This window comes from Capra hircus, chromosome 18 (genome assembly GCF_001704415.2).
Source record: "Capra hircus breed San Clemente chromosome 18, ASM170441v1, whole genome shotgun sequence".
NCBI lineage: Eukaryota > Metazoa > Chordata > Mammalia > Artiodactyla > Bovidae > Capra > Capra hircus.
The window spans coordinates 26,790,222-26,929,911 of NC_030825.1; the positions used below are offsets into that span (position 1 = coordinate 26,790,222).

The window sequence follows — 139,690 nt, forward strand, 5'->3', positions numbered from 1 at the left end:
TGAGGAACCAAGAAATGTCCCCTGTGAAAGGAGAAGTGTGTCATGGTCCCCGGATACACATACCCCACCTCTGTCCCCAACGGAGTGCCCTTCTCTGGAAAGCCGCAAACATTCCAAGACAGGACTTCTGCTGAATCATCCCGAATTCTTTGAATTCCACGGGTCTAGGGAAGGATGTGGGTGAGGTGATCAGAGGCGGGGCAAGAGCCCCAAAGGGGTTAAATAGGTCACCTCCACCCTGGGAGTTCACCCTGGTCTCCCCTGAGCAGAGGGACCCGCACGCAGAGACCTTCTCCCGGCTCCTGGCACCATGGCCCCCCTGAAGACGCTGCTCCTGGTCAGCCTCCTCCTGGGGGCTCTCCTGCAGGATGCCCACGCAGGTGAGAGCAGAGGAGAGACACAGGAGGAAGGGACACTGGGCAGGGAGGGATGGGGCCGCTAAGACCTCAGCAGCTGCACAGGCACATATTCCCGCACCCCACTTACTCCTGCAAAGGTGTGAGAGGCTGGCAGCAGTAGGATTTAGAGGGAGGCGTTCAAAGGGAAATGATGATGATGACGAGGCGGAGGAGGAAGATGAATGTCCTAGGACTTGGGGCTCAGCTTCTGGGGAAAAAATTGCTTGCACATCTCCCCCTGCAAATGTCATGAGGCAGTGGCTGTGATTGTGATTTGACAGTGGACAAGGAGCAATTCTCACAAGTATTTGTTAAGAGTCCGTTTATTTAATGGGTTTTTATATACAATGAGGGGCTTCCCTGGTAGCTCAGCTGGTAAAGAATCCACCTGCAATGCAAGAGACCCCGGTTCAGTTCCTGGGTTGGGAAGATTCCCTGGAGAAGGAATAGGAAGACTCCAGTTTTCATGGGCTTTCCTGGTGGCCCAGACGGTAAAGATCCTCCTGCAATGAGGGAGACCTGAGTTTGGAAGGTCCCTTGGAGGAGGATATGGCAACCCCCTCTAGTATTCCTGCCGGTAGAAGAAGCCCCACGGACAGAGGAGCCTGGCGGGGCTACAGTCCATGCGGTGTCAAAGAGTCGGACACAACTAGGCACCTAAGCACAGCACAGCATATACAGTGAGAGGGCTGGCATCCAGGCAGGAGCTCACGGGCCAGGAGCAGGTGGAAAAAGAGCGGTTCTTATACTCAGGTGGGAAAGGAAGGCTGAGCTAAGATTGCTATTTTAGAGAAACAAAGCTGGTCAGCGGCCCGTGTGGTGACACAGTGACAGGGTCGCAGTCTTCGGGGCTAGCTTAATGGGGTGACCTTCACAGTTAGCCACACGTCTCACTTTTGTAAAAGCCTGGGCCTGGCCAGCTCCGTGTCAGTCAAGCCAAGCTCCACCCCCAAGATGGTGAGAGGACACTCCGAGGCTTCTCGGAAAGCACCTTGCTATGGTCTGAATTGAAGCCACAGATCATCTGTTTGCCAGTTTGCAGATGCTGGATAATTTTTTCTCACGCTAAGATGAGGACACCAAGCCCCGGGAAAGTGTGTTCACACCCGGGCCTCCACTTTCTCATCTGTAGAATGGGGTAGTGACAGCACCTGTCTCCAGGTGTGCTTGAGGACTGAAGGAGCGGCTGCAGCAAAGGGTCAGCCCAGAGCCTGGTCCAGAGTCAACGTTTGGTGATTCGGGGCTGGTCTGAGTGTGAGCACACATGGATGCACACACATGCAGACACACACATATATGCGCAGACTTCCCAAGCACATACAGATCCACACCTGCACACAGATCTCCACACACAAGTGTGCACACGCACAAAGACGCACGCACAGGCATGTGTGCACAAATCCTCTCAAGCACATGCAGACATGGGCACAGACAGACACACAAACGCCGCAGGGCCCCTCAGAGCACGCACGCGGCCTCACGCACACAAACGTGCACACTCTGACAGGCTCACACACAAAGACACAGGTGCAGACCCCTCACATACTCCCCCACACAGAAACACGATCACGGAGCCCCCCGAGGAGACCCCTCCCAACCACACAGACACACACATGCAGAAATGCACACGCAAGGACCCACACGATACCACACACACACAGACGCCTCACCACAGAGACACACACACACGTGCTGGCCCTCACAGACCCTCCCCAAGCAGACATGCGCACACATACCTGTTCCTGCTTGGCCTTCCCCACAGCTCGAGCAGGCAGCGTGGGCCGGGAGTGCTGCCTACAGTTCTACAAAGGATCCATTCCCAAAAAGGCGCTCATGGATTGGTACCCGACCTCGGGCGATTGTCCCAACAATGCCATTGTGTAAGTCTGCCCCTGCTGCTCCCCTCTGACCCCCTTCTTACCCCGGGAGCTGAATGTGGGAGAAGGTGGACCCCGGAGCTCCCGGAAGGGCCACTGTGGAGGGGAGAGGACAGACCGGGGCCTTCATCTCTTGTCGCCTGGTCTTGCTCCTCAGGGCAGCTCCCACTCCACACTCTGTGAACCCCCAAAGGACCTCAGGCTGTGAGGTCTAAGCTCTTGATACATTTATGAGGAAAGGGAGGGCCTGAGAGACATGGGACAGCCCCATGCACAGGGGCAGTCAGTGCCCCACATGGTCGCCTCTGCAGCCTGGGCCTGAGCCCTGAGCCCCTCCGGCGCACCCCTCATCCCCAGGGTTACGTGGATGCAGATGGTCTGAGGTGGGGAGCAAAGCCGTGCAGCCCTGGCTTCCTGGAAGGGTCAGGGATCACTGAGGACAGAGCCTGGGGTCCCAGAACTGCTGCTGCCACCCTGGATGACTCCAGGCGAGTTCCAGCCCCTCTTGGGGGCTTGGGTCCTGGTCATCACAGGGTGAGGCTGTGCCAGGACTCCAGAAGGCCTCTCTGCCCTGACCCCCCACCATGGTGTTCTCTTTCCATGTAGGCTGGTGACTCGCTCTGGCAGATCCATTTGTGCAAACCCCAAGGACAAAAAGGTGAAGAAGGCAGTGAGGTACTTGCAGAAACACATGAAGTCACCTAATCTGGCCTTGCAGGAGTCTTGACCCCTCCTGGACCTCTTGTATACCTCCCGCCTCCATGTTCATTACCCCAATCCCCAGCTCCTGGAGCCAGAGGAGGCCCTGCAAGGATAAAGAGGTCCCTTGTCCCCTTTTCTGATTAAAGTCTTTCTCCTCCATCTGGGTTCTGCGTATTCTGTCCTCCCTGGCCTGTCGCCCTGGAAGGGCCCTCAGAGAACATCTAGTCTCTCCCTGTTCACATTAGAGAGAGAAGCTGAAGATTCGGGTGCAGACCACCCTCAGGGAGAGGGGGCCCCGGGAGAGAAATGGGGGCAGGGGTGGGGCTGAGGGATGTGGGATGAGCAGCGCAGGGGTGACAAGAAGCTGGTAGCCCCCACCCCTGCTCTGCTGCATGAGAGCAGGAAGAAGCCCCAGGAAGGGGCTTCCAGCTTGCCTCCCATCTAATCTGCTCCTGGCGTCCTCAAACCTGATCCCAGTTCCACGAATGTTTCCAGGATTCTTTCTTGGGGTTCTGCCAAGTACTGGGGAGCTCCCTGATGCCAGGGACTCCTGCAGCCCCTTCTCCATCTTGCCTACCTCTCAGCCCCCCAACCACACACTGCAGCCCAGCCAGCCCCAGAGGGTCTTTGTAAGCCCAGCTGCACCCCCGTCTCCTGGCTCCAACTCCAGGCCCGCTCCTAAGGCTGGAGTTACTCCCCCTTGTCCTGAGTGCCCCGGCCCAGCCTCACCCCTGCACCCACTCGTCCCCATGGCCCACAGCCCTCATCTCCCACTCCCATCAGGCTGCTTCCCACATGGTCCCATGATCCCTACTGACCTGAAGTGCGAGCCCCGCCCTACCAGGTGACATCACACCCAGCCTCAGCCCAAGCCAGCCTGCGGGAAGCCATCCTGGCTGCCAACCCTCCCGCCTCTCCTGCTCTTAGGGATGGGGGACGGTAGGGCAGCCATGGGGGTTGTTTTCCTGTTGACTTCTGTGAGGGTCTGTAGTCCTGATTCCTCCATCATATTGGGAGCTCCGTGAGCCTCCCTAGAGAATCCACAGCCCAAGTGCTCAGAAGGATGGAGAAGGACCCATCCCTAAACCCCTCTGTCCAGGCCCAGCTGAGGACTGGAGTCATGGGGAATGGACAGAAGTTGGGATCTTCAGATTCTAGATCTGTCTCACTCTCCTCACCAGCCGTGGGCCTGTGGCTTCTCTCTCTGGGGCGAAGTCTAGGGACAGGGGCAGTGCGTCCTTCTCTCATGGAATTCGGTGTTATTTGGCTGGGCTGCAAATCAGAGTTCTTTTCAGGCAAAGTTTATGCCCTCTGCTGCCGCCTTGTGGTCAATTGTCTTATTGACGGGCAGACATCAGAGCCAAGCCAACGAATAAAAGCGGTGATAATACTAAGGTCGATGATGGTGGTGAATTATCTTATCCGTGACCCCAGGGTCTTCTCAGCCACCGGTGGGCTCTTTCTCTGCCCCTGGTCTCAAGGAGTATCCCTCGAACAACCACCTCTGATCCAGAGTCTTTGGGAGCAGCCCAGTCTGAGTCCTTTGTGGGAAAATGTTGTCTGGATCCACGGTGTAAGGAGTGGGGCAAAGATGATCTCAAAATGAGGGCAGGCAAGGAGGAGCCCCTGCGACAGCAAGGGAGAACAAGGGTGGAGCCTAGACCTCCTCACCCTGCAATAAAGACACTCAGGAAATCCCCTGATGGTCAGTGGTTAGCTCTTGGCGCATTTGCTGCTGTGGCCCTGGGTTCAACCCCTGGTCAGGGAGCTAAGGTCTTGCTAAGCCATGCAGCACAGCCAAAAAGAAGAAGAAGAAGAAGAGAGACACTCAGAGATCATGCATGTAATCCCAGTGCCTTGCAAACTCACCTTAAAAGAATAAGAACTTTTTTCCGAGTGAATCTTCCTAGAGGCCCTTATTGTGAACTTGGATAAGTAGAGGACTATGAACAGGTAAGGGGGGCCTGAGGGTCACAGAGCAAGGGGGTGGGTGGCTAAAGGTCCCTCAGTGGAGGACAGGTGGAGCCAGGACTGGCAACAACATGCAGGATTCGGAATCCAAGTGCTTCCTAGCAGGGTCAGTTGCAGGTGGCTCGGGGGAAGAGGCAGGAGATGCAACCAGCCACCATGTTCCCCTGGGAAGAAGCCATTTTAAGGAATCATGACAGGGAGACTCGCCCAAAAGTAGGGAGGCAGGAAGCGAGAGGACAGGGCAGGGACCAGAGGACACAGACCAGCAAGGAGGCGCACTGGCCTCTCATTGCTCCTTCCACCTGGACGGGGCTTCCTCTCTTCCGCATCTCACATCCAGCCCCCTTCTGAGCTCAGCTCAAACGCTGCCTCCCTCAGGAAGCCCTCCCTGATCTCCTTGGTTGCAGTGATGCCCACTCTGTGCCCTCCTCCAGCTGCCTGCTTGCACCTTCGCTTTACCACATTGTCCCCTGTAAACACAGTTACTTGCAAGTTTGACTCCCGGAGGAGCTCCTTGGGGCAGGTATTTCTGACAGGCAACCCGGTACTTCCGGATTCATTTATGAGAAAGGGGAAGTCCTTTGTGCATAGTGAACATTTGAGATATATATTTTCATCAACAAGCTCCCGTGTGAATCCCGTGAGGAGCACGTCAAGAAAGAAGCTCCCGGAGGAGCGGTGCCCCAATAAGTAACTGCGCTTCAGTCTCGGCATTGATGTGGAATTCAGAATTGCGCTGCCCTCCAGTTGCCCATCAGAGGGCGCTCCAGCTCTCAATCAAGATGGATGCGCCTGACCACCGGGGCCTTGGCCTCAGCGGAGTCCCCAGGGGCTGAAGTCACCCACGTCGGATTATAGCTGCTCAAGGCCTCGGGTCAGCGTGTCTGTGGCTGGCCAGCTCTTCTCCTGAGGGAGCTGGGCAGGGAAACACTGCGAGGGGTTAACAGGAGAAGAGGAAGAAGGAAAACCACTGCTAGGAATTGCAGGGCCACTGAGTCCAGATGCAGCGCAGGCAGCACTGAGAGCACTGAGCTAGGGGCTTTTTCACCGTGTTTTTTAGATTCTGAATTTGTCTATTTGGCATACATTTGTCACAAGTTACACCTCCCCTGTGATCTGGCTCTCGAAGGGACGCAAAAATCATACTGCAAACTCTTCAACCAATCCTGAGTCCTCCCCGCCAGCCATCTCCTTTATATAACTCACTTCCCAAACCAGTATTTCCCCAAATCACCAAGCGCTGGGTACCAGACAATGAGGGACAGCGCCCTGCGCTCCAAAACCCGCTATCATGACTCCCACCGGCCGGCCCTCAATCGTTGCCCCACCCGCCCTGCCTTTTCCATGGAAACCCAATAAGGGTTGTGGCCTTGGCATTCCCCAGGCTCCTCCTTCTGCCCTGTGTGGGCTGGCATGGCCCCTCCTCTTGGGAAAGGTAAGTAATAATGGCATTGAGTCACCTACATACATTTAAATCCCATGAGTACATTTTATTAATTTATTTTTATTGAAGTATAGTTGATTTATAATGTTGAGTTGATTTCCATTGTTCAGTAAAGTGACTCAGTTATTTATACATTTGTATATACAATTATATACACATACATTCTTTTTTATTCTATTCTTTTCCATTATGGTTTATTCCAGGACAATGAATATAGCTTCCTGTGCTGCACAGAAGGACCCTGTTATCCATCTATTTCATTTGTAACAATTTGCATCTCCTAATCTGAGTGAACTCCGGGAGTTGGTGATGGACAGGGAGGCCTAGCGTGCTGCTATTCATGGGGTTGCAGAGTCGGACACGACTGAGTGACTGAGCTGAACTGAACCCCAAACTCCCAGCCCAGCCCTTTCCTACCTCTTCTTCTCCTTGGCAACCACAAGTCTGTTCTCTGTGCGTTTCTGCTTCACAGATAGATTTATTTTTGTCCTATTTTAGAGTCCGCATGTAACTGATATCATATGGTCTTTGTCTTTCTCTTTCTGACTTCACTTAGTGTGATCATCGCTAATTGCATCCATGTTGCTGCAAATGGCATTGTTTTGTTCTTTTTTATGGCTGAGTAACATTCCACTGTACATTTATAATCTTTGTTCATTCCTCTGTTGATGGACATTTAGGTTCCTTCCATGTCTTGGCTCTTGTGAATAATGCTGCTATAAACGTAGGGGTGCATGTATCTTTTTGAATTTTTAGTTTTAACCAGGTATATGCCCATCCTCCTATCAGCCTCCAGAGACATGTTTGTTCCTGAGTTTAGTGTTTATTGTTCTTGATTTTGTTTCGTCACATGTGTGTGTATACATAATACCCGTGCACGTGTGTGTATTCCTAATGATATATTGATGTATCATGTATGTTTCTCAGCTTCTGCACTTGATGTGAATGTAACGCGTCTCATACACGGGCTCCTCTGTGACTTGCTCATGGAGCTTCTGTGGCTCCATGTCCTTTTCCCGCTAATCTGCATGGACAGCTGTGACTCATCTTTTTCTCCCACATGATGACCAACCCTTCACCCATCCGCTTGGTAAACAGTTGGATTATTTCCAGGTTCTTGCTATTACAAATAGTACTGCTTTAAACATTTTTTGGCCTGTCTTCTGGTACAGGTATCAGAGAATTTCTCTAGGGCAGTGGTTCTGGGGGACACTTACCTGGGAAAGCTTGGCCAAAATGGAGCGCCTGCAGTCCTATTCCGAAAAACTGACTTAATTAGTCTTTGGAAAGGGAGGATTCCAGGCAATGGTGTTTTTGTCGTTTTTTGGAGGTGGAAAGCTATCCAGGTTATTCTAATATATGGCCATTATTAAAACTAATAGGGCTTCCCAGGTGGCGCAGGTGGTAAAGAATCCACCTGCCACTGCAGGAGACATAAGAGACTCTGGTTCAATCCCTGGGTCAGGAAGATCCCCTGGAATAGGAAATAGGAGGCTGGAGGGCTATAGTTCATGGGGTCGCAACGAGTTGGACACGACTGAGCAACTGAGCACACACCTTGAAACTGACACTCTAGGGGTAACGGCCTAAACCAACCCCAGCACCCTTGGTGAGAAGTTCCCACCTGGCCGAGCCCTCACCCATACTTGGTAGCGGATCCATGTGTAGCTTCCCCTCCCCCCCACAGGAAGCGGGTGGCTGTGGGTGGATCGCAAAGCTAGCTCTCTGATCTCCTGCCAACAATGAGCTGGCCAGGGTTGCTCTGTGGGATGCTTGCCTGCACACGGAACCCCCTGCTTGATGTTGTAACTCAAGGGCCCGCTCTGTTTGGAGCAGGTGTGGGCTCTCACTTGCTTTCTTCCTCCCACTCTCCAGCTCCAAAGGCCCTGCTTTCAGCGCCCTTCCAGCTCTCTTGTGGTTCCTCTTGTGGTTCTGTTTCGGCTGTGTCTTAACCCCAGGGAAGGTGTGGTTTGCTCGGCTACCCATACCACTAGGTGCTTTACAGTGACTTCAAAGAAAAGGGGAACGTCCCAACTGTTTGCTGTCAGATTTTGGAGATGACCTTAGAAAGAGTTCACTGAAAAATGATTCCTCAGCCCCACCCAGGCCCACTGACAAAATGTCCAAGGACCTGGGTCACCTGTGCCTTTGAAGGTCATCAGGTGATGGTCATAGCTCATTCTCTGGGTCTCACCCAGTCTCCAAATGTAAATTGTGGTTTTCAATGATATCTGAGACTGTTTTGGCTCCAAAACCTCCCCTCAGAGCTGCTGTCTTCTAAAGTCCGCAGGTGTGAGGACCCGTGTACCTTCCGTGGACTCACTGAGCTGAGTGGCAGCTGGGCACTGAGGCCACATGTGCACTGCTGGCCAGCCAGGCCGCTCAGCAGCATGTTGGCCCCAACTCTGAGCCCTCATGTGGAGCGACCCAGCAGTGCTGGCCTGCAACTCTTTAACTGCCAAACAGGAGAAGGCATCACCCACTTTGCCAGCAGTGGCGGGGACACAGAACAAGAATCAAGTCAGCAAGAACTGGTGGCACTTGCCTGGAGTTCTGCTAAACCCACCCCAGCTCTTTGGCTCAGGATCTTCTCTCTTCAACCTGCAGGTAGAGATTTTCCTCCTTCACTTTGGCAGCCGTAGTGGGAGCCACCAACAGCATCCCGTCCTGGGGCTTGACTTGATAAATATCTGTCCACTTTAAGCCTAGTTGGGGGCTGGAGTGGCTACCATGGGTGTATAATGAACCACCCCAAATCCAATGGCTTAACACCACACACATTCGTCATCTTAGGTCCTGTGGCTTGGAAGTCCAGGCACCACGAGGCTGGGCTCCCATGAGTCCCACCAGCTGGGTCTCACCTGAAACCCGGGTCCTCTTCTGAACTCTCCTGATTATTCAGTTCAGATTTCTGTTCTCAGGCGTGATCGCAGGGCTGAGGGCCTGTTTTCTCTTTGATAGTCATTCGGTCCTGCTCCCTGGTCCCAGAAGTGGCTTGTGGTCCCTTGCCTGTGGATCCTTCATAACACAGCAACTCAATGCCAGCAAGAGAAACTTGCTCTCCAGTTCTTATAAAGCATCAACTGACTAGGTCAGGCCCATGAAGGATAGTCACCCTCTTAAAAGCCTGAAGGTCCATGGAGGACGTTTTCTCCCGATTATTATTATTTTTATTGAAGTATAGTTGCTGTATATGTTATAGGTGTACAGTATAGTGATTCATGATTTTTCAAGGTTATACTCCATTTAGTTATTATAAAATTTTGGTTACAGTCCCCATGTTGTACAACAGCATATCTATGCAGTTATTTTATACCTAATAGCTTACACCACTTACTCCCCTACTCCTATATTGGCCCGCACCTGCTGAACTCATAACTAGCTTGTTCTCTGTATCTCTGACTTCTGCTTTTTTGTTATATTTACTAGTCTGTTGTATTTTTTAGATTTCATATATAACTGATATCATTTCTCATGTCATTTAGCCTAATGCCCAAGTCCATCCATGTTGTTGCAAAAGGCAAAATTTCATTTTTTATGGCCGAGTAGCATTCCATTTTATGTATATACCATCTTCAATGTTGTTTATTATTCATCTGTTGATGGACATTAGGTTGCTTCCATTCTTGGCAACTGTAAATAGTACTGCTATGAACACTGGGGTGCATATATCTTTTCAAATTAGCTTTTGGTTTTTTTGGATATAAATCCAGGAGTAGATTTGCTGGGTCGCATGGCAGTTCTAGTTTTAGTTTTTGAGAAACCTCCATACTGTTTTTCACAGTGGCTGCACCAATGTTGTACATTCCCACCAGCGGCGTATGAGGGTTCCGTGAGGGACTTTATCCGCAAATCCTCACATCCACCACACAACATAACCTAATCACAGCAGGGATGCCCTGTCATACTCACAGGTCCTGATCAGTCTACCACCGGGGCTTCAGAGTCAAGCCATACCCATAACTAAAATCCATCAGAATGGACAAATACCAACGGGCACTTTTCTTTATTGCTGAAACAGAAAAACCTGGGTCTCTTATATCCACACCATCTCTCTTGCTATCTGGCAAGATCAATTTCATGTTTGTGTAGGCGGGGAACAAGAACAGAGGAGCTCCTGCTCAGAGATTTACTGTTGGTTCTGCTTCTGTCCTGCTTCTCTCTAGATGCTCACCAGCACGGACTCTTCTAAAGGCGATGGAGGTCGGTCCTGATCTCTAAGTGCAGGAATGGCTCCCTGTGGGGTGACTCAAGTCTCTCCAGAAATGGTTGTGGTCCCAGGTGAGGTTAGGTGGCTGTCAGACATCACAGATACACAGACATAGACCCTCTTCATAGCAAATATGCGTAAGTACATAAATTTTAATACCTGCTGATGAACAGAAATGAAATAGGACACAGATGTAACACATTAACACATGGGTGGGGGGAGAGGAGTGGAGGAAGCAGGACACTGGACATGATCACGGCAACCCATGAGTGATTCCCTCGGTGCTCTGAGGTCACAAGACCCTCACCTCACGTCACCAAAAACTGCGTAGTGAATAAACCACCAACTCTGGGAGATAAGCTGTGGGCGCCACTGCAGAGCTCAGAATGAGACAGGGCCCTCCCTGTCAGTGTCAATACTCAAGGGTGGTGGGATCCGAGAGTGTCAGTCAGCACTCTGACGGAGGGAGAGGGGCCTACTGGAGATGAGCACCGTTCGCCTAACACTGGGTGAAGGCGGTCCCCACTCAGGTGGCAGGGCCCCAGGATAACTTGGTCTTGACCTGTGGCAGCACTCCACACCACTGCGCCCCGGCCAGCTCCACTCTGTCCCCTGATCACCCTCCCCGCCAGGGACCTAAGTCAGAGGAGATGGGGGGAACCATGTGGTGGGATGTGAGGGGCAAGAGCTGGCGGAGGAGCAGGTGTGCCCCAGGCCAGGCCCTCCTAGGCGTCATGGAGGTTGCTGTCACTCAGGAGCACCTTCTCCCCAGGTTTGAAGGCTGGCATCCCGAGGTAGGGGCAGCTGGCACAGCGGAAAGCATCGCCCAGGTAGCACTGTTGAAAGAAGAGCCCCATTAGTGAGAAGCTGAGTGTCAGCTCTCCCGGAGATATGGGCTGGAAGATAATACCATAATATGGCCACAGCAGCCTGAAGAGAATGAGCGGGAGTATCTGTACGTCCAGCTGAGACCCACAGACTGAGAGTCTTTAAGAGCTCTGATTTCATGAAAGACAAAGGTCTAGAGAAAGTTCCTTAGCTGGACATACTTCTGGATTCTCAGCAGTTCAAATGATAGCCACACATACCAAACGGTTAGGTAGCTTCAGGCCCCGTGTGAAGCAGAAAGAAAGGGGCCAGATAAAAGAAATGACAGGCGCCTGCCTCCCTATGGGCCTGAGCGTGCTACACACTCTCAGGCGATCACCCGTCTTCCCACTACTCCCTGGAGACAGTCTCGCATGTCCCCCTATTGTTACAATACTTGGGCAGTAGCTTCTATAAAGCTGGAGTTGGCCTGTGTATGCTTTAGTCCTTTGTGAATACTGAGTAACCATCCAGATACTCACGTTTCCACAAGCCGACTTGGGCTGGGAGCTTATCTGGTCCCTTGACTTCTCTTTTTCCAGTTCTTCTGCGAGGCCACAGGTGCTGGGGGAAGTCAGGAGCTGATGAGTGAGATTTCCTGCCACCCAAATCCTTGACAGACCTCCCTTCCCCTTGAGCCTTTACGGATCCAAACATGGACCTTTCCTGGCCTAGTCAGATTTGGGCTCCACAATTCAATAAGGTATTGTTTGGAGATTTCACACAGACAGTAATCTATGAAAAAAGTCAGGAAGGAGGAGCCCAAACTTGGGAGAATGTAGCCTCTTGGGAGGAGATGAGAGATGCGGCTGAGGAAGCCAGCGAAGGCAAGGTCTAAGGTTCCCAATTCTTAACCTGGGTGGTCAGTACCTGGGTGTTCGTTTTTAGTATTCTTTAAAACGTACCTGTTTAGTACACTCTTCTATACATCTGACACTTTCCAATAAGATATGTTTTAGTAATTGTAAAATACAGTGATTCTTTGAGAGTCAGAAGCGGCTGGCAGCAGCGAGGTGGCCCCGGCGCACCCCAAGGCTTACCAGTTCTTGCAGGCTTTCCTCTTTTTCCCTTCCCCACAGGAAGGGGCCCGCAAGGAAGCTGGGTCTGGCTTCTTCAGATCTTCCGCATCCAGCAGTTCATCTGAGTCGATAAGATCCTGGAGAATGTTGGAGGCCATGAATGACACAGTCGTGGTCTCTGCTGATGAACAGCTGATGTGGTCACGGGCCACAGCAGCAGTTCACCCCTGTGTGTCAGAAGGCGTCCACCGTCCTACCCAGGGTTGATCACCATACCCAAGCCGCCCACACAGCAAGTAAACTGCGGGCATGGAAGCTGTACTGGGTTGTGAGGGGCCTGGGAACTCATTTATGATACGAAGAGAGTATGTGTGTGGAGGGTGGGAAGGAGGGAGCAGGAAGAACAGGGAATATAAGGGCTGTCACACGAGAAAAGGGGATGGACTATTTTCCAAATAATTTCAGGGCAAAGGCAATAATAATATATACACTTGGATAATTTGTGAGGACAATTAATCTGCAAGTTCTATGAGGACACAAACCATCATCTATTTTGCTTACCACTGACCTCTATAGCTGCAGAAATGAAGCATTTTATTATAGAGAGCACAGATCTGAGATTTTAAGACAGTGAGCATTTGGTATCTTGTCCAGATGGAGAAGCCAAAAAATATTTTAGCTGACAAACTCTTTTTAGGTTTACACATGCCTACAAGAGTCTTTAGTATATCACATGAAGTGAGAACAAGAAAATCTGTGGGGAAAGATGCTGAAAAGGAAATGTAATAGGCCATCAATGTGGAGTTTCCGAGTCAAAAAAAACACCAGTGTCAGGCACCACCACAAGGCTGGGCTTTAAATGCTTTCACACTTACGAATTCAGGGAGTCCATTCCAAACTATGACCACTCCTACCCAACATGAATGTCGCTCAGTCGTGTCCGACTATTTGCAACCCCATGGGCTACACAGTTCATGCAATTCTCCAGGACGGAATAGTGGAATGTGTAGCCTTTCCCTTCTCCAGGGGATCTTCCCAACCCAGGGATCAAACCCAGGTCTCCTGCATTGCAGTCAGATTCTTTACCAGCTGAGCCACAAGGGAAGCCCAAGAATACTGGAGTGGGTAGCCTATCCCTTCTCTAGCAGATCTTCCCGACCCAGGAGTCAAACTGGGGTCTCTTGCATTGCAGGCAGATTCTTTACCAACTGAGCTGAGGGAAGCCTAAAAGAAAGCCATCAGGTGACCACAGAGCTGACTCACCACGCTCTCATCCTCCATATCATTGGCCGAGAGGGTCCAGAGCTTGGCAGCTGCAGGGTCCACAGCAGGCTTCCCTGAGTTCAACCAAGAAAAGAAAACGAGCTCCAGAAAAGCAGCCGGAAACAAGGTCCACACACATATTAAGTGCTTTCCTTTAAGGCTGTGCAGGGAACACACTGGACTGGGAGTCAAAAGACTTGGGCTCGGAGCCCGGCTCAACCACTTACAAAGGACCCATCACTTTATGGTAAGAAAAGTCATCCTTTGTTAAGCACTTGCTTTGTGCCAGATATTAATACTACATATTAAACACTTTACATATGTTATCTGGTTTAGTCTTGTTAACCACCTCATGAGGAAAGTTATCTGTCATCCTAATCTTATGAGGAAACAGATTTACATACTTGGGCCAGTTCCATACAGCCACAAATACACACAAATACAGACACAGTCTGCCTAACGCTTTAAACTTCCACTCCAGCTTGCTTTCTCCTCCTCCTCTTAGTTTCAATCCCTAGAGCATGGGGCTTAATAGTATTCCCTATACCCACAGCAGGAGATTTGCAGATTAAATGAGAAAGTGTGCCAAAAAGCATTACGAATAGCAAAGCTTTGGTCTCATGTAAACCTGTTATAGACAAGAAAACGGGCTCTGGAGTTGACGGTGGTAGTTTAAGAACAAATCAGTGACAATTACACCTCCTGATTCCCTTTCTGGGGGCTTCAGTGTGGGCTGGCTCATGAAGGGGGCTTGGGGGGCAAAGTGTGCTCCCTGTGATCACTGTCACAACTAGATGCTCAGACCCCCACAGGGCAGGCCATCTAAGCAGATCCTAGCTGCTCTGGAACTGTGAATCCAAAGGTTAGGATGCCAAAGAATTTCTTGAAGATTCAGGCTGGACAGCCAAAACACAGCAGTGTGAATGTACTTGTACATTTCTGTCTACCTCACAGCTTGGACAATTTTTCTCAACCTGGGCATTAAAAGAAAGTGATAGGGAGGGTGAGAATGATGACAAAGGACTGGGTGTAGTTTTCTAAACAGAAGAGCTATTTTTATAAGTGTCTTAAAATCCTCAAAGAAAGAAAAGCTGACTTCAGTGGCACCGAGAAAAGGACACACAGGAAGAGGAACAGTGCACTTATCTGCCATGACTGCCCCTGGGAGGTCTTCAGAGGGTAAGTGTCATGATTCTGGGGTCTGGAAAGACTTCATTAGCTAATGAAGCTACGGGACTCAGAACTCTGGAACCTGGAGGCCTCAGCATCCTCTGGTGCAGGAGGAGGGGCTGAACTAAGTAATATCTACGTGCCACTTCAGTTTCAGATTATGAATATGCCCAGGACAGCAGTACATGAAGCATCCTTCTATTTGGAAATGACAGAAACTAAGGAAGGAGCTGATTCTATAAAGTTCTCACCACCTCACTCAGATCTCTGGCTCGGTTTCTAATAGGACCTCCTAAGCCACTCAGATAGACATGTCCCTAGGCCATCTCACCGGAAGACTTCTTGGCAGTAGAAAGCTTAAGTTGACTAGAAGAGCCCACTTCAAAGTTGGGCTTTTTGCCTGTGATCTGCACAGAGAGCAGACTGTCGCTGTGGTAACCCAGGTGCTCTCGGACAGACTGAATCTCCTCAGGGCTCAAGGACTCGCGCTGTAGCTGGAATTCAAGACATCAGAGGATCAGGGCACATCACAGTCCTTCCACAGTGTGACACGGTACCACGTCCCCCCACGGATGTCAAATGCTCGCATCTGGAGGAAGCACACGACAGTGGGAAATCACAGACAAGGGCTCATGCCTCACGTGCTCCAGAGCATAACTAGTCTACATGTTTACAGTTAGCCCATTCCATGGAGAGTTTGAAAGTATTTATCAGGTAGCTGTCTACTGGGTACAGGCGCTGTGCAAGGCCTTGTGGGGACTATAATAATTATAATTATCAAGATGAACTGGGTGTGTTGAATAGGATCAAAGCCTACAGTGCGTAAGCATGCCCACGATAAAGAGGCTAGAAGTGAAATATGTAGTAGAGAAAGTGAACCAAGGGGGAAATGCTTTTTATGTTCCTTGAGACGAAGCAGCAGGCAGTAAAGGTAGGAAAAACAGAAGGGGGTACCACCTCTGTGTCCAACAATTAAGGAATGAATGACCACCAAACTCATAGTCCATTTATACCACTGAATGTTGTTCCATCATTAATAAGCAAGTGGGGAACACACTGATATGGATAAATGTAGAGCGTATCTGAAGGTGGGGAAAAGAGCTAGTGACTGAACAATGTGTAATGTGACTTGATTTACATTAACAATGTGTAGACACACACACACACAACACTCTTGTAAATACATAAAATGCCTGAACAGCCACACCAAAAAATGTATTGGTGGCTTCCTCTAGGGAGGGAAGTGTAAGCAAGGTCTGAGATGTCACTTTAAATTCTTTGGTCTTAATTGAAGTTTTATGAACATCACGTAATTTAGAGTAAAAGAATGGAAGAACTTTAACTAAAAAGGAAAATAAAAAAGGGAAAGTATAAAGAAACTGAGGCCGGCGGCCATGTACAGATCCAAGCATAACAACTATTGTGATATAACACCTACCTCTCACACAAGAACATTTCGGCATGGGAGAAGAATGCAGAACCATGAATACCTCTATTTAATGTTAATATTTCTACTGAATTGTCAGAAAAGGATTTCCCCTCCAACCTATTCCAGCTTCCCACCAAAAAGCTGAGGAAAATAACTGTGTAAGATTTGTGTAATAATTGTGTGATAATTACAGGCGACTGCCTTCCACGTGGGCCTAAGACTTGCGTCCACTAACAGATGTGTTGCTCCCTTTCTGCCTCAGGTGTCACCACCAGTACTAAGACCAGAAAATGGCCCAACCCACATGGGCCCAAGCTGAGTCTCTCCAGAAGAGGCTGATTTTAGAGGTCTTGTCCTTCAAGGCATCAGGTATCTTCTCAACTTGTTTGCTAGTCTAACTGACACTGCTCACCTCACCTTCAGGGTTGTTATTTCTCCCAGATTCTCTGTGTATCATCTGACAAAGATATACTGGGTTTAGTCACCCAAGGCTTAAATTCCCAGTGAAGAAGGTCATCTATAAACATACCTCTTTTATTTCCACAAGACCAGAAAGAGTCAGAGCTGAACACAGCTTAGATGCCGTCCTCACTTTGCTATTGTTAACTGCTAAGAGGAAAACCCCAATTAGTAGCTTTATAGACCAATGCAAGAAAAATTATAAAGGCTCTATCCTAGTCAACAGGGCATTAAAATAATAACCTATTCTGTTCAATAGAATATAAATATATTTATATATAATATAAATATATATATATATATTTTAATGATAATATTTTAACTAGAGAAATCCTTTTGGTTGTTCAAAGTGCTCCTATACAATAAATCCTTTATTATTATCACTCTCTGTTTCTGAGAAATACTTAACCTTACAGAGGCTGCTGGATAATGACTGAGAAAGAGGATTAGAAACTGTATACAAGTATCTTTGTATGGTTCTGGTAAGACACTGTTTTTAATCACTCAGGGTTTACCTCCTGACAAAGAAAGCTATATCTGCTCCTAACATCACAAGTTTGTGTTTCCACATAAACACCTCTGTATGCTTCAAAATACTTTCATTTCTATTATCATATTTGATGAAATAATGCATCACATTTTGATAGAAAGTCTAAAATGCTGAAACTCTAGAATGATTCTGACAGCTTTACTACTAAGCAAAAACAATTTTTTAAGGTTTTTATTTCTTGGATTCTATCTTTAGTTTCACATGAATCAATACTTACCTCATCACTCTTGGACTATATTTTAATTTTTGAGTTTGAAATACTATAGATGTATAGTAAATTTTAAAAAAGTTCAGGGAGGTTCAGAGGACCCTTCCCCTCACCTCCCCATGGTAGTATCTTATACAGTTATTATATAGTATGAAGGCTGGGAAACTGTCACTTGTGTAATAATATAGTCCACAGAGCTTATCCCAATTTCACCACTTTTACATACACTTGTGTGTGTGTGTATAGTCTTCATCACCACAAGGAACCCTCATACTACCCCCTTTATAGCCTCATGAACACCCTTCCCTCCTGATCCTAACTTCTGACAATGGCCACCCTGTTCCCTGTCACTATAACTTTGTTATTTCAAGAATGTTCTGTGAATGGAATCATACAGCACGTAAGCTTTGGAGACTGGATTTCTTTCACGCAGCACGATTCCCGTGAGACTCATCCAAACTGCTGCATGTGGCAAGCGTTTGTTCCTTTTCACGCTGCATAGTTTTCCACTGTGTGATGTACCGGTTAAACCATTCGCCTGTTGAAGGATCCAGCCGTTTTCAGATGAGCAGTTCCTTCTATTTTACAACTAACGGGTCAAAGATCACAATTTATTCAGATGTGTGGTTCAGAGTTTTACAATAACTTATCCCTAAGGATACGGTCTTGTATAGGAATATTGATCTCCAAATGATACCTGCTACTCAGAGAGATGCAGAGAACATACCTAAGATAGGGTTTAAGTGCGTCTTTCAAGTGAAGATCTGGTCTTTTAAGTGAAGATCTCCTTACCTACAGCTGTCTCTACTGGTTCCTTCAGAAAAAGACATCCACCAGGCCGAAGAATCCGGGCCATCTCGGCCAAAATCTCAGCACTGTGCAGAGTGGTGCTTCCAGGAATTACACCCGACAAAACAATGTCAAAGCTAGATTCTTTGTGGGCAGCTGAAAAGAAGGAAGACTCTAATTAGTGGTCACTTGGGCCCCAGAAGCCATTGACCAAGCCCCCACAAAAGCTACATGTGTGGCCCCATAAAATAAACACCTACCTGTTCTGCAAATGCTATTATACCACCGTTACTAGCAAGTGGGGCAAGGACGCTTGCTCTCCCTCAGTCATACTAACTTCTTTTACATGCTCAGGAGAAAAAGTAAAAAAAGAAGGTGGATGAAAAACAAGCTTTAAAAGAAAAAGATGTGAAACAGGTTCAATGAGTAAAGAATCTGCCTGCAATGCAGGAGACGTGGGTTCAATCCCTGGGTTGGGAAGATCCTCTGGAAATCTTGGAAATGGCAAAGATCAAGGAAAGGGCAACCCACTCCAGTATTCTTGCCTGGAGAATTCCATGGACAGAGGAGCCTGGTAGGCTACAGTCCAAAGGGTCACAAAGAGTTGGACACAACTGAACGGCTAAGCATGAAGTCATAAGAAATAAGACCTTGCTTATACAGATCATCAGCTGTATCTAAGTCCACTATACCTCAACTGAAACAACTATTAGCATGTGCCACCTGAAACAAAAACCCAGCCATCAAGGAACGACAGGAAAGCATCACCCCCACCATAACTGTCTGCCCTGAAAGACAACCTGCGCAGGTACTTACACTGCAGCAGCTGGTTGATATTTTCCACAGACACTCGGCCCTCATCGCCAGTTAAGGCTTGAAGCTTATCCACCAGATCTTTCAGAGCCTCCGCCGGGGATGACTTATCCCAGATCACTGCCACAAACTGGCCAGCCGAGATCCCAAAATCTGCCATTTCTGCAGTGCTGTGGACCTAAAAGGTATGGGCCAAAAAAGAGTCAAGACTGAGCAGAGACAAACATGGAATGATTAGAATTATACCTAATTTTGACCTCCCATTAGAAAATCTCACTGTAGACAGCAGAGTGTGATAACAAACCCATTACCCAAGGTTTCATAACCCCAACATTCCCAAACATGGCAGGTGGCTTCCTCGGTGAGAATTCTGACTGGGGAGTCAAGTAAGGAGGTTGAAGGCACAACGATTATTTTCTCTTTGATATGAAAACTCAGCTTGAACAGAATATAAAACACACAGGACATTAATTAAGCAGAAGTATGACTCAGCAAGGGAGGCAAATAAGTTGGCTGCCATATCCTAACCACAAGCTGAGATGTTTTAAAAAAGAGACAACATATGTAAATTTAGCAAATTGAATAATGATATTTCCCCATTCATCAAGATATGAAAATTCAATTCCACTGACTCTGCAGTGATCAATGGTATCTACCATGTCTTTCCTTAACAATTAATATTAGCCAAACTCTTCAAAGCATTTAATATACGTTATCTCAACTGAACCCAAGCATAACCTTAAACTAGGTAATACTCCCATTTTAGTCAGGACACAAGCTGTTGATTTTGCCCAGGTCACATAACTGGTTAACTGTTGTGTGGATAAAAAAAGAGCTGGGATTTGAATCCCAGTCTGTATGACTGTAAAACCCATGCTTTCAACCTATGGAAATTTCCTCCCATCAGAGTCAACTTTTTCTTTGACTTGATACTCAGACGAGTATACAGTGTCCTCACGATGCACTCAGGCCAGCAAGAGAGCAGTCTACTTAGTTCCCTTTTTCTTTCTTAAACATTAATGACGCTGAGTCCCTGCCTGCAGACAGCTCTATCAAATGACATGAAGACAGAAGCTGTAGGAGACAGGTCATGTGTGGATCAGTCTTAAGCGGAACACTTCTGTCTTCTGAGAGGTGGCTAACCCAGTAACAATTATGTCAGCACAAACATTCCGGGACCGAACTTAAGCCAGGCACACACACTCTTCCTTCTTTCAAAATGTTCCCTTCAAATGATTTGCCTTTCAGCCTATTAAAACATGCTGAGGTTAGCCAGGCATCCTTAAATATGGTAGTACTTTTGATTTTGTCGTTCATCTTCTAAAGGAGTTACTAAGGCTTTTATTTTCTCGAGCAAAGTCAAATCTCCTCAGTCTCCTGGATCCAGGTGCTCTGTAATCTCCAGGCGCTCTACCTGTATCTCCTGCCTCCCCTTGTTCAATGGAAAATCCTGGCATTTTTCACTCCATCATGCCTTTTATGTGATTCTTTCCTTGTGGAATACCTTTATTATCCTAACCTGCCTTCGAGGTGCAGTAAAAGGATGCCAAGTGTTATCAGACAAACAGGATTCCTTATTCACTACACTGTGTTTTTTTTAATCCCTAAAAAGCACACAATCAAGAACTGAAACTTTACGCTCTCAACTGTAACATGATGTTGAGGAAGAACCCTACAAGTCTTTCAAGTGAGCAACTTGGGATCTCACATTTAACAACTGACTGCGAAAGACAGGAATATGGACTACTGGGCATGAAGTTATAAGAAATAAACGACCTGTTTCTAGAATGATGCTGAAACAAGTTCTCCCTTGGGGCCATGGAAAAAGATCCCTTCCCACTATACAACCTTGCACTGTACTCACAGAAAAACCCTCACGCAAGAACCGAGGGGCCAAAGGCTGCTCATTAGCAAGAGAAACGCAGAAGGCCAGATCTCTAGACCTTTTCAGCAACCTTAATGGAGGCAGAATTTTATAGAGCACAGGTTTCCAAGAGATGAACTGGGGTTCTGTCTAGCACTAGATCTTCTATTCATTGGCTACATAACCATGGATCTGTGATTAGCCTCTCTCTTTTCTCATTAATAAAGTAGGAATAATGATCTTAAATTTTGCAGGGCGGTGGCAAGAGGTAAATAAGAAGATAAAAATATGCAAAGCACTCAGCAGGGCCTGGCACATAAAGCTCAATAAAATAATGTTCTCAGAGAACTCTGAGCCTCCACTTCTCCGGGGTCAGTTTATTTGCCTTTGCTTCAAACAGTCCTATAAAATCTTGTTCCTCCTCAGCCTTGCCAGCTGGGAGGACTCCCCAAGGAGAGATGTGAAGCTGCTTTTTCATTGTTAAAATTACACAATATGAGAGCCATACTTTATGACATCTTATACAGTACTCCAGCGGGATTGTGTCTGTAAATTAGAAGACTGGAAAGTGCTCTGTGTTCCATATCCCCCGAAACTAATCTTCTATGGCAACAAGGAGCTCATAAAATACATTTATTAAACATTAACCCTCAAAAAACAAGACACCGCCACCATTTGTGGTCAGCATTTTCCGAATAAAATGGGACACAGTGTTCTTTTAAATATCTAAAAGCGAAAGTGTGATGTTATTCATCATCAGAGATTTATGTTGTTGTCAATGTTTTTTCTAAAAAGACATAAGGAAAAAATGTCTGGCACCTAAGTCAACATACCTGGAAGTGTGACTCAGAGCCCCAGTTTCATTAAAATGGTAGAGCAGAAGTCACTGTCGCGTCAATGGATTTATCTGAGAACAACTTCTGGAGATTCACTTATTTTTAAGACACCTGTAAACATCAAATCTTGAGGCATTTGGCTTCCTTTAAGGATGGGGGAGGGGAAGAATTGGAAAAAAAAAAGATTGAAGTGTGGATTTCAGTTCAAATCAAGGATCAAATCCTTTCAAGTCATATGTATTAAAAAAATTCTGAGAATACTGACAGTTATCAGGAAATTTTTAATTCAAATAAACTGAAACACACACACAGAAAAAAGGTGATAATCTCTAAGGAAGTAGTAAACGCAAAGGAAAAGAAATGGATAACTTTGTCTCCAAGCAAATGTTAGATTTTCCACAAGAGAGATTCACTCGAAGATGAGTGGACAGAAAACAAAACCTCATGGAGAGATCAGTAGGGCTTTACCAAAATCTGGAAATATGGATCTGAAATTTTAACATCTGGGGAGTAGTTCTGGCTTAAAGGGAGGCTTCCCCCATACTCACACAGGGGAGAAGAGGCAATTGAAAAGACTAGAGTTGATAAGCTAACTGAAACGATTAAAGTTGCAAAGGTGCAAAAGAGAAAAGGGTCTAACTGCACAAAATTTACAGAATGGCATGCTTAGCTCCTGCCCTCCGTTATCTCTAGCCCCCAAAATCATTTACTTCTTTCGACTATTATGAAGCCTTCCTTGTTGATTAATTTCCCAGTGAGGCCCTCCGTATTTACATTTCTGTTCAGTGACTAGTCCATGACCTCCCTGAGTCATGCAGAGCTTGGCACTCAATGTGAGAATACCAGCCTTTCCCAAACTTGCAGATCATCGAAACCACCCGGAGGCACGTTAAAATAAGATTCCAGGGGTACATTCAGCGGTATTGAATCGATTCTCCAGGAGAAAGATCTCCGGATCCAATTTACTAACAAGCATCCTGATGGCTTTTCCAACCTGGCAAGTTTAGGAATACTCAATTATACCAACTCAATACCTTGGAGGTTCGGGGAAGACACAGGTTCAAATTTACAACCTGGGGCTCCAGGGAACCTCCAAGACTGAAACTTTAGCTTCCCCGATGTTTGTAGAGAGGGACGGAGACTCAAGGTCATAACAGCTTGCTACTAGCAGAAGTGGGTCTCAGACTCCGCGCGCAGCGCTGTCCCCCGGGCCTCAGGCTGGGTCCGGCTGCGCGGGAGATAAGGCAGCCCGGAAAGGGCCGAAGCCACCACTTCAGGGGCCCCGGGGGAGACAGGGCCAGCCCGGCCCCTGACACTGGCTTCCTCCGGGCGAAACCCAGCTGTGGTCCTCAGGGAGGTGGCCACGGCCACGTTTCCGCCGAAGGACGGGGCTGGAAATGGGAAAAGAGCCGATGTAGAGGAGAGAATGGGTCGGGAGGGGACTGTTGGGGAAGATCGAGCTCACGGACCACCAGAAGAGCGCTCACCTGCCGCCCTGAGTTCGCTCCCGGCTTCTCCGCATCCGCCGGCTCCACACCTCGCGCCTCTCGCGAGAGGCGGAAACTCCCGCTGCGCTGGGGCGGGCGGAAGTGGCCACTCAGCGCTGCCATCGCGTTGCCGTAGGCGGCGTGCCCGCTTCCAAGATGGCGGCGACGGCGGCGTTTTCTGGCGCCCTACGCCGGGCGGGCTGGAGGCTCCTTCAGCTGCGGTGCCTGCCCGGTGAGGGGGCGGCCGAGCCCGGGAGAGGGGAGGGAAGGGGTGGGGTGGTGGGAACCGACCTGGTCTGGGTGAGGGGCTGAAGAAGCCTCGGGGCGGCTCGAGAGCAAGGTGAGGTGAAGGGCATAACGGCTTGCGCGGGCGCCTCGGGCTTGAAGTGGTCGCCTGGCTGGCTTCTGACCACGTTCTCGACCTGTGAGGAGCAAGAGCATCAGGGAAGGACCTGTCATTCCCATTTCACGGAGTTGACGGAGAGGGCTGTGGGTGCCCAAGATCACACAGCTCGTCCGTTGCAGACTGGCACACTCGCCCAAGTTTCTTGACTCCGTTGTCAAATCCCTGGGCCCTGATCACAGGAAACAGCCACAGAGAGCCCCTCGTCTATTAATACTTTTTCCTAAGTCAGTCATTTCCCCACCACTTCAGTAATTCTTCAATACCTGCTTATCACCTTTGCCGCCATATAGTCAGTAGTTTTGTTTATATACATCTGATTTTATAAAAATATTGACCTTTATATCTCTACCATAAATGGAAAACAAATGTCACCTCCCATAAGTAAATTATGTATTAACATATATAAGTATATAACTGATGAAATAATGTTATTTTGTATTCTCCTGTTGCTAACTCACTTCAGTCGTGTCCGACTCTGTGCGACCCCACAGATGGCAGCTCACCAGGCTCCCCCGTCCCTGGGATTCTCCAGGCAAGAACACTGGAGTGGGTTGCCATTTCCTTCTCCAATGCATGAAAGTGAAAAGTGAAAATGAAGTCCCTCAGTTGTGTCCAACTCCTAGCGACCCCATGGACTGCAGCCTACCAGGCTCCTCCATCCATGGGATTTTCCAGGCAAGAGTACTGGAGTGGGGTGCCATTGTCTTCTCCGGTATTCTCCTGTAGTCCACCTGAAATCTCCTGGACTGCAGTGGTTCTGCAATATTGCTTTGGGATCTCCCAGACCCTTTTCAAAGTTTTATGAATATTTGCTCCATTTTTTTCTGTGCATATACTAAAATAATTGATATTTTCACCCATCCCATGCTGTGTTTCTTTTAAAAATCATTGTTTTCTGAGTTGGTCCATAGATTTTTTTTTCTTTAGTGAGTGCTGTTTTATACATAACTCCAAACTATATTCAGTAGAAGAACAAATAATGCCTGTGACCCAGAAAATCTCCTAGATATTTACCCAACAGAAATGAAGGCATATGTCCGCAACAAGATTTGAACAAGTATGTTCATAGCACCTTTATTTATAATAGCCAACACGGAAACAGCCCAACAGAATAGTATTTCTTAATGGAATACTACTGAGCAGTAAAAAAGTAACAACCTACTGACCTACACAAAAATATGAATCAATCTAAAAGATACTCTGGGCAAAAAAAAAGTCATACATACACGGAACCTACGGTATGATTCTATATAGATGAAATTCTCGGACAGACAAGACTAGAGTGAAAATTTTGAAACAGGTGAATATAAATGTCACCTCAATAAAAGAAAAGTAAAAAATTTTAACTCTAGTTAAGGATGTGTGTGCTGAAATGTTTAGAAATAAAGAATGCTGAAGTCTGCGACAAATGCATCAAGAAATAGATTAATGTAGGATGAGTGTGGTGGATAGCTGTGTAGAACTTAGGTAGTGGATATACAGGCATTCATGCCACAGTTCTTTCCACTTGTCTGTGTGTTTGAACTTTTTTGGATAAATGCTGGGAAAGAAAAAAGTAGTATTAGCCTTTCCTTAGTGAACAGAGTACTGTACCTTTTAAAAGTAAAGTAAATGGGACTGTTGCAGTATTGCAGATGAGAAAACAGACACCCCATAAACACTAGGGAATCGGTACTCAGACCTAATTTCTAGTCCAGTGCTCTTGCTATGATATATAAATATGTAACATTTTTAAGTCACTTTCATTTTTTGTTTGAGCCTCACAGCATTCTCATTGAGTAAATAGAGATTATTTCTCTTAATTTGCATATTTTAAAGTCGTGCTGTTTGTCCATTAACCTAACAAATGATGGAAACATGCCTAGAAGAGAGGTGTTCTCCTGGTTTATGCTTTTGCCACCACATCATGTCAGAAGGTTCCCAGTTTGCCTAAGATTTTTGTCTAGGATCCAGCACTTGGTTCTGGCTTTCCTCTGCTTTTCTTCCATCCCTCCTACCACTCTGGGTCTCAAAGGGTCTGCTTTTGAGTCAAAGAGTCCTTGACTGATCAGCTCAGTTTCTGTTTCAGTGTCCCGCTGCCGACCAGCCCTGGCACCACCTGCCTTCCATGCTTCAGCTATGCAGCTAAGATCTTCGGATCAGCAGAAGAATCAACCCCCTCCCTCTTCTCAGCAACAGTCTGAGGCGCAGGGCGCAGAGGAACCCAATCCAGAGGCTCTGCGTTCACCCCCCAGGTAGGCATCAGAACACCTGTCCACCCATTTTGTCCACTTTAAGTGCCTGGGTGAATCTGCTTCTCCTTCCTTTCCCTTCTCCACCCTCTTCACACCTTTCATCATTTTGAGAACTATCTTTGGAAAGAACGTGTTTGTTTATTTTATGAAAATGGTGCCCATACATTCTAAAATGTTCTGAATAATACAGAGACGTTCACAAAAATAAAACAAAAAATTACCACAAATCACAAACCAAGGAATAACTCTGCTAACGTTTTTGTGATTATCCTTTTAGATGTTTCTCTAAGCAGGTTTCACATATAGCACTGTGTATATTATAAATGATTAATTACACTGTATACTATACCTGTTGTTCCAGAGCCTGTTTTTTCACTCAGCAGGACATCTTAAATGTCTTTTCACAGATTGTATGATTTTAATGGTTGTCTAATATTCCACCAAATGGCAGTACCAAAATTTATTTAACCTTTTATTGATGGATATTTAGATTTCATTTACATCACGAAAAATGGTGTGATCAAGTGTGTGATTTTATCAGCAGTGGGAGCATTGAGTCAAAGTTATGCACCTTATGAATTTTGTTCACATTTGTGGGGCCAAATTGCCTGGCAGAAAGGAGATAATAATTTCCGTCTCCATTAGATATGTTCTGTTTACTTAATCCTGCCCCTGAGAAGCTCCTCTAGCTCTGAAATGAGAGTGTTCCCAGTCGGTTTTCTGGTTTCTCAGTGAATGTCCTCTTCACTTCAGTTCAGAGGGTCGTCTTTGTGCCAGGCCCCTGTGAATAATGTCACCATTGCCCCTGTCCTCGTGGGTTACAGTTTGGTGCAAATCTAGATAAAGAAACGGTGCTGTGAGGCTATAGACTGGGATATCCAGGGTTCTGCGAGAGCGTGTCCCTTCCTATCGCGTGACCTCCTTGCTCGCTGGTTCCTTTCTCTCGGTGACTCTTTGGGAGGTGAGGGATGATGTGAGTTTTGCTCTGTTGGCACTCACACACTGATAATGACACGAAAGTAAATGTCCTCCCGACACGCGCTGAGAGGAGGCACGGCGCCTGTGGTTTCTGGCCAGGCACATTTTGCATCGCTCGGCAGGAGGCGGTGAGAGGAGGAGTGAGGACTCTGTCCTCCTGTCTGTCTCAGGTACACCGACCAGGGCGGGGAGGAGGAGGAGGACTACGAGAGTGAGGAGCAGCTGCAGCACCGCATCCTGACCGCAGCCCTGGAGTTCGTGCCCGCCCACGGCTGGACGGCAGAGGCCATTGCAGAAGGAGCCCAGGTGTGTGTGGGTGTGGGCAGGGCAGCCTGGCCAGGATCAGCCGGAGGGAGTCATACTGGCCAGAGCAGAGGGCCTCACACTCTTCCAGCCCAGCTCAGAGTCCAGGAACCCCTCACTGCTATCAGATATTCTGGTTTTGCTTGCTTTTCCTCTGTAGAGTAGAAATGGCTTTATTTTTAGATTATTTTTTAATATAAAAAGAATATACCATGTATTTGGATCTTGGGAGTTAGGTTCTAAAGGCAGATCATAGGTAGTGTGATGGAAGAAATCTGAGCTGAGTGAGGCTGGGGAAGGGTCAGTTGAGGCCAAATCAGACAAGATCCAAAGGTCACGTTGAAGAGTTACAATGTCTTTTGTCCTAAGAACAATTGGAGATATGTGCTCAGTCATGTCTGACTGTTTGCGACCCCATGGACTGTAGCCACCAGGATTTTCTGTCCCTGGAATTTTCTAGGCAAGAATTCTGGAATGGGTTGCCATTTCCTGCTCCAGGGGCTCTTCCCAACACAGAGATCAAACCTGCATCTCCTGCATTGGCAGGTGGATTATTTTCCACTAGCCCCACCTGGAGATACAGAAGATATGGGATTAAATTTAACATTTCAAAAATCATCATTTTGGCTGCTGGATGAAAGAAAGAGGCAGAGCAAGTCACTGGGGCCTGCTGCTAGTCATGCGGGAGAGAGGAGGGCTTTCTGACCTAGAGCAGTGCAGTAAACACGGAGATGGGTGGTAGAATGACATAGGAGGGAGTGACGGAGTTGCCTGTCGGTTTGCATGTGTGGGTATGTGGCCGTGCCATTTTCTAAGATTAGGGCCCCTGAAGAGGCCCAAGTTTAGGGAAGGATCGTGGGTACAGTCCTGAGCTTTGTTGTGTCTGAGGGATCTTTGGGTCAGCCAGTGGGAAACCTCAAGCATACAGGCCTGAAACTGGAGGAGCTGCCTGGACTAGAGTATATGGATGTGATCGGTAAACCGGGAACGTGAGTGAGATTGCCTCGGGTGGCACGAGTGTGAGTGTGCCAGGAGTGTCATGTGAAAAGAGAGAGGAGTCTAGGTTCTCGGGGACCACTGACATTGAAGGGTGGGTGAAGCAGTTCAGTTCAGTTCAGTCACTCAGTCGTGTCCAACTCTTTGCGACCCCATGAATCGCAGCACGCCAGGCCTCCCTGTCCATCACCAACTCCTGGAGTTCACTCAGACTCACATCCATCGAGTCAGTGATGCCATCCAGCCATCTCATCCTCTGTCGTCCCCTTCTCCTCCTGCCCCCAATCCCTCCCAGCATCAGAGTCTTTTCCAATGAGTCAACTCTTCACATGAGGTGGCCAAAGGACTGGAGTTTCAGCTTTAGCATCATTCCTTCCAAAGAAATCCCAGGGCTGATCTCCTTCAGAATGGACTGGTTGGATCTCCTTGCAGTCCAAGGGACTTTCAAGAGTCTTCTCCAACACCACAGTTCAAAAGCATCAATTCTTTGGTGCTCAGCTTTGTTCACAGTCCAACTTTCACATCCATACATGACCACTGGAAAAACCATAGCCTTGACTAGCGGGGTGGAGTGGCAAAGGAGACTGAGGTGGAGGAGCCTGGCTCTGGAGGCCAAGCAGCAACATGTGGACGGAGCTACTAGGTGTCGGTGACTGCAGTAGCAGCCGTTGGAGGGGAGTGCAGGTCAGCAGTAACGGGGTGGGTTGAGGAGTGAGCGGAGGGTAAGGAAATGGAGAGGCGTGTGGCTGGGAGGGGTAGAGGGGAGCTGGTGTACGAGCAGGGAACGTGGGATGGAAGGTAGAGCTGGAGGATGCAGAAACACGGGTGATGGTGAAGATACAGGAGACATGGCAAAATTAAAAATGTGAGGTTCCTTGAAGGCAAGACTTATGAAGTCCAGGAAACAGGTGGAAAGACTGGCCTTCGATGTGTTAGAGGCAAAGCTGGAGAAGACAGCTGCAGATTTCATTTCTAGAAGAATCTTTTGGGTTCCCAGAGAATGGCTTCTGTTTTCTCTGAAGTAGGCGTGGTTGTCTCATGAACCTGACGTTAGGAAAAAGTGGTAAGAGACAAAGATTTGGAGGTGGCAGGGGAAGTTTGAGAGAATCATTAGAGAAAGATGTAGCACCTGTAGAGAACGGAAATGTAACAGGATTGTTTGGGAAAATCTGATTCAACTGATTATTCTATGGTTACCTGGCTTCCCCCCCACCCCACCCACTCTGCATATCTCTGTTCATACGGCTGCATAATACCTGTTGTATTTACTTGAACTCAATTGATAAACATTTGGGTTGTTTCTATTTTTTTTTTTAGTATTATAAACCTATGTGTATGACATAATTAAGTATATTTCTGGTTGGTTTCTTCAGGACAGATTCTGAGAAGCGGAGTTGGTCTTTCAGGGAGTGTGTCAGTCAGAAGAAATCACTCGAATAGAGAGAATTTAACACAAAGCATTGTTAACTAGATGTGACGTTGGTAACCAGGTAGCCGGAAGGATAAAGAGAGCATTAAGTATCCTCAAGGTGGCACCTGCAGAGCATAGCTCTCACCCTGTTCTCCTGCACTAGCAGGCAGGTTCTTTACCATTGTGCTGCCAAGGAAGCCCAGAAAGTCTAGGCACTTCCGCCAGGAGAGAATTCCTTCCCGACTCCCAACGGTGGGGATTTTTTAAGTCTCTTTGTTTCTTTCTGTCCTCTGTCCCTGCTGTCATCAGGGTTCTTCCGACCGTAGCTTCTCAGTGACTGTTGTTTATCAGGAGTAATAAAAGGTCTCTGTGACTTTGTTAAATAACTCCTTAACAACTCAGTAATAAAAGTTTGTGGGTTTTTTTTTTTTTTTTTTTAATAACTGAGAGACCTACTTTCCAAGAGATTTAGGTTAAGTGAGCTAGAAAGACAGCACTTTTTCCAAGGCCCTTTTCACAGCAGTTACAATTCTAGGTTACAAGTGTTAGAACTCAACTCTGAACTGGCTCAAGCAAGATGTAGAGTGTTTCAGCTCATTTAATAACAGAAAAGTCTGAAAGTGGCTCTGGCTCAGCGTTCTTATCTTGTGCTGCTGGGAGCTGTCTCCATGGTGTATCTGCTTTGCTTTCCCCTCCGTGAGCTTCATTCTCAGCAGGGGCTTCCCTTGAGTTGAGAGAGTCAGCAACCCCAGAGGAGAGAGAGTCCCTTTTCCCTGTCGGTACCAGCGGAATTCCAGAGGCAGCCTTGTAGGACTAGATTTGGTCATGTGCATATCCTAGAACTAGGTGCTGTGAACTCCACACGTGCAGGCCTGGATCCCCTGCTTTGCATCACACCTGGGGGCCTGATGGAGTGTGGAGGGACGAGTGCTCAGCTTCTCCCAGATCACATGGACCAAGAATGAGGAGTGAGGGTGTCCCACTGAAAGCCAAGCTGCTGGTGCCAGGAGAAGAGGTGCTAGTGATGGACAGGCAGCCAGTGGCCACTGCACCAGCCTGCCACTTCCCTGTTTTCCCTCTCCCCCTCTGTAGTCCCTGGGTCTCTCCAGTGCAGCCGCCAGCATGTTTGGGAATGACGGCAGTGAGCTGATCCTGCATTTCGTGACCCAGTGCAATGCTCGGCTCACCCGTGTCCTGGAGGAGGAGCAGAAGCTGGTACAGCTGGGCCAGGCAGAGTAAGTCCCTCAGCATCATTGCTCGGGGTAGCAGCTAAGGATGGGAGGACTCAGGCCCCACCAGCTGTCCCCAGGAGGCCAGTCCAAGCAGAGCCTGCAGAGTAGCGCTGAGCACCCCAGCTGCTCCGATGGGACAGAAATGGAGCTGCCTGTCTCGTTCTAGCTGGTGGAACCATCCCTGCTAGAACTGAGTAGATGGGGTAGCACTGAGCCCATGCCTTCGACCCGGAGATACTCTGTTTTCTTTTCTCTCTTCCAGGAAGAAGAAGACAGACAAGTTCCTGAGGGATGCTGTGGAAACCAGACTGAGAATGTTGATCCCGTACATTCAGCATTGGCCCCGGGTACACGGTCCACCCACATCCAGGCCCCAGGGTGACAGTGTGTTCATGTATATGATTCTAAGCACCTTCACATGGAAGGTCTGGCACGATGTTCAGAAGTTAGCTTGCTAGTCTCCGCAGACCCAGGGATGCGCAGTGTACTGGTACACTAGGTGTCAGATTGAGGAGAGCCAAAGAGAGGGCCTTCTGAGCCGCCTGTGTCTCAGTTCCTGGAGATGTGAGTGGCCTGGTCCTAGATCACGTCCTGGTAGGCTGCTAGTGGCCCAAGTGTGTCACTGGGTTTTTGGTGAGGAGGGCTCCATGAAGGAGATTAGAAAAGTCAGGAGATTTTACTGACCGTCATCATCAGCAGGCCTTTGGCATTCTAGATCTCAGGGGAGTGGGACTTCTTTTCAGTTTGTCAGTGTGACACTTAGAGAATTGGAATGTTCATTCCAAGGGCTTTCCCCAAGTTTTCTAAAGCTCCATTTTTCCTCCTCCTCTTTTCAAAGCGTGTCACAATGTGGGCCATTCTCGGTTAAGAAAGTCAATATATATCAGAACTGAGAGAACCCACAGATCAACTGGTATCCGCTGCCCAGCTGGGAGATGGTTGGGCACTTAATTTCAGCTGTGGGCCGGGTGTGAGGGAGTTCAGCCCAGAGTCAAGGCCTGCCCCGTGCCCGTGCTCGCATGCTCGATTTCCTGGACTGACTCATTCCACCTTGCATTTGAAGCCGCACAAGTGCATGAAGTAGGCCCTGGTTGCCTTCTTATTAAGCATGTTTCCTCCTGGGCTATTTCAAGATAACTTTCCAGCCAATCGGGGACATCTCTCAAGGCCACAGCCAGTGGGTTTCAGAGTTGGTAAAGTGACAACCCTTGGACTGTCCGGTGTTGATATCTGCTAATGAAGGCATCTCTGGGCTGTGCCACTGCTTATATGAAAGGATTTTGAGGTCTCAGGTAACAGAAATCAGTTTGAGTTAGGGGAAAAAAAAACTGGAAGGAGTTTATCATGAGCAGGGCATGAAGGGCAGGAATGCTGCTGGGCTCTAGGATGGCCTAGAATCGGGGCTTAGCAACCTCCCCCAGACTCCACTCCTAGCCTTGCCTCTTTCTCCATGTTACAGAATGGGGGTGCCCTCCTCCATGCTTACTCAAAGATACCAGGCTAGACCTGGCTGGCTGCATTCCCAAGTTCACATGCCAGGGATTGAGGATCTGACTGGGCAGCAGAGGGTACTCTGCCCCGGCTCCCATAAGCTGTAGTTGGGAGGGAGCCTTAGATGCCAGGAGCTCACAGCTGTGGTTGGAGATGGAGTGTCTCAGAAGGAGGGCTGCGCGGGCCCCTTACTATCTCTACCGAACAGTGAGGTGCTGTCATTACCGGTGTGCAAGTGCCCCTTCGTGTGTCATCTCTCCCCAGGCCCTCAGCATCCTCATGCTCCCTCACAACATCCCACCCAGCCTGAACCTGCTGACCAGCATGGTGGATGACATGTGGCATTACGCTGGGGACCAGTCCACTGACGTGAGTGCTCTCCTTAGGCCCACAGAGGGTGGGGACGGCTGCGTTAAGCATTTCCTCCAGAAGTTTGTGAAATTTCTTTGATCACACATCCCTTCAGGGGGACTCCAGAGTCATTCTCATCTTAGGAAGGAGAGTTTAATGTATGAGGAGGGTCCCTCAACAAGCCACAGTAGCCTCTAGGTCATCTTCATTCAGGGACCAGTGCCATATCCACACATCAGTGCTCCTTCCCCCCAGAGTGTGACACACGGCATCAGAGGGCTGATTGGGCTGCCGTTTTATAATTATTTCCCCCTCAGTCTCCTAAAATTTAGATTCTGTGGCAGACTTCCTCAGTGTATGTCTTTTATGAGACTGATTTTTTTTTTTTTAAAAAAGGATGCTGTAGAGACGTTCTCTAAGACATTTTTTTTTTTAAAGACATTGCTTTAAAAAGAAACTCCCTCCCTACACCCCATCTTGGCCTGCTTTGCTCAGAGATCAATAAGCCTCTAAACACGCAGCCGGAAAGAATCTGACTTGTTAATACTATCATATTTCTGGTAGAAAATTAAAAATGTATATACACATGTATATATCTACACCTTCCTAAGAGAAGTTAATATGCGATGGTACTTGGTGAGATCCAGGATGGGAGGCAGAGAGATGCTTCCACCACAGTTCTAACAAAGTGCTTTAATAAACTTCTCTCATACGGGAATATACCACCAACAGAGATGGTTGGAAAATGAAATTAGAAAGCCCAGAAATCAGGGAGGTAAAACAGGAAGCAGCCAAGCTAGTGCTCTGAAGAGCGATTGGCCAGGATAGCCACAGCCAGAAGTTGCTGAAGGACCTGAACTCTCAGCTCCTCCCAGGTGTTCCAGTCTGTCCCTGACGCTGCCTCAAGCCCTCACATCACTGATGGATGACACAAGGTTTGGTCACAACTGCCTGATCACAGAGCCTCTCTGGAACTTAGACCCCAAGGACTGTAGCAGGCCAGGGTCCTCTGTCCATGGAGTTCTCTAGGCAAGAATTCTGGAGTGGATAGCCATTCCTTTCTGCAGGGAATCTTCCCTAACCAGGGATCAAATCTGGGTCTCCAGCATTGCAGGCAGATTCTTTACCATCTGAGCCACCAGGGAAGCCTGAAAATTACATGAGATCTTTGTAAGCCCGTGGACTGTAGCCCTCCAGGCTCCCTGTGTCCACAGAATTCTCCAGGCAAGAATACTGAAGTGGGTAGCCATACCCTTCTCCAGGGGATCTTCCCAACCTAAGAATTGAACCTGGGTCTCCTGTACTGCAGGCAGGTTCTTTACTATCTGAGCCACCAGGGAAATACCTAGATGTCCGGAGACTTGGGCTTTTCACTGGTGGGTTCAAAGCTGAGTGGACGTAGCAAAATCACATGGGATGCTTAATAAACATCTAGATCCTGGCACTTAACTTCAGACCTGCTGACTCTGAGCTCTAAGAGGTTGGGCCCAGGAGCCTGGATTTTCAATCTCCCAGGTGATTCTGACACCCAGCCTAGTTTGGGAACAACTACATTGTCCAGAGGGCCACGTGTATCTGTGAGGGAAAGAGGAAATTAGGAAGGAGCCCAGGAGTGCCAGGGGCTTTGGGTAGGAATCACTCAGACTTCCCCCAGCCTGCAGCAACAGTGGTGACCTATCCCCCTGGATGGGTTCCTTTGCAGTTTAACTGGTATACCCGCCGAGCGGTGTTGGCTGGCATCTACAACACCACTGAGCTGGTGATGATGCAGGACTCCTCCCCAGACTTCGAGGATACCTGGCGCTTTCTGGAAAACCGAATCAGCGATGCAATGAACATGGGCCACACTGCCAAGCAGGTAGCTCGGGGCTCAGCATCTGGGAAGCTTTCTCACTAAGCGCTCTGTCCTTTTGGGCCAAACTTGTCACCTGTCTGCTCTCTTGGTCCCCTTGGGCCTCAGCTAACAGTCCTAGGGGCCTTCACAGGGAGCCTGACTGGTTCTTCCTCACCCCAGCCCTTCCCTAAGAGCCACATGTGGTCCCTTTGTTACTGTGTTATCTGTAGACTCTTCTTCCAGGACACAGGGCCCTCTTGATTCGACCTGTAGGGGCTAGTGAGCCTACAGGTCAGACCTCCCTGTCTCACGTCTGAGCAGTGGTGGGGCCTGAGAGAACCTGACTCTGACTCCTTCTAGGTCAAGTCCACCGGAGAGGCCTTGGTGCAAGGACTCATGGGCGCAGCAGTGACGGTGAGTGCCTCCCAGCTCGTCCCTGCCCAGTTGGCTCCAGTCCCATGATCCTCACGCATGTCACTCACCCCAAGTAGTTTTGTAGCCTTAAACTGGGGAAGCTAATCTTAGGACTGGCAGTGGTTCAGTCCCAATCTCTAGATTCCAAATATCTCACCTCTGTTTGTTACTGGCGTGAAGACAAAACTTATGCCTGGGACCCTGGTACATCAGATCTCCGCATCATAGCCACACAGGCTGCCTCGGAAATCTGTCTTCGCCATTGGAGTCCTGGGGGCAGGGCCAGGTCTCATCACTCTCTGTTTCCATCCTCTTGTCAGCTCAAGAACCTGACAGGTCTAAACCAGCGCCGGTGAGCAAGAAGGGCTGTAACTAGAGTACCCGGAAGAAAACCCATGGATATATTTAAAGGGCTTTGAAACGTACAAGGTGCCATCTATGGAACAGGGTGTCAACGAGAAAGCGCCAAAGGACTCTGCAACACTACCACAGCCACCTGGGAACCACAGGGCACTGGGCAACACAGGTGTAGCCCAGGGTTGGGCCACTTCTTCAGTTCCTAATGCCAGGCCAGGCCTCCTGATGCCTTTTGGCACCATAGCTATGGGACTGAAAAACGCAACACTCAAGCATTCAAATCATGGAAACCCAACACATCCCTCTTGTGGTCTCTCAGGCACTTTGACCATGTCTTAACCTGCCTCTGGGGCTCCCAAGTCAGAGTCCGGATCTGAGGCCACCCCAGGTGTCAGCTCCCCCACAGCACAGCACAGGCCTGTGGGTTCCATGCTGCCCTTTCATGCTCCAGTGTCCTGAGTCGTTGCACCTGGAAACCCCCTGGGCAGGCTGCCTCACCTGAGACAGGTGCCTGCTGGTGCTCAGCCTGGCCAGAGGTGTGGTCCCAGGCCCTGTGTCATGTTAAAACAGCACTCATTGCAGGATTATTAGTGAACTTAGTCTGTAAAATATTATAATAAATATCTTTGAAGCAGTTTCCTGTTGTGTAGGGAATTTCCATACAGACCATGGCAGCTGTCCAAGACCCCAGAAGCAGAGAGCAGGGTTTTGGAGAAGGCTTGCAACTGGCAGCCAGGAGACCTGAGTTAGGGCCCCGGTGCTGTGTGACGTTGCTGGGCAGCTGTGACAGCTCTGCACCTGTGGGCCCAGGCCTCCCTTCAGTAAAATGGGGGTGACGGGGTCTTTCCCCCTCCCGGTTAGCTGCTTCGGCTCCTCCTGCCCATCGCTGACTATTTCCTTGACACAGTATTTAGCTTTACAAATTCTCTCAGCCTCTGTGCTGGCCGAGCCCCCTATTTAAGTCCGGTTAACTCTGTTGTGTAAGTCTGTTCAGGCTGCTGTGGTGAAACGTCTCACAGTTCTAGAAGCGGGAAGTCCAAGATCAAGGTGCCAGCTAGCTTGGTCCTTGGCGCTTTCTTGCTGGCGCACATGGCCCCCTTCTCCCTACATTCTCACACGGCAGAGAGCATGCCAGTGTGGTCTGCCGCCTCTCCCTGCTTTTGTTAGAGCACTGATCTGAGAGTTCTGTCCTCAGGACCTCATGAAGACCCCCTTTCCAAGTATCCTCACGTGAGGAGTTGCGGCTTCACCATTTTGGTGCACGCAGCATCCAACAGCCATCTGTCTTCTGCGCTTCGGTCTCCTGCCCAAGTGGACTGAATGACGATGGGAGTAACGGCTAGTGGGAATTTCCTGTCTCACGCACGTTCCTCTGGGCCCTTTCTGCACCTGATTCTTTCATCTTGACATCCTGTCAAGTTGCCTGCAGTAGCTATCATATTTTGTTCCATTCCCTCTTTTATCCTTTATAGCATCCATCTCACACTCAACAGATAACCTTAATTCTTAATTTACTGAGATGATACAGGCTTCAGTGCAAGGGCCCCCTTAATGCTCTTCTCTGTCTCAGATGTCACTCCTTGCTAAAGCAAACGCCTCTGTCCCCTCTGATTATTCTTTCTCTTCCCGCTACATGTTGTCCCCTGCCAAGTTCTATTTTAGGAGTTCTCTGTGTAATCTGCTGCCACCTGGGAATTCCCTGGCAGTCCAATGGTTAGGACTTTACTTCATTTCAGGGGACATGGATGTGGCACAACCAAAAGCAAAAAAAGACCCATCAGACCTCTTTGCAGGCTGTTTACGACACTGCCTACTATGTGCACGTAACCTACATGTGCCCTTCCCATAGAATTTAAATTATCTGTAGATTTCTTATAGTACCTAACACAATGTTTAATGCTATGGTAAGTAGTTGTAAATGCTATATAAATAGTGCAGGAAATTTGTTTTATTTTTGGAACTTTATGGAATTTTATCCTCGGTTGGATTCAAAAACCCTTGCATATGGAGGACCAACTGTACTTTTCTTCCATAGATTTACACACTTCATTCTTTCAAAAAATGTTACAGTATTCCTGTGTTTGTATATATAACCAGGTCTCTGTCAATGGGCAACTTTTATTTATCTTTTGCCAGACTGCTGCAGTGAACTGGAGAAGGAAATGGCAACCCACTCCAGTGTTCTTGCCTGAGAATCCCAGGGACGGCGGAGCCTGGGGGGCTGCCGTCTATGGAGTCGCACAGAGTCGGACACGGCTGAAGCGACTTAGCAGCAGCAGCTGCTGCAGTGAACGTCCCTGTACATGTATGTTTGCTTACACCTGCAAATGTTTCTGCAGTATGGATTCTTAGAAGTGTTACTGTGGAATCAAGGGCGTGTGCATGCTTTGCCAAATCGCCCTCTGAATGGTTGAACCTGGTGCTTCTTCAAAAAGGTGGGAGTGGTGGGTGGAAAACTTCAGGCCTCCGAGCAGCAGGCGGCGCTGTGAGCGCCCGTCCGCGCCAGTGGCGAGGCCCAGCTCACGGACTTCCGCTGGAGGAGTTGGCGCAGGCCCGGCAGAGCTGACAACAGAGGTCGAGCGAGCGGTGGGGCGCGATGCCGTACGCCAACCAGCCCACAGTGCGGATCACGGAGCTCACCGACGAGAATGTCAAGTTCATCATCGAGAACACGGACCTGGCGTAAGACTGCTGGGGGAAGAGGTTGGCGGTTCTGGAGAGCCGGGGTCCCAGCCTGCGGGACGTCGTGTCTTTTCAAAACTGGCTTCCGCTTTGGGCGCGGTGGGGCGCGAGCCTGGCCTGTCGAGGCTGCGGTGCCCACACGCCGCTTGGTTTTCATTCCTCAGGGTGGCAAATTCTATCCGGAGGGTCTTCATCGCTGAGGTGCCCATAATAGGTAAGCGACCCCAGTCTCGTTGCCAGGGCTACCGGGCCTCTCTCCCCCCACCCCACTCCTCCCCTTGCCTTGCAGCTCCTGCCCCGAGCCTTGGTTTGGGCGAGGGATTGGGAGCGCTAAGAGGACAGTCGTGCTGGAGACTTGATCGGGCCCTTTGCCCTTGGCCCAGGCCCACTCTGGCCACCTCTCTGGCTCCCACGGGCTATTTAGTTCCATTCTTTTCCGTGCGTTGGTGACGCGCATGGGCTCAGGAGTCTGTGGACTGGGACTCAGAAACTGTTTTCACTTACTATCGCTGCGAAACTTGGGAAAGCTATTAAACTCTTGTTGCANNAGTCCCACGCTGCCAGGGGAGGAGGGGACCACGCTCATCTTGTCCTTGCCGGCTAAGCGGGGCCTGGGTCTCAACCTCCTGACCTCCCTATGCATCTTTCAAACTTGACCGCACCTGCTTTGCTTCAAACCACAGCTCGTAAAGCTTCCAGCACTTGATTCGTCACAGCAAACTCTTTTTACCACCAGTAACGCACAGAGTCGGGCACGACTGAAGCGACTTAGCAGCAGCAGCAGCAGCAGCAACCTTTGAAGGGGCCTTCCCTGGCGGCTCAGTGGTTAAGAACCTGCCAATGCAAGAGATGTGGGTTTGACCCCTGGGTTGGGAAGATCCCCTGGAGAAGGAAATGGCAACCCACTCCAGTATTCTTGCCTGGGAAATCCCATGGATAGAGGAGACTGGAGGAGTCCATGGGGTCACAAGAGTCAAACACAACTGAGCAACTAAACAACAAAAAACCTTTGGAGGAGTTTTGGCCAACAATAACCACCAAGAGAGTTTTCATAATAAAAAAGCATCTTTTCTAGAGTAGGGTATTCTCAAACTTCTTCCTTCTCTCATTCTCTTAATTTTTCCCCAATGCACTCTCTGTCTGCAGTACTGTCACCTAATTTTTTTTTTAATTCAACTTTTTTATTTTGAGATATTTGAAGATTCACATGCAGTTATAAGTTATGGAGAGTTTCATGATATCTTGCAAAACTAAGAACAGTATCACAACTAGCATGTTCAAGGTACAGAACATTTCCATCACACAAGATCCCCCCTCTGTTGGGCTTTTATAGCCAAACCCACTTCCCTTCCCACCTTACCTCCTTTAACCCTGGCAACCACTAATCTGTTCTCTGTTTCTATACTTTGGTCCTTTCCAGAATGTTGTAAAATCAGAATTGTAAGTATGTCATCTTTGGGGACTGGCTTTTTTTTTTTTTTAACTCAGTGTAATTCTTCGGGGAACCATCCCAGCTGTTTCCTGTATTAATGCTTTGTCTTTTTCATTGCCAAATAATATTCCATGGCATGGATGTGTTGCAGTTCGTTTGTTTGAACACCCATTGAAGGATGTCTGGTCCAGTTTTTGACTGTGATGAATAAAGCTGCTATAATCATTCGTGTATAGGTTTTTGTGTGAATATAAATCTTTACTGCTCTGGGACAAATGCCTAGGAGCGCAACTTCTGGGTCTTATGGCAATTGAATGTTTAGTTTTTGCTGCGCTGTTTTCCAGAGCGGCTGTACCATTTTGCATCCCCACTGGCAATGTATAATTTGATGACCTCATCTCTTCACATCCTTGCCAACATTTGTTGTTATCACTTTTTTTCTCTTCAAGTCATCCTGATAAGTGTATAGGGATATCTCGTAGTTTTAATGTGCGTTTCTCTACTGACTAATGTTGGAAATATTTTTATGTGCTTATTTGCCATCTGTGTATCTTCTTCAGTGAAATCTTCCTTCATGTCTTTCGCCCAAGTTCTAATTTGAAGATTTGCTTTTTTAATGTTGAGTTCTGAGAGTTCTTTATATATTCTAGATACTAGTCCTTGTCCACATATGTCTACAAGCATTTTCTCCCAGTCTGTAGCTTGTCTTTTCATCCACTTAAAACGGTCTTTCACAAAGTAAGATTTAATTTCAATGATGTCCAAATTATCAGTTTTTCCTTTTATAAATTGTGCTTTCAGTGCCAAATCTAAGAACTTTTCACTTAGCCCTTGATCATATAGACGTTTTCCTATGTTTTACTCTAAAAGTTAGATCATTTTATGTTTTACCTTTAAGTCTGTGACCCATTTTGAGTTAAATTTTGTAGAACATATGAGACTTGGGTTGATGTGGTGTTTCCCCACCCCCTTTGACCCATGGATGTCCAGTTGTTCCAGTACCATTTGTTGAAAAGTCGCCTTCTCTTTATGCCATTGAATTCTTTTTACAACTTTATAAAAAATCAGTTGGATCCATTGTGAGTTCTCTGTTCTGTTTTGTTGATTTATGTCTCTATTTCTTGGCTGATAGCACACAGGCTTGATTACTGAAGCTACACAATAAGTCTTGAGAATCAGGTAAACTGAGTCCTCTCACTTTATTCTTTTTGAAAACTGTTTTAGCTATTTTATCTCCTTTGCCTTTACATATATACATTTTAGAATAATCTTATCTATGAAAGTGAGCGCGTTAATTGCTCAGTCATGTCCGACTCTTTATGACCCCATGGACTGTAGCCCCGTGGGCTCCTCTGTTCATGGGATTTCCCAGGCAAGAATACCGGAGTGGGTAGTTATTCCCTTCTCCAGGGAATCTTCCCAACCCAGAGATTGAACCTGGGTCTCCTGCACTAGCAGGCAGATTCTTTACTATATGAGCCACCAGGGAAGCTCAGTCTTGTCTATAGCTACAGAAAATCTTGCTAGATTTTAGAAATTGCCTTCAAACTTGATCAGTTTGGGGAGAACTGACATTTTTACTATGTTGGGTCTTCCAATCCATGTTTAAAATGTAGAGTGTGGAGCTTCCTTGGTGGTTCAGTGGATAGGAGTCTGCCTCCCAATGCAGGAGACACAGCTTAGATTCCTGGTTGGGGAAGATCCCACATGCCACACGGAGCAACTAAGCCCTGTGCCACAACTACTGAGCCTGTGCCCTAGAGCCCATGCTCTGCAACAAGAGAAGCCACCACGGTAAAAAGCCCACGCATGACAACTGGATAGTAGGCCTGTTTGCCACAAGGAGGAAAAAGCCCGTGCAGCAAAGAAGACCCAGCACAGCCCAAAATAAATAAATTATGCCATTAGTTTACAAATGTAGTGTGACAGGGTTTATGTAGCTACACCTATCAGTACAACTCTGATAGTGAACATCCTCATCCTTCCATAGTTTCCTCCTTCCCTCTCATGTCTCCTTTACCGACCATGTCAGTCCATGGACAATCATTGCTTTGATTTATTTTACTATATATTAGTTTGATTTTTTTACTAATTGTACCAGATAAATACATACAGTGAAATACAACAACAATTAAAACAAAGAAATATTCTATATGCAACAACATGGATGAATCACAAAATAATTACACTGAGTGAAAATAAATGAAACCAGAATTAAGGAGTACATATTATGTGATTTCATACACATACACTCCCCCCACAATATAACATATTTTATACATACATATATACTATATCTTAAAGCATGGAACTATTTCACTCATATGCTACTGAAAATCAAGTATGCATAAAACACTACTCTGAAAAGTCTTCCTAAGAGCCAGTTTCCAAGTTTGAACTCAGAGGTTGCCCGCAGTATGTCTTCATTCAACTCCCGGGTATAACTGGGGATAGGGAAAGTTGGGGCTTTCCTGGTAGCTTAGCTGGCAAAGAATTCACCTGCAATGCAGGAGACCCTGGTTCAATTCCTGGGTCTGGAAGCTCCTCTGGAGAAGGGGTAGGCTACCTACTCTAGTATTCTTGGGCTTCCCTTGTGGCTCAGATGGGAAAGAATCTACTTGCAATTCGGGAGACCTGGGCTTGATCCCTGGGTTGGGAAGATCCCCTGGAGGAGGGCAGGGCAACCCACTCCAGGATTCTTGCCTGGAGACTCCCATGGACAGAGGAGCCTGGTGGGCTACAGTCCACGGGGTCGCATAGAGTCAGACACGACTGAGCGACTGAGAACAGCACAGCACAGGGGAAGTTACGGTGCTGAGGGTGACCAGGAAAGCCTTCAGTGGGGACTGCAGATGCCTGCAGGTGAGGCCACCGGCAAATTATTTCCCCTCCCAGAACCTCAGCACCCTCATTTTATTTATCTGTTTGGCTGCACCAGGTCTTAGTTGCAGCATGTGGGATCTAGTTCCCCTATGGGGGATTGAACCTGGGCCCCCTGCATTGGGAGCACAGAGTCTTAGCCACTGGACCTACCAGAGAAATCCCACCACTCTCCTTTTCAAATCAAGGGTGGGACAAGGAATGCCCCCCAATTTATAGGTGAATGGCCCCTCCATCTTCCAGCCCTGGCTGCTGCTGTTAAGTCGCTTCAGTCATGTCCAACTCTGTGCGACCCCATAGATGGCAGCCCACCAGCCTCCCCCGTCCTTGGGATTCTCCAGGCAAGAATACTGGAGTGGGTTGCCATTTCCTTCTCCAATGCAGGAAAGTGAAAAGTGAAAGTAAAGTCGCTCAGTCGTGTCCGACCCTCAGCGACACCACGGACTGCAGCCTTCCAGGCTCCTCCGTCCATGGGATTTTCCAGACAAGAGTACTGGAGTGGGGTGCCACTGGAGGTTAAATGAGGATGGTGCCAAGTGGGTTTGGCTCTCCAGCTCATGGCCGGGGTTCCCCCAGTTTTAGTCCAGCATTGATGCCGGGCCCGAGAGGCCCAAGACGGGGTTAGGGGAGTCTCCTGGTCTCCGGCTGTATTTGCTTTATCAAGTCCTTGAGGCTCAAGCCTGCTGAGCAGTGGCACCACTCAGCCCCACTGGGCAGGCCGATTTTATTTTCTTACATTTTCTTTCTGTAGCCAACACACTTTGTAGGTGGGTAGACTGGCTTTGCTTCTCACTTGAGCACACTCCAGGCTTTCAGTTGCTCTGGGCACAGGCTCATGACTGATTTGTCTAGGGGGAGGGATGTGATCCCAAACAGTAGCAATGGAGTGTGATGGGGTAAAAGCTGGGCATTCTCTGGGCAGCAAATGGTTAAGTCCAAGAGTTGTGATAGCAACGCCTGTGTGCCCAGGGTCCAAGCACAGGCACCAGCATTCCTGTTGCCTTCCTTAACACACCCTACCCCCACACCCCTGCCCCAGCTCCCTCCCAGACGTCTCAGCTGGGAGGGAATGAGTGAGTGATGGAGACCAGCAGTCAGTACCTCAAGTGAGGATGTGGTGTCTGGACGAACTGAGACCATGAATAAGGGACAAGGAGTCGGCTGTGTGAATTCAGCTTTGTTCCTCCACTTCCCTCTGGCCCATCCGAGAAGCTGTCTTCCTAATGACAGGAGCGCTCCAGGCAGACAAGGGCAGTGTCTCAAGCACGTAGGCTCTAGAACCAAACCACCTGGTTCAAGCCCTGGTTTCACCAGTTGGGCAACTTACCTAGCCTCTCTGTGCCTCTGTTTTATCATCTGTAAAGTGGGGGCGATAAGCTGTGAGAAAATATATTCGGAGTTCCTGGAAGAGGACCCTGCCTGTGGGGTGTACCCCAAACGGGCTGGTTAGTAATCCACAGCATTTCTTTCTTTCTTTTTGCCTGTTTCCTAAATTTTCTACAGGGGTAGAAATTTTTTCCTAAATTTTCTATAGGGCCCAAATTTTTGGCCACAAGAAAGCCCGATTTTGAGCCATGGACTGAATTTTGCATTTCCCTGAATCTCCCAACATTTGAAGAGAAGAGGGTTATTTGAAGCCCCAAGAGGTTGATCCAAAGCCATGTGACCCCACGCTGGACACACACAGGGGTGGGAATGAGAGCCAGGCATGCAGGCCACTTACTGAATCAAGAGTGAAGCAGGAGGAGCAGGTGAGGCTCAGAAACAGAGACAGTGCACGGGGAGGGCGCACCTTCCTCTGCCCCAGGGGGTCGCTGTAGCTGGAGGAGAGCAGCCAGGGAGAGCTGGCCAGGGGGGCCAGGGGCGGGGGCCCACCTCCCCAGGAAAGAAGACAGCAAGGGCATGGCCTGGCACCCTCACGCTGCCTCAGGACAACCACACAGGAGATGCAGCTAGATCCCCGGGTTGGGAAGATCCCCTGGAGGAGGAAATGGAAACCCATTCCAGTATTCTTGCCTGGAGAACCCCATGGTCAGAGGAGTCTGGTGGGCTACAGTCCATGGACCTGCAAAAGAGTGGGATATAACTAAACACACACCAGGTATATATTGCTTCCTGGGTGCAGCCCAGACTTCAGGACCTCACCCAAGCCTGCCGCTGGGAGCCGGTACTTGAAAATCCTCACTCAGGACAGAGACTGGGAAGCATGGGAGCTCCTAGCTGTGCTGCAAGACCCTTCATGATTTGGAGCCTCAATTTCCTCCCCCAGAAATGTGAATAATGAGAGCTAGATAAAATCACATCAGTGGAAACATCTTCCTCAGTGCTTGGTGTACAGAGTGGAGGAGGGCCATACACTCCTGTTTCTGAATCAGTAATAATATACTCAGGCCTGAGATTTACTCCCAGGAAACTCAAAGCCCTTCTCCGGTGTTGACTCCTCTGGTCCCTCGCCCACACCCCTTGTTTGTATATCACTTGAGAGTGTTTGAAGCGTTTTCACCTAAAGTGCTCTCACCCTGCTAGAACAGTATTTCCCAAACCCCAGCCACTCCAGCCACTTTGTGATTTTTCCCAGATTCAAGTGTCTCCTGTGCTATTATTTGCTCAATGCATTTCTTTCAATTACCTCACAATTTTCTCTTTGCTTCAAGAGCAAAGTACATAAATGAAATAGCTGGAAAATAAAACAAATGCATTCAACGTGTGCTGGCTAACCTCACCTGCCTGGAAAGCTAGCTCCAAGGCTTTTGTTAAAGGAGTTTAGCAAGTGTGAGAGAAGTGCTAACCCATGCTACCACCTGTCTGAGACCTCCTTCTTGAAACTGGCAGAGGATAAAAACAAAAAAGAACTGAGAATCGTTTCTGTGTAGCATGATCCCAGGGTGATTAGGGGTGTTTTGTGGGGTGTCATTGCCATCATTCTACCTGCCATGGTGGTGTGAGTCCACACCAGGAGCTTGTTGAACCTCACTGCAATAATCCTGAGTATATATCGCAGTCCCCATTTCACAGGTAGAAAAACTGAGACCCAAATGAATTTGTCTAAGATGACACGGCCATGGAAGGACTTGAACGAGAGACCATGTAATCTCTGTGTCTTGGGGCCTTGACATAACCTAGAAGGATGGGGATCCTTGTCCATGCTGGTTTCCCAGGGAACCTCTAGCAAAATCTTCACTCCTCCCACACCCCCAGTTCTGCTCCTGGGAAAAGGGCAGGTTTGACAGAGCCAAAGGCAGAGCCAGAGGAGAAGGAATCTGGAGCTGGGAGGAGGCCCCAGAACCTCAGGCAACCTCACGGCAGCCATCAGATTGGTGAGTTCTTTTCAGATGTTGTTGGTGAGTGGCTGGCGCTTGTAAGAGTCCCGGGCCCCTCCACTGGCTGAAACACTGAGGTCTGGCCAGTTTGCCACTCAAGACAAGGCCCTGAATGGTCTCCCTGAATAGTCTCCCTCCCCTCGCTGGTCAGTGACACAAACCAGCCTCCTCAGGAACCTCACATCAAAGGGGACAAGCCAGGAGGGGTGGAGAGGAAGGAGATGGGACCCCCCTGCTCCCTCTGCTTCCTCCCAAGGAGACTGCGCCAGGGGCCATTTCCGATGGATGCGGAGAGCCGCTTTTAGGAAGATGACATTCCAGCCCCACCTCCCAATGCAAGGCCGTCTCCAAGACAGCTCTCTCTCTGGGCTGCCTTCCTGAGCACACAGGTCATATGCTGCTATCAGGACTGACATGCTATACCCCGGACAGGCATGCCAGCCAGCAGTAAAAGGAGGCTGCGGGTTCAGCCCAGCTTCCCCTCCCTCACTGATTCACTGATTCATTCAACAACCATCTGAGCACTTAACTCTGTGCCAGGCGCTGGGCAACGGGGACACCGTGGTCAACAAGAACAGCCTGCCTCTGAGGAGTTCATAGTCTAGGAAAAGTGACAGGAGCTGGGACTTCCTTGGTGGTCCAGTGGCTAAGACTCTGCACTCACAATGCAAGGGGCCTGAGTGCAATCCCTGCTTGGAGAACTAGAGCTTGCACTCTGCAACTAAGAGTTATGTGCTGCAACTAAAGAATCCCACATGTCACAACCGAGACCAGGTGCAACCAAATGAATTGATCTTTTTTTTTAAAGTGGTAGGCATTGATCTAAGAATTCCACAGTTGCAGGTGCAAGTTATGAGGAGAGAGTGGGAGAGAAAGGGACTATAGGGTGCTGGAAAATCTATGGTGAGCTCCTGACCTGCCTGGGGAGGCTTTTAACAGATGAAGCGATTCTTAAGGTGAAAGCAAAAGGGTGAGTTCTCTAGGTGGAGAGGGATGGCAGTGTGTTCTGAGCTGGGGGAATAGCATGTGCAAAGGCCCTGTGGCAGAAGACAGCCTGCCCTGTCTAGGTGCATGGGAGGATGCCCGGGTGGCTGGAATGCCCAGGGAGATGGGGACACATGCTGCTCAATGAGGCTGGCTATGTGCAGAGTCTTGATAGCCAGTTCAAGGGTTTGGTCTCCATTTTAAGAGTAGTGGGGAAAGACTTCCCTGATGGTCCAGTGGTTAAGACTCTGCCTTTCAGTGCCAGAGGTGTGGGTTCGATCCCTGGTGGGAGAACTAAGGTCCCACACGCTATAGGGTGCGATCAAAAATTAATTTAAAAAAAAGAACAACCGTTATTAAAAGTCAAAATAAAACAAGTGTCGGCAAGAATGTGAAGAAAAAAAAAAAACCCGTGTACGTGATTGGCGGGAGTGTAAGATGATATAGTTACTATGGAAAATGGGGCTTCCCAGGTGGCTCTAGTGGTAGAGAATCTGCCTGCAGTGCAGGAGACCTGGGTTTGATCCCTGGGTTGGGAAGATCCCCTGAAGGAGGGCATGGTAACCCTCTCCAGTACTCTTGCCTGGAAAATTCCATGGACAGAGGCGCCTGGCAGGCTATATAGTCCATGGGGTCAAAAAGAGTCAGACACACTGAAGTGACTTAGTACACACACATCTGGAAAACAGTATTGAGATTCCTCAAAAATAACAGTAATGAGGAGACAGTCAAAAGTGTTAAACACAGAACAGGAAAGGATCCAATTTGCATTTTGGAAAAGTCCTGATTGCCCTATGGAGAAGCCATGGAGGCGAGTCAAAGGAATTGTGGGGAGCAGGACAGAAAGCGAAGGCAAGTTGTGCAGGAGAAAGGCGGTCTAGCTTGGGTAGTAAGGGAAGGGTGGCAAGGGACCAACCCAAGACATCCTCAGAAAGTCGGGATAATCTGGTTCCTTGGTGACTGGCCACCAGGAGCCAGGAGAATCAACAGCACTAACGTTGTGGGTTTGATTCTTCTGCACAAACAGAGAGGAAATCAAGACCGCAGTGTATTTTGCTCTTGTTGTTGTTCAGTCTCTCAGTCGTGTCTGACCCTTTTCGACCCCATGCACTGCAGCACGCCAGGCTTTCCTGTCCTTCATCATCTCCCAGAGTCTGCTCAGATTCATGCCCACTGAGTCCATGATGCTACCTAACCAGCTCAACCTCTGTCGTCCTCTTCTCCTCCTGCCCTCAATCTTTCCCAGCATCAGGGTCTTTAAATCTGATTTTTTACTCACGCCCTCTTCTTTTAACAAGCTTCACCTGGCTGACTGTCTAGCATGCCCCTGGAGAAAAGGACTATCAGTTACTTCCCCAGCCCCTGACCATCCGGCTGTTCAGTTGTCTTTCTTTTTGCTTTTGTAAACAATGCCACAATGAGTGCTCTGTGGCTAAAATTTGTACCCATGCTTCTCTATATGACACATACTTACAGCCTTCCTTAGGCGAGGTTTCTAAAAAATGACCTGTCTTTGTTTTAGCAGCATTTGGCCAGCATTTGCTCTGCGGGGATTTCTACCCTTTGACCATCTGAGGATGCACATTGCCAGAGGAAACCTCACCGACGCCTAGAAGGTCAAAGCAGTTGTACCTTTAATATCCGCTGCCTGGGGAAGAAAAGAAGACCATATCGAGTGAAGGCTATTATGAATTCCACAGATCGTTGAAATGAATTTGTATCTCATCTGTCCTGTGGCCTCTGCGTTTCCACTTAAAAGTGGTACCTGTCTGGCTGGGGGGGGGGGGCGGGGGAGACATAAGGATTTGAGGAAGACTTTGCTTTCTGCCAAGACCCCTCCCAAGAGTCCTCACCCAGAGAGATGGCTGGAGAAGTCATTCCCTACTCAGAACCCCTGCGGTGAGGAGATGGGAGCCGCTGAGCTGGAGGATCCAGGGAAGGTGGGGAGAGGAAGATGTGGGGGTGCTGGGGATGGCTAGAGGCAGGGGCTCTAGGGTCCCTGAGGACACACCCTCTGGCTATTTCCTGAAGCAGATCTGAGCCTTGACAGCAACGCTGGCTACATAACTTTGGGGCCTGATGCAAAATGAAAATGTGGGACTCCTTGCAAGATTATGAGTAATTTCAAGACAGTGACAACAAAGCATTAAACCAAGCACAGGGTCCTTCAGAGTGCAGAGCCCTGTGTGACTGCACAGGCCACACGCCCAGGAATCTGACCCTACGTGGCCAGCCTCTCTTTTCCAGAAGAGGTGCCAGGGGAATGGAGCAGCAGAGAGGAAGTGAGGGAGGCCGTCTTGTGGGCAGGGCAGTAAAGAAAGGGCCAGGGGTCAGCCCAGCCCCGCCCAGCCTTGGCTTGTGGCCGCTCCAGCCGGGGATGCCCTGGGACCTCACTGAGGCTGCCTGTCAGGCTGAGGGAGTGGATGGATGGGGTCCGGAGAGAAGCAGATGCAGCCAGAGGCCTGGTAGACAGGTATGCACAGAACACCTCTGCAGCCTCAAGCCTCGCAGCAGAGCGGGGAGGCTGATTCAAAGCCATCCCGGGGGAGGAGGAAGGAGGTGGGCAAGGTCACCCTCAGGGATGAAGGGCACGGATTTGAGGGCCAGGAGAAGGATGCTGAGATTAACAACAGGGACTTCCCTGGTGGTCCAGCGGCTAAGACTCTGTGCTCCCAGTGCAGGGATCCCAGGTTTGATCCCTGGTGAGGGAACTCAGTCCCACATGCTGCAACTAAAGACTCTGTGTGCAGCAACTAAGACCTGGCATAATAAAAATCATTAAAAAAAAGTTTTTTTAAGAGAGCGATATTAGCAATAATGTGAGCACCAGTGGCCCTTCCTCAGTGTCCCTACCTCAAACTGGGTGCCAGCAACACCTGTACTGGACAGATGAGGAAACAGAGGCCCAGAGACATTAAGTAGCACAAGTGAGAGGTTCCAGCTTCCACTCACTGGCTCTTACTTGTCCTGCAAGGGACAGATGGGGGAACAGAGGCCTGGAATGGTAGGGAACTGGCCACCCACTAAGGGTCCCAACTCCCAGAGCAAGGCTTCCCCTCATAGCCATTGCCTCTGCCCTTGGGGTCCTCACCTCCAGTTCCACCTCCCTCCACTTAGCCTGTCTACTGGGTCTGGGGACCTGGGCAGGTGTGTGTGTGTGTGTTTCTGTGTCCTAGACATGCAGGAGTTTCCTCTCCCCCTTACCCCTGCCACAAATCCAGAACCAAGGCCAGCTCCATGGCCACGTCGCCTCTCCTGGTTGACCTCCAGATGTGTGTCCCTGGTACCTTGGTTACTGTTTCTGAATCAGCCATGTGGTGGCCCTTCCACTGTATCCGGGTTTGATCGTCCATAAAAAAATTAATGGTCCCTGCAAATAAAGAAGCACAACAACAGAGGAAGGCTTTTTAGACAATCAATTAAAAGCCTAAGAGAGGGATTATCTCATTGAAATATCAATTTTTAATAGCACTGCATCTCTGAGTTTCCTCTAAAAAAACTTTGCACAGCTCATTTGCCAGCCCTGGCTTATAACTTCATCTCTTTGCTGCTTTTGACTGACCTGAGCCTCTGGGACTGGCCTTGGGGAGCCCAGAGCAGGGGCCTGGGAGGTAGCATGGATGGTCATTCATTCATTTGTTCACCCATTCACTCCATTCATTCACCAAAGGCTCAGTGAGCTCCTGCTCTGTGGCAGGCATAGGTGCTAGGGGGAACCAAAGTGAGTCATAAGAACCAGATCCTAGCCCTTAGGGAACTCACAGGCTAGCAAGTCAGCACCAGCCAGGTAAGTAAATCGGTAATTACAGAAGGAGAAGCCATCTGGAAAAATCAATGTCATGGGACTGAGAAGGAGGTCAATGGGCACAGGAGAGGGACTATCTGTGGAGCTGGTGAAGCCAGGGGAGAATGTGAAGGTGGAAGGAAGAGCACGCCTGGAGACCCCGGGGCAGGCACGAACTTGGAGTTTTGGAGGGGTAGAAAGGAGGCTGGTGTGGGCTCAGATGGTGAGTGAGGGGGAGAGGGTGGTAGAGGAAGCTGGGCAGACAGATACCATCCTGACTTGCAGAGGCCCTGGAAGCCAGGGAAGGGGCCTGAGCTATATTTAAAGTACACCAGGAGCCGCTGGCACAGTGTAAGTGGCATCCTTGCTAGGCAGCGGTGGCCTGGATTCAGGAAGCTGCCAGGGGTCTCAACCTCGGTTTTCTCACCTGTAAGGTGGGATGATACTTGTGGTCCCCTCACTGGGCTGTCATGAGCATCAAAAGAAGTAATAGAGGCAGGATGCCTGGTGTGGCTTCTCTTTTTTCTAACTCTTCCCCTTAGCTTGATAGCTTCCTCAGTTTACCCCTTGGGGATTGGGTGATCAGATTAATTTTATCTGATAAGGGACTCCCACCAAATTCCCAAGGAATTTTGTTACATTCCCAACTCCAGCTTATCGACCCAGGGAGTGGGTTGGTGGGGAGTGGGTGGTGGTCCAAGAACAGACAAAGGTGCCTTTGTTCTCTCAGCGCTACTGCTCAAAAGCCATTCCATCCTGGAATTAAAGATACCTTGGGCAACAGGGCAACTGGGTGGGTGAGCAGGTGGAGCTTTCTGAGACGCGATGAAGAGCAGAGACAACCGAGTGTGGCCGGGTGGGGTGGTGCAGAAAGGCAGGGATGGGTCTTGGGCAAAGATTCCCACCCCAGTGTGCGCTCACTCTTCCTGCCCGGACAACTGGTCTCCCACACAGATACGGTGGTGGGAGTCCTTGGACAAAGGTGGACAAACAGCAATACCACTGGATCCCAAAGCCCATGCTGGGGCTTGACAAGTGTCCTTTCCAACCCCTACAGCACCTCGTATGACATACGTGGAAACTGAGGCTCAGGTAGGTGGTGCTTGGTTAGTGGTGTAGGTGAATCCACATCTCACTGACTGCTTTCTTTTTTAAAAAAATCATTTTATTTGTTCACTTTTGCTGTGCTGGGTCTTCGTTGCTGCGCAGCCTCTTCTGTATGTGCTGGGAGTAAGGGTGACTCTTTATTGTGGTGCTCAGGTTTCTCACTGTGGTGGCTTCTCTTGTGGAACACAGGTTCTAGATGCTAGGGCTCAGTAGTTGCGATCCACGGGCTTAGTCGCCCCACGTGTGGGATCTTCCCAGACCAGGGACTGAACCCGTGTCTTCTACATTAGCAGGTGGACTCTTTACCACTGAGCCACCAAGGAAGCCCCTTGACTGCTTTCTTATTACAACGGAGGTTAATGTGTGCAAGTCACTCAGCCACGTCAGACTCTTTGCAACCCTGTGGACTGTATAGTCCATGGAATTCTCCAGGCCAGCATCCTGGAGTGGGTAGCCTTTCCCTTCTCCAGGGGATCTTCCCAACTCAGGGATCGAACTGAGGTCTCCGACATTGCAGGCGGATTCTTTACCAGCTGAGCCACCAGGGAAGGATTATGACCCTATCACAATAACCTGGAGATTCCCAGGACACAGTTGCTGGGTGCCCTTGCATACACCACTTGGCTCTCTGGACCTCAGTTTAACTCATCTGTGTAAAGTGAACTGAAGTCGCTCAGTCGTGTCTGACTCTTTGTGACCCGTGGACTATAGCCCACCAAGCTCCTCCGTCCATGGGATTCTCCAGGCAAGAATACTGGAGTGGGTTGCCATTTCCTTCTCCAACTGTGTAAAGAGGTCCCCAAATCTGACTGGCCTAAGTTAGAGCATCAAGTCATCAAATCAGGTGCTGGAGGAGAAAGAGTCTTGAGTGATGGAAAGGGAAGAGGGCTTGGTGACAGTGGTCACACCATTATTATCTTACACTCCCCCCTGCCCTCTGTCCCCTGAACACGCACAGAGCCTCTGCTTTGAACTGGGCCCAGATCTGGGCTGAGGGCTGTTAGCCAAGAATATCTGGTCTTTGGAGCTGTCTGGATTCGAATCCTGGCTCTGTGATTTACTGGCTGGTTCCTTCCTTCTCTGGGCGTCGGTTTCCTCATCTTGCCATTATCCACTTCTGGGGGTGATGCTTGTGCTTTGAATGATACTCACCCTCCTTTCCTGGGGGAAGCGGGTGGGAGATGCAGATTTCCACGGGCAGGGCCCCAGCCTTCAGAGCTTGAGGTCCCAGTGCAAGCAGGCCTCTGCAGTCACTGAGGAGCTGTCAACCTGTCTGACTGCGCCATCGGCACTCCAGCCGTGGGGCAGATATGGAGGGGATACTGTGGAAGCCAGTGGGGGCAGAAAAGAGGGGCCTGTCAGGACTTTATCCTGGAGCAACAGGGCCGTGAGACCAAGGCTGCTGGGGAATGTGCTTAAGGGCATGTCTGAACCTCCCTGACCCATGGGTCAGGATGTGGAGGGAGACTTTATCTGTCCAGCAGTGGAGAGCCATGGCTAGTTCTTTTTTTAAAAAAATAATTTTATTTATTTATTTTTGGCTGTGCTGGGTCTTCATTGCTGCTCTGGCTTTGCTCTAGTTGTGGGCTTAGAAGTTGTGGCTCCTGGGCTCTGGAGCACAGGCTCAGCAGTTGTGGAGCAGGGGCGTAGTTGCTCCGCGGCGTGTGGGATCTTCCCAGGTCAGGGATTGAACCCCCGCCTCCTGCATTGGCAGGCAAATTCCCTCCCACTCACTGAACCCCATGGCTAGTTCTTGAGTGGGGGGGGACAGGGGGCCCAGGATGTGCCTCTCTGACATGGGGGGAGCCTGGGAAATGAGAAAGGCTGAGAAAGGCTTCACATTTACACCTCTCCTGGCCCCCTCCCGGAGCAGGAGAGGGAAGTCTGAGCACCATGGAGACCACCCCTGCGCAGCTGGGTCTGTGGGGCTGGTGGAGAGCTGGGAGGTTTTCCAGGGAGCCCTTGATCCATTGGGAGGCACCCGCCTGGGGCCTGGGAGGCAGCTGGCTGCTTGCAACCCTACAATTAGTAGACAGAGGAGCTGAGTGGTGGTGGGGGAGGTGGGGAGCGGGCTGAGAGCTGCAGCTGGTTCCTGGGCTCTGCCTCTGTCTCCGGTTCAGCACCCACTGTCCCAGAGGGGTGCCCAGGGTGGCTGGTGGGCCCCCAGGCTGACCGGGAGCTAGGGTCTCGGGAGGGGATGGAGAGCATAAGGAAAGCCAGAAAAATAACACCAACAGTGAAGCCATCTTCTGTTGGGAGAATCCAGCTGCTACTGTCTGCCTTTCACAGAAAAGGAAACGAAAGCCCAGAGGGGCAGGAGCTGGCCAGAAGACACACAGCCAAACAGAAAGCAGCTGGTCCAGAACTCAAGCTCACCTGGAGGGCCGGGATGTGGGGACTCACTCCTGGGCATAAATCTCAAGGCAGGGACCCCTAAAGGCTGCCTGGTTGGAGCAACACGAACTTGACTGGAGAGCAAGGGGAGGACAGATGCCAGGGCCCTCAGCCTTACGCTGCAGGGGGAGGAGAGGCCGGGCGGGACTGTCTGGCCCATCAGGTTCTGCAGCCTGTCCGGGCACTCCAGGTCTGTGAGAAGAGGCCCTGGCACTGCTGCTCCCAGGTTGCTGCAGCTTTCAGTGACGGGGAGACTTCTCAGCTGACCAGTAGAAAGTCATCTAGGACCGGTCCTGCAAGTATCGCAATGAAGCTGGAGTCAGAGTCGAGGGTGGGGAGTGGTGGTGGTGGCTCTGGCTTCAACCTTCCACCATCTCATTCATCCAGCCATCAATCCTTCCTTCTTTCCCTCTTTTAAAGATGCTCACTAGGCCCAGGGCACTGTGCTCACTGCTGGAAGGTTTCTCTGCCCTCCACGAGCATCTGGTGGGGCGGAAGCAGACAAATACACGGCCCAAATGAACCAAGTAGACTGAGCTTTGAAAGGCTGGAGGGACTTTGATGGGGAAGGGGGTTCAACATGGCTTGAGCTGCAGGGTCTGTGGAGTGGGGTGGGGCTGCAGAGAGCAGGGCCTGTACCACGTGGGGCCTGGCCTTGGAGGGGTGGGGGAAGGGGGTCATCATCAGGAGTGTGGGCTCTTGCCTCAGACTGCCTGACCTGGAATGCCAGGGTCACCACTAAGTAGCTGTATGGCTTTGGGATAATTCCTATTTCTTTTTTAAAAATAGTTTCTAAAATTTTTTGTTTTTTGGCTGTCCTGGGTCTTCATTGCTGCATGAGGTTTTCTCTGGCTGCAGCGAGCGAGGGCTGCTCTTTGTTGCTGCACAGGCTTCTCATTGCTGGGGCTTCTCTTGTTGCAGAGCACGGGCTCCAGGGCACACGAGCTTCAGTAGTTGCGACATGTGGGTGCAGTAGTTGCAGTTCCTGGGCTCTGCAGTGTGGGCTCATGGTTGTGGTGCATGGGTTTAGTTGCTCAGCGGCATATGGAATCTTCCCAGACCAGGGATCGAACTTGTGTCTACTGCATTGCCAGGTGGATGCTTTACCACTGAGGCACTAGGGAAGCCCCCGGCTTTGTGATTGTTACTTGCTCCCTCTGAGTCCCTGCATCCTTGGTGTAAAGTGAGATGACACTGGGACGCCCTGCCTCACAGGGTCGTGAATCACACGGTGTGGCTCAATACACGTTAACTGCTCTTGGCACTCCTGCCATGGTGACAAGGAGCCTGCAGGAGTTCTGAGAGGGAGAGTGACATGTGAACGTGGCCTGGCTGTGCCTCACAGTCTTCAGCCACCATCCCCGCTCGGTCACTCACTTTCCTCACTTGTTCAAAGAAAGACTAGACTAGGCCAGGGGCGGGACACGTGCCTGCTTCTGGGGACCAGGCGGTGATAGAGGCAAGGAGGGTGCAGGTGAGGCTGCAAGGAGTGGTGGGGACTGTGGTTCACGGGTGCCTGTGCGCCCCTCCAGGGAGCACCTACCTCTCACCTCCACAGCTGCAGCCATGCAGTAGTGTGAGCCCAGTGTGGTCTGATGTGCTGAGGTCTCAAGATGGGGAAACCCACTATTTACTAGGAAACTTCCCATTATTAATATCAGCAATGCATTAAAAATCATTTTTCAAGCACGATGTGAGACAAGTTGATGCTTCTGTTTGGCAGATGTTGCTGCCACGACCTCTAGGATGCAAGGGCTCTGAGCAACCCCTTGCTTAGAGGCAGCACGAGTTCCAGGGCCAGAGAACCTTCCAGTCCTGTGTCTGTGGCTGCGCTTCCCTCCCAAGACTTCCCGGCTCCCTTGTACATGGGAGGTGGGAGGCCAGACCCTCTCCTTTCTAAGGTTCTCAGGAGTGGCCCCGCCTGCAGACAGGGGCTGTAATGGGGCCCCTGCTCCACGCTATCTCTCCAGAGGTGCCAGGGAGTCTGGGGGAGCCCGTCGGGCTGGATGGTCTGCTCTGTGTCTGGGAATGGCAGGTCCGCCTGGGTGCCTGTGGGGGCGGCTCTCAGGGCTGCTGTCTGTGAGCGCCTAGCTCCTGGCTCTCGGGGGTCAAAAGGCAGCGCTTTCAGCCTTTTCTGGGGCCCACTTCCTGTTTGGGAGAGAAAACAGCAAGACCCCCCACAAGAAATGTTCCTCTTCCCGCAGATCCTTTTCTCATTTCTGCTGGCTCTGGCTTGTGGGGAAAGGCCCATGTAGGGGGATCCATGTGGGGTTTCTCACACTCCTCTCTCTCCCCCTTGGAGCCCAGGAGGGGACCTGGGGCATGACAGCAAACCCCACCTTGCCAGCATGGTCAGTTCTGTCTTGGCAACAGGGGACCTATTTATTATCCCCTGCGGGATTCCTGGCCTGCTTGGCGCCTCCTATCAGCCCCCAGGGCCTGTGGCAGCCGTGGGTTCTAGCACCATAGCCCCAAGGGTCCTCTAGACTGGGCCACAACAAGAGAGAAGTCCTTAACTGCAGCTGCCCACCCCAAGGCAGGGAGCCCCACCAGATCGATCAATTGAATCTAACTTCTCTTAGGTGCCAGGCCCTTGCTCTGAGCCCAGCCTCTCCGTGCTCACCTCTGAACACAGGGAACTCGCCATGGCCTCTGGGCTAGGACAGTTCTGAGTGCCTGCTCCTGCAGAAAGCAGGCCCTGATGCCAGGAGTTCATGTCAAACTCTCATCAAGGGCAGGTGACTCAAACGCCACCTCAACTTGCGAAGATTCAACAACGTATGCTACCATGCTTTGAATAACCTTTCCTACCAGATTTAATATACACTGGCTGGTTATAGGTTTAGGAATTAAGAATCAAAAGATAAAATCTATAATGTCACTACCTAGAGCAGGGCTAGGAGAATGATGAAAGGGTTATAGGTTGTGTTCATATCCAGCTCTGGGTAAACGCCCACCAGTCAGTTGCCTGAATGTCATCCCTTACGGCCGAACCCAGCTGGCAAATCCCTCCTCTCCAGGGCATACCTTCAAGTATTTCAATTATAATTCACCTTTACTGAGCTCCAGGTGAACTCATCTAATTCTCCTGATGACTCTATGAGACAGTTTACAGATGGAGAAACTGAGGCTCAGAGAGGACAAGTAACTTCCCCAAGGTTGTACAGCCAGTAAGGGCCGGAGCAGATATCTGAATTCATCTGGAGTCAGAACTGAAGTCTCTTGAAGATTAAACATGCACCATCTCTTCTCGTTCCCCTCACAGCAGCTGGATTCCAGACCATTCATCAGTCCCACTGCTCATTCATTCATTCTTTCTCACGTTCATTCATTTATTAAGTCACTCAAGTGACTTCATATTGATATTCCCGAGCTCAGGTTTGGTGCAGGGCAAGCTGATCCTATCTGTCCCCCACACGCGTGCCTGCATCTGCCACACACTCAGGACTCCACCTGAGAACATGAACTCCATTTATTACAAAAGATAGGGTTATCACATTGTACTATGAACAGCCACAGCCCCTGCCAGACCTCCAAGGTCCAGAGAGGCAGCCTGGATGGAGGCCCCTAACAGCTCTCCTTTGACACACCCTCCCCCAGCAACAAAGTCCTGGGTGGGTGGGGGCACCTGACTGGGCCTTGGAGTGGTCCTGTGTCTATAAAACCAAATAAGTCCAAGGACCCCAGGCATATATACTAATATATATATGACATATATATATATATAAATATATATATATATAAAATGTAGGCCACGGCTTCCCTTCCATGGAGTGTCGCTAAGGTGGGACCACCAACGCCCACGGTGGGAGAGAAGGAAGTTGTCTGTGGCAGGGACTGGGGTCTGCTCCCAGAGTCAGCACACACAGCTGTATCAGTTCGAGTGGCTGGTCAGCCTGGGCACCCAGGGTTGGGGGGTGGCGCCCAGTCCTGCCTAGCCCTGGCAGCTCTAAGCCACCTGGATCTGCAGGTCCTCGTCCTCGTCCAGGTCACTGGCTCCGTCCCCCGCCTCCTCGGCACCAAAGCGAGCGCTGCGGATCTTCCCAAAGAGGGGGGCATTCTGCTGCTGTCGGCGGAGCCTGTGGGGTGGGGTGACAGGCGGGTCAGAGACAAGCCTGATCCGCTGGTGCTGACAGCAGCTAAGCTTCCCCTAGAGCTTCCCGCTGCCAGGCACCAGACTGAGCCTTCCACAAACATTACCTTGTCTCACTTCATCCTTCCAGAAGCCCCCGAAGTGAGGGAGGTGCTCCTGTCACTCCCATTTTACAGATAGGGAAACTGAGGCACTAAGTCCCACAGACAGCAGCGAGCAGGGGCTGGGCTCTGAACTGGATGGCTGGCTCTGGAGTAGGTAGGGGGGTAGGGGGGATGGCTTGAAGAGGTGAAGCAGCCGGTTCAAGGTAAAGCGGCTGGGATTTGAACCCAAGCCAGGCTCCAAAGCCCATAGGAAGAGAGTCCAGGGGTGGGGGTTCTGAGTCCCCTACATCCCTGTCAGTGAGAAAGCCCTCCACCCTTGTTCTTCCCCACATTAAAATTCCTAAAGCCAAAATTTACGAGGCAGACTTGCCTCTAAGAAGAGCCAGTGGAGGAAATGCCCATCCCCCCTCCTCCCTGGCTCCCCGCGCCCACCCCCAGCAGAGTAGCCGCCTGGCTGCATCTTACTGGAAGGCATGAATTATTAACACGGCAGGGAGGGGCGCGGGCGGGGGCCTCCATTACTGCATGGTGATTTAGTGAGCTGTCCCCGGAACATTAAAGCACAAAAAGTTGGGAAATAAGATGAGGCAGCGGTCCTGGGCAGCCCAGCCCTTCCCATGGAAGCACTTGAGAGCCTGGGCAGAGCCAGCTTGCCTGCCCATTTTGGGAGTTTATGGCTCCCAAAGAATGTGGCCAAGACTGCGGGAAGGCCCTGAGGCTAGGCGGCCTTGTGAGGGGCCCATGTGCTGGAGTGGGGGGGCGCGGGGGGGAGACGGGGCGGGGGCTGGGTGGAGTGGGCAGAGCTGGCCAGACACTGAGCTTGACTTGCACTCATGACTGGGCTCCTTGACGACACTTCATAGGCAACATCCCAAGCATCTGGGGAAACTGAGCCTTGGCTCCCCAGGTCACACAGCTATCAGGTCTGGCTCCACAGTCTGTGCTCTTAGCCACAGACACTCAGCACATATATAACAATACATGCTCTGTAAATAAGGGCTCAGGTGGCAGATGGCCAGGGAGGCAATCTGACCTGACCACCCACCACCTGTGCGGTGGTGAAAGGACTTAACCCTCTTGTGCCTTAGTTTCCTCGTTTGCCAGCCCCCTGGGGGTAGAAAAAAATTTTCCTTCCTGTCTCTCCTAGGAGCGTGGTTCTTAAAGCACAATGTTGTTGACCAGTCGCTAAGTCATTTCTGACTCTGCGACCCCATGGACTGCAGCACGCCAGCCTTCCCAGTCCTTCACTCTCTATCAGAGTTTGCTCAAACTCATGTCCATTGAGTTGGTGATGCTATCCAACCATGGCACAATATCTGACCCCAATACTAAAGCTCTACTACTATTTGGCATTTATCACGGGCCTGGTCCTTTTATAAGCACAGATCAGCTCATTTAATTCCCACAATCAAGAAGTAATAAAAACTGTTATCAACCCCATTTTACAGATGAGGAAACTCTGAAAAAAAAAAAAAAAAAAAAAGAGGTTAAGTAAGTGGCCCAAAATAACACAGCTACTTAGTGTCGAGCCAGAGTTCCCACCACCCAATCTTAGCAGCAGAGACTGGGCGCTGTCTATTCCATGAAATAAGAGGATGGAAGTAAGGGCCTGGCCTGGCACAGGAAATCAGTCTCAGGTGGAAGCTTGTGAAATGGGGCGGGGCTTAGACTAGACATTCTCTGACATACCCCAGCTCTAAGGGGAGTCCGGGGGAGAGAGCCACTCTCGGGGTGTTGAGATGGAGTGGGAGGCAGAGCGTGCTGGGTGGGCCCCCAGACCTCCTGGTCCTCCCTCACTGAGGCGGATGGGTCCTGTCTGCAGCTGAGGGGTCCGGGCTGCCATCAGGGCCGAGATCCCACAGACCCCAGCTGGTCCAGAGTCACCCAAGCCGGAGGACCTTGCGGGCTGCTTGTCCTTCTTCATCAGAGACTGCCCAGATCCACCCGCCCTCCCTGCTGCCCCACGTTGGGCCTGACCTCTTTGGCTGCTCTCTCTATATCCGCTGGCTGCAGGACACAACTCCAAGGCTCCCAGCTGGTCTTACTTCCTGCACTCCCTTCCCTGGTTTCCGAGCCCTGGCCCTTCCTGCTTGAAGGGGACAGGATTCTGGCCCCAGGACATCCGGATCTCCTCCTTCCCTGTCTTCCCCTCTAGGCCCATTCGGCTGGAGCCCCGACCCCGACCCTGGGCCTCCCTGGGCTAGAAGCGCCCCTGCCCTGTTTGTGCGTCCCAGCTGGGAGTCCTCGCCCCGGGGGCGGCACGCTGGGCCCACCTGGACTGCACATGTTCCAGCTGCACTTGCAGGTTCTCACTCTGCTCCGTCTGCTCGTCCAGCGACCGCTGCAGCTTCCGCGCCTGGTTATGGGCCTCGTCCAACTGCGGGGGTGAACGGGGCCGAGAGCATAGGAGTCACCTTGGGTTGGGCCAGCCTGCCCTGCCGTCTGCTGTGGACCAGCCACTCCTGCTGTTCCTCTGTGAGAATGATCCTCCTCGAAAGCAATTCCTGTCTCTCCTTCGAGGCCTTTCAAATGCTATCATCTGGAGGCCCAGCTCCTCCAGGAGAACATCCTTTTTTTGCCTCTTCTTGTGGCAAAAGAAGAGGCATCCTGTTGCCTCTCCCTTCCAAATCTACCCATCCTCCAATGCCCCAAGCTACTGATCCACCCATCAACCCACCTACCCGTATATTCCCATGAATCTGTCCATCTGACCATTCATCCATGGAAATATTCATCTGCCTATGGAGACATCCACCAACCCACTTACCATCCATTGATCTATTCAGCCACCCATTCATACTACCCTTGTCTCCTTCCACTCTTCCAAACCCGTCTCCCCATCTACCCATCCTTCTGCCCTTCTTTCCTTCGGTCCATTCACTCCTCCACCCACTGACAGTCAGCTGTCCACCTTTCCACTATCCACTCAGTCATCCACCTTTCCACATATCCATTCATCCACCCATCTATCTACCTACCCCTTCCTCCATCCATCCATCCAACCACCCATCAGACATCTGTTGTTACATCCCATCCATCTCTCCTCTCTCCCAACCATCTGTCCATCTATCCCCTCATCCATCTATTCATCCATCCATGGAGTTATCCTGTCCGTTTAACCAACTCCACATCCACCCACTCATCCATTCATTAATCTACTCAACCACTCATCTACGTTATCTGTCCATTTCTCTTCCCATCTTCCTACCCACACACCACCTGTCACCCACCCACTCTCTCCTGAGTGCCTCCCGAGAGTCAGGCCTGTACCAGGCACTGGGGACCCAGCACGGAGCAATACAGGAGGGCCCTGCAGCTCCACCCCCACTGAGCCCAGCCGAGGTCTGCAGGCTGCACGCTGGGCCCTGCAGGTGCTCACCTCGTCCTCAGCCTGGGCCAGCTCCTTCTTGAGCTCTTCCACCCGCAGCCGAAGCTTCTTCACCTCGGCCTCGTGCTGCTCTACCCGCCGGTTGGCATGAGCCAGCTCCGCCACCTTCTCCTGGAACTGCTTCTTCAGTTTGCCGTGCACGTGCTTCAGGTCGGCCAGCTCCTGCAGGAGAGCGGAGATGGAGGAGGGCTTATGCTGGGAAGTCCACGAGGTCAAGTGGTTCTGGGGGTACTGGGGTCCCTTCTCCCTGGAACCTCTCTGAAATGCCAGCACTAGAGTTGGGGGAGGAGCTGGAGGCTAGAGGTGCCATCTAGTGAGGTGAGAAGGCCTGGGGGTGATGAGGGGGAGGTGGGTGGAGTGCTGGCTCCGTTCTGGACATGGAACTCTGGGGTGCCTGCTGGAGACGACGTGAGGTGTGCAGTAGGCTACTTGAGCTGAGTCTCGTTTTCTGGGGAGGGACAAAGTCAGGGCTCTTTGATGTATAAATGGCATTAAAGCTCTGGGTCAGCTGAGGAGTGCGTTTCGGAAGCAAAGAGATCTGAAGCCAGAGTGGCTGGGAAGATGAGCAGCCAGGAGAGGAGCTGTCCACACCTGAGCTCTGGGAGCTCTCTGAGCCCTCAGTCTTCACATCTGTGAAATGGCCTCTTGAATCCATTCTCTGTTCCATTTCCACCAACCTCAGCCTGGTCCTGGCCTCCATCATTTCCTGCTGCCCCCAGGAAATGGCCCAGACTCCCCATTCGCTTGCCTTCTCATCCGTCTTCTACCCGGCAGCCAGTGAGCACTCAGAGCCACAACTTGATCGCACCTACCTCTCACTTTTCAAAGGTGGCTCAGGCCTCCTGCCTCACCTACCATATCCCTCTTGCCTGCTCTCCTCCAGCCACACCAGCCTCCCTTGTTCCTCCAAAGCTCCAGGTCCCTGTCACCATGGGACATTCATTCACATCATTTTCCAAATCTCCTCCTGGAATCAGCCCACTGTCAATGTCTGCTCTCCCTGGAGACCTGGGCTTAAACGCCACTGCCTCAGGAAAGCCTCCCCAGGACCTGGGCCTCAGCCAGGTCACCGGGCATCCCCTGTTTCTCTCTCCCTGCCAGAGCCACGGAGCTGTGTGACCAGCATAAGCGTGTGACGGAGTCTATATCCCCCTCAGCTATCAGCTCTACGAGGGGAGGCCATGTCCCTCCTGTCTGTTCACGGCTGTGTCCCCACCACCTAGAGCAAGGCCTACACGCAGCTGGAGCTCAATAAACATTTGTTGGACCAATGAAACGGCTGTTGAAAGGATTAACTGCTGTTGTTGTGTTTAGTTGCTCAGTTGTGTCTGACTCTTTGTGATCCCATGGACTGTACCCTGCCAAGCTCCTCTGTCCATGGGATTTCCTAGGCAAGAATACAGGAGTGGGTTGCCTTTCCTTTTTCCAGGGGATCTTCCTGACCCTAGGATCGAACCTGCATCTCCTGGTTGGCAGGTGGATTCTTTACCACTACGTCGCCAAGTATTCTCCATAACACGGGCAAAAAGCACCAGCCCAGAGCCTGGCCTACAGTGGTACCCCACAAACCCAGCTATAATGGTGGTATCACTGAGCCTGGCCCACGGCGGGTGCCCAGGAGGAGCTGCTGCAGGCAATCACCTCCTTGGTCTGTAGTCGTTACTTCAAGGATCTCTGGCCCCCTGCGGTCTGGAGCTGGATGCCCAGGAGGTGGTCTGCCCCAGCCCTCGCTGCAGCCCCCCTCACTACCCCACCTTGTTCTTCTCGAAGAGCGCAGCCTGGCTGGCCCGCAGGTCGCAGTCTAGCGCGCTGGCCGTCTGCCGCCGTCGCCGGGCCAGCGCCTCCTCCAGGTCCCCGACCTGCGCCCGCAGCTTCTTGTTCTCCCGCTCCAGGCCCAGTTTCTCCGTCTCCAGCCGCTCCCGGCGACCCCACTCAGCGGCGTTCTCCGCCTGCAGCCGCTCCATCTGCAACAGGGCAGGACAGCGGGAGGGGTCCACAGGGAGGGGACCGGCACGGCCGAGCGGGAGGTTCCCCCTCACCACCTCCTCCAGCAGTTGTTTTGGCTCCAGGAAGCAAGTCCAGCTGCAGCAGCTATAATTAACCCGGGCTTATTTGACACGCACAGGGTGTGAGCCACAGAGGCCCACCCCTTGCAGACTGGAGCACCCAGGGCTGTGGCTGGTTCCTGTCCTTCTGTGAGTGAGTGACTGATGGAGGCAGGGCCCCCCGGGTGCCCCCAGACCCTGGGCCCTGCCGGTGGCCTCACCTCACCCCTCAGCTCCGCCATCTTCCTGTCCATGCTGGAACGCGCACCCAGCTCATCCTCCAAGTCTTCGGACATGCGGCCCAGCTCGTCCTGGTGGGCCTCCTTCAGTATGCTGAGCTGTGTGATACAGCACAGGCTGGTTAGGTGAGGACCACCAGCTCCAGGGAGGGGTGGGCGCTGGTGCCGGAGGGCTCAGCAAGGAGCCTCACGTGGTGCCCAAATGGGCCACAGGGTATTCAGAACAGACCCTGAATCTGAACGCATCTGCCTCCTCCGACATCTCTCACCTTCTCCCTGATTATCATCCAGCCTCCCAGTGTCTATTCTTGGGTGCCCTCCTCCTGCCCTCTGACTTTCTCTCGTCAACCCATTTTCTGCAACAGTAGCCCTTTTATCTTAAAAAAAAAAAAAAAAGATAAACCCAGGGGAATTCCCTGGTGGTGCAGTGGTTAGGACTCTGAGCTTCCACTGCAGGGGACACACGTTCCATCCCTGGTTGGGGAACTAAGATCCTATAAGTAAGCCACTCTGTGTGGCCAAAAAATAAACTGATTAATTAAAAAAAGACACAGCCAATCATATCCCAATCCCAGGTTCCCTAAGAACCGACCTTTCCCTATGGTCCCACAAAGCCATCTCCGCTCAACCGCATCGCCCATCCCCCCTCCCCAGAGCTCTCTGAGCCTCCTCTCTAGTCCTCAAATTCGCAAGCTCCTGTCCATTGCAGGCTTCACACTTGTGCTTCCCTCTGCTCGCTGCCCTCTTTCCGAGGTGAAGGGCTGACTTTTCTCACTCTCAGGCCTTGGCCTAAATGCCCTCTCCTCAGGGAGGCCTCTCCTGTCCTCCCTGCCTAGAAGGGGTGCTTCTCCATCCCCCCACCTCCCCAAGAACGTGAGCCTGGGAGACAGCATGTCTGTCTGCCCGCCTTCGTTTCTGTGTATGGCCTGGGCACCCTCAGCAAACACTGGCTGAACACACCCAGGGGATCTGAATGCAGGTCTGCCTGTGGGTGTGGGGCTGGTCACATCAGAATTGCCTGGGGTGATCTGAAATAGTACAGAGTCCCTGTTGTAGAGCAGAGAAAATTGTCAGAGGAATGCTCATTGCAATGGCATGAATGAACCTTAAATATGCAATGTTGATGGAAAAGAAAAACCCAGATACCAATGAGAATCTTTATAGTTATGTATCTGTAAAATTGCACAGTTGGGTCTCACATTTCTTCAAATGATTACACGATTTGAAAAGATTAAAAAGATTCCTGGACCTAAGCCCCAAAGGTGCTGATTCAGGAGAGTGAGGGCAGGGTCTGGGAAGCTTTTTTTTAGGAGACTCCTTAAAGAGATTCTACTTAAAGACCAATCTTTCAGGGCAGTTTCAGGCTCGGGTCTGTGAGCTGCCCATCTTTTGGAAAAGCAGGGTGGCTGCGCCCCCTGGTGGCCATCAGGGTCTGCACAGGGAAGCAGTAAAGGAAGCCCAGTCTGACCCCAGCATGCTGCTGCTGCTGCTGCTGCTGCTGCTGCTAAGTCGCTTCAGTCGTGTCCGACTCTGTGGGACCCCATAGACGGCAGCCCACCAGGCTTCTCCGGCCCTGGGATTCTCCAGGCAAGAACACTGGAGTGGGTTGCCATTTCCTTCTCCAATGCATGAAAGTAAAAAGTCAAAGTGAAGTCTCTCAGTCGTGTCTGACTCAGCGACCCCATGGACTGTATAGCCCACCAGGCTCCTCCATCCATGGGATTTTCCAGGCAAGAGTACTGGAGTGGGGTGCCATTGCCTTCTCCGGACCCCAGCATGCAGGAGTTTCCAAACTGCAGGGGTGGAATTTCCTCTCTGCCACCTAGAGTCTCAGTTTCCTCATCTGTAAGATGGGGACACCAAGTATGTTTCCTTGACTGCTGTGAGGCTCTAGCAAGATCTCGTACCCACTATGTGCCCAGTGAACATCCAGACTCCTTCCCTTTGTCTTGGTCTACAAGGCTGGTGGGATCCCCTTGCAATCTCATCTCTCACTAACTACCCTCCAGCCACACTGGCCTCTATTTCTTGAACCCACTAGGCTTGTCCTGGCCTCAGGACCTTTGCATTTGCTGTGCCCTCTGCCAGGAACTTTGCCTCCATCTCTTCTCAACGGTGGCTTCTTCTAATCACTTTAGGTCTTGCCTTGAATGTAACCCTCTTAGAGAGACCTTTCTATGACCCACCACCTCATCTCTCTGATTGTGTTTTGAATTTCACAGTTTCTGAATTTATCTACCTGGTTACTGTTGGTGTTCTCCCCACAACCCCTCCTCCACCTCCTGCCCCAGTCCACAGATCACCACATGGCATAGGGCTGGTGCTTGACAGTGAATGATTGAATTCCCCTCTTTCTCCCATTCCCACTGCTGAAATTCAATGACAACAGTACTGCTTTCTCCAGGAAGCCCACCCTGGTCTCTGAGACTCACTTGCTTGAGCATCTCCTGCTTGGTCTTGCTCAGTTCCTCGTACTTGATCTTCCACTGGCTGAGCTCTCCCTCCAGCTTCTCGATGTTCCTGCTCAGTGCCATTTTATCCCTGGGGAGGGGAGACGTGGGGGTGAGCCCACTGGGGCCCTCTGCTGAGTCCTCCAGTCCCTTCCAAGTCCAAGACCAAGGTGTCGTGAGAGGTAATCTGTTCTATGCCGCTCCCCTGGCTTCCGGTGGTTTGCTGCATACCCCAGGCCTTGGCACCCCTCTCTGTGGCAGGCAACCTGGTTGTGCAATCTCCTGGAGCTGCACCCTCCACACAACTGTGGGAGTCCAGCCCCTGCTGTGGAGAGTGTCTGGTTCTCCAGGGCACCGGGCCCTGGGCTCATCCATCAAATAATACCACCACTCCCCTCTATCTGTTTTATGCTGACTTGGTGTGAACACACAGCTCTGCAGTTGGAAAAGCTGGAAAGCACTTTCCGGGACTCTCTGAAGGAGGAGTCCCTTCTTGTCACCATCACTGGGTGGGAGCCCCATAAACTGCTCTCACGCCCCTCACCCTTCACTCTGCCCTGAATGTGCAGGAGGCGCCATGGCTATTTGGCCACATGCAGTGTTTCATGACCAACCCCCACACCGCGCTGGCCTCCCATTCTGAGAGTTTAGCATTCCTTTACATTTCAGTTAGTACAACAGGTTGATTTTTGTTCACTGTGCTTAAACAGAAATGCAGCATCTCAGTTCTGGAGGCTCCAAGTCCAAGACCGAGGTGTTGGTTCCACGGGAGGGCTGTGAGAGGGCATCTGTTCTATACCTCTTCCCTGGCTTCTGGTGGCAATATCTGGCGCTCCTTGGCTTGCAGGAGCATGGCCGTGATCTCTGCTTCTACCTTCACAAGGGCACTGTGTTGATTTTTAAAAGATTTCTGTGTGTAGTTATCTTATGCCATCTTTGTGTTTAATTTCTGGGTGGAAAAGGGGGTGTTACTAAATACTCTCCATGATCAGGCAAAAATGACCAATCAAGGTCACTGGTGACCTCCGAGTCCTAAACCCACTGGTCAGAGCTCAGTCCTCTTCCGACTTGACCAGCTGACTGCTCCCTCATCCACGAAACGGCTCCTCCTGCTTCCTCTTCCCCTTCACTGGCTCCCTTCTCCTGTATCCTTTGCTGCCTCCCTCTTCCTCTGATTCTATAGCTGGTGGGCTCCAGGGCCCCATCCTTTGACCTCTGCCCTATCCACTCTCACCCCAGCTCATGGTTTTCAGCATCATCTATTCGCTGATGACTCCTGAATTTCTACTTCCAGCCCAGACCTGTCTTGTGAACTCTATAGACTCATTCACGTCCCCAAATGCCTTCCTGCTGAATCAAGCTCAACATGTCCAAAACCAAACTCCCAGCTTCCACCTCTCAGTCCCTGTATCCCTCCTTCCCTGCTAAGATTTTTTGCCCATGGCACTCTCCCTGCACGAAGGCAGGGATTGCTGGTCTCATGGATAACTGTATCCTCACCAAGCACAGTGCCTGACCCAGATCCCTGACACATATTAATTGCATTAATTTTAAAAAGCCCTCATGTTGGGTCCTTGGGTACAGTACCACTGTTCTCAAGTCCCGAGAATCAATGGGACTCAAAGGGGAAGTCCCATTCCCTTTCATTGAGTCTCAACTTCTGTGACACGGACTTTGATTCTGTGATTCCGAGGAGGCCCTGGTATGGCCTGGCCCACCCCCTAGCCCCTGCCTGCCTCCCGGGACTCACTCTCGTTCCTTGAGCAGCACCTTCTGGGACTCATCCAGCCGTAGCCGCAGGGCGGTCAGCTTGGAGGCATCTTCCTCGACGGTGGTGTCCTCCCAGGGCAGGCGGCTGCGCTCCTGGCGGCCTGAGCTGCCCCGTGGGGCCCCAGCCCCTGCACTGCGCACCTCCCAGCAGCCCTCAGGCTCCTCTGGTCTGCTCTTCAGCAGGCTCTCCACCAGCTCCAGCTCCTGTGGGGACCCAGGCAGAGGTTGGACTAATGATCGCTGAGCCCTCACCCTCTTGGCCTTCATCATAGCCTCTCCCAGGTCCAGGGTCTGGCATCAGCTTGGTGGGTAACTGTGGGCAAGTCACACAGTCCTCTGGACCCCCGTTTCCTCTTCTGCTGCCTGCCTCTCCACCCCTGGAGAGGGAGGGCCGCACCCTCCCCCTTCGCTGCTTAGAACTGCACAGAGTCAGCCACTCAGATTCCCTGAATCCTGGAAGATCCCCCAGAAGAGGTGGTAAGCTCTCTGCTGCTGGAAGTATGCAAATATTTGGTGGGACACTGATGAATGCAGAAGCAGGGATTCCTACAAGGAATAAGGACTAGATCCCTCAAAAGGGATTCCTGCTCAAAGATCCCACTTTTCAATGGGATTACCTGAAACATGATAAGTGACGTGGTAAAAGATGCATGGACTTCCCTGGTGGCTCAGTGGTAAAGAATTTGCCTGCCAGTGTAGGAGACTCAGGTTCAATCCCTGGACTGGGAAGATCCCCTGGAAAAGGCAATGGCAACCGACTCCAGTATTCTTGCCTAGGAAATCCCATGGACAAGGAGCCTGGCGGGCTACAGGCCATGGGGTCACGAAAGAGTCAGACACCACTGAGCGACTATGCCACAACAGTGAAAGATACACAGGAAGGCGGCCTCTGGCGCAGAACCAGCTCCCAGACAGAAAGCGGTGAGGGTCGGTTAGCTCAGCCCTGAGCCCTCTTCCTCCCTGCCAGCCTCCTCTTCCCCGCTGCCCTTGTCTACCCCCGGCCTGCCTCTGACCACAGACCCAAGATACCCATGGCCTCTGTCCCAGCCCGGCTTCTCCCACAGTCATTCCAGATGAGTTTGGACTGGTCCCTTCCTCGACTGACCTTCAGTTTCCCTATCCAGACTAGGACAGTGGGCCTGAGGAGTGAAATTCTACTCCTCTTATATCTCAGACTGTCTGGGTGGGGGCCTCTGAGGCCATCTGGTCCAAAGCTCCAATTCCCAACTGAGGAACCAGGGAGGGAAGAAGGGGATTGCTGGAGGGTCACAGAGCACAGACATGGCTGGGCTGGAGAACAAACTCAGGCTGCATCCTCCGAGCTCCTGCTGTGGTACCTGCCACCTCCTGGGGTGCCTCATAACCGAACACGGAGAGGACAGGAAGTGTCTGAGGCTGGCTGATATACAGAGGCTCATCCTCTTCCCCAAAGAAGAGCAAGAAATGTCACCTGCAAGCACCAGTCAGGCCCTGGGGAAGAGGGCTTCAGCCACCAGGAGGCAGCAGTGCCCACTCTAGCCCACAGGTAGGAGAGGGGAGGGGGCATTGAAGACTCTTAGGAGCTGGCATGACTGGGGATGGAGCTGGGAGCAACCTGAGCCTAGATTCGGTCCCTAGACGGCCTTCAGGTGAGTCTTGCTTGTTCGGAGGAGGCTGCCCTCCTCACATATGATTAATGTTCCAGATAGCCTAATTATTATCACCATGGGCTGAGAAGCTCATCTGGGGTCAACTCCCAGCGACTCCAGTCACCGGCTGGGAGCCACTGGTAATTGACGTCTCAGCGCCTCAGTGTTTTCATTTGTAAAGCCAGTATTTCCTGGGTTGCCCTGAGAATTAACTAGGTAGTGTGTATGCAGAGCCTAGCATTTTGTAAGGGTGCCCATGGAACGATGGAGGCTTTGCCCAGATTTACCAAGCACTCCCAGCCTCTCGCTATTTGCACAGAATTTCCATCACCTGTAATGCATTCCTGCACTTTCACCATCAAGTTCTCCTATCTCAGCTCAAATAGGACCGCTTCTAGAAAAGCTGCGGTGAAGCTCCCTCTTCAGAGCCTGGCTCAGGGACCTCCTTCTGTGCTCCCATTGCCCTGACACCCGCCCCTCCCTCAGCTTTGATAGACATCTGTTAAAATGTTTACTCCTTTCTCTAAATTGACTAAATGAACGGATTCAGCTCTGGGACTAATGGATGCCTTTGAGGTAAGTTCTTACAACCTGCTCCTGCTCAGAGAGGATGATTTGTTGGTTTTGTTGATTACTCAGGTATGGGACGGAGAAGGCAACGGCACCCCACTCCAGTACTCTTGCCTGGGAAATCCCATGGATGGAGGAGCCTGGTAGGCTGCAGTCCATGGGGTCGCTAGAAGTCGGACACGACTGAGTGACTTCCCTTTCACTTTTCACTTTCATGCATTGGAAAAGGAAATGGCAACCCACTCCAGTGTTCTTGCCTGGAGAATCCCAGGGACGGGGGAGCTTGGTGGGCTGCCGTCTATGGGGTCGCACAGAATCGGACACGACTGAAGTGACTTAGCAGCAGCGGCAGGTATGGGAGCGGCGGGACCACCATAATCAGGGACACTCTGCCCTTGGGGTCTGTGGGAGGAAGGTAACCTGGGGCCCTGCAGGGCAGAGCCTGAATCCCAGAAGGTGTGATACCTACCCACGTGCCAGGCCCTCACTTCCCTTTCTGAGCCCTACAGCTACAGCTCCTGCCCGGGTTAATCAGCCCCTCCCACTTCCGGACCCCAGCGCGAAGGCCCCGCCCAGAAGCCCCGCCCCTCGCCGCGCACCTGGCTGCTCTGCGGTCTCTCGCATCCGGATCCGACGTCGCGCACCGGCACTGGCTCCTGTTCCCTTTCTGGCTCCGTCTCGGGCCCATCGGGAGTCCTGTCCGCGGTCCCCCGGGCGCCCCGCAGCCGCGCCAGCTCGCGACCCCGCGCCTCGCACTCGCCCTGCGCTTCTTGGCGCTCGCGCCGAGCGCCCGCCAGCTCCTTGGTGAGCGCGTCGAGGCGCTGGCGCAGCTGGCGCACCTCCTCGCGCGCCCGGTTGCGCTCGGCGCGCACCTTGCTCCACTTCTCGCGCCAGTTGGCGGTGCAGTCCGACCACCAGCGCATGGTCTTCTCCATTTGCGCCGCCCGCGCGCGCGCCTCCTCCAGCTCCCGCAGCCGCAGCTCCTCGCGGCTCTCCCAGTCCCCGTCGGCCAGCAGCGCGGGCGCCGGCGGCATGGGCAGCGCAGGCGGCGGCCCTGGCGAGGGCGTGCCGCTGGGAGGCGTGGGAGGAAGCGAGTCTGCTGGCCCCATGCGCTCGGGCGACGGGCTGCCCAGGATGGTCAGGAGGCTGCCCTTGGACAGCTGCGGGGACTCGGCCAGCCGGGGGCTTGGCCCGTGGCTCATGGCGTGGCCGCGGGGGGCTGGCAGGCTCGTGGGCGCTGGGCTGGAAGTTCCGGACTCAGAGGCGGCGCGGCGGACACGTGGCAGACGCGATATCACTGTGCATGATGGCCACTGCTACTGGGTGCTCTCCGGGCTACGGGGAGGGGGACGCTCCCTCCGACCTGTGGGAGAACACAACCATTATTTGGAGGTGGCCACCAACCGCCCATGTCCTTAAGCTCAGCCACGGGAAGCAAAGGGAACGGCATCACCGGTAGAAGGAACAGCATGGCAAAGGTGGAAGGAGTGCAACTGGCGCCTCCAGGAGCCCCAGGGAGGCTGGAATGGTGAGCCAGGGCCTGCAGCTGCTTCCTCACTGGCCTCCAGATAACCCCCTTGAGTCCCTTCCCCCTGGAGCAGCCACCGCTGATCTGAAACCTTAATCTGCTGTCCCTGACCTTCAGGTCCCATCTCTCGCATTGAATGGCTTATACTGCTCTCCACCCAGAATGCCCTGCTGCCAGGAGTCCCCTCCCAGCCTCTTCCTGTGCTGGGCTGACTCTTCCCATCCTTAAAACTTAGGTGAAATAGCGTCTTCTCCAAGAGGTTTTCCGGGACCCTTCAGGCCAGGTGGTCAGCCCCTGCCCAGGTCTCCACCAGCCAGCCTCACTGTACTATTTTTCTGTGTCCCTGTGAGCAGCCCATCTTCACCCCAGGCTGTGAGTTTGCTGAGGGCAGGGGATGGCTGGCTCTTGGTCTTTGTCCCAGCACATGATGACAATAATAATGACATTTATGGAGGGCCAACTACAGGCCATGCCTATGTGAGCTATCCTCTCAACAGACTCGAGGGCAGCTATAGACATTTACTGAAGAGGAAAGGGAGACTCAGCAAAAGTAAGCCCTGGAGTTGATCCAGATACACCATCCAGAAGTCCAAACACTGGCGTGGGTCTGGTGAATACATGCACGCACTGGTGGTATGATGGAAGTAAGCTGGGGTCTAGATGGGGGAGCCGTGCAGTGTGGTGAGGTGTCCCCCCATGCCGACCACTGAGCTCTGCTGTTCATTGGCCACATCTCTTTTAAAATAAGTGAGACACATGCCCCGCTCTGTCCCCAGCCTGCCACGCTCTCCCTCAGAGTGGCTTCATGCTGACCACCGACAGCTCCTTGGGCTATCTCATACTTCCTTCCCCATTCAGCTGGGCCTGACCCTCAGAGCCTCACTGCAGCCCCTAAGACCTGCCCTGATCGTTATTCCTTCCTTTTCTGGGTGACCCATCAGGGCACTGCTGGTGGGACTCTCAGCATCCTGGAAGAGTGTCCCAGTACTGTCTGGCTGTGTCCCTTCATCAGTCTTTTCCAGCCTCTAAGCCCCCCACTTGGCAGCACATCTGATGTCACAGTTTATGGTAAAAAGAGGAGCTGTCAGGCTGGAACTCCCTCCTTGTCCTGCCTTTAGCCCCACAGCCCCCTCCTCTCTGCCCTGAAGAGGATGGGGGGCTCTCCCCTCCTTGGGTCAAAGGCCCCCCCATCCAGCTTCTCCCACCCCAACCAATGATCCCCCTCCAAGGAGCCTGCTCCCTGCTGAAGTCTCTCCTGGCACTTTCACCTCCCTTCTCTGTCTCCTCCCTTTCCAGGCCCATCCAGAGTGGGCCACACTTGCTGTCTCCCCCTCCGTGCACCTCCTTCACCCTCTCTCATCAAGCCTTACCAGCCTGGCCTCCAGCCCCCCTGCCCTACCCTCTGGGCATGTCTCAACTCTTGCATGTATGCCCTCTCGAGCTCTGGGCACCTTCCAGCCCTCCTTTCTTGCACCTCTCCTTCCCGGGATGTTCTCTGGGTTTTCCTCCTGTTCTCCAGCGGTCCCCCATTAGCCTCCCTAGTTGGCAACCTGGGCTCATCCCTGCAGTGCTGGCATCACCCCAGTCCTGGCCGCCTTCTCCTTTCTGGCTGCCCCTGCCTAAGCCATCTCTCCACATCCGCAGTAACCCCCAGTCTCTCTCCCAGCCTGGGCTGCTCTCCAGAACCACTCACATGTCCCTCAGACAACTCAGACTCAGCTTGGTCGAATGGGACTCCCTGTCTCCATTCCCCCACAACTGGAGCCTCCTTCTGGATGCCCTCTCTGGGAGAAGGGTGCTTCTTTACTACTTCACCTTGTGGGGAATATCCTAGAATTGGCTTTCTCTCCACCTCCAAGTCCTGCCAGTCTGTCTGCCACACATCACAGGGATCCACCTACCTTCTTCCTCCTCAACCGCTAACCTGTCAAGGCCACCATCACTTCCCACTGGGGAGACGGCAGCCACCACTCTCCCTGTCCCATCCCCCTGTCCCCTTTTCCCTCCTTCAAATCCATCCTCAAGAGCAGCAGCCAGAGTGAGGTTTTAAAAACACAAACCGGATCGTGCCAGTGGCCACCACCTTTGTCATTACCAGTAGCTGTGACCCCTCCCCTCCCTACAGTCAATTCCAAACTCACTCTCTCAAAGGCTCCAACACCAAAAACGCATTGATTCCCCCACTTGTTCACTGTCCCCACTGCCCACCCTGTCCCTTCTCTCCTTGCTACACCCACCCAAACGCCCTCAGTGTTCCAGCTACCTCACTCGTTCTTGTCTCTCCAGGCAGAGCCGTCTCTGGTTGCTTCCAATGCTCTGCCTGCTCTTGCCTTCACCAGTATAACCAAGCATCACAGGTTTTCCACCACTGTGGACCAGTGTTCATTTAAATTAATGACTATTGCAGTCACAGTTCCTTAGCATGGTTCAGTGATCCTACTATTGGCCTGGCCAAAAAGTTTACTTCAGTTTTTTCCCCTAAGATGTTATGGAAAAACCAGAACGAAACTTGTGGCCATTCCAATATATTTCTCCAGTGCGTTTGCCCTTAGTTTACCGTCTGTCTTCCTTCACCAGGCACCAGCTCTAGTCTCTGCTCTGTCATCAGTCTCATGTAAACCACTGCCCCATATGGGGCCTCAGTTTCCCCCCTGGTAGAACTGCAGTGAGGGGTGAGGGAGGCCAGGGCTTCTAGAGCAAGAAGTCCTTCAGATTCACCTGGACATTAGCTTAAAATGCAGTTCCTGGACCTCACTCCTCAGAGAATCATGTTCAGTAGGGATTTGCATTTTAACCATCCAAGCGTGGGATATTTTGAGTAACTGGTGATGCTGTGTCACCACCCATAGTTCCATATGTACAAACATGTCTATCTCCACCCCAACACCTGCACAGACTAGGTTACGCCCCCAGACACAGCCCTCTGGGCTTAGGTTTCAGTTCCCTGTACACCCAACTCCCCAAGGGATCCCTGGAAGGCTGAGTACCCACTGTGACTATCTTTCCACCTGTGCAATGAGGTGACTGGCCTAGATCCCACGTGCATTCACAGACATGTGCACACTCAGACACATAAGCAATCCCATACACGTAAATATAAAGTCATGGGCAGGCACACACATACACGGAGGTGGCCCCATAGGCACACACAACAACTATGTATATGTTCAGAGAGATGCTTCCTTGTAGATACAGAGTCACAGACACACCTGAAGACATACATATGCCCACACGGATACACACAGAGACACGCAAAAATACATACTCATCCCTGAGACAGGCAAATGCACACACGCATATACACAAACACACGAACGCATATACAGACACTCGCAGTCCTCTTCGCCCTAGTTTCCTGGCCCAGCTCCACATGGAGAAGCTCTTGGAAAAGAAAAACAATGTGAGAGCCTGCGGGGGAGGGGAAGGAGGCAGGAAATCTGAGTGCCAGTCCGGCGGCCTCGCTAGAGGCCAGAGCTGTGCTGGGAATGGGGGGTGGTGAGGCGGGGGTCCCTGGGGCCAGGCCCCTGTCTCCTGGGCCCTTCCTGCAGCCCCTAAACCGAGAGGGCGGCAGGGAGGGGGCTGCTGCCACATCTTCTCCGCCTCTGGGAGCTGCCAGGCGTGAATGGGGCTTGGGGAGGGGTGGCCCGCTCCTTCCAGGAATCCCAAGCCTGTCGTGCAGGGCCAGGGCAGGCGCCACCCAGGCCCCTAATGGCTTCCAGGCACCCACGCTTAAGGGAGGGGTGGGGGGGACTGGGGGAGGAGGGGGGTCAGAGAGGCTCTGGACAGGCCTCCTGCCTTTCTTCCTGCAGGCCCAGGTCCCCTGAAGGGTGTGTGTGCACACATGTGTAAATGGATGGGGGTGGGGTGTCCCAAGGTTGGTTTTCTGGAGAAGCCCACCCTTGGACACACCAGGAACCCTGCCTCACACTCAAAGGCAGCCTAGCAATGCTTCCCCTCACCTCTACCCCCACCCCACTGACATAACACAGCTTTAGGGGCAGACATACACACACCAAGCCCTGGTAACATACACACTCACCAAGAGAGATGCAGCATGGAGGTTCAGCTGGCAGTTGTAGAGACTGCCTCCCGCTGCCTACCCTGCCTGCCCTTCATCGCCAGGCTCAGTGTCTTCCTCCCCTGGGGTGTGCGTATGTGTGTGGGGTGGCCTCCCGATTCCTGCAGTGTGTCACCACTCCCCATGGAGCAGGTGGAGGAGGTACCAGCCTCCACAGGCCCAGAAAGTCCTTCCCACTCACCCTCCCCTCTCCTGTGCCCACCCCCCACCCCCAGCACCAGCCAGACGGGTCTATTCCTGCTCAAACCCTCAAGATCTCTGCTCAGCCTGATCCCCTACTCAGGATGCCCAGCTCAGACTCCGAAACCCCACCCATCTTTCAGGCTCAGTTCCACCACCTCCCGGAAATGCCTTGGTCTCCCCAGCCCCACTCTGCCAGGGGAGTATATCCCCACAGCCTTCCAGAACCAGACCTGGCCAGCTGCCCTCTCTCCTCTTGCAGTTCAGTCCTCCCCCAACCCAGGCAGGACACCTGTGCCACCCGGAGCCACTAGCACAGGCCCTGCACACAGGAGGTGCTCAAAGTTGGCTGGTGGGGTGGAGAGCAGAAAGCAGAACCATGGCTTCACATCCCCCTAACTGGGTAGCAGAGCCACCTGGGAAGGCTTCCCATGTGGCACTAGTGGTAAAGAACCCACCTGCCAGTGCAGGAGATGTAAAAGATGTGGGTTTGATCTCTGGGTTGGGAAGATCCCCTGGAGGAGGGAATGGCAACCCACTCCAGTATTCATGCCTGGAGAATCCCATGGACAGAGGAGCACAGTGGGCTTTGTACGGCCCATAGCGTTGCAAAGAGTAGAACACCACTGAAGTGACTTAGCAAGCATGCACAGGTCCGCATGGGACTCAAGAGCTCCTGAACCCCAGCCCCACAGTCATCCTCACTGCTCCAGGCAGCTGCTGGCCAGGACAGGAGAATGTTTTGACTGGATATTTGCCTCAGGCAAGGCCTTTATCAGCCTTGTCTAGGCAAAGTGACTGGTGGCTCTTGCTTCTAGTGGACCTGTTTGGAATGTTCTTTCTCCTTTCTCTAGCAGTACCTCCTACACATCCTTTAGGACCTACCCCTGGGTAACGATCCCCTGGGTAGCCTTCCCCAACCTCATACACAGAGTATGCTCCCAAAATGGCACCTCCTGTTCTTCAGCAGTGGCCACACTGAGAAACCACAAGGGCATCCTGGACTCACTGGCTGTCAGCACAGGGCCCACCATACAGCAGATGCTGCATTAATGCTTCCCAGGCTGATGGGTGGAAGATGGACAGCTAGGGGTTCCCCGTAATCAGGGAGGGTTGCACCATTCTAAGGATCAGGAGTCACTTTAGGGTCAGGCTCTGAGACAGGGGTGTCAGAGCCTGTGGCCAAGGTCAAAGTCAGAGGTCATCTCATGGCCAGGTCAAGGATCAGGCCTCTTACCTGAGGGGGTCTGACTCGCAGGGGGACAAGTTTATTTTGTCCTTACTGTGTTTTGATGGCTCATATCTAGTGAAAAGAATAAGCAGTGCTGAGGCCTAGATGGGGCCCAGCTTAGGGGGCTGGGGTGGGTGTGGGATGGGATGGGATGGCCCAACTCCTCCCTCCAGCTCAGAAACCCTCTATAACCTCCCAGAACCTTTCAGGTGGGGCTGTGGGGCTGGCCTGTGGCCACAGGCCTGGCTGTGGGCAGGGAGCAGAGCCCAGCAGGAAACCACAGAGGACAGCCTGATTGGATAAGTGCAGGGCCCAAGGCTGGTCTGCCCACAAACTGGGCACTTGTCCCTCTGACCTGTCACCCGTGTTCCCGTCACTGGACCTCCAGGAGAGGAGAGGGAGGCAAGCTGAGCCTGTAGGCTGAACCTGAGCCCTGGGGGGTAGGCACCCCTAATCCGTTCCCAGGTACCTCCATCTCAGAGAAGCCAAAGATATCCTGGACCACTAATCATAACTCGTTTTTTTACAAATGGGCCACCTGAGATCCAGAGGTACAGCTATTGGTCCCCATCAAGGACCAGCAGCAAAATTGGGTGTGTTTTGGCGGGGGGTGAGGGGGGGGGCGCTGGATTGCTGGGATTGGATGCCTCCTCTCCTGGATTCTGATTACCTGAGGGGCAAGGTGCCCCTGGGACCACCTACACCATGGGGTCCTCAGTCATCAGGCCAAGCACAGCTGGGAGAGGATGGGAGGTTTTCATGGGGTGGACCCCAGCCCCGGGGCTCTGAGCAACTTCTTGAACTATACACTCTAGTACAGTGGACTTCTCAGGAGCCCCATCTGTACCTCTGTGACGCTGTTTGATACCTGCAAGGCCACGCCCTCACTGATGCTGTTTTCTTACTTGTAAGATGGAGAGAGGCACTAACAAGATACCTAAAAGCTTTGTCCAACCAGTGGGCAGAATCTGTGCCGACACGAAGTAATCCTACCTCCTCAACAGCCCTACATAACCCACACTTAAGACAGAGAAACTGAAGCCGCGGTGGGGAAGGAGGCTTGCAGGACATCACCAGTTCTCACAATCGTTAATAGTGGGACAACGGAGGCCCACTCCCTTCTCCTAACACTAAGCCGTCGCTCCACCTGTCCCAACTCCTTCCAGACATTCCCTTTCTGCCCTCCCACGACCACGAGTCGCCTAAATCCTCACTTCCTCTCCCCCTCCCCAGCACAGCCTCGGTGGGATGAGGGAGGAGGGTCTCCCGGCCCAGCGAGACGCGGTCCCGCCCACCCCGCCGCGCGGCCCCCCATTGGCAGCCACCAGGGGCGCCGTGCTCCGATTGGCCCGCGCCGCCCGTCCGTCCCGCATTCGCCATGGTGACCACGTCGGGTCCCCCGGGAGAGGTCCAAATTCCGCCCCCGCCCGCCGCCGCCGCCGCCCCCCTGGGGTCTGGCCCCAGCCCGCTGCTTTTCAAGGGCGGCCCTGCTCTCCCCCCACCCCCAACTCCTGAAGCCCCTTCCACTCCTGAGGCTGGGGCTCCGGAGGTAGGGGAGCCTGCGGAGGGGGCTAGGAAGTTCTGCTCGGAGTTTGGGGGTTGCTGCGGACGCGGGAGCTCCCGCTGCTCCTCTTCCAGCACGCCCCGCAACTTAACCCCTTCCCTCCCGCTGAAGGTTCCTGGCCTGGAGGGAGTTCCCGGGACGCCGTGGCTTTCGGCCCCCTGCACTACCGCCCCCGCTCACCTCGGCCGGCGACCAGCGGGCTCCGGACGTCCGATCCGCCGCGGCTGGGCGGAGCGGGCACGGGGCTTGCTGCGGCCGCCGCCGGGAGGGCCGAGGGAGGGCCGCGGAGTCTCCTCCTCCCTCCCGGGGGGAGGGGAGAGAGAGGAATCGGCGGGGCGGGGGCGGTGGGGCCCGGGCGGGATGCGGCCCCACTCTGACCCTGGCCCGCAGAGTTGGTTGGGTGGGGGACCCGCGCCTAACTTTGGGGAGAGGGGCGCGGGCTGAGTTGGTGGGATCGCCACCGAACGGGCCGGACCCCGACGGAGGCCCCACCGCGGCGTTGGGCCTAGAGAAGGGGGAAGGAAGGCCGGGTCTGGGGGCCCCGTGGGGTCGGCTTTCCTGCCTCATGTTTCCCTGAGCGGCAATGACGTACTAGGCGCCCAGCAGCCGAAGTGGGCACCGTCTGTCCCGGGCTCAGCACGTGCAGCTTGTATACCAAGCTTATATACTTTTGTTACCTACATTCTTCCCAGTGCTAGCTCTGCCACCGAGTGGATGCGGAGCAGCAAGTCCCTGCACCCCATCGGGCCTCAGTTTCCCCTTTGTGCAGCAGAAGGATGGACCACAGTAGCCTCGCGCATGTTGAGAAGCGTGGTGGAGCCGGGTGGAGGTTTTCTCGGATGTGCCAGGGTGCTTCCTGCGCAGAGCCGGCCTCGACTGGCTAGGGGAGGGGTGGGCCGGTCCCACGCAGTCACCTTGAGGGGTACTTGCGTGCGCCCTGCCACTTTGGGGCTTCCTCCCTTGAGAGTGAGTGTCTGTGGTTACTTCGAGAAAGGGGGAAGCGGTCGCCTTACAGCCCTCTTCTTACCACATCCTGTCCCCTGGAAGGCCGATGAGGTGAATTCGTGTTAAAGGAGGACCAGAAGTTCAGAGTTGTGGTGGAGGGAACCTTGCTGTATTGAGTCTTTACGTGGAAGAAACTAAAAATAAAGAAGATAAATTAGTTTGAATTGATAATTAACAATAGAGGCATATGTCTGTCTATTGCCCTTCGCAAGATGCTGTGTTTCTGTTTTTGTTTTGTACAAATTGAAGGTTTGTACAGCTCTCATGTGGAAAGCGAGTCTGTTGGCACCAACAGCATTTGTTCACTTTGTGTCTCAGTGTCACATTCTGATAACCCTAAAAATATTTCACTGGCAAAAAGATTACCAGTTGCTGAAGGTGCAAATGATAACATTATTTTAGCAATGTGCATGCGTGTTAAGTCACTTCAGTCATGTCCAACTCTTTGGAACCCAATGGACTGTAGCCTGCCAGACTCCTCTGTCCATGGGATTCTCCAGGCAAGGATACTGAAGTGGGTTGCCATGCCCTCTTCCAGGGGATCTTCCCCACCCAGGGATCAAACCCCGTCTCTTCTGTCTCCTGCATTGACAGGCAGGTTCTTTACCTCTAGCACTACCTGGGAAGGCCCTTTTTAGCCATAAAGATTTTTAAGTTAAGGTTTATGTACTTCTTAAAAGACATATGCTGTTGGCACACTTACTATACTAATATAGTGTAAACGTAACCTTTACCTGCACTGGGAAACCAAAAAAATTCATGTAACTCAATACATCGTGAGCTTTGATTTACTGTGGTGGCTTCGAACTGAACTGGAAATATCTCCGAGGTATGCCTGTATTTGGGGGCTTCCCTGGTGGCTCAGATGGTAAAGATGGTAAAGAACCTGTATTTAGATTATGGTTACTATCATGCATGCAGTAGCATCAATGAAGAATTGGCTCTTTGCAGCAAGAGGATCATTTTTGCAAACATATTTGAGAGTTTCACACCTGGGTTCACTCAATCCTGTGACAGTCGAACAGTTCTCTCTGCAAGTTCTTGGTCCGTTCTTTTACAGAAGCTCTCTTCCTCTGTGGTCGGTGGCTGCTCCTTTTCCACAGCATCACTTAACACCCACTTCACGAAATCCCACGCTTTTTTGCAGGATTTGTAGTTTCGCTCATAACCATGTGCTTTGTCTTGGCACGGTTGAATGTTGATAGCATCTGACAATCAACTCGGGACAGATTTTGCTGGCACTAGGTGGGGTTTGAGAGGGAACTGACCTGTGAATATTGTAGTGGCTGACTTTTGCTTACTGTGTACTTTGGACCTGTGAGATTCAGATATTGAGTACTCAGACAGCTGGAACACCCCAATTTTAAACTTGGGGAAATGCTCACTGAGGCTGTTGGCTGAGACTTACCCAGAGTTTCACAACCAGTAAGGACAGCTGTGGACCAAGATCCCAGAGTTCTTTCCTAGAGTTTCTAAAGGTGGGGATATGCATTAAGAAGACGGAGGAGGCTGAGTTGATGGTGAACCTAACCTCCAATTGTTATTTTTCAGCTTATTTTATTATTATTATTGGCCACATCATGTGATATAGGGGATCTTAGTACACTGACAAGGGATTGAAGCCATGCCCCCTGCATTTGGGAGCCCAGAGTCTTAACCACTGGACCACCAGCGAAGTCCCAGTTATAAAATCATCATGATAGAGCTATCTGTCTCAAAGAGAAGAACCAAAAATATTGTCCCAGGCATGTCTGTTGCAGGGGTTGAGGGAGGGAGAGCTACCCACTCATAGAACCAAGCTGTGTCCTGACCATAGGCTTGGGAGTTCACATGAATTAGCTCAGTGTTATAGCCAGGGCTTCCCAGGTGGTGCTAGTGGTAAAGAATCCACCTGCCAAAGCAGGGGAGGCAAGAGATGTGGGTTTGATCCCTAGGTCGGGAAGGTTGCCTAGAGTGGGAAGGGACAACCCACTCCAGTATTCTTGCCTGGAAAATTCCATGGACAAGGGAGCCTGGTAGGCTACAGTCCATGGGGTTGCAAAGAGTAGGACAGGACTGACTGAGCGAGCGTGCACACGTAGCCATCCTGTGAGCTGGTGGTGTTACCATCATCTCATCGTGAGAAAAGTGGGGATTAGAAGCCAAGCGACAGACTCCAGTCACACGCTGGGAGGTCTTAAAGCCCAGATCTGACTTGCAACTTTACCATTTCATTCCTGTTGCTAAAACCGCACCTCCTGGCAGCCTACTGGATGCAGCACTAATCTGGTTTAGTTTCCCAGTGCCCCGGCTAAGGGTTTCTTTCCCCGATTTAGGGTTTTCCATTGAGGCTTGTGTTAGTATTTCCCACACATCAGCAGTTCTCTGTCCTCTGTCTCTGCCACCACTTTTTGCCATCAACACATAACTCTTGTGCTATTATTTACTTGGCATTTTTCCTTAAACCATTTCACTTTTTTTCTTTTTTTAAGAACAGATGTATATTTTAGGCTAAATAGGAAATGTTATCAGTTGCTGTAAATAGAAGAAAGTCATAAAAATAAATGTCATGGAAATAAGCAACATCCTCAATCAAGCTAGAAACCCTCACTTTGTTAAGAAAGGAATACAACTTGTACACCCATGTTCGTAGCAGCATATTCACAGTACCCAAAAGATAGAAGCAACCTAAGTGTCTGTTGGTGGATGAATGGATAAACAATGTGGTCTATACATTCAAAAGAATATTATTCAGCCTTGAGAGGAGGCTAAAGGAAATTCTGACATATGTTTAACAGCATAGCTTGACCATAAAGACATCATGTTAAGTTAACAAGCTACACACAAAAGGAAACATCGTATGATTCCACTGAGAGGAGGTTCCTGGAGTAGTCAAACAGAGACTGAGAGTAGACCGGTGGTTACTCGGGGCTGTAGGGGGTGGGGAATGGGGAATTAGTGTTTAATGGGTGCAAAGTTTCAGTTTCCAGAGACTGAAAAGCTTTGAGGGTGGTGATGGTAATTATAAAGGTACTGAATGCCACTGAACTGTACTCTTAAAAATGGCTAATATGGTAAACTTCATGTATATTTTTGCCACAATAAAAGAATCACTAAAAATCAGATATCCTGTTTTCTATGTCCAATATAAGTTTGAAGAATGAAAATCGAAAGGACCAAAGGCAGTGGTAGAAAGGGGTTAGAGATAATTTAGTTCTAAATAGACACTTCTCCTGGATGTCACTGGGATTGAGAGAGACTGAAAGTAAATTACTTTTTCCTGGTGTGACTCAGTTTATCTAATGTCCTGTCAGGGGTGCCACTTACTGCCCTCCTGCAGATCACCAGGGGGAGCAGCCCCCATAGTGAGAGGCATCACTAGGGTTGGGGATGGCTCTCTCAGGGTGGGGAGTGAGAGGTGGCTTGCCTTCCTCCCTGCCTGGGAGACTGAACAAGGGCCAGGCATGCTTCCCAAAGTAGAAGCATCTGGAATGTTCCATAGGGGAACCGGAAGCAGGGAAGGCTTCCTAGAGTAGGCAAGACTTGAGATGGGCCCTAATGGAAGGAGAGGAGCTGGTGTGCCCAGGTATGTGTGTATCATAGCAGGATAAGAGCAGGGAGACTGGGATGAATAAGCTGAAGCTCCAATACTTTGGCCACCTGATACGAGGAGCCAACTCACTGGAAAAGACCCTGATGCTGGGAAGGATAGAGAGCAGGAGAAGCCGGCAGCAGAGGATGAGATGGTTGGATGTCATCACCGACTCATTGGACACGGGTTCGAGCAAACTCCGGGAGATGGCAAGGACGGGGAAACCTGGTGTGCTGTAGTCCATGGGGTTGAAAAGAGTCAGACACGACTGAGCGATTAAACAACAATGGCAAACACATCCTGAACTGGGTGGAAGTAGTGACTGGATGGGGCTAGACAACAAAGGTAATGGGAGCCACTGCTGGCTCCTTGAGCTGGGGTTGTGTCTTGGCAGTGAGTTCCAGAATCTGGAGTGCAGGGCTATGTAACCAGCACCCCCAAAAGGCAGGGCGTAGTGAGGCAGGCCCAGATCCAAAATGAAAAATGGGCTTTTGGGGTGAACAGAGCTTCCTCCTAGGCCCTGAGAGCAGCTGCTGGTGATGCAACCCTAGAGGTGGCCAGGAGAACTCAGAAAGGAAGGAAGAGCCTAGAGGTCAAGGGCTGGGTTATGGGCACAGAAAACCAAAGTGCAGAGGAGGGTGAGAATTTGTCCAAGTCACCCAGCAGGAATGCGGGCAAGGGGTCAAGCATACAGGTGTCCCTGCAAAGTCACTGCACTGCAGCTGGGGTGGGAGCCTGCATGATGGCCTGCGCCTCCTTGAAGTCTCCCTGTCCTGCAAGGAGCAGCTCCCTTCCTTCCTCTCACCAAGGCCACCTGAACTCCCTATGAGCTGTGCTTGGTGGAGGCCGCAGGGGCCCCAGCGTGGGGGCAGGGAGGAGGGAGACCGTGTTGGGACCTGCCTGTTTCTCTCTGTTGCTGCATCCCTGTCTCATCCCTGGGGGTAGAAAAGCTTGTTCCTGAGTCAGAATTTTCCCAGGGAGTCCGGCTGGGCCCATGGCAAGAGAGAGCACCCTGTCTTCTCTCCGACACACACTGACACTCCTTCCTGTTGCTCAGGGTTCTGCGGAGGAAGCGGCAGATGTCAGATAGGCTTGTCCAGACCCCTGGCTCAAGGAGCAGCTGGCCACATCTTCTGATCTGTACTCTCAGTGAGGCCTTTCTCCAGAGGGCTCTGGACTGGGTAATTCTGGGTCAGGCCTTTGTCCTCCCCCCACACCCCCAGGCCCCAGGCACCCCTCCTCTATGAAACCAGAGGGCTTCACAAACACTTCCAGGGACTCTGCAGCACTACCCTTGATAAGCCCCACACGACCCCATGAAGTGGTACTGTCGCTGTCTCCATTGTGCAGAGGGGAAACTGACGCTCAGAGAGTTTCCATCACTTGCGCCAAGTTACTCAGCCAGGAAATGGTGGGCCCAGGGTTGGAACCCAGGCAGTGTGACCCTGTGCCTGCCTGAGGTCTTTACCATCATCCACCTCATCGATCCTTGGCTCAGGCAGGGATCATTCTCCTTTTCCTACTCCTGGGGAAACTGAGACCCAGAGAGCCCTCATCTCTGGCCCAAGGGTACAGAGCTGAGTGAGTCTTGAACCCTGACAGGTGCCCCTGACATTCGCCTCCTCCCTCTTTCTCCACTGACGCCCAGTATCTCTGCAAATGTGCCGCTGCCTCCGGGAAGTGCTGCAGGTTCTGGGGGGGTTTGCTATCAAAGGGTGAGCTGGGCGTGGCTGTCAGCTCGGATGAAACAAACGGGCCTCTTCTAGTGAAAGAAGAAGTGCAGGGAGCATGTGCTGTGCTGGAGTCGGGTGAACGAGCAGAGGCCGCCTGCCCGCAGCGCAAAGGTTCCCAACTTCCCCTTCTTCCTGCAGAAGGCCGCGGGCGTTGCATTGAGACGGCAGCAGCCACACAGGTCAGCCCCTCTGTCTGTGTCTCTCCGTGACCCGCTCTTCCTAGACTCTGTCCTGACCCTTGGGTCCCCAGCGGGCACTGGGCGCACCCCTGCCTGGGTGGTTGTTGGGCTGGTGACATCGCCGGAGCAGCAAGGTGGGGCTCACCTGCCTTCCCTTCACCGGTTCCTGGGCCTCTGATGGCAACTCCTAATCTCAGGACTGTAGCCATCTATGTTTTTGGCTTTCTTTTGTTTTCCAGTGGTGGTGGGGACATATTTCTTTTTTTTTTTTTTAACTTGAAGTATATTTGATTTACAATGTCATGTTAACTTTTGTTATACAGCAAAGTGATTCTGTTACAGCTATATATGCATTCTTTTTCAAGTATTCTTTTCCATTATGGTTTTTTAAAGTTAATTAATTAATCAGTTCATTTTTGGCTGCGCGTGGGCTTTCTCTAGTTGAAGTGAGCAGGGGCTACTCTGGTTGTGGTACGCGAGTTTCTCATTGCGGTGGCTTCCCTTGTTGGAGAGCATGGGCTCTGGGACTCATGAGCCTCAATAGTTGCGGTACACCAGCTTAGTTGACCCCCAGGCATGCGGGATCCTCCTGGGCCAGGAATCAAACCTGTGTCCCCTACATTGGCAGGCAGATTGTTAACCAGCAGACATCAGGGAAGTTCCCAAGATGGTTTATCATAGGATTTTGAATATAGTTCCCTGTGTTATAAATGAGTATCTGTTGTTGAGATCTATGTTTTTGAAAAAATAGATGATTCAATTAAGGAGAAGTTAGGCTCTGGGTTCAAACCTTTACTCCCCTTACCCGCTTTGTGGCCTGGGGCAAGTCACTGAACTTTGCTCTTCTCGACCTCAGTTTCCTCATCTGTAAAATGGGGCTAGTCCAGTAGACTGCATCTCAGGTGACAGGGGTGAGGGGCTGGCACAGAGTTGATGTTGGGCAGATCAGAGCAGGCGCAGTTCCTCTGAGTGACCTGGACTGGAGCCTGGGGACAGTGTGTCTCAGGCAAAGGCTCTGGATCTGATTGGGTCATAGACCCCCCTGTTGGGCCCTTGTGGGACCTCCTGTTGGGAAATAATAGCAGCTGTCAGGACTTCCCTGCAGACACCACAGGTTCACTTTCACCCAGGCCGTGGGGGATGCGGAGGTGGGAATTCCAGTCTGTGGTTGGCAGGAGCAGCTGTTGGGAGGAGCACGTGGGGCCCTACCCAGGAGCACACTGGCTCAGTGGGCTCTGGTACTGTTGGGGAGAGGGTGGGCTTTGGGGTACACAGCCAGCTCTGGAGAGGGAGAGGAAGGCAGGGGTTCTCTTGCTAAGTGTATTTCTGGCTGGGAATCTGGGTCAGAGCCTCAGATTCCCAGGAGTGTGGATCATGGATATGGTCGTTTGAGTCTCTCTCCCTGGGAAACGTGCTTCTCAGGTGGTGCCAGAAGTAAAGAACTTGCCTCCCAATGCAAGAGACATAAGAGATGTGGATTCAACCCCTGGGTCGGGAAGATCCCCTGGAGGAGGGCATAGGCAATCCAATATTCTTGCCTGGAGAATCCCATGGACAGAGAAACCTGGTAGGCTACAGTCCACAGGGTCTCAAAGAGTCAGACACGACTGAAGCAACTTAGCACGCGTGCCCTAGGAAATAGATGACCTTGGCCTCCTTTTACAGTTGAGAAAACGTGCAGCACAGAAAGGTCAAGTTCCTTGCCTAACCTCACAGCTCAGGTGCTGAATACCGGAACTAGTTATAGAATTTACATCTCCCAAAGGCTCTGTTCTGCGCACCACTTGTCCCCTCATGTTCTGTTGACCTGATTAGGGTTTTGTTCTTCCTGGTAGCAACTCAGCCCCCCAGCCAGCTTTTGGAAGCTGCATCATATCTCAGGGGAGAGCACTTGACTTGGAGTCTGGGTTTGTGTTTCAGCTTGCCCACTGGCCGCAGAAGAACGCCAGGCAAATGCTTGTGTGGTATTCAGTTTTGCCACTGTCAAGTGGAACTTTCCTGGGACTCAGGTAAGGGAGTCCTATTTCCTGTGCTGTGTGCTAAGTCGCTTCAGTCGTGTTTAACTCTGTGCAAACTTATCGACTGTAGCCCAGCAGGCTCCTCTGTCCATGGGGTTCTCCAGGCAAGGATACTGGAGTGGGTTGCCATGCCTTCCTCTAGGGTATCTTCCCCTCCCAGGGATCAAACCTGAGACTCCTGCATTGGCAGGTGTGTTCTTTACCTCTGGCACCATATGGGAAGCCCCCTCTTATTTCCTATAAGGCCTTAAATGGTGAATTGTGCAATTTGAGATGGCTGAATGAGAATGAGATGGCTGAAGGTGTGAGGTAATGGTGAGTGGTGGTCTCTCTGAAAGGATGGGGAGGGGAATGCTGGAGGTTGCAAGCAGAAGTGAAGATTGTGGTTTGCTCCTGGGAAAGGGGATGGAAACCACAGCTGCTGTTTGGGTGCTTGGGGGAGGGATCGCTTCTGCTTTGGCCTTAATTTCCTTAAACTCCTCTTCCCTCTGTCTGTCTGGCAGCAGCATGACCAAGGGCCTGGGGACCCAGTCTTAGGGTCCAGACCCTGGAGGTCAAGTCCACATCACTGGCTGAGCCTGTTTCCCCATCTGTACCCCAAGGGAATCTTTTTTGCATTCTTGGGTTCTCAGTTTTCTCACCAGAAATATTCCAGATGATCTTATTCAGTGGTTTCCTTTGTCCCCCTAAATCATTTCTTTCAATCTCTGAGGTTCTGCGAGGGTAAGTGAATTGCCCAAAAGAAAATAAAAAAATGAAACATTAAAAGTATTAGTATTAGCAGGAACTTAGGAGAATTCCTTTATAATGTTGGAATGGGGAAGGTCTTTCTACCTAAAACTCAAATATTAACCTAATAGCCAAACAAATAAGAACCCAACGCTCTGACTCCATAGTCTTTATTCTCTTTTAAAACAAAAATAAACATACATATTAATATATAGCATTAAGGGAATTCCCCAGGGGTCCAGTGGTTAGGACTCTGTGCTTCCACTGCAGGGGCATAGGTTGGGGAATTAAGATCATACAAGTCAAGCCACATGATGCAGCAAAAAAAATAGTGTTAAGACAAATGGGTAACCACCAGGAAAAAATTTGAATCTATATTGCATACTCTAGGATCAACACAAATGGACTGGGGATTCCAGTATAAAAAAATGAAACCTTAAAAGTATTAGAAGAATCTTAGGCGAATTCCGTTATGGTGTTGGAATGAGGAAGGTCTTTCTACCTAAAACTCAAAATCCAGAAGCCCAAGGAGAAAACACTGGTAATTTTTATTATAGAAAATTTTTATATTAAATAAAGAAAGATACCTGGCAAAAAAAAAAAAGAGACCATATATAATGTCAAAAGGCAAATGATGAACGAGGAAAGATATTTGCAACTCATATAATAGACAAAGAGCTAATTTTCCTATTATATAAAGAGTTTCTAGAGGTTGATAAGGAAGAGTCTAACCCTATACAAAAATGGGCGGATAATGAAGTTGCACATGCAGCAAGTAAGGCAGGTGTTAATAACATCTGGAGGTATTGGAGTTTCAGCATCAGCATCAGTCCTTCCAATGAATATTCAGGACTGATTTCCTTTAGGATGGACTGGTTGGATCTCCTTGCTGTCCAAGGGACTCTCAAGCGTCTTCTCCAACACCACAGTTCAAACACCTCAGTGAAGAAGTTCAAATACCACAGTGATTATGTTACACGAGCTATTTCTAACTTGCCCTTTCCATTCGATGGGCTCTCCAGGTGGCACAGTGGTAAAGAATCCGCCTGCCAGTGCTGGAGACACAGGAGTTGCAGGTTCAATCCTTGGGTTGGGAAGATCCCCAGGAGAGGGAAATGGCAACCCCCTCCAGTATTCTTGCCTGGGGAATTCCATGAACAGAGGAGCCTGGTGGGCTACAGTCCATGGGATTGCAAATGAGTCCAATACAGCTGAGCAGCAGGCATGGCATCCCACTCAATGATATTCTGTGCTCCTCGTCTATGTGGCTGTTTACATCACAATTCTGAGTATGAAATGGCAATCCACTGTACTATATTTAACTTTTAATTTTGAAAAAATGATAAATTAGCAAGAAGTTGCAAAAAAATGTACACAAAAATTTTTCAATCTTCTTCAATGGTAACATCGTTCATACCTAAGGTACAACATCAGAGGCAGGAAATAGATTTTGGTACAATTCACAACCTTTATTCAGATTTCATCAGTTTTTATACACTGACGTGTGTGTGTGTTTAATTCTATGCAGTTTTATGAAGTGTAGATTCTTGTATAACAACGAAGATACAAAACTTCCCGTCACCACAAGGCTTCTTAGTGCTCCCTCTTTACAGAAACATCGCCAGTCCCTAAACCACTGGCAACTACTGATCTGTTCTCCATCTCTGTAATTTTTTTATTTCAAGGATGTCAAATAAATCAAATTATAGACTATGCAGCATTTTTAGACTGGCTTCCTGCCCCTGTCCCCCGCACCCCAGCATGATTCCTTAGAGACCCATCCAAGTTGTGTGTCAATATATTTTTCTAATTGCTGAGTTGTTGTTCATGGTACAAATGTACCTGAGCTTTTTTAACCATTCACTCATTGAAGGCACATTGGGGTTGCTTCCAGTTTGAGGCTATGGCAAATAAGCCCTCCTATGCAAGTTTCGGTGCGAACATGAGTTTTGATTTCTCTGGGTTAAATGCCCAAAAGTGTGATCGCTGGGTCATATGGTACACGTTTAGTTTTATAAGATATTACCAAACTTTTCCAGAGTGGCATTGGATTGTAATTTTTGTAACTATTCCTCTATTGAGGAATAACATTTACATAGTTTTTGCTTTTTTATGATTAACAATGGTATCATAAATACTTTTCTATGTATTTTACCTGGCTTGCCCTCTTATTTACATGGGATAAATTCACAAAAATGAGTTTCCTGGGTCAGAGGCTATTCAGAATGAAAAGTATGTGTTGTCAAATGATTCTCTTGAAAAGGCTGAACTCTTGACACTCTCATGGGGAGTGGGGCGTGCTTGTCTCTCACTGGGTAATACGGTATTTGCAAATCCAATGGTGGAAAAATTAAAGGTCATGGGGATGTCCCTGGTGGTCCCGTGGTTGAGACTGCACTTCCATCAGGGTGCACAAGTTTGATCCCTGGGGAACTAGGATCCCACAGGCCAAGTGGTATGGCCAAAAGATTAAAAAAAAGAAAGAAAACAAAATTAAAGGTCATGCTCTTCACTACTTCTCTCTGCCGTTACCATCAAACAGGTCTAGAAGTTCTGTGTTTGAGTTCTGTGGTTCTCCCTTCCTGGAACTCTGTGGGGCCTTTCTGGTGACTTTCTCCCTCCGTGAAGGAGGAAGGTTAGCTTTCTTACCCTCTCCACACCTTTCCACTTCCTCTCCCCTATATTCTCACTATATTTTTGGCTTGACTCTCAAAAATGTGGTTTATGGATGTTTCATCTACTAGTTTTCTGTTTGTCTAGTTGATTTATTTTATTTATTAAACTCACACTTTTGGAGAGTAGTTTGATGAGTTTTGACAAATACATAGAGTCCTACATACATGTCTATCCCAATCCAGATATAGAGGATTTCCATCTCCACTCTCCAGGTAGCTCAGTGGTAAAGAACCTGCTTGCCAAGGCAGGAGACTCAGGAGACTCGGGTTCAATCCCTGCGTCGGGAATATCCTCTGGAGAAGGGAATGGCTGCCCACTCCAGTATTCTTGCCTAGAGAATTCCAGAGACAGAAGAGCCTGGTGAATTTTAGTCCATGGGGTCACAAAGAGCTGGACACGACTGAGCCATTGAGTGGAGCACATCCCCCTGAAAAGTTGCTTTGGCTTCTTTTATAGTCAGTTACCTTTTTCCCACCCCATGGAAACTATGGATGTGTTCTCTAACAGGAAGTTTTTACTTTTCTGGAAGATCATATAAGTGAAATCATAAAATACATAATCCTTTTTGTCTGGCTTCTTTCACTTATCATAATGATTTTGAGACTCAGCCATTTGTTGCCTGTGTCAGCAGCTCATTCTTTTCTATTGTTGGTTAATATTCCACAGCATGGATATACCACAGTTTGTTTAACTTTCACCATTGGATGCAATTTTTTTGGCTGTGCTGTGCAGCTTGTAGGATCTTAGTTTCCCAACCAGGATTGAACCCATGCCCTTGACAGTGAAAGCACCGAGTCCTAACCACTGGACCACCAGGGAATTCTCTTGATAGAAGTTGGTATTGTTTTCAGATTTTTCAAACTGCCTGCCTGCGTGCATGCTAAGTTGCTTCAGTCATGTGCAACCCTTTGTGACCCCATGGATTGTAGCCCACCAAGCTCCTCTGTCCATAGGATTTTCTAGCAAGAATATTGGAGTGGGTTGCCATGCCCTCCTCCAGGGGATCTTTCCAAACCAGGGTCTGAACCCATGTCTCCTGAGACTCCTACATTGCAGGCAGATTCTTTACTGCTGAGCCACCAGGAAAGCCCCTTTTCAAAGTAGCTGTCCCATTCTACATTCCTTCCATCAATGCATGAGAATTCAGCTGTTGTATATTCTCGGTAACACAAGATATTACCGGTCGTTTTGATTTTAGCTACACCAGAAGGTGTGTAGTGACTTCTCTTTGTGGTTTTATTTCCCTTTCCGTGGAGAAGGCAATGGCACCCCACGCCGGTACTCTTGCCTGGAAAATCCCATGGATGGAGGAGCCTGGTAGGCTGCAGTCCATGGGGTCGCTAAGAGTCAGACACGACTGAGCGACTTCACTTTCACTTTTCACTTTCATGCATTGGAGAAGGAAATGGCAACCCATTCCAGTGTTCTTGCCTGGAGAATCCCAGGGATGGGGGAGCCTGGTGGGCTGCCGTCTATGGGGTCGCACAGAGTTGGACACGACTGAAGCGACTTAGCAGCAGCAGCGGCAATGACTAGTGATACTGAATATCTTTTCACGTGCTTGTTTGCCATCTATGTATCTTCTTTGGCTGAGTGACTGTTTAAATCTTTGGCCATTTTTTATTGGGTTATTTGTCTTCTTGTTTAGTTTTATGAATTCTCAATATAGTCCAGATGCACTTTTTTTTTTCAAGTTTGTGTTTTCAAATATTTCTTCTCAGTCTATAATTTGTATTCTCACTCTCTTAGCAATGATCTTCAAAGATTAGAAGTTTTAATTTTTGATGAAATTCAAGCTATCCACTTTTTCCTTATATAGATGATTTTTTTGGTGTTGTTTCTGCCCATAGTGCTATTTTTTTGTGGTGCATTAAAATTTCTGCATGTATTATGAGCCCTCACAATATAGTGTCACCATTTTTACATTAGACAGATGTTAAAATTGAGAAAATTCATTCTGTATTTGACATATTTTTGTCAGTTTCAACACTCCATTTCTCTGTGTAGGTCCACGTTTTCATTTGGTATAAATTTTCTTCTGCCAATATTTCTTTTAGTGCAGGTCTGCTGGAAATGGGGCTTTTTGATAGCTCACCTGGTTAAGAATCCGCCTGCAATGCAGGAGACCCTGGTTCAGTTTCTGGGTTGGGAAGGTCCCCTGGAGAAGGGAGAGGCTACCAACTCCAGTATTCTTAAGCTTCCCTGGTGGCTCAGATGGTAAAGAATCCACCGGCAATGCAGGAGACCTGAATTTGATCCCTGGGTCGGGAAGATCTCCTGGAGGAGGGTATGGCATTCCAGTCCAGTACTCTTGCCTGGAGAATCCCCATGGACAGAGGAGGCTGGTGGGCTACAGTGCATGGGGTTGCAAAGAGTCAGACATGACTGAGCAACTAAGCACAGCACAGCTGCTGGAAATGAATTTTTTAAGCCATTGGTCATCTGAAATAGTCCTTATTTGGTTTTCATTTTTGAAACATATTTCCACTGGACATCAAATTCTAGGCTGACACGTTTTTCTTGAAATATGTAGTTGTGTTATCTTCTGGTTTGTATAGTTTCTTGAGAACTCTCTTGTAGTTCTTATTTCTTATCTTCTGTATCTATTGTTTCATTTTCTCTCTGCCTTCAAGATTTTTTTAATCTTTGGTTTTGCATCAGCTTGACTATGATGTGTCTAGGTATGGCTTCTTTATATTTATTCTGCTGAGTTTTGTAGAGCTTCTTAAGTCTGTAGTATGTTGTCTTTCACTAATTTTGGAAAAAATTTCAGCTATTATCTCTTCAAATATTTCTTCTATGTTCTTTCTCTTCCTTTTGGGACTCAAATTACATGTTTATTAGACCATCTGCTCTTGTCATACTGTTTTGAGTTTTATTTTGACTCTTCTTACTCTTTGTGTTTCAATTCAGATTATTTATATTGTTCTATCTTCAAATTCACTGATTACTTTGCTGTGTCTGGTTTGCTGATTAATAGGCCTTCAATGGCTCAGATGGCAAAGAATCTTCCTGCAATGCAGGAGACCTGGGTTTCATCCCTGGGTTGGGAAGATCCCCTGCAAAAGGGAACGGCAATCCACTCAAGAATTCTTGCCTGGAGAATTCCACGGACAGAAGAGCCTGGCAGGCTACAGTCCATGAGGTCTCAAAGAGTTGGACACAACTGAGCAACTAACACTTTTACTTTTTTTCACTTCACAATTGAAGAAATTCTTTATCAATGATATTGAGTATTTCATTTCTACCTGACTCTCCTTAATAGTTTCCATTGCTCTCCTGAAATTTCCCATCTGTCCTCAGGAGCATACCTTTCCACCCCCTGCTTTCTCATACTCACGTATCTAAGTCCCTATCTGATAGTTTCAACATTTTGGTCATCTCTGGCTCTGCTTCTCTTGTCTCTTTTATCTTTTGACAAAGAGTATTTTCTTTCTTCTTGATTTATAAGCTTTGACTGAATACCAAGGCATTGTGTGAAAGCACAGTAGTGAGGAAAATGATAATTATGCCTAGAAGTGGGCGTGTTTCCTATGTCATGGCTTAAGTAGAGGCAGTCACTGAGTCAGTCCAGTCTGTGGTCGATCTGGGTTACAGTTTTGTTGTTACAGGTACCTCTCTGCAGCATAAGCATCATATTTCTCCATTACTCTGTGCTTAGTGTGAGCCCTTGAGTCCCACATGGATTTTCTCGGTAATCCTACTCCACTTTCATCCTTGCATGCATGCAACACAGAGGGAATCTTTCCTTGTGTTCTGGCCCCTTTGCCAGTGGTAGACAGCTGTTGCTTATTACTTGGTGCAAAATTTTTGATGGAAGCAGTAGATTTCTGGTTCTCTTGCTCTAAGTTTCAGTCTTAGATAGCCTTGTGCCTGAGCCCCACGACCGGGGCTTTCTTAGCTTTCCTGTTTCTCATTCAGTGACTGGCTACTTCTGCCTCTTCTTCAGTGCTGGCTGACTTCTTCTCCTTCACCCTCATGGAGCCCAAACCGTGCCATGTATTGGTGGAGGCGTCCTAGGTGTGAATGAAGGTCCTGCCTTTCTCATAGCAGGAGCAGCCCCTTGTTTTATAACAGTGCAGAATCCTGGGCACTGGTGGGTTTGGCTACTCCGTACCAGTGGCAGCTTTTGCTTAGTGTCTGTGCAGGGTCTGGGGTAGGTGGTTTTTATTTGGCTGCACTGTGCTGCATGTAGAATCTTAGTTTCCTGACCAGGGATCACACTTGTGCCCCCTGCATTGGAAGTGTGGAGTCTTAACCACTGGACCGCCAGAGAAAACTCTTGTTGGGTTTTTTTCACTTCTCCGTGAGGCAGCAGACCTTCTCCTTATAACAAGTCAGGACCTATGGATGAGGGTCTCATCACGGCAAGGCCAGGGCACAGATGTCTATCTGTCGCAGCAGCCAGTCACCATCACATACTCACGCATGGCCTGGGGCTCGTATAGGCTTCACCCTCAAACCTCAGCACGCCCATGTCACCACAGGGGCTCTCTCAGGTCCCTGCCCCACCCCCAGTCATTCTCATGAGCACCAGCAGAGGACTGTGGGAAGAAATGGTCAAGCGGATATAGACTCCCCTTGTGTCTGGGGCTCTCAGTGGTTTTAAACTGGCATTCTCATGCATACTCAGCCTTTAAGAATTCACTAAGATCATATGCCACCCCTCATATTCAGAATCTAAAAAGAAATTATACAAATGAACTTACTTGAAAACCAGAAAGAGACTCACAGGTTAGGGAACGAACTTGTGGTTACCAGAGGGGAAGGAAGGGGAGAAGGGCTAGTTAGGGAGTTTGAGATGGACACGTGCACACTGCTATATTTGAAATGGATAAAGTGTGTTAACTGCTCAGTCGTGTCCAACTCTTTGCGACCCCATGGACTGTAGCCCACCAGGCTCCTCTGTCCATGGAATTCTCTAGGCGAGAATATTGGAGTGGGTTGCCATTCCCTTTTCCAGGGGATCTTCCTGACCCAAAGATTGAGCCTAGGTTTCCTGCATTGCAGACAGATCCTTTACTGCCTGAGCCACCACGAAACCCAAGTGATAATTCACCAAGATGCATGATTTGTGAACTTTTCTGTAAGCTTTATTTTGATAAGAATATTATTAAACAATGTTTCTGAATGATTGAAAAAATAAAATGGATAACCAATATGGACCTCCCATAGAGCACAGGGGAGAAGGCAATGGCACCCTACTCCAATATTCTTGCCTGGAAAATCCCATGGACAGAGGAGCCTGGTAGGCTGCAGTCCATGGGGTCGCTAAGAGTCAGACACGACTGAGTGACTTCACTTTCACTTTTCACTTTCATGCATTGGAGAAGGAAACGGCAACCCACTCCAGCATTCTTGCCTGGAGAATCCCAGGGACAGAGGAGCCTAGTGGGCTGCTGTCTATGGGGTCGCACAGAGTCAAACACGACTGAAGTGACTTAGCTCAGCAGATATAGCACAGGGAACTCTGCTCAGTGTTATGTGGCAGCCTGGATGGGAGAGAAGTTTAGGGGAGAATGGATACATGTATACGTATAGCCGAGTCCCTTTGCTGTCCACCTGAATGTATCACAACACTGTTAATTGGCGATACTCCAATATAAAATGAAAAGCTAAAAAAAGAATCCATTATGTTATCAGTTGTTCTCATCTGCTTTTTTGGCAACCACTGAAGTGAAACACCTCATCCTTGAAGGGCTTATCAACCATTGGAAACCAGTTTATCTGATTATTTTGTGACTTCAGTTCTCGAACAGACTCAAAAAACCAGTTTTGTACATCATTTGGCTTTTTCCATGGTCAAGATGGGAGTGACGTTCTCTTGTGGCTCTCTACATCATCAATGGAAGTCAAAATCATTTTTATATGGTTTTTATACAATTTTAAAAATATAGTGAATTCCCTGGCAGTTCAGGGCTTAAGACTTTGCACTTTCCCTGCTAGGGCCTGAGGTTCAGTCCCTGGTCAAGGCACTAAGATCTGGCATGCAGAGTGACACAGCCAAATAAAAGAAAAGTTTTTATAATGCTATAAACATCTTATACTTTATGTCAATTTGTGTAGCAAGATTACGTTTTCTCTCCTGTACAACTTGGTTTTCCTGAAGTTAATTGCTTCTTTTTTACTTTTCATTTGCAAGCTTTCTGTAAGATATTTCTCAAAATAATTTTCCTATGTCTTCAGACCTGTCAGACAATCTGTATATTCGCCTCTTTCTTTTACCCATTGAGACCTCCCTCCTGGAAACTTTCTGTCTTCTGCTTCCATCTGGACGGCATGCGCCCTAGGCCTGCTGTCCAGCCATCAGCCTGGGCCTTCTCGTCATGCATTTTCTGGGGAGTAGCTTCATGTCTCTTCTGGCAGGTTTTCCTGTACCCTATGTGTTCTTTCATGATTTACTCTCTCATTTTGTGGAACACATCCTCCAGCAGCTTCCTGAGAAAGGTGTATGTTTAAAAATCCTGGAGAAATATCAATAACCTCAGATATGCAGATGACACCACTCTTATGGCAGAAAGTGAAGAGGAACTAAAAAACCTCTTGTTGAAAGTGAAAGAGGAGAGTGAAAAAGTTGGCTTAAAGCTCAACATTCAGAAAACTAAAATCACGGCATCTGGTTCCCATCACTTCATGGCAAATAGATGCGGAAACAGTGGAAACCGTGGCTGACTTTATTTTTTTGGTCTCCAAAATCACTGCAGATGGTGATTGCAGCCATGAAATTAAAAGACGCTTACTCCTTGGAAGGAAAGTTATGACCAACCTAGATAGCATATTCAAAAGCAGAGACATTACTTTGCCAACAGAGGTCCATATAGTCAAGGCTATGGTTTTTCCAGTGGTCATGTATGGATGTGAGAGTTGGACTGTGAAGAAAGCTGAGCGCCGAAGAATTGATGCTTTTGAACTGTGGTGCTGGAGAAGACTCTTGAGAATCCCTTGGGCTGCAAGGAGATCCAACCAATTCATCCTAAAGGAGATCAGTCCTGGGTGTTCATTGGAAGGAATGATGCTAAAGCTGAAATTCCAGTACTTTGGCCACCTCATGCGAAGAGTTGACTCATTGGAAAAGACTCTGATGCTGGGAGGGATTGGGGGCAGGAGGAGAAGGGGACAACAGAGGATGAGATGGCTGGATGGCATCACCGACTTGATGGACATGAATTTGAGTAAACTTCGGGAGTTGGTGATGGACAGGGAGGCCTGGTGTGCTGCAATTCATGGGGTTGCAAAAAGTCCGACATGACTGAGTGACTGAACTGAACTTGACTGAACTGTACTTAACTGAACTGAGGGATCCTTGGTTGAGCACTAAGAACTTAATTTCCTGGTAGGGCTTGGTGACTGGTGAAGCTTCACCTTAAGTTTGGTCTAGGCTGTTATATTAAGGAGCGCCAAAATGTCAGTAACTAGAGGATAATTTTCTTGGCATGACTGGTTCTTCAGAGAAAAATTTTCTCCTGCCTTGGAGCATCATTACCTGGCTGCTGCAGTCTTCCGGAAGCTGATTGGAGGAGGCGGTGGAGAGGGCATATGGCTTCATTTTCCTGTACCAGGATGGCACTCCACAGAATGGGACCCTTCCAATTCTCTCTGGTGCATTGTCTCCAGGGAATGTACTTTGAGTTGGGACAGGGTTGGGGAGGGGAAGGTGGTGAGGATGTTCCAGGTGACAGAGGAGATATGGAGACCCAGCTGGTCATTTTAAAGATTCGCAACCAACAACCCCCACCCCACACCCCCTCCCACCCCTGTTAGCCTCACCCTCCATCCCACCTTCAGAGATTCCAAAGCCTCTAGTTCCTAAGTTCCCCCGTAGCTGACTTCGCTGCCTTCTCCCTGTCCCTCACTGATCCCACACTGCCTATACTCACTTCTCCCTGACGCAAGCACTTGGGTTCAACATTTCATGGCCTGCTTTTGTTCTTTTAAAACCAGACAGCCACCTGCTTCGTGACTGCCAAAGTCTTACTGAGATCTCTCATCTGCTGCTGTCTTCTTTCCCATTGTCCTGTGTTTCGTGGCTTTGTGTCTGTTTTATTCATTCTCTCTTTTTTTTTTTTTAGTTTTTAGAAATTTGTTTTCTTTTTTTTCTTAATTAAAACAAATATTTGGCCTCACTATACAACATGTGGGATCTTAGTTCCCAACCAGGGATTGAACTCATGTCCCCTGCATTGGAAGCACAGAGCCTCAACCACTGCACCAGCAGGGATGTCCCATTCAGTCTCATTTTAGTGGAGCTTCAGGGGCAGACATAAATTTGCTATGTTTAAGCAGAAATTGGTCCATTCATTTTAAAACTGAGGGAATTATGGCAGAAAGGGACAGGATCCTTTTTTAAAAAAAAACCAAATCATTGGATTTATTTTCAAAAATTTGAGCTTGACATCTTAATTCATAACTAGCAGCTGCTGTGGTTTCGGGCAGTCACAAAAATAGGTGAAAAGGAAGATGAGGTTTCAAAGCAAATGTTGAATAGAGTACTTAACAATATGTTCGAATCACATTCTACTTTAAAATGGGCATTGGAGGAATTCTTTGTGGACAAAAGCAGTGGTTCTCCTGTTGTCCTCCAGCTGTCATGATTCTTGGTGGCCTCTGACCATCCATGATTATCATCAAAGCAATCCTTCTCCCCAGACTCTTCGTTCTTGTTTTTTCCCTTCTAACGTTCCAATTCCCCACAGTGGCTGCTGCTGGCAGTTTCATCAGAGAGGGACAGATTCTTGCCCAAAGTCACATGGTGGGTGAATGACAGGGCTGGACAGGGTTAATGACAAGCAACTCCCAACCTTCCCATGGGTGAGGTCAGAGTCCTGGGGAGGCCCCCAGAGAGACCTTTCTCGGGGAGGAGGGAGTGACTCAGACAGAGTCGCAAATGGCATGGTTTGGTAAAAATGGTCCAGGATTCAGGTTTCAAGGAGATCTGGCTTCAGGCAGCCTCACTCGAAGCAAGCCCCTTGCTCTGTGAGCTACGGTTTCCGCATCTGTGGAATGCAGGAGTGTGAGGATCAGGTAAGATGCTGCCCTACTAATCTAGGGACAGGCCAGATGCCTAGGGTGAGAGGAGGCTCATGTACTGTGGTCACAGAGACATGCATGTTTTCCAGAGTGGGAGCCAGTTCCTGGAGGAGATTTGATACACGACATGGATTGCTGCTGGGCCCCTTTCCTCTACCTGTGCCTCTTGGCGTCTCAGAGCAGGACGGCAGGTAAGAGGGCTTCCCTCAGGTGCAAGAACCATCCTAGCCGGGACCCCTGACTTTGATGTGAAGCTGGGGTGGCCTCAAACCATGGAGACTGAAAAGAGGGCACTTCTGCCCTGGGGCAGAAGAGCCAGAGGCCATGGGATGGCCAGGGGTGGGGGATGCTGGGGGGACACTCTGGACAGAGGCTGAGGCGGTTGTTGGACTCGTTCCTCGCAGAGGCATCCCAGGAGACCCTGGACTGGATGAAGAGAATGGAGGCGGCAGCTAAGAGGAGGAGCAACACGTCTTTTGCTGAGTGAGTTGGGCATCCCTCCTCGCCTGCTCAGAGTCCCCTCTGCCTCCACCCCCAGCCTGTATCTTGACTCGGTGGCCCAGGGGCACTCCAGTGTAGACTGCTTATTCGTTTATTCAACACTCATTTACTGAGTACCTGCTGTGTGCCAGGCACCAAGCTCTGGAGCTGTGGGATGGATGCGCCCCTATTCTCACTGAGTTTACTGTCTGGCTGGGGGCCCTTAGCCGTGGGCGCCATGAGACCAGTGCAGAATCGTGGGTCTCTGTGCATTTTTCTGGGAAGGGGCTCCAAGAATGGACTGGGCTCTCTGAGGTCTCTGACTCAAAACCCTAGGTGCTCAGGGTGACAGGCCAATGCTGATAACCTAACAGGGAAGTGTAGGGACTGTGGGGCATTTCAGCCAGTGGGGAGCAGCCAGGGAAGGCTTCTTGGAGGAGGTGGCGATAAAATGGGACCCAAGCAAGAGTTAATGGGAGAAGGAGATGGGCGGGGTGGAGAGGTAAGGGTGTGCCAGGAATACTGTGTGTGCAGATATTTGGAGGTGGGAGTGACAGGGGTGTGGGATTCGGGGAGGCTGTGGAGGGTCCCTCTTGCTTCCATCCTTACCTGGAGCTCTGGCTGTCTCTCTCACCCTCAGGCTCATTCATGGCCTAGAGTTGAGGCTGCTCAATGCCAGCTTCGGGGGCTACAACCTCACCTTGCAGACGCACATCATCCAGGCACTGGCCTTCAAGCTGAACTGCAACTTCACTGGCCTCTCTCTGAGCAGTGCCACTGTGGAGAAGGTCCCCCAGGTCAGAGATGCCCAGGGATTGAGGGTATTCAGAGCCTCTACCCCAGAAATGCTCCAGGGGTTGAAGGTCTAGACTTTCCCTAGGGCCCATCACCCGCCTTCCCAACAGCCCGGGCTCTGGACTCTGCCTTAATAGCTGTGAGCTGTTGTTCAGTCACCCAGTCGTGTCCAGCTCTTTGTGACCCCATGGACTGCAGCACGCCAGGCTTCTCTGTCCTTCACTGTCCCCCTGAGTTTGCTCAAACTCATGTCCCTTGAGTCAGTGATGCCATCCAACCATCTTGTCCTCTCATCCCCTTCTCCTCCTGCCCTCAATCTTTCCCAGCATCAGGATCTTTTCCAATGAACCAGTTCTTCACACCATGTGGCCAAAGTACTGGAGCTTCAGCTTCAGCATCAGTCCTTCCAATGAATATTCAGGGTTGATTTCCTGCTTTTGCAGGTTCCTGGGGTGAGGTAGCCCCCTGTGAGGGCCCTGGTGTGATTCCTGCAGAATGCCTGGGTGTTGGGTGCTGATGTTCCATCCTCAGGGCCCCACCTAAGTGGGAGAAAAGACCCCAGCTCAAGACCAGAACAGCCTGAAGGGAAGGCCTAGGCTCTCGGGAAGTTTGGGTGGAGGTGCAGCCTGGCAGGAGAGGGTTCTGTGCATGGAGGCTCCAAGATAGGAAGTGCTTGGGGGCAAGGCCGGGAGGGCTCCCCGGAGAGTGGGGAACAGTGAAGGTGTTGTGGGTCTGGAGGACTGTGGACATGGGGCCCAGCCTGTCTCTGGCCCTCTGCAGGCCCAGCCCCAGCACGCCATGCAGTTCCCGGCCGAGCTGACCCAGAATGCCTGCAGGACACGCTCTGGGGATCTTCGTCTCATCTGTATCTACTTCTCCAGCACCCGCTTTTTCCAGGTCAGCCCCGGCTGGTGGGCCATGCAGGGTGGGTACTGGCCCCTTCCTGGGGGCAGTGCAGGCATCCATGTCTCCTCCTGGCCATCTGCAACCTCAGCCAGTCAGCGCCCCTCTCTGGGCCTCTGTTTGAGCAGAATAGTAGGAAGTCACTCTTATAATATGCAAATGAGACTTAAGAAATCTTCTGTGTGTGCGCCTGTCCCTAAACGGGAGGCAGACAAGTAGGTCACAAAATCTTTGTCCTCAGAGAACTCTCTATCTCAACAATTAGACCAGGACCTTAGAGACTTAATTTTAGCTCAAGGTTAAGTATAATCATAGATTCAATGGGATGAATGAGTCAGGGTGGGGTCAGGATGGTTCCCAATTAGCAATCCAGGAGGGCATCCAGAGGAGATGCCTTTTAAGCTTGGCTTTGAAAGTGAGTTGGGGTAGGGTGAGGTGGAGGGTACAAGGCTGGAATCCATTTAACAAATGGGAAGTGAGGGTGGAGGTGATGAGAGACGGGGCTCCACGAGAAAGGGGCAGCACGTGCAAAGTCTAGCAGGTGGGCACACCTGCGCACATGAATGCCATGCTGCTTGTTCTCATCCAGGGAGGAGGGGCTGGGGAAGGGGGCTCTCGGACCTCATCCAGGATATCCTTCTGTTCCCTCCAGTCAGCCCTCCTTCTCTTGCCCTTCCAGAAAGACATCAACTCATCTCTGCTCAGCAACTATGTTCTGGGGGCCCAGCTGAGCCATGGATACGTGAGCAACCTCAGCGAACCAGTGAACATCAGCTTCTGGCACAACCAAAGCCTGGTATTGTTGGGGGACACCCCCATTTCCAGCCCATCCCTACCCTCTTGTAGCTATCCCGTTGAATGTTGGTTTGAGCAAACCCAGCCCTGTGGAACTATCTTAGAAACAAACTGCTTTAAATTTTGAAATGTTTTGAAAATTCCTGCCAAAGAAATGAGAGAGAAGCTTTTAGTCACTCATTGGTCAGGATTCTTTGAATCACAAATGATAGAAAACCAGCTCAAGCCAGGTTGAACACAAAAGGGAATTTATTGCCTCCTGTACATGAAATGTCCATGACTGCTTCAGGTACAGCTGGATCCAGGAGCGGATACGATGCCATAATGGCTCAGTGTCCATTTCTCGGCAGTGGTTTCCTGCCTTGGCTTTCCATTCTGTGGCAAGATGGTAGCTGAAGTCCTGGACCTCCTTCCCCTCTTCTCAGGGGGCTCTTTCTTGCCAGTGCAAATCAGGATCCCATAACAGATCCAAAAGGTCCAGTCACATCATGTGTCCATCCCTGAACCATCACTGTTCCCAGGGGGATGGGGTGGACTAGCCAGGCTGTGTTCACATGGCCCAGGGCCTGGGCTGGATTTATATGACCTGTCACTGGGAGAGGGGTGGGTCCTCAAGGAAAGTACAGATGTTGATGCCAAAAGAAGGAAGAAGGGCTGCTGGGTGGGCACAAGCCCTGATGGCATTCCTGCAAAGCCCAGAGCTCCTACACTTTGGCCCTATCTTCACTCCGTCTCATCAGAACTGCTCTGCACTCCCAATTTCTCCATCATCATTTCATTTCATTCTTCTGAGATTTTGCCCCTTCAGTTCCCTCCACCTGGTATGTCCTTGCTCCACTTAGAGAAAATCTGATATGTCCTTTAAGGCCTCAGTCCTCATTGTCCCTTCCCTTCTCAGGACCCCTCCACCTCTTCCTCTGCGGGTCTCCATGGCATGCCTGTTTCACTTCCCTCACCTCTCCAACCACACGGCTTGGCATCAGGGTTGTCTGTAAACGACTCTCTCCCTCACTGGGACGGGTCTGGACCATCATTGTTCCCCATGGGGAGGAGGGGAAATGGGAGAGTTGATCATAGAGCACCTGCTGTATTGGCCAGAGCTGGGTACTCAAGATTCCTTATTGTCTTTGATGACCCCACCATCCGTGTGACTTGAGTATGCGTGCTAAATTGCTTCAGTCATGTCCGACTCTTTGCGACTCTATGAACTATAGCCTGCCAGGTTCCTCTGTCCATGGGATTTTCCAGGCAAGAATATTGGAGTGGGTTGCCATGCCCACCTCTAGGGGATCTTCCTGACCCAAGGATTGAACCTGCATCTTTTATGTCTCCTGCATTAGCCACTAACACCACCCGGGAAGCCTGTATCTTGAGTATAAATGATCCCATTTTGCAGATGAATAAACTGAGGTTCAGAGAACCTCTGTGACTTTCCCAGGTCTCTCTCAGAGTCCAGGGTGGAGGTGGGGCTGGAATCTGGGTCTGTCTGATGCTAAAGCACAGCTGGTGCCTGGTAAAATGTTGACAAGGGTGCAGCTGAGTCATGTTTGGCCCCACAATTTCCAGACCCTGATCCATGCCCTTCCCCACCACCCCTTGGATGCACCCAACTCCAGCATTTCCCCTTAGGAAGGCTACACAGTGACCTGTGTCTTCTGGAAGGAGAGAGCCAGCAAGCACCACTGGGGGGCCTGGAGCCCCGAGGGCTGTCGCACGGAGCGGCCCACACCTTCCCAGGTGCTCTGCCGCTGCAACCACCTCACCTACTTTGCCGTTCTTATGGTATGTGTGCATCCAGTCTGGACGAGGGTGGTCAGAGGTGCAGAGGGCCCCACATCTAGGACAGAGCAGAGAGGTAAAAGCTGGTGCAAGGGACAGAAATCCAACTCAAAGGGACTTAATTGGGGAGGGGGGGAGGAAACTTATGAGTTCATGTTCCCTAAAAGGCTGGGTTAGGCTTCAGGCATGGCTTGATCCAGGGACTCAATATCACCAAGACAGGACTCTACCTCAGTCTCTCCACTGCGCTTGCTTTGTGCTAGCTTAGTTCTCAGACAGGCTCGCCCCATGGAATAATAATACGGCTGCTAGTGTTTCCTGTTGTAGGTCCTACTAGGGTTCAGGTTTCTTACCAATTCTGCCAGCCAAAATCTTGGGACTGAGTCCCATAGGCCTAGAGTGTGTCACATGCCCATCCCTTAACCAATCACTGTGGGCTCTGGGAGGGCTCTGATAGGCCAGGCCTGGTGCCCTGACTGCACAGAGCAGGAGCAGGGGAGGGTCCACCCCAGTGCCTAAGAGAGGGAAGGTGGGGAGGAAGGAGAGGTGGGAGTTGAGAGACAGAAAATCCGCTGTGTCTGCTACGACTGTTTTCAAATCAGGATCACGGATGGGATTGTAGGGGATGGAGGCTTGGAGCTGAAGTCTTGGCAGGTCTTTGATTCAGGCAGGGGAGGGCATTTCCATGCTTCTGCCCCTGCCTTTTCCCCCACAGCAAATCTCCCAGGCCCCTATCCCTGCAGAGCTGCTGGCGCCTCTCACCTACATCTCCCTGGTGGGTTGCAGCATCTCCATCGTGGCCTCGCTGCTCACTGTCTTGCTGCACGTCCAGGCCAGGTATTCCCCTGCCCTCATGCTGGGCCTGCCCACCCACGGCTGCCCAGAATGCCTCCTTCTTTTCTACTTGGCCCCGCGAGAGTCAGGTGGGCTTTCCCGGAAGGCAGAAGGCGGGATGGGGGTGGAGTGGAGGCAGGAGACCAGCCTCATTGTGTGTGGCTGCTGTTGGGTCCCTGCCCCTCTTGACCTGTGTCCCGGTCATTAAGTGTCTGTGAGCCCAGGGAGCGGCGCTGCCTGGTGACATCCAGGTCGCGGAAGGCCATGCTCCCTGCCGCAGGAAGCAGAGTGACTCGGTAACACGCATCCACATGAACCTGCATGCCTCCGTGCTGCTCCTCAACATCGCCTTCCTGCTGAGCCCTGTGCTGGCCACGCCCCCAGTGCCCGGGGCAGCGTGCGTGGCGCTGGCCGCCACCCTGCACTACGCGCTGCTCAGCTGCCTCACCTGGATGGCCATTGAAGGCTTCAACCTCTACCTCCTACTCGGGCGCGTCTACAACATCTACATCCGCCGATACGTGCTCAAGCTCTGTGCGGTGGGCTGGGGTGAGCACCGTCTCCCTGCCCTCTTGCTTCCTGAGGCTTCCCGCAGGTCTAGGGTGTCTGTCCCCTCTGTCCTTTTCTTTCTCCTCCATTGCCATGACCACGGTCACCATCCCTGCCAACACCCACCACCACTTCCTACATGACTATTATCACCACTTCCACCTCCAGAAGGACTCTCCTTACCATCTTCCGTACCATCATCAATCACCTCCACCGTCGTCTCCACCTCCATCACCACCACCATCCTCATCCTTGTGTTCACCACCATCTCGTACCACCGTCATCAGCATCCCTAGCCTCTCTGTTTCCTCACCAGTTCCCAAATCCTCTCTCCAATTACCTCCCAGCCACACCCTCCCAGCAGGACCACTGCTGCTACAGCTGCAATCCCACCCTAGAGCCCTCGCTCATATCAGCCTTCTCTAAGCGTGTGTGCGAGCATGGGCGCTCAGTTGTGTCCGACTCTTTTGTGACTCCATGGACTGTAGCCCACCAGGCTCCTCTGTCCATGGGGTTTTCCAGGCAAGGATACTAGAGTGGGTTGCCATTTCCTTATCCAGGGGATCTTCCTGACCCGGGGATCGAACCCACGTCTCCTGCATTGGCAGACAGATTCTTTACCATTGCACTCCCTGGGAAGATCGCCTTCTCTAAGGCCACTAGGCGGGCTAATTCCTCTGAGTCTGGACCACACTGACAGCGGCTGGGGGCTCAGAGGAGTCTCCTTCCTTCCCCACTACTTGCCCAGTAGAACTGTTATAGCAGCGCATCTCTGAGATCTCCTGACAGGACTCTGAGCCTCTGTCCCACTCCTCAGGGGTCCCGGCCTTCCTAGTGCTGCTCCTTCTTGCCGTCAAGAGCTCAGTTTACGGACCCTGCAGGATCCAGCTCTCCGACAGCCAGGGAAACAGCACGGGCTTCAAGACCATGTCAATGTGAGTGCGCTCAAGGCTGCGGCAGGCTCCCAGGCTCTGGCAGCAGGGTGACTAGGTCCTTGGGCTCTAGATGGGGCGTCCTGTGGGCGGGGCGCTGGCTGCGGGGGCCGGGAGGGGGCTGCGGCTTCCAGAGGGCGTGGTTTCCAGGGGGCTTTGCCTCGCCCCTTCTGCAGGATCCTCAAGGTCTCTGGCTGGATGAGATATTACATCGCCGCCAGCTAACTTTAGGAAGCATCTGCCTCCTGGCAGCTGTCGGCCAGACATGCTCCGGTGGCTCTCAGGCTCTGCGGTGGAGCTCAGCTTGTACCCGACTCTCCTTTCTCCTCATCACCTTGCTTCACTCACTCTCTTGGCTCCTCCCCACCCCCGACCTGGGCGTAGGATGGCACCGCCAGTCCTCAAACCCTCCTGGTCGGAGAAGAGAGTGTTGTGAGGGCCGGGAACAACCCAGGGACCGGGCACAGCGTATGTGTGTGGGGGAGGGGGGTCTCTGGGGGGCTCTGAGGAACAGACTCTGCCCCTCCTTCCTGTGCCCTAGGACATTAATCTTTTCCTTGTGATGGAATGTTTCTAACAGGCGACATGGAAGGAACAGCTTAATAACCCCCTGTAGACCCATCACCAGCAGATGGCCATGTGGCCTTTCTCCTCTCCTGACTGAGATCAGCTCAGGCCTGCTCAGGGCTGACTGATCCTCACAGCGGGAGCAGGTGGCATTGTCAGCCCTTGTTTACTGTCAGGGAAATCGAGGCACAGGCAGCTGAGGAGCCCTGCCCAGGGAGACCCAGTGGGGGCAGGCAGAGGTGGGACTTGGTCACAGGCAGCCTGACTCCCTGCTCCCCAACCTCTGCCCACCCCAGCCTCCAGGAAGTGAGGGTTCTGGGCACAGTGCGGGGCTTTTTAATTCAGTTCAGTCGCTCAGTCGTGTCTGACTCTTTGCGACCCCATGAACTGCAGCACGCCAGGTCTCCCTGTCCATCACCAACTCCCGGAGTTCACTCAGGCTCATGTCCATCGAGTCGGTGATGCCATCCAGCCATCTCATCCTCTGTTGTCCCTTCTCCTCCTGCCTTCATTTCTTCCCAGCATCGAGGTCTTTTCCAAAGAGTCAGTTCTTCACATCAGGTGGCCAAAGTATTGGAACGTCAGCATCAGACCTTCCAATGAACACCCAGGACTGATCTCCTTTAGGATGGACTGGTTGGATCTCTTTGCAGTCCAGGGGACTCTCAAGAGTCTTCTCCAACACCACAGTTCAAAAAAAAGAAAGCTGAATGCCAAAGAATTGATGCTTTTGAACTGTGGTGTTGGAGAGGACTTTTGAGAGTGAGGCTGAGGTGAGGTTAATTCCTCTCACTGTGAGGGTCGGGTGGTTTCTCTGAGGAAGTGTGACTTAGGACTCTTTGAATGTGTGTTTTATTATATGATTTGCTGACATGGGCAAAATAACTGAAGTGACACTTCCGTAGGACAGGAGGTGGGTCAATGCAGAGGTGTTAGTGAGCCCCCCCAACTAAGAACTGGCTTCTCCTGAGTCTTCCTCACCTCTCCCCCACTCCTCTTACCCTGGATTTTGCAACTTTCATTCACTTGCATTTAAAACACCCTTACTACATATGTATGTATTCTTACAAAAATTTTTTACATGTTTTACTTTTAAAGTCGAAGTATGATCGACATATAGTGAAAGTGAAAGTCGCTCAGTCGTGCCCGACTCTGCTATAACCATGGACTCTAAAGTCCATGGACTTCTCCAGGCCAGAATACTGGAGTGGGTAGTCTTTCCCTTCTCCAGGGGATCTTCCCAACCTAGGGATCACACCCAGGTCTCCCACATTGCAGGTGGATTCTTTACCAGCTGAGCCACAGGGAAGCCCAAGAATACTGGAGTGGGTAGCCTATCCCTTCTCCGGTGGATCTTCCTAACCCACCGAATTGAATCGGGGTCTCCTGCATTGCAGGCAGATTCTTTACCAACTGAGCTATCAGGGAAGCCCATATAACACTTGACATATAACGCTATATTAATTACAGGTACACAGCATAAGTTAACATCCGTCACCATATGTAGTTATAGAATTTATTTTTCTGTGGTAAGAACACTACTCTCTTAGCAACTTTCAAATATGCAATGCAGTATTATTTATTTTTATTTTATTTTTAACTTTTTGTCCACACTTCACAGCACGTGGGATCTTAGTTCATGGACCAGGGATTGAACCTGTGCCCCCCTGCAGTGGAAGCATGGAGTCTTAACAGCTGGTGGTGGTTGTTGTTCAGTGGCCCAGTCATGTCCAACTCTTTGCACCCCCATGGACTGTGGCATGCCAGGCTTCCCTGTCCTTCACTGTCTTTGGGAGTTTGCTCAGACTCGTGTCCATTGAGTCAATGATGCCATCCGACCATGTCATCCTCTGTCACCCGCTTCTCCTTCTGCCCTCAATCTTTCCCAGCATCAGGGTCTTTTCCAAGAAAGACCCTTAATGGCTGGACTGCCAGGGAATGCCCCTGCAATGCAGTATTACTAATGATAGTCATCATATAGTACATTAGATCCCCAAGACTTACTTATTTTATAACTGGAAGTTTGTACCTTTGACCCACTTCAACCATTTTTTACCCACCCCCACGCCCTGTGGCCTGGCTGGAAAGCCAGGTTCAGGATTTTGCCATGTGTGCAGTCAGGCAAGAAATGATGGGGACAGGATTCAGGAGACAGTCCAGAGGCCTAGGAGACCATGGCTTCCCCGCCTCGGGCCTTGGGAGCCATACACACCCCGGCACTTACCCCTCCCCTGCAGATGCTGGGTGCAGAGCCCCTGGGTGCACGGTGTCCTGGTCATGGGCTATGGTGGCCTCACGTCCCTTTTCAACCTGGTGGTGCTGGCCTGGGCGCTGAGGGTCCTGAACAAACTGCGGGCACAGGAGAAGGCACCGGGCACCCGGGCCTGCCGGGACGCCGTCACCGTGCTGGGCCTCACCGTGCTGCTGGGCACCACCTGGGCCTTGGCCTTCTTCTCCTTCAGTGTCTTCCTGCTGCCCCAGCTCTTCCTCTTCACCATCTTCAACTCGCTCTACGGTAGGGCCTGTGGACGGCGAGGAGGAAACCCCTGGGGGCTGGGTGGTGGACAGCAGGTACTGGTCTACTGCTGAAGGGCTCCAGGTCAAGGGGGCAAGTCAGGGGCTGAAGTTTGGCCCCAAACAGGCTAGTTTGGGGCTACGCCAGCCCACAGAGAGGGGGCACCACCTTGTGATTTGCACAAAGGCAACCTACGGGCTTGCAGCTGGTCCTCCAGCTCCTGCGCTCCATCCCTTTTGACTTCCTAGAGTGAGGGCTTCTGAACATGACTCCTGGGCCTCAGGGAGGCCCGGCTCACCCCGACCGAGAAGGTGCCTGGGTTTGAAGGGAGGCCCCAGGCAGCTCTGTGCTCCCGCTGACCGGTCTTTTCTTGCAGGTTTCTTCCTCTTCCTGTGGTTCTGCTCTCAGAGGTACCGCTCAGAGGCAGAGGCCGAGGCAGAGATGGAGGTGTTCACCTCCTCCCAGATGGTGCAGTAGCCTGGACGACCTGGACTTCTGGCCCGGAGCTCCCAGCCTCTCTGGCTGCCTGCAGAAGAGAAGATGGCAGGCCCGCTGCTGGAGGCCAGAGGCCACTGTCGCCTCTTGGGGGCCTTTTCCACCTCCGCGGCTTCCCCAGGCCCAGAGGGCAGGATGTTGCTCTGCCTCCTCTGGCATTCTGCTCTGAGGCAGGTCAGCCCCACGTGGGGGCAGCCAGCTCGCCGCTGGTGCCTCGGCCCAGCTGGCCAGGCCTGTGACCAGAGCACTGGTCACGGAGTCAAAAGGTCATGTTTCAGTGGCTGGCTCTGAGTCTCACTATCTGACCTTGGACCTGTCATTTCTCACTGACCCTCGGTTTGTACATCTGTGACCTGGGGACAGATGGCTCTGGTCTTGCCCTGTCCCAGAGCTCTATGCAGATTGAATGAGACCAGGGAGGAAGAGGTCATAGTAGGGTGGGGCAGCTGGCCTAGGGCAGCTGGGGGCAGGGTCTTGACCAGCTGGAAAGGCTCTGCTTCCTTCCTTGGGGAGAGGGTCATCCCAGGCCGGGAGTCCCCAGCCCAGTGCTTAGAGACCCACCTAGTGCTTGAGACCTCATCAGCCTGTGTCCGAAGTTTCTTTTCCATTTGCTCCCAGATTATGTGGACTAACTCCAAGCCCACCTTTCCCAAAGATCAGAAGATCCTGTCTTGCCCAGAGGCTCCTCCTCCAGTGCTCCCTAGGCCCCTATAGGCCATTTAGACTAGTGACTGGGTCCATAGGACTTCCTGGAGGTGGGAAGGGAGTGCCTCGTTCCCCTCCACCTGAGCTCCAGTGGCCAGGCATTTTGAGGACTGGGCAGGTTTGAATTTCCCCTGGTAGGTGTGAGGATGTGTGTTCTAAATCTCACATTTGTTGGTCTATACTCTTGGAGCTGGGAGGCGCCTACAGTATTTATAAATTGGTATAAATTATGCAAGTCTCTTGTCATGCTGCATATCCTTGTTTTCTCCTTATTTGCCATGTTAGCTGTCACTGTTGTAGAGAATCGCCATTGCCCTGATAGACGGAGGAGACCACTCCTGAAGCCAGCGCATTTCCCAGGCTTCCCACCAGGGGGCGATGTTGGCCCACATCAGAAGCTGGTGAGTCCAAAACCAATGGAGATGCTGCGGTCGCCTGTCCGTGGAGATGACACACCAGATGGAGAGGCCCTGCCTCCAGGACTGTGCGTGCTGAGTGACCAGCAGGAGGAATGCCGGTCCTGCCTACATAGCCACTTCTCCTTCCCAACACAGCGCCCGCTCTGGCTCTCGGCGTCTTGTGCTCTGGGCATATCTGGCGCTGGAGCAGTGGGCTGGGACGGGGTCTCAGTGACTGGCTCCGGGCCATCAGACAGATTTTGGTGACTTTGAACATCACAGGGCGGGAACTGGAGCCAGATCCCTTTTCTTCCAGGGAGGGCCTCTGCCCTCTGTTCATTTCTTACACAAATAATGGTTCAATTCCAGAGCTGGACGGCCGGAGCTCAAATGCCAGCCCTGCCACTTGACAGCTGTGTGACCACGGACAAACCATTCCACCTGTCTGCGCCTGAGTTTTCCCTCTGTAAGACAGGGGCAATAGTAATACCTGTTTAGGAGGGTAAATAAAATAACCCATATAAAGAGGCTTCAGTTCTGTTCAGTCGCTCAGTCGTGTCTGACTCTTTCCAACCCCATGAATCGCAGCGTACCAGACCTCCCTGTCCATCACCAACTCCCGGAGTTCACTCAAACTCACGTCCATAGAGTCGGTGATGCCATCCAGCCATCTCATCCTCTGTCGTCCCCTTCTCCTCCTGCCCCCAATCCCTCCCAGCATCAGAGTCTTTTCCAATAAGTCAACTCTTCGCATGAGGTGGCCAAAGTACTGGAGTTTCAGCTTTAGCATCAGTCCTTCCAGTGAACACCCAGGACTGATCTCCTTTAGAATGGACTGGTTATAAAGAGGCTCAGCAGAGGGTAAGTAAGTGCTCAGTGCATGGTTACCGCTATCATTCATATTTGTTATTATTGTTAGCAGTGCCACCTGAGTTTCGGAGGCTGATCCATCTGAGGTCCAGCTCCTCTCTGGGCACATCTTGTGTCCCTTGGCTTTGCCACTTTCCCCAGAGCTGCCTCTGCCCCAGCCTTGCTGGCCTTTGGTCATTTTAGGAACATTCTCCACGTGGTACAGCCTCCAGGCCATTGCCACTGATCACCCTACCCCTCTGTTCCCCAATTCTCTGATCTAGTGATATTCTCAGGGGCTCAGTTATCGTGTCTCCCATGAAATCTCTCCAATTTTCCCACAGAGAAGGTCTCTCTCCCACCTTACTCCAGGCAGAGTGTCCCCCTGCCTCTATCAGGGTGCTGTGAGCCCCCATCCAAGCTCCCCTGGTTTGGCCAGCTCTGGCTTGTACCCGGCTCCCCAGGCCTTGGGATGAGTCCCCATTCCAATGAGGGTCCCAAGGATCATGGGAATCTCCAGCCCCTCTCTTGGGCAGCTCCAGGGAGTGGTGTCCCAGGCTGACTCCACAGCCCAGTAAAGCAGGGCCTTGCCTGGGAGCTCCCTCCCTCATCCCCACCTCAGCGCAGACCTGGCCCATTAGATCCTACCAAGCCTGGGCTGCCAATGGAGGATTTGGCCACAGTGGCATGGAATGGGGCTAGTAAATCTAGGAGACAGCCCCAGGCATGTGGCCTGAGCCCGGTTGGGGTTCATGCTCTGGGCAGGGACCACTTCCCAGAAATGCCCCAGCTGGGTGTGGGGGCAGGGATGAGGGAACCCTTGCGGGGCCTCCGTGTCCTCCTCTCACTCCCAGCAGGGTCCTGGCCTTGCCCGGACTCCACATCAGGCGCAGCGCTCAGGGGCTTCCAGACTTAGCAGGAAGATGGCGGGGGTCATGTCTGGGCAGGGCCGCTGCTCAGGGCCAGAGACTCCGAGGAGGCACCTGGTGAGGGATGACAAGTCGATGCCAGAAGGGCCGCAGACTAGCAATTTCTGTGTTGCTTTGCTGCTGTGTTTTCAGAAAGGCATAGCGTGTGTACGGGGGGAGGAGTGTTGAATGAGGGTTGCCCAATAAAGCACAAGATGCTCGATTTGGGGGACAGATACAAAAAAAGTTCACTGTTTATCTGAAATTCAAACTTCATCCTATAGATCTCCATCTGCTTATTTTTCCTTTAGTTCTTTTGCTAAGCCTGGCAACATGCTTTTTTAAAGTATAATTTTTGGCCGCTCTGGGTCTCCGTTACTGTGCACACTCGTTGTGGAGCACTAGGGCCAGCTGTGCACGGGCTTCTCGCTGGAGACTTTTGCTGTGGGGCACGGGCTCTAGAGCTCTTGGGCTTCAGTAGTTGTAGCGCCGGGGCTCAGCAGTGGTGGCGCACAGGCTTAGTTTATGCTGCTTAGGAAGGAGCACTGGCTCGAGGGTCTGGGGCGTGCAGTCTTTACCCTTCAATCTAACCACCGTGTGCCAACTGGGGAACCCTCTGACCCCCGGGGTGAGTCCTGAGCCCCACTCAGGGCTTCTCTTCCCGGGCTCCCCTTGCCAGTCAAGGCTACCACCAGGATGCTCGAGGGCTCTGCCTTCTGGTGCTCCTCCCATCGACCGTGATCCAGACCCGGCCTCCATCCTCCTCTCCACAGCCCTCCCTAGCTTCCCACTCCCAGTCTGAGCTTTACTCAGACACCAGAGGGAATTTTTTCATCCTGTAAGCTGACATGTTTTTCTCTGCTGACACCCTTCCATACCCTCCCCCTCCTCATAGTCAAACTTCCCACTGGAGCTCGAAAGGCCCTGGGGGTCCTACCTGTGCTCACGTCTCCCACCATTCCTTCCTTGTCCTCCTTGTTCCTGCCATACTCAACTACTTCACGTTCTCTGAACAGGTCTTTCTCACCTCCAGGCCTTGTACAAGCTTCCCGGAACACTGTCCCTCGGGTCCTTCATTTGCAGAAATATGACAACACACCCTAATGGTCTCAGTCTGGCAGCCTGTCCTGATTTCTGTCTGGACCAGGAAGCTGCCCTTGACCGGTAAAGCTGATTTTGGAGAGATAGCAGTGAGCAGTCCCGAAGAGAGATCTTAGTTCTCTGCCCAGGAATCGAACCTGGGTAAGCCTGGATGAAAACCAGGAATCCTAGTTCCCAGGGGTGGAGGTGAGATGCAAAGTGACCCTGGCTCTTTCTTCCCATTTGAAAGCAAGAATGTTTCAAGAAGACAAAAACTGTAAAAACAGGTACAAAGTTTATTAATAGAGACACAGCATAAGGTGTGAGAGTGCACACAGAAGCAGTTTGTTTATTTAAGACAGAAACAAGGCAGAGACACACACCTGCAGAGGAGTGCTGGCGTCCTGAATGAGGGGCGTGGTAAAGAGGCGATTCAGATCACTTCTATAGGACAGTCCTTCCGGGTCTTTGTTTACATTTGGCCAGTTGTTTCATTTTTTTCTTTATACCTGACTGGTCCTAGCACCCTCCCCAAGACGCCTGTGCAACTGTTTGCTAAGATGGATCCCACAGCAGAGGCCTGTGGGGGCATTCCATGCTTCTTATGGAGGGTGCCCCCTTCCTTTTTGACCCCCAGGGAGCCTTCCTGCTCCTTCCTGCTCCCCAGTGTCCTTCCTGGACATTACACACATGCACGTGTGCAGATAGGAAAGTGTTTCTGACCTCAGGAGCAGGCACCTTATCTCTTTACTTTAGCAGAGCTCAGCTTTTGCAACTAGCTTTGCCCTTGGAGTGCCTGGGTGAGAACAAAGCTTCAGTTTTACTCCACTTGACAAACACCAGCTGTCCAGCCCAGGGGCCCTATCTATCTCCTACCTCAAAAGCTAGGGTGGCTTCTTTTGGCTCCACAGCCTTTACCCTTCCCTCATGACAGTAGTTACGGATATCCATATCATTTAAAAAGTAAATGTTATCATCTGTCAGTTTACTTTGACCAATCTGACTTAAAAATTGATAGACTAGGGAGAAGCTGACAAATCCTCCAGCAACATGGGATGTTTCAAATGCTTCTCTCTTTTATTCAAAAAAATATATATTATTTTATTTGGCTTTGCTGGCTCTTAGTTGGAGCACGTGGGATCTAATTACCTAACCAGGGAACACGGAGTTTTAGTCGCTGGACCATCAGGGAGGTTCCTCAGATGCTTCTCTTAATTACGGATGGCAAAGCTGAACAAACTAGCCAAGATACAGAAGATCGGAATGACATAAGAAACAGATTTGATGTAATGGACATTAATTGAATTTTGTCTCCCGTGATCAGATTCTCCTTAAGCCCTTAAGGGCTATCTTTAAAACCTGACAGTCGACTAGATTAGAAAGCAAGCTTCAAAAAAAAAAAAAAACTGCAAAGAATTGCTATTAGACCACATTCTTTGAACTCGATGAAGTGGAGCTAGTAATAACAAAAATGTAATTTAAAAATCCCCATGTGTTTGGAAATTTGTCACTGGGATAAACAAATTGACCAAAGGCATGGAAAGGAGAGCCTGGAAGCAGGAGAAGGCATATGTGGGACTCTGGTATATGACAGTGGAAGCTGGCAGACCAGGGAAGGGGGGACCATGCGGAGCGCGTGACACGTGTGGGGAAGAAGTCCTCTCAAATCTCAGCCTGACACTGGACTCAAGAATCAGCTCTAGGGACTTCCCTGGTGGTCCAGTGGTTAAAACTCGGGGTTCCACTGCAGGGGACGCAGGTTCAATCTCTGGTTGGGGAACTAAGATCCCACATGCCTTGCCGAATGGCCAAAAATCTGAAAAACAAAACAAAACAAACAAAAAAAAATCCACCCAAAACCAAAAATAAAAACAAAACCCCAAAAAACAAGAATCAGCTCTAGATGAATTAAGGGTTTACATGTCAAAAGCACACCTTTAATACTATTTGAAGAAAATATAGATTAACATCTTTCTGACTTCAAGATGGGGCAAGAATCTTTAAAGAAAACATCAAAAAAGTGTTAACCATGATGAAAAGCCAGATACAATTGACCACATGCTAATTTGTGTTTGAGACAGAAGCCATGGGCCTTCTTATCTATATCTGTGATGTAGAAAACAAACATGGTTACCAGGGGGAAAGGCAGGGGAGGGATAAATGGGAGACTGGATTGACATACACACACTACTACATAGATTCAAGAGAACTGAGAAGAATCTACTGCAAAACACAGGGAACTCCCCTCAATATTCTGTAATGACCTATATGGGGAAAGAATCTAAAAAAAGGAGTGGCTATATGTTATGTGGGCTTCCCAGATAGTGCTAAAGAATCCACCTGCCAATGCAGGAGCCACAAGAAACCTGGGTTCGATCCCTGGGTTGGGAAGATCCCCTGGAGGAGGGCATGGCAGCATTCTTGCCTGGAGAATCCCTATGGACAGAGGAGCCTGGTGGGCTACAGTCCATGGGGTCTCAAAGAGTCGGGCATGCTCTTTGAGTAGCATGACTGAATGAAGTAGCTAAGCACACTCATGTATGTATATGTACAACCGATCACTTTACTGTACAGCAGAAATTAGCACAACATTTTAATTCAACTATACTCCAATAAAAAATTCTATTTCCCAAAATACACCTTAAAGGAAGTAAGAAGACAAGCCATATTTGGGAAAATATGTAAGCACAGAGTTGGTCTCAAGATCCCCTATGGATCAGTAAGAAAAGATAAACAACTTAGGAAAAAAATGAGCAAAACCCATGGTCAGGCATTTCCAAAAAACTGAAAAAGCTCTGGCCAGATAACATGCCATGGCTTCAGCTTACAAACCCTGAAATACATAATCAGCGGCCACATGCTCTGAAAGGAAAGTCAGGTCGAAGTCAGGTCATTAAAGTAATGGTATCCTAGGGTCACGTAACGCATTTTCTCTAATAAACTCTGAGATTTCCATTTACTCACTTCTTTATACCTTAGAAACTCTTTGCTATGTTCCCACAAATCTTGGGGCTCTTCCTTAGTCATATGTTTGTCCAGGTTACATACGTTAGGTTCTGGGAATATAACTTAAGCAGGGGTCCTCAACCTCTGGGATCTAACATGTGATGATCTCAGGGCCAGGGGGCTGCTGATGTAATAATAATTGAAGTAATGTGCGCAATAAATGTAACGTACCCTGGTGGCTCAGTGGTAAAGAATCCGCCTGCAATGCAGGAGACCTGGCTTCGACCCCTGGGTTGGGATGATACCCTGGAGAAGGGAATACTCCAGTATTCTGGCTTGGAGAAATCCATGGACAGAGGAGCCTCGTGGGCTATAGCCCATGGGGTCACAAAGAGTTGGACACGACTGACTGACTAACACTTTCACTTTTTCACTGGTTGAATCATCTCCAAACCATACCTCCCCACCCGGGTCTGTGGAAAATTTGTCCTCCATGAAACCAGTCCCTGGTGCCAAATAGGCTGGAGACCGTTGACTTAGAGGGAGTGCTTTATGCAGTGCCACTGGTAACCTGGGAAGAAGGAGTGTGGGATAAAAAGAGATCCAAGACAGCCTTGCAGTCCAAAGGCTCGCCACTTGCTGACCAGCTGAAGTCTTGCTCCGTATGCCTCGTGGTCACTGACTAGGGACACATTTAGCTGAGATTTGACCACCTTGTGGGCACCAGACCCTGTGCTGTGGCTGTGAGCTGGCGGGAAGTCGATGTCCCCTCCCAGGTCTGCGGTCCCCGGGGTGGCTCTGTAGGTAGAAGTAGAAAAGCTTCTAGAAGACGTCCTCCACTGCCGCCATCGCCACAGAGCCCACAGCCACCATCTTCCCCATTTTGCTGCCCAGCCTCGTCTCCTTCTTGCTCCTGAAAAACAATGGAAGTAAGCATGGCATTGCTACACTTGTGAGTTTTCAGGCTTTTCTTCCTCTGAGCCCGATGCCGCTCACCGGAATACTGGTGAGAAGGAGCCCTTACTATGTACCTGATACTTCCTACGTATGTTAGCTCACTTAATTTTCACAACAAGCCTGTGATGTAATTTTGATTATTATCAGGTTCTTTCCACCCATGAGGAAACTGAAGCACAGAAAGGTTAAGTGACTTGCCCAAGGTAGCACAGTACTCAGTGCTGGAGCTGAGATTCAAGTCAGCCTCTGACTCCTTATCAGAATCATGAAGGGGTGGGAACGGTGAGTTCTGCACCGCCAGGGGCTGTGTGTATTTGTGCTGTGGACCCACCAGGGATGCTCAGAAAGTCAGCCACAATTGTCCCAGCAGGATCTGTCAGGGAGGCAGGGAGCTAGCTTAGGAGGAAATCTGAGATAGTCTGAGTTCAAATCCTGGCTCTGCAACTCACTCACCACAGACCTTGGCAAGCCTCTCAAGGCCCCTCTGAGACTTAGGTTTCTCACCTGTAAAATGGAGGCCTAGTAGCTATTTCCAAGGCTGCTCTGAGGGGCCGGGGAGAGGTGAGTGTGACTTGGTTAGGAGTAGGCCCTTCAGAAAGGCAGAGGAACCAGAGATCAAATTGCCAACATCCGCTGGACCATCAAAAAAGCAAGAGAGTTCCAGAAAAACATTAATTTCTGCTTTATTGACTATTCCAGAGCTTTTGACTGTGTGAATCACAATAAACTGTGGCAAATTCTAAAAGAGATGGGAACACCAGACCACTTGACCTGCCTCTTGAGAAACCTATATGCAGGTCAGGAAGCAGCAGTTAGAACTGGACATGGAACAACACACTGGTTCCAAATAGGAAAAGGAGTATGTCAAGGCTGTATATTGTCACCCTGCTTATTTAACTTCTACGCAGAATACATCATGAGAAACGATGGGCTGGAAGAAACACAAGCTGGAATCAAGATTGCCGGGAGAAATATCAATAACCTCAGATATGCAGATGACACCACCCTTATGGCAGAAAATGAAGAGGAACTAAAAAGCCTCTTGATGAAAGTGAAAGAGGAGAATGAAAAAGTTGGCTTAAAGCTCAACATTCAGAAAACGAAGATCATGGCATCTGGTCCCGTCATTTCATGGGAAATAGATGGGGAAACAGTGGAAACAGTGTCAGACTTTATTTTTCTGGGCTCCCAAATCACTGCAGATGGTGACTGCAGCCATGAAATTAAAAGACGCTTACTCCTTGGAAGAAAAGTTATGACCAACCTAGATAGCATATTCAAAAGCAGACATTACTTTGCCAACAAAGGCTGTCTAGTCAAGGCTATGGTTTTTCCAGTGGTCATGTATGGACGTGAGTTAGACTGTGAAGAAGGCTGAGCGCCGAAGAATTGATGCTTTTGAACTGTGGTGTTGGAGAAGACTCTTGAGAGTCCCTTGGACTGCAAGGAGATCCAACCTGTCCATTCTAAAGGAGATCAGTCCTGGGTGTTCTTTGGAAGGAATGATGCTAAAGCTGAAACTCCAATACTTTGGTCACCTCATGCGAAGAGTTAACTCATTGGAAAAGACTGTGATGCTGGGAGGGATTGGGGGCAGGAGGAAAAGGGGACGACAGAGAATGAGATGGCTGGATGGCATCACTGACTCGATGGGCATGAGTTTGTGTGAACTCAGGGAGTTGGTGATGGACAGGGAGGCCTGGCGTGCTGCAATTCATGGGGTTGCAAAGAGTCGGACTCGACTGAGTGACTGAACTGAACTGAACTGAACTGAACTGAGGCCCTTCAGAGTGTGAGTGAACGCCTGGCCTGCTGCCTCGCACACCATTCGTGCTGTGAGCTGTCCGAGGACATTTAGATGGGAACCTCAGCCTATGGGCCAGAAGGTCAGCGCCTGGAATTAGGGTGAGTGTAGGCTCCTTAGCAGGGCCAGGATGGCCAGAGCTGCCAAACCAGGCCAGGGGGCGGTCATTCCTATCCTGACCACCAGGGGTCGCGGTTGACCACTCCTGCCTTTCTCCCTGGTCCCAGAGCCCAGAGGCAGCCTGCAGAGTGCTTGGGGGATCCCGACATTCCTGCCAACAGCAAGATGGGAACATTTCCAGCAAGAGTGCATCTGAGGCCCTGACCTGGCTTTCCCAGATCTGTTAAAGAAGAAAACTGGTAGATTTTCCCATCCTTCTGTGGGAATGTCTGCTGTTCTTTTATCCACCCATCTGTCTCTGTTCATTCACGCGTCTGTCCATCCATTCATCTTTCTACCTGTCCATCTGCCCATTATTCCTTTATTTTCCTTAAATTTGTTCATGAATACACTTATCTGTCCTTTTATCCAGCCACCACCTGGCCATCCGTCCGTTCATCCTCCCATACCCCCCGTACCCAGTCTCTGTCTCCCTGTCCTCTATCTGTCCCACATGTGCAGAGACTATGCTGGGGCAGGTTTGCTCAGCCTGGGGCTCTCCATGCAGGGAGGAGGCCCAGCTGCCACTGGCACCACCCTTCTCCCCCAGGCTCACCATCTGGTGGGACCAGGGATATACCAGGCAATGGTAAAAAGATGATGTGTGCGGACAAAATTGGGGTAGCAAAAATGTCACATTTCATTATTAATTTTTATATCACATTAGACTCCAAGATTTTCCCACCTTCTGCATGGGGATTGACATTGGTGGAGAAGGCCTATGAATTAAACAAAAATGAGAGGCTTTGTTGCTCCTGGAAGGAAAATGGGGAAAGGGCCTCTGGTTCAACTTCAGCCTCGTAGTCACTACTTTGATGACCTTGCATTGGAGCCCATGGGGTCTCATAGTCAGCTGGCTCTCTGCTCCTCCCCAGGGTTTGCTGGGATGCTTTGATGAGAAGTTACCTGTTAAAAGACATCTCAGACCTTCCTCTCCAGCAATGGGAGCTTCTCATCTCAGGCGGGTCCTGGCTTCGCTCTGTCACCCCAGGAACCCAGGCTGCAGAAGCACAAACCAACCCAGAGCCTGGAGCCTGTGGGCTGGGCTGCTTCTTTCGGTGCGCTGTTAGAGGAGGGTGAGGAGTGTAACCCAGGGTGGCAGGAAGTCTTCTTTTTATCATTTATTTTTACTTTTGGTCACCCTGGGTCTTTGTTGCTGCATGTGGGCTTTCTTTGGTTGCAGTGAGCAGGGACTATTCTTTGCTGCAGAGCACAGGCTTCAGTAGTTGTGGCCCATGGGCTTAGTTGCTCTGTGGCGTGTGGAATCTTCCCAGAGCAGGAACCGAACCCGTGTCCCCTGCATTGGCAGGTGGGTTTTAACCACGGAGGCACCAGAGAAATCCAGCAGGAAGGTTTCTTATGAGAGATGGCTTCTAGCTGAATAGAGTAGCAGAGGGGAAGGGGGGAGGTTTGGGGGTAAAAGGAAGAGAGAGAGAGAGTGCAGACACGTGGGCTTGGGGGGGAAGATAGGGGAGGCAAGAGAGAAACCAGAGGGGTAAGGGCCCCATCGTGGAGCTTGGGCAGTAGGGAGGCATTGAAGCTCTTTGACCAGGTGAGCCCTCCATCTGAGTGGTGTTTCCAAAGGGCCACTGGCAGTGGGTGGAGGCAGGTTGGAGGGTCATCCAGGGAGGCATAGCTGTCTCTGATTGTCCATGGGTGGGCCTGAAATGCATCCAGAGTTGTGCTGACAGCAGGAGTGAGGGAGGGGCGAGGTTCAGAGGGGCGCCGGGAGGGGGAACCATAGGATGGAAAGCTTGCCTGGCCACCAGGTGGGTGGGAGTCATCAAGTCTGATGGTGAGTCCTGAATGGTGGGGTGGCCTGTCTGTAACTGCGGCGGGGAACTCACAGAGGGAGAACAGGTGGTGTGTGTGCGTCAGTTTTGTTGATGTAATCCTTTATTGGTGAACATTAATAAATTGTAAACTATTGAAGTTCACAGGATATACACAATTTAGCCAAAATTATAGAGCAAATCGCCACGTAACTCCCCATCTCCGCCCCCTGAAACCTCCATCCTCCTTTCTCCACCCCACACCTTCCTGCACAGGGCAGGAAAACATCTTGATGTCTAGAGGCATCAGTTCCTTACTAGTACTGACAGTTTTACCACCTGTATCTGCATCTCTGAACAACATAGTTTTGCTTTTTCTTATTTTGGAAGTTTATATAAACAAAATCCACGTTTCTTCACCTTACCATTAAATTTGTGGGATTCATCTGTGTTGTTGGATGTAAACACATTTTATTCAAGTTCATTGCTGTATGCTATTCCAGCACGGGGCAACACTACAGCTCTGAACCCTTTCTCCTGTGGACGGATGTTTGGGATGTTTGCAGGCTGAGGTATTGTAAGCGATGAGTGTTCTTGTATGTAGATAGAGGTGCATATTAATGTTTGTGTTGCTCCAAGCTATGTATCTAGGAGTGGAATTCCAGGGCTACAGGTCATCTGTGTCTTCAGCTTTACTAGACTATGCCATTTTTCTGAAGTGGTTGAGCAAATTTTCAGTTCCACTCTGCTCGGATGAGTATCCCCGTGGCTCTCCGGTGCCACACGTGCGTGCCTGCTAAGTCACTTCAGTTGTGTCCGACTCTTTGTGATTCTATCTATGGATTCTAGCCCCCTAGGCTCCTCTGTCCATGAGATTCTCTAGGCATGAAACCTGGAGTGGGTTGCCATGCCCTCTTCCAGGGGATCTTCCTGATCCAGGGATTGAACCTGCGTCTCTTAAGTCTCTTGCACTGGCAGGTGGTTTTTTTAGCACTGGCACCACTTGGGAAGCCCTTGCTTAATCTGCTGGGTGTGTAGTGGTATCTCATTGTTACTGTAAGTTGCATTTCCAAGGCAATTTAATGAGGTAGAGCATCTCTTCATATATTTATTGGCTGGTTGGATTCGTCTCTCCCCTTTTAAAAGCATCTGTTTAAATCTTTTGCCTATTTTCTATTGGGTTGCTTGTAACATATGGCCCTGGTGCCAGCATCCCTCTAATTTTGGCCATTGTGCAGGGTACGAAGCTCCCACTGCTAGAGAGCCAGTCTGTTAATCTTCTATCCAGGGTCTTTTCCAACACTGTGGAAAAGACTGGAATGGGGGCATGATAGCTGATGGACGGGCGCCCCAGCTCCTGACCTTCACAGAGACCGCTCTCGACTGTCTCAGGAGTCCCGGAGGTCCCACCGCCTACAGCAGTGACCTTGATAACATCCTGGTACTGGGATGTCCACCTGCCCTGTCTCACTCTCTCTACCCCTCACTCCTGCCTTGAGCATCATCTTCTGGACACCCAAGCCCTTGTCTCAGTCTCCCTTCTCCTGTTGTTCTTATTGATTTTTAGGGGATATTTATATATTCTGGATATGACTTCTTTGTCGGTTAAATGATTGCCATTATATTCTCCCACTCGGTGATCTTATTCACTTTTTTCCCCTATAGTCTTTTAAAAAAAAATAGTTATTTTTGGCCGTGCTGGTCTCCACTGCTGCACGGGCTTTCCTCTAGCTGCAGAGAGTGGGGGCGCACTCTAGTTGTGGTGCAGAGGGCTCTCATGGCGGTGACCTTGTTACGGTTCCTGGGCTCTAGAGCTCGGACTCCGTAGTTGTGGCACATGGGCTTAGTTGCTCCAGGCATATGGGATCAGGGATCAAACCTGCGTCTCCTGCATTGGCAGGTGGATTCCTTATCACTAAGCCAGCAGGGAAGCCCCAACCCCCCACCCCACCCATCGTCTTTTTATGAACAGAGATTCTTCAGCTTATTATGTTCTAGGTGATTAAATATTTATTTGACGGCCAGTGCTTTTTGTGTTAAATTCTTCCCTGGCTCAAAGTCAGGAAGGTATCTTTCTAAATCATTGCCAAGAAGCTTGCAGCTTTTCACTGTCGGGTCTTTAAACTTACCTGCACTTGATTTTCGTGGCTTGTATGTGTTAGGGCTGAATTTTGTTTTTGTTTTTTCCACCTGTGGAAACCCAGCTGTCTGAACACCATTCATATAAACTCCAGCCTTTCCCTGATGCTCAGGAACACCAGCTCTGTTGTAAATTAGGCAGCCGCGTATGTGTGGAACTGTTGGTGAGTGCTCTGGTCTATTTCTGCATGTCCCAATTAAATTTTAGAACTGTATCTGAACTGTGTGCATTTCTGGTTAGATTTATTTCTAGCCACATGATCTATTTTTGAAGTGTTGCAAATGGTGGTGGTTATATTAGTTATCTATTAACATGTAACAAATTATCCCCAAACTCGGTGGCAAAACCTCAAACATTAATCATCTCCAGTTTTTGTGGATTATACACCTAGCTGGCGGCTCTGCCCTAAGGTCTTTTATGAGGTTGCAGTCGAGTTGATGGCTAGGGCTGTGGACTTACTTTTTTTAGTGTACAATTTCAATAGTTTCTAGTATTGGGTGGGCCCAAAAGTTCATTTGGGTTTTTCCCATAAGATCTGGTTGTGCAGAACTGTGCAGCCATCACCACAGTCAATTTTAGAATATGTTCATTACCCCAAGAAAGAAACCTCATACCCATCACCTCATTTCCGTTTCACCCAAGCTTCCAGGATCAAGCAACCATTGATCTACTTTCTGTCTGTATAACTTTGCCTATTCAGCACATTTCATAGAATGGACTTATGCAATAAGTGGCCTTTATAACTGGTTTCTTTCACGTAGTACATTTTCAAGGTTTTTCCATGTTGTAGCATGTGTTCCTTTTCATTGATGAATAATATATCATTGCGTGGACATGCCACACTTTTATTTTTTAATCTGTTGGTAAATATTTTGCATTATTAACAATGCTGCTATGGGTACTCAAAGTTTTTGTGTGAATATACATTTTCAGTTCTTTTGAGTGTATACCTAGGATTGAAATTGCAAAGTCATATTACAAGTCCATGTACTAGGGCTGTGGTCTTATCTAAAGGCTTTGATTCCCATGATGAAAAGCTGATGGAAGAGGCTCAGTTCTTGTCTTCTTTGAAGAAAGAATTCAGCAAAGAGACCAATATTGTGAAAAAGTGAAAAGCATTGTTTGTGTGGAAGAAGTAACAATACAGGTGTGCAAAGGCACAGAGGCAGCCTCAAGGTGAGTAGCCCAATAGAGGCAGCTTAGGTGGCTTATATGGAGGCAGTTTCCATTTGTTTTGTTTTCCTAGTCAATCGTCTCCATATTTGGTCCTGGTGTGGCCATGCATCTCTCAGCCAGATGGATTCCAGCAGGTGTCTTCTTCATCCTTTCATCCTTCCCCTAGACTGAAGGCCTTTTCTGTGCATGCGTCAGGCTGGGAAATCCACAAGAATGCCTCCAATTCAAGACCCAGTCCTCCCACTGGTATCCCATTTTGAAATGTCAGCAGGAGACCAACTGCAGCTGCCCAGCCTGGGGCCAATCTTCCTCCTGCCTCGGCTTGACTTGTGAAGGGGACCAGTAGGGCTGCCTCATGACATGACAGCTGGCTTCCCTGTGAGGGAAGTAATTTGAGAGGCAGAGAGAACAGCCAAGATGGGAGCCGCAGCCTTTTAATAACCTAATGTCAGAAACGACATGCCATGATTTCTGCCATGTTCTATTCATTAGAATATAGATCATAAAGAAACGTGAGCACCGAGGAATTCATGCTTTTGAACTGTGGTGTCAGAGAAAACCCTCGAGAGTCCCTTGGACAGCAAGGAGATCAAACCAGTCAATCTTAAAAAAAAAAATTAACCCTGAATACTCAGTGGAAGGACTGATGCTGAAGCTGAAGCTCCAATACTTTGGCCACCTGATGCGAAGAGCTGACTCATTTGAAAAGACCCTGATGTTGGGGAAAATTGAAGGCAGGAGGAGAAGGGGATGACAGAGATGAGATGGTTGGATGGCACACTGACTCAATGGACATATTCTGAGCAAATTCCAGGAGATGGTGAAGGACAGGAGAGCCTGGAATGCTGTAGTCCATGGGGTCACCAAGAGTTGGACACGACTGAGCGACTGAACTGAAGTTACTAAGTGCAGCCCACACAAGAGAAGGGGATTTCATAAAGGCATGATAGCAGGAAGCCAGAATCATTTTGGACCATCATATAATGAACAGAACCTGTTACTGTGACTTTTTAAAATTTTATTTTCTAATTGTGGCTACTATATAGTATTACCAGAGAAGGCAATGGCACCCCACTCCAGTACTCTTGCCTGGAAAATCCCATGGACAGAGGAGCCTGGAAGGCTGCAGTCTGTGAGGTTGCTGAGGGTCAGACACGGCTAAGCGACTTCACTTTCAGTTTTCACTTTTCACTTTCCTGCATTGGAGAAGGAAATGGCAACCCACTCCAGTGTTCTTGCCTGGAGAATCCCAGGGACGGGGGAGTCTGGTGGGCTGCCGTCTATGGGGTCGCACAGAGTCAGACATGACTGAAGCGACTTAGCAGCATATAGTATTACACAATGATGTTTTAACATTGTGTTTTGTATCCTGCAAACTTAGTGAACTCTCTTGTTAATTCTAATAGATTGTCAATTTTTTTAATAGTTTTTCAATTTTTAATAATATACTCATCATCACATCTATGAATGGTGAGGTTTTTTATTTTTTTTTTTTTTGATGCTTGTCTGTCTTATCTCACTTCCTTTTCTTATTGCACAGGCTAGGTCTTGACAGAACAATATAGAACTGGCATAGTAATAGCAAGCTTCCTTATCTTGCTACCAAACTCAAAGGGAAACTTTTTGATAGTTTCACCCTGAAGTATAATATTTGCTTTAAGTTTTTTTTTCAATATGTACCCTTTATCAGATTTAGGAAGTTCCTTATATTTCTAGGTTCCTAAGGTTTTTTTAAAAAACCATGAATGGATATTGAATTTTGTCAAACATCTCTTTTTCATACTTTGCAATGATCATTAGAACTTTTGTTGTTATTCAGTTGCTAAGGCATGTCCTGCGTGGATCACAATAAACTGTGGAAAATTCTGAAAGAGATGGGAATACCAGACCACCTGACCTGCCTCTTGAGAAATCTGTATGCAGGTCAGGAAGCAGCAGTTAGAACTGGACATGGAACAACACACTGGTTCCAAATAGGAAAAGGAGTACATCAAAGCTGTATATTGTCACCCTGCTTATTTAACTTATATGCAGAGTACATCATGAGAAACGCTGGGCTGGAAGAAGCACAAGCTGGAATCAAGATTGCCGGGAGAAATATCAATAACCTCAGATATGCAGATGACACCACCCTTATGGAAGAAAGTGAAGAGGAACTAAAAAGCCTCTTGATGAAAGTGAAAGAGGAGAGTGAAAAAGTTGGCTTAAAGCTCAACATTCAGAAAACAAAGATCACGGCATCTGGTCCCATCTCTTCTTGGGAAATAGATGGGGAAACGGTGGAAACAGTGTCAGACTTTATTTTTGGGGGTCTCTAAAATCACTGCAGATGGTGACTGCAGCCATGAAATTAAAAGACGCTTACTCCTTGGAAGAAAAGTTATGACCAACCTAGATAGTATATTTAAAAGCAGACATTACTTTGCCAACAAAGGTCCGTCTAGCCAAGGCAATGGTTTTTCCAGTGGTCATGTATGGATGTGAGAGTTAGACTGTGAAGAACACTGAGCGCTGAAGAATTGATGCTTTTGAACTGTGGTGCTGGAGAAGACTCGTGAGAGTCCCTTGGACTGCAAGGAGATCCAACCAGTCCATTCTGAAGGAGATCAACCCTGGGTATTCTTTGGAAGGAATGATGCTAAAGCTGAAACTCCAGTACTTTGGCCACCTCATGGGAAGAGTTGACTCATTGGAAAGACTGTGATGCTGGGAGGGATTGGGGGCAGGAGGAAAAGCGGACGACAGAGGATGAGATGGCTGGATGGCATCACCTACTTGATGGACATGAGTTTGAGTGAACTCCAGGAGTTGGTGATGGACAGGGAGCCTTGGCGTGCTGCAGTTCATGGGGTCACAAAGAGTCGGACACGACTGAGTGACTGAACTGAACTCAAGTCATGTCCTGCAGCATGCCAAGCTTCCCTGTCCTTCACTATTTCCTGGGCTTTGCTCAAACTCATGTTCATTGAGTCAGTGAAATTAAGTTTTGTTATTATCCTCACCTCTAGTAATGTATTTTTGCCTTAAAGTCTACTTTGTCATTTACAAATAAAGTTATACTAGCTTTTTGAAAACTAGTGTTTTAATTTTATTGCCTTAAAATATTCTCTATTCTTATGTTTTAGATGTGTTCGTTCATTTTTAAACAACATAAATTTCTCCCCATCCAGTCTGAAATCTTTGCCTTTTAACTGGAGCATTTAGTCCATTTATAATTAATGACTGTGTATCAGTTCAGTTCAGTCGCTCAGTTGTGTCTGACTCTTTGCGACCTCATGAATCGCAGCACACCAGGCCTCCCTGTCCATCACCATCTCCCGGAGTTCAATCAGACTCACGTCCATCGAGTCTGTGATGCCATCCAGCCATCTCATCCTCTGTCGTCCCCTTCTCCTCCTGCCCCCAATCCCTCCCAGCGTCAGAGTCTTTTCCAATGAGTCAACTCTTCACATGAGGTGGCCAAAGTACTGGAGCTTCAGCTTTAGCATCATTCCTTCCAAAGAATACCCAGGGTTGATCTCCTTCAGAATGGACTGGTTGGATCTCCTTGCAGTCCAAGGGACTCTCAAGAGTCTTCTCCAACACCATAGTTCAAAAGCATCAATTCTTCGGCGCTCAGCCTTCTTCACAGTCCAACTTTCACATCCATACATGACCACAGGAAAAACTATAGCCTTGACTAGATGGACCTTAGTCGGCAAAGTAATGTCTCTGCTTTTCAATATACTATCTTGGTTGGTCATAACTTTTCTTCCAAGGAGTAAGCGTCTTTTAATTTCATGGCTGCAGTCACCATCTGCAGTAATTTTGGAGCCCCCCAAAATAAAGTCTGACACTGTTTCCACCGTTTCCCCATCTATTTCCCATGAAGTGATGGGACTAGATGCCATGATCTTCGGAATTCAAGTTGAGCTGTTTCAGATCCTGAAAGATGATGCTGTGAAAGTGCTGCACTCAATAAGCCAGCAAATTTGACTGTGTATAGGTAAATTAAATGTAATGTACATCTACTGTAAACATTCAGAATTAAATCTACTATCTTACTTTGTGGTACTTATCTCACTCATCCTATTTTTTTCTTTTCTTTCTCGCCTTGAAAGAATTGTCTGTATACGTTTTATGATTTAACTCATATAATTTACTCTGTTGTTAAGTCTGAAATGATACACTTTTTTTCTATTCCTTTAGTGCAGGAGCTGGTAACTTTTTTCTGTAAAAAGCCTGATGGTAAACATTTCAGGCTTTGCGTGCCACTGATGATAGTCTGCCATAGATTCTTCTCTGATTAGATTTTTATAGCCCTTTTCATATGTGGAAACCATTCTTATTTGGCAGGCCATACCAAAAGCAGGCTGGATCTGATCCATGGAACAGTGTCCTGATTCTTGTTTTAGTGTTTACCCTAGATATTGTAACATGCGAACTTAATTTATTAAAGCCTGACATTAATCAAACCTTTATCATTCACCCGAATACCCCATTGATACTATAACATTTTGATACTGTTTGTTTCCCACTCCCAATTTATGTTAGACTGTCTGGTATTTTCATTTCATTTTAGATTCCATTAGACTTTATGATTACTGTTCCATACGATGTTTTATACATTTGTCCGTATTTTATTTATTTACTTATGGCTGCACTAGGTCTTCGTAGCTGTGGGCTTTCTCTGGTGAGGCAAGGGGGGCTCCTCTCTAGCTGTGGTGTGCGGGATTCTCATTGCAGCGGCGTCTCTTGCTGCGGAGCACAGGCTCTAGGGCACACGGGCTTCAGTAGTTGTGCTGAATGGGCTTAGTTGCCCTGCAGCATGTGGGATCTTCCTGGACCAGGGGTCGAACCCATGATCCTAGCATTGGCAGCCAGCCTCTCAATCACTGGACCACCAGGGATGTCCTTTGTCTGTATTCTTTTAGCCTCTTTCTTTAGTCCCTACTCTTTTTTTATACCCTCTACCCTCCCATCTAGATAATTTTCCTTCTGCCTCAAGTACATGTTTTAAATTTTTCTTTAGAGAGGGTTTGCTGGTGATAAACTCCCAGTTTTTGTTTGAAAGAAAATGTCTTTATTTGGCCTTCATTCTTGAAAGATATTTTAGCTGAGTATAGAGTCTAGGTTGGCAGTTATTCTGCTTCATTACATTAAGGATTTCATTCATTCCACTTTTCTATGGTTTCCATCATTGCTGTTGAGAATGATTTGTAAGTCTAATCACCATTGCTTTGAAAGTAAATGGTCTTTTCTCTTGGGCTAGGTTTTAATATTTTCTCCTTATTTTTCTATTTCTATTAAATATCAATTTTTTGTATTTGTTCTGTTTGAGATTTTCTGAGCCACTTGTATCTGTGGCTGGGCCACTTGTGCCTTGCATCAATTCTGAAAAAATACTCAAGATATTCATCCACCATCTCTTTAAATATTTTCTCCTCTCTCCTTGGGATTCTGATGACATTAGATTTTTCTCTCACTATATCCTCTGTGTTTCTTACCATCTTATCAGTATCCTCCATCTTTTTGTCTTTATGGAGTACATTCTCAATAATTTCTTCTGATCCATCTTCAAGTTTCTAGAAGTTTCCTTTGGCTCTTTAAAAAATGTGCTATGCCACTTTCTATAGTTTACTATTCCCTGAAGCTATTTTCAGCTTGTTGATCATTTTTGTAGAATATAGTAAAAATAGTTCTCTAATCCTCTTTTCTGATCATTAAAATATCTGCAGTAACCACAGATCTGTTGCTGCTGATTCTGTCTTACACTCCCCCTTGTCTTTGTGTAGTTTGTCATCTTTGACCTGGTTATGGCCATTGGCTTCGAAAAATTATTGTGGAACTTCCCTCAAGGAATGGATGTGTTCCCCTCCAGCCTTGTATTTCTTTCTTTTTTTAATTATTAATATTAAAAAAAATTTAGTTTGTAAGGTGAGTGCAGAGAGAAACAGAGCTAGCTGGGCAGTCAGGCAAGAAAAGGGAAATTTATTAGAGGGAAAAGAGAGGGTGACTGGCTCTTAAGGAGACCAAGCATCCTCCCTTTCTGACAGGGTGGGTCCTTCTTATAGCCAATAATGAAAAACTCTCTGAACGGATGGTCACGGAGCCGGATGTCTGGAATCTGGTGATCTCGCAACTTTGAGAAGATAGGCGCCAGTGAGAAAACAGCATGTCATTTGGGAGGTTTGGTCAGTCAAGAGGATCACTGTGATTTTATTCTTTGTTTGCGAGGTTGACGTAATGAGCCATCTTATCAGTGAGACCCCATGAGGGCCCTATCATAGTTGATTTACAGCGTTGTGTTAATTTCTGATGTACAGCAAAGTGGTCCAGTTATACATATGTAAACACCCTTTCTAAAAACTCTTCTCCATCATGGTTTATCAAAGGGTCTTGAATACAGTTCTCTGCACTATACAGTAGGACCTTGTCATTTTTCCATTCTATATTTAATAGATTACATCTGCAACCCCAACCTCCCACTCCATCCCTTCCCAGCCACCTTGCCCTTCTTGTATTTGTCTCTGATAGGCAGTTGGGACGCTTACAGACGGAAAAACATCAGTCGAATTCACAGCTTGAGGCCCCTGGTCTGCCCCTGTCTGTTGTGCCCGGGGCGACAAGTGTGTGCCCGCCAGTCTACAGCTCTTGTTCTCAGAATGGGCCCCTCCCCTTGCTTCTGCTCTTCTCGATCCCAAGTTGCTTTCTGGGGCCAAGGGGAGGGGCGTGATTCAGTTCTGGTTTACCTTTTTCTCGAGGAGGGGGTCCCAACCTACATGGGAAGGGTCTGCTTTATGTCTCCCCTCCCTGGACTGGTCTTCGGCCTTTACTTCTGTCCTGCTCCCTCTGAAGGCCCCCAGACTGAAGCCCAAGTGGGTGGTATCTGTCAATACCTTTCGTACGGAAGTGGCTTTGGTGCTTCTGTCATGTTGTTTACTTCTCTGGGGTGATATTTTCTCCTCAGATTTAGCCTGCTGCTTCCCCGCAATCTTTCTAGCTCTTCAATTAAATTTTTTTTTTAAACTCAACATTTTAAACTGTGTTCAGAGGTAAAAAGAAGTCTGCCACTGCTGAAAACAAAAATCTCAAGATCAGTTTCAGATCTACTGTGTTGGGGGGGTCTGAGGGGACGTTTTGTGTTGGGTCGCATCGGAGAAAATCTTCTCTTTATAAGGATGTCAGTGTCTGCACGCATCCAGCCTACCTCTTGTCTGCACTGTAGTGTACCATGGCCAGGGTGCTAGCATCCTCTGAGACAGAGTGAGCAGAAGTGAGTCAGATACAGCCAGCAGAACTCAGCAAAAGATCAGATGCCTCACGGAGGCAGGAAAGCGGAGCCTGACTCCTCAGTTCCTGGCACGTCTCTCAGTGACCTCACCTCTGCCCACTTGTCCCCAGACTGCCACCGTAAGGACCTCCTGCTGCCTCCTCCGTGGATGGCTGGTGAAATGAGCCTGGTGCTGTTCCTGATGACACGGCTGACTGGGCAGAAGTCGCAGCTCCCTACCATACGAGTTATGCAACCCAGGAAGCTGCCAAACCTCTCCTGGCCTGAGCCAACAGATCTGCAATATGGGATGGGCATAATAGTAACCAGCTTATAGAGTTGATAGGAGAATTGACTAGCCAATAATTGCAATGCCCTTGAGAGAGTGCCTGCAACATAAGAGGCTCTATAAAATCTTTTCAAAATGGGATGAGGTCTCACGCACCTCTCCAGGTCAACTTAATAATAAACACAATATTACTGTAGCATTTGCTCTTTTAATCTCTTGCCACCCTTCAGTTTAGAGGTGAGAAACTGAGGCCCAGAGAGGGCAGGGATTCCACAAAGCAGCCCAGCAGGCCACCATCTCCTTAACCTGGAGAGGCCCACTCAGGGTCCCAGCCCTCCAGCCACACCTCTGCTCCCTCGGACTGGCTGTGTGACTGTGGCCTGGTCTGTTCCCTCTCCGGGCTTTGGTTTCCCCATTGGCAAACCAGGAGGAAAGACCAGTCATCCCTCTGCCTCCAGCTCTATCTGACGAGCGAAGGGTGTTCGAACAAAGCTCCATGGTTTGTTCTGGGAGATTTTGGGGGGGTTGCAATTGCTGAGGTGATTCAAGGATCCAAGCGGGCTGGGAGGATGTGCAGTGGGTCATGAGAGCTGCCTTCCAGGAACCCAGAAGCTTGAGAACTTGCAGCCTCAAACCAGCCGCATCTACCACTTATAACACTTAGGAAGGTGTTACCCAGACACCGACTTGGGTAATAGCTTCCCATGGGTCAGGGTTGGGGGGTGGGGGAAGGGACGGACAACTGACGGGTGAGAATTCACATCAGCTCTCTGGCTGGGGGGCCCCAGGCAGGCACAGGGCCCTACTCAGTCTTGTCTTCCCTGAGCTGGGGCAGGACATCTAGGCCCTGGCTTCTGACTCTGGTTCAAGCCAGTCCCTGTCCCTCTCTGGGCCTCAGTCTCACATCAGTGAAATGGGACCAGAGACAGCACAGATAAGTCTCCAAGGCCCCACATGACCTGACCGTCAGGCAAAAGTGTGACTGTCCCTCCTAGTGTGTGGACTCTAGGGCCTCCACCCAACCCCACCACGGGGGAAAGGCAGCACTGAGTGCCCTGACCGCCTACTGTCTGACCTCTCTGAGCCTCAAGGCTACTCATCTGTGCACGAGGAGAGTGGCAACACCAATGCGACAGGGCTGGGAGGATTCCCTGAGATAATCACCCGGGGCCTGATGCAGCTGTCAGTGCAGAAAGTAATTCCCACTCACCGACATCCCCTGCTGCTGGGCCTCAGGGGCTAGAGGCAGCTCCCCAGCCCTCGCAGGCCCCAGGCCTCCACGCTCAGAGGGAGCCAGACCTGGGAAGAGGCCTTGGCTGTGGTGATTTTGAAGCAGGTGCTACAACCCCCACTCCTGAGGCCTGGGCTCCCACACACTCATATCCTGCCTCCAGGCCAACCCTCAAATTGGTTATCATTTAGTTAGGGCCACCAGCCTGCAGGCAGTTAATTGCGCCTGTCAGCAAAACAGGAAGAACTTTAGCGAGCAATTCATTAATAAAACTGGTGACTCCCAGAGCCGCTTCTTTCAGGAAGGACTGATTTCATTAACCACTTCATCACTCAGGCAAAGGCTGATGATATCAGTGGTTTGAATCCTCCAAGATCCTTGGGGGGGATATAGAATAACTGCTTCTCACTGATAGAGAGTCTGCTCTGTGCCAAGCTGTGTGCTTTGCAAATCCCACCAGATTTGGTCCTTACAATATGAAAGTGTTAGTCGTTCAGTCGTATCTGACTCTTTGCAACCCCACGGACTATGGCCTGCCAGGCTCCTCTGTCTTGAGGATTCTCTAGGCAAGAATACTGAAGTGGGTTGCTGTGCCTTCCTCCAGGGGATCTTCCTGGCTCAAAGATCGAACCCGTGTCTCATATGTTCTGCATTGGCGGGTGGGTTCTTTAAAACTAGAGCCACCTGAATAAGGTACTATTATTATGCCCATTTTACAGGTGGGAAAATTGAGGCTCTGAAAGATGATTCTCTTCTCCAAGGACATGTAACTATTAATAAGTACAAATGGATCCCAGCCTGTCTGATTCCAAAGGTATTTTCTCCTTGAGTGGTCCCGAAAATACATGTTTCCCTTTATGGATGGAAGGTCTCAGAACCTGTGAGCTAAGAAACTGTCGCAGGCTTGCAGGAAGTGGGTATGTGGACTCAGGTCTTTTCCTAAAGCAATTCCACTGTTTCAGTGCAAGAGGAGCCCTTAGGTCCTGAAACACGCAAAGGCTGGCTTGTCCCCCCCGCCACGTGTCCACCCTGCCAGCCACTCTCCTGCCCCCCAAACCACCAGCCTCCATTCTCAAGATCTGGATTCTTCCTCTGCAGCTCACTTCTCTATTCTCTGTCTGCAGCGCTCTCCATAAGAGGCAATTGGAATGGAATTTTAGATGGCACAGGGAAATGAATTTATTTTTTATATTTGTCTTTGGCTGCACTGGGTCTTGGTTGCTTCACGTGGGCTTTCTCTAGTTGTGAATGGGGGCTTCTCTTCATTGCAGTACATGGCCTTCTCTCGGCAGTGGCTTCTCTTGTGGATCACAGGCTCTGGGCATGAGGGCTTAGTAGTTGTGGTGTGTGGGATCAGTAGTTGTAGCTCGCATGTTCTAGAGTACAAGGTTCAGTTGCCTCATGGCACACGGGATCCTCCCAGACTAGGGATCAAACCCATGTCCCTTGCATTGGCAGGAGAATTCTTAACTGGACCACCAGGAAAGTCCCAAGGGAGATCAGGTTTAATATTAGTCTAATGGATAGCTTTTCATTAATTATGGCATGTGACCCTGGTCATTTAACACAGGATACTGTGTTTTCTTTTAAAAGAAATCATTTGAATTAAGTTTAAAAAGATCCATCAATCTAAAATATTAAGTAAAAATTTGGCAGATTTAATTTCTGGACTTGGAAAAAACTGTGAGAACAAACTTGCCTTCTTGAGTGGGGGATACCTAGCCTGGGTAACCCTTGCCCCCTTCTTAACCAAACAGGTCCGGGGAGGTATTTGTCAGTCTCAAGAGAGTAGTCCTTTCCCGGAGGGGAAGTTGGCCTTCTTCCTCAGCCAACAGACTCGTGCTGCAGCGAGGTTATTTATTTCTTTGAAAATGTTATCAGTGTACTACACACACTCACAGTTTAGCATCATGGTTGCCTGGGGTGGAAGTGGCGGGGAGGTTGCCTGCAAAGGAGCATGAAGGAAGTTTCTAGAAAGATGAAAATGCTCTGTATCTTGACTGAGGTGTTTGCTGCACAAGTGGGCACGCCTGTCAAGTAATTGACTTGTACACTTAAAGTGTGGAGATTTTCTGCAGGGAGATAAAGCCGGTTTGAAAACAATAAAAACCAAAGCCACAAGTATTCACTTATATTGGGAACCCCTTGTATTCACTGCTAGTTCTAAATTCTGAGACCTGTGCTTTGCTGTGTGATAGAATATGCTGGTCTCACTGAGCTATTATTTTGGTTGCTCCCACAAATCAGCATTTACAGAGTTCTGCCATGTGCTGATCACAACAAGGGTGTTTAGAAAGTCAGAGAGTTACATTTGGCAAAGGGACATCACAACTGATTGTTGGGAGAATTGGCTCTCCATTTAGAAGGAAATAAAATTAGATCCCTACCTCATACCATATGCACACATACAAACACTCCAGTTAGATTAAAGATGAATGGATTAAATGTTATAAAAAACTATACTGCTAAGTCACTTCAGTCGTGTCCGACTGTGCGACCCCATAGACGGCAGCCCACCAGGCTCCCCCTTCCCTGGGATTCTCCAGGCAAGAACACTGGAGTGGGTTGCCATTTCCTTCTCCAATGCAGGAAAGTGAAAAGTGAAAGTGAAGTCGCTTAGTCATGTCCGACCCTTAGTGACCCCATGGACTGCAGCCGACCAGGCTCCTCCGTCCATGGGATTCTCCAGGCAAGAGTACTGGAGTGGGGTGCCATTGCCTTCTCCAGCGCTTAGTGCTAGTCTTTCCCATTGTATTGTTTTCCTCTATTTCTTTGCATTGATCACTTAGGAAGGTTTTCTTATCTCTCCTTGCTATTCTTTGGAACTCTGCAAGTACCAAGTACCAAATTGCAGTACTTGGGTGCCATCTCAAAATTTAAAGAATGATCTCTGTTAGTTTCCAGGGCAAACCATCCAATATCACAGTAATCCAAGCATATGACCCAGCCACTATAAAAAACTTCTTCTTCTATAAAAAACTATAGAAGTATTACAATAGAATGTGAAGATTATTTTTTATAATTTTTTATTTTTCTCTGTGCTGAGTCTTTGTTGCTTGCTCCATGGGCTTTTCTCAAGTTGTGGTGAGCAGGGGCTACTCTCTAGCTGTGGTGCTTCAGGCTTAGTTGCTCTGCAGCATGTGGGATCTTCCCAGATCAGGGACAAACCCATGTCTTCTGCATTGGCAGGTGGATTCTTTACCACTCACTGAACCACCTGGGAAGCCCTAGAAGAATGTTTTTAATAAGGTCCAGCCAGTAGGAGCTAAGACATGAGGGTCAAAATTCATGAAAGAACATTTTGTTTGACTATGTGTTCAGCTGCTTCAGTCATGTCTGACTCTGTGGCCCTATGGACTGCAGCCCACCAGGCTCCTCTGTCCTTGGGATTTTCCAGGCAAGAATACTGGGTTGCCATTTTCTCCAGGGGATCTTCCCGACCCAGGGATTGAATCCACATCTCCTGAGTCACCTGCATTGCAGGCAGATTCTTTACGGCTGAGCAACCAGGGAAGCCCCATGTTTGACTGTATAATAATGTAAAACATCCTGTGACCAAAGATACTGAGAATTTAGCTAAAAGGCATGCAGTAGACCACTGGAAAATATTACCTCATATGTATTAAAGAATTAAAATTTTAGCATGAAAAGGGGTCCTGTAAATTAGTAAGAAAATAAATTAGTGGCAAAAAGCCCCATTAAAAATGGGTGAAGGATATATGCATTTGCTTCACACAAGAAGAAATAAAAATGAAAAGTAAAGTTATGAAAACATGTTCAGACTCCTTCACAATTACAGATAGGCACATGAAAACAATGGCATCAGGACTTCCCTGGTGGTTCAGTGGTTAAGAATCCCCTGCCAATGCAGGAGACACAAGTTCAATCCCTGGCTCAGGAAGATTTTATGTGCCACAGAGCAACTAAGCTCGTGTGCCACAGCTACCAAAGCCCACATGCCCTAGAGCCTGTGCTCTGCAACTAGAGAAAGCCTGCTCACAGCAATGAAGAACCAGTGCAGCCAAAAAATAAATAAAGTTAAACAAACCAACCCTCTTCCCCAAAACCCAATGGCATCAGCCCCCTCCAGACTGGCATAAAAAAGTGGTAAGAGCATGGGAAAACAGACACTTTCACAGAGTTCTGGAAATCTAAATTGGTACTACTTTTTAAGGAGCGCAATTTAGCAGTATCTATAAAAATTTTAACTGCACAAACTCTGACCCAGCGATTCCCCTCTTAGGAATCTATTCTTCAGAAATAGCCACACATGTGCCCAAAATATATGTTCATTGCTGCCAAGCATGGTACACTAAGACTCGAAAACTGCCTAAATTTCCTTCAAGAGGGGGTTATGGCTAAATACATTTTATATTGTATGCACTAGAATTCTTGCATGAAAGAATGAAATAGAACTTCAGGTACTGGTCTGGAATAATGTCCATTATATCTTGGCAAGAGAAAAGAAAGCAAGTTACAAAAAACTATGTGTAGCATAATAACCCTATTTTTATAAACCAATTACATTTATGAATCATAGATGCTGTTGTTCATTCACCAAGTCACGTCCAACTCTTTGCGACCCCATGGACTGCAGCACAGCAGGCTTTCCTGTCCATCATCAATCCCCGGAGTTTGCTGAAACTCATGTCCATCAAGTCGATGATTCCATACAACCATCTCATCCTCTGTCATCTCCTTCTCCTCCTGCCTTCAATCTTTCCCAGCTTTAGGGTTTTTCCTAATAAGTCAGCTCTTCGCATCAGGTGGCCAAAGTATTGGAGCTTCAACTTCAGCATCAGTTCTTCCAATGAGTATTCAGGGTTGATTTCTTATAAGATTGACTGATTTGATCTTCTTGCTGTCCAAGGGACTCTCAAGAGTCTTCTCCAGCACCACAGTTCAAAAGCATCAATTCTTTGGCTCTCTGCCTACTTTAATAATGATAAAGACTCATAATTATATGCCAGCAGCATGGAGTTATTATTATTCTTATTCAATAGATGAGGAAACTGAGGTACAGAGTGGTTAAATAACTTGCCCAAAGTGGCACAGCTAGCCAGTTGCAAAGCAAGGATTTGAATCTTAGCAACCTGATTCTATAACTTGAGCACTTGACATTATTTTGGCTTCAAAGGCCCCAAATACTTTTGTTAAGAGTTGTGTGTGTGTGTGTGTGTGTACTCAGTTGCTCAGTCATGTCCAACTCTTTGCGATCCCCTTGGACTGTAGCCTGCCAGGGTCCCCTGTCCATGGGATTCTTCAGGCAGGAATACTGGAGTGGGTTGCCATTTTCTCCTCCAGGAGCCCTTCCCCACCCAGGGACTGAACCCAGGTCTCCTGCGTCTCCTGCATTGGCATGGGGATTCTTTACCACTGAGCCACCTGTCAAAGACTTATGACCTCCCAAAACGACACTGGAAGAGCTGAGTCCCTTTTGGACAAATACTTTTAAGAGATAGATATTTTAAAACGTGAACTGGTAAATAGTACTTATCAGAAGGCCCGATTTCCTGCCAACCCCCTCCTCAGAGTCCACCACTTAGCAGTTTTAATTTATGTCGTGGTTACTCCAGGGGAATAAATAGCATGCTTATACTGCTATTTTTTGATTTATTAACCTTGGAC

General features: G+C 49.8%; 6 protein-coding genes and 1 pseudogene across 13 annotated transcripts; 4 read left to right on the plus strand and 3 right to left on the minus strand.

Moving 5' to 3' along the window:
- Positions 248 to 3,136, plus strand: LOC102169211 (C-C motif chemokine 17). Its single transcript, XM_005692019.3, has 3 exons — positions 248 to 380; positions 2,161 to 2,278; positions 2,882 to 3,136. The coding sequence occupies exons 1-3, from the start codon at positions 311 to 313 to the stop codon at positions 3,000 to 3,002; spliced, it is 309 nt and encodes a 102-aa protein (XP_005692076.2). The 5' UTR covers positions 248 to 310; the 3' UTR covers positions 3,003 to 3,136.
- On the minus strand, positions 10,386 to 23,437 carry CIAPIN1 (cytokine induced apoptosis inhibitor 1). Of its 4 annotated transcripts, none has more exons than XM_005692021.3 (10): positions 23,357 to 23,437; positions 21,867 to 21,980; positions 19,173 to 19,347; positions 18,360 to 18,512; positions 16,880 to 16,959; positions 15,253 to 15,415; positions 13,752 to 13,825; positions 12,510 to 12,625; positions 11,952 to 12,033; positions 10,386 to 11,438 (listed from the first exon to the last, which is right to left on the minus strand). In XM_005692021.3, the coding sequence occupies exons 3-10, from the start codon at positions 19,327 to 19,329 to the stop codon at positions 11,328 to 11,330; spliced, it is 936 nt and encodes a 311-aa protein (XP_005692078.1). In that variant the 5' UTR covers positions 19,330 to 19,347; positions 21,867 to 21,980; positions 23,357 to 23,437; the 3' UTR covers positions 10,386 to 11,327. The 4 variants fall into 4 exon arrangements, with proteins under 4 accessions (XP_005692078.1, XP_005692080.1, XP_005692077.1 ...); XM_005692023.3 differs by having other exon boundaries at positions 16,880 to 16,956; positions 21,867 to 22,013; XM_005692020.3 differs by having other exon boundaries at positions 21,867 to 22,013.
- COQ9 (coenzyme Q9) lies at positions 23,462 to 35,996 on the plus strand. Its single transcript, XM_018062040.1, has 9 exons — positions 23,462 to 23,588; positions 25,831 to 25,996; positions 27,145 to 27,280; positions 30,777 to 30,919; positions 31,179 to 31,263; positions 32,672 to 32,776; positions 34,461 to 34,616; positions 34,953 to 35,006; positions 35,327 to 35,996. Exons 1-9 carry the CDS (start codon positions 23,513 to 23,515, stop codon positions 35,360 to 35,362), a joined length of 957 nt encoding a protein of 318 aa, XP_017917529.1. The 5' UTR covers positions 23,462 to 23,512; the 3' UTR covers positions 35,363 to 35,996.
- Positions 37,566 to 38,548, plus strand: POLR2C (RNA polymerase II subunit C). The gene is made up of 2 exons (XM_018062041.1): positions 37,566 to 38,045; positions 38,210 to 38,548. The coding sequence occupies exons 1-2, from the start codon at positions 37,960 to 37,962 to the stop codon at positions 38,493 to 38,495; spliced, it is 372 nt and encodes a 123-aa protein (XP_017917530.1). The 5' UTR covers positions 37,566 to 37,959; the 3' UTR covers positions 38,496 to 38,548.
- On the minus strand, positions 57,401 to 79,088 carry CCDC102A (coiled-coil domain containing 102A). 2 transcript variants are annotated; one of them, XM_018062042.1, is made up of 9 exons: positions 78,995 to 79,088; positions 70,833 to 71,596; positions 68,016 to 68,239; positions 66,248 to 66,356; positions 63,798 to 63,914; positions 63,286 to 63,495; positions 61,523 to 61,693; positions 60,417 to 60,520; positions 57,401 to 58,025 (listed from the first exon to the last, which is right to left on the minus strand). In XM_018062042.1, exons 2-9 carry the CDS (start codon positions 71,433 to 71,435, stop codon positions 57,896 to 57,898), a joined length of 1,668 nt encoding a protein of 555 aa, XP_017917531.1. In that variant the 5' UTR covers positions 71,436 to 71,596; positions 78,995 to 79,088; the 3' UTR covers positions 57,401 to 57,895. The 2 variants fall into 2 exon arrangements, with proteins under 2 accessions (XP_017917531.1, XP_017917532.1); XM_018062043.1 differs by lacking the exon at positions 78,995 to 79,088 and adding an exon at positions 75,801 to 75,932.
- Positions 85,140 to 112,033, plus strand: ADGRG5 (adhesion G protein-coupled receptor G5). 4 transcript variants are annotated; one of them, XR_001919454.1, is made up of 13 exons: positions 85,140 to 85,302; positions 99,842 to 99,943; positions 100,157 to 100,235; positions 100,873 to 101,029; positions 101,808 to 101,924; positions 102,610 to 102,726; positions 104,355 to 104,507; positions 105,220 to 105,341; positions 105,619 to 105,887; positions 106,705 to 106,822; positions 109,624 to 109,901; positions 110,278 to 110,570; positions 111,387 to 112,033. XR_001919454.1 is itself a non-coding variant. In XM_013971049.2 (13 exons), the coding sequence occupies exons 3-13, from the start codon at positions 99,880 to 99,882 to the stop codon at positions 110,376 to 110,378; spliced, it is 1,575 nt and encodes a 524-aa protein (XP_013826503.1). In that variant the 5' UTR covers positions 85,177 to 85,302; positions 87,223 to 87,311; positions 99,842 to 99,879; the 3' UTR covers positions 110,379 to 112,033. The 4 variants fall into 4 exon arrangements, 3 of the variants coding, with proteins under 3 accessions (XP_005692084.1, XP_013826503.1, XP_017917533.1); XM_013971049.2 differs by adding an exon at positions 87,223 to 87,311 and having other exon boundaries at positions 85,177 to 85,302; positions 110,278 to 112,033; XM_005692027.3 differs by having other exon boundaries at positions 110,278 to 112,033.
- Positions 117,211 to 118,164, minus strand: LOC102190540 (annotated as a pseudogene).

Bases quoted from the DNA above. Each gene is read 5' to 3' on its own strand.
- LOC102169211 (XM_005692019.3), top strand. From the start codon at position 311: ATGGCCCCCCTGAAGACGCTGCTCCTGGTCAGCCTCCTCCTGGGGGCT. The intron at 381-2,160 runs GTGAGAGCAGAG...CCTTCCCCACAG, and splicing joins CCTGCAGGATGCCCACGCAG to CTCGAGCAGGCAGCGTGGGC. The intron at 2,279-2,881 runs GTAAGTCTGCCC...CTTTCCATGTAG, and splicing joins TGTCCCAACAATGCCATTGT to GCTGGTGACTCGCTCTGGCA.
- CIAPIN1 (XM_005692022.3), bottom strand. From the start codon at position 19,329: ATGGCAGATTTTGGGATCTCGGCTGGCCAGTTTGTGGCAGTGATCTGG. The intron at 12,626-13,751 runs GTGAGTCAGCTC...AACATTCTCCAG, and splicing joins ATATGGAGGATGAGAGCGTG to GATCTTATCGACTCAGATGA. The intron at 12,034-12,509 runs GTAAGCCTTGGG...GACTTCCCCCAG, and splicing joins AGGAAAGCCTGCAAGAACTG to CACCTGTGGCCTCGCAGAAG.
- COQ9 (XM_018062040.1), top strand. From the start codon at position 23,513: ATGGCGGCGACGGCGGCGTTTTCTGGCGCCCTACGCCGGGCGGGCTGG. The intron at 25,997-27,144 runs GTAGGCATCAGA...TGTCTGTCTCAG, and splicing joins GCTCTGCGTTCACCCCCCAG to GTACACCGACCAGGGCGGGG. The intron at 30,920-31,178 runs GTAAGTCCCTCA...TCTCTCTTCCAG, and splicing joins GTACAGCTGGGCCAGGCAGA to GAAGAAGAAGACAGACAAGT.
- POLR2C (XM_018062041.1), top strand. From the start codon at position 37,960: ATGCCGTACGCCAACCAGCCCACAGTGCGGATCACGGAGCTCACCGAC. The intron at 38,046-38,209 runs GTAAGACTGCTG...TTCATTCCTCAG, and splicing joins ATCGAGAACACGGACCTGGC to GGTGGCAAATTCTATCCGGA.
- CCDC102A (XM_018062042.1), bottom strand. From the start codon at position 71,435: ATGAGCCACGGGCCAAGCCCCCGGCTGGCCGAGTCCCCGCAGCTGTCC. The intron at 68,240-70,832 runs GTGCGCGGCGAG...GGGTCCCCACAG, and splicing joins AGAGACCGCAGAGCAGCCAG to GAGCTGGAGCTGGTGGAGAG. The intron at 58,026-60,416 runs GTGGGCCCAGCG...CCCACCCCACAG, and splicing joins CTGGAACATGTGCAGTCCAG to GCTCCGCCGACAGCAGCAGA.
- ADGRG5 (XM_005692027.3), top strand. From the start codon at position 99,880: ATGGATTGCTGCTGGGCCCCTTTCCTCTACCTGTGCCTCTTGGCGTCT. The intron at 105,342-105,618 runs GTATTCCCCTGC...TCCCTGCCGCAG, and splicing joins TTGCTGCACGTCCAGGCCAG to GAAGCAGAGTGACTCGGTAA. The intron at 105,888-106,704 runs GTGAGCACCGTC...CCCACTCCTCAG, and splicing joins GCTCTGTGCGGTGGGCTGGG to GGGTCCCGGCCTTCCTAGTG.